This window comes from Podarcis tiliguerta (genome assembly GCF_965153285.1).
Source record: "Podarcis tiliguerta genome assembly, chromosome: 13".
NCBI lineage: Eukaryota > Metazoa > Chordata > Lepidosauria > Squamata > Lacertidae > Podarcis > Podarcis tiliguerta.
In genome coordinates, this window is record NC_139546.1 from 41,530,087 (window position 1) to 41,662,669 (window position 132,583).

Consider the following 132,583-nt stretch of genomic DNA (forward strand, 5'->3'; position numbering starts at 1 on the left):
CATTGTAATGGTTCTAGGGATTGCTTGTGCGTAAGTAGCCTTTACTCCTGGCTAGGTTGCATGGTCGAACCCTTTCTGACTAGACAGCCCTCTATTCCGTGGCTGCCTCAGTCGCTGGCAGAATCCGTCAGTGGGCGTTTCTTAAACCGCTTCCAACATAAAAGCTGCTTGACGCCCAGTCTCCTCCCCCGTTGCCTGCGCGAAAGCTTTCTGCGCAAGGTGGGTGTGGGCAAAGGAGCACTAGTCCCCTCTCCGCTTGTCTCCTGCGAAGAGTCCTGGAGCCACCTCTCCGCTGCCTCCATCTCCTCCCCTTCTCCACTGGTGTTACGCTGATTTCCTTCCCCAGCGTATGGGCTATCCCTCCTCCTACTGAGACCCTCTCCACCATCATCCGGGAGCCCTCTCACCTCCTCCTGCTCCGATGGCAGTTCCCTGACAGTCATGTTCCTCCTTGGATCCCTTGCTTGGCTTCCCATCCCATATCCACCACAACTTCCTTCTACTTATATTTGCAGCAGGAGTTGGGAACCTCTGGCGCACCGGTCCAATAGAAACCTGAGCTGTGTGAGCAAGTTTCCTAGGGGGAATGGCTCACACTGCAACTCAATCTCTGCAGAAGGCAAGCTTTGGGTCTGCTGCCTATCAGCGGATGAGTAAACAAACAAACCCCTGTGTTGCAAAATATGAGTCAGCAATATCAAAAGCAACACGATGGCCAGAAACAATAACAATGTGAAAAACTTTATGGAATAATACAAAACATCGAAACTAACAAACTGAAGTCTCTGAAAGTCCTTAAATGAATCATGGTGCCAGACTTTACCCGGCAGAGAGCAAGCTGTGAAGCTTTGTATAATCAGCAAATGTCCAATTCTGATGCCCAGCTCTGAACTCTGCTGAACAGTGTTTCCGGCTAGCAGCTACTCTTTCGCTGAATTCTTCATCAGTCAACAGTGACTACATAATTGCATGATCACTGTTCCAGAGTATTTTTATTATGTCTATTCGAAAAAAGATTGGTTAATGAAGAAATTACATATCTTTCTACTTACAAGTGTTGAACTAATTGGCTGGTGAAGAATTCAATGAAACAGTAGTTGTTATCCGGAAACACTGTTCAGCAGAGTTCAGAGTTGGGCATCAGTTGGTTTCCTCGCCCCCTGCCTCCTTGCAGAAAAACATTTGGTCACTTTGGGGGTCAAAATGGTTTCAGGACGGTCTTCCTGTGCTGCTCCAGACATGTGGTCTACATATCTATGTACGTGCTTGGTTGGCTGGAGTGAGTTGGAACAGCATCATTTTGGCTACCAGCAGATTAAATTCAGGAACCTGGCAACAAATTTAGAGCCCATGCATGGTTTAGCAGTTTGTTCTAGAAAAACACTGGTGCTTTTTATTATTATTATTTATTTCACCAACTACAGAGACGCGGAATGTTATTCATCCGCACAACAGACAGAGTTCAACTGTAGTGCAGCCTGCTCGACAGCACTTTTCGTAGAAACCACTGTTTGGTCTTCTTCTCTTTACAGCTCTCTTGGCTTGGGCGTGTTGTTCCACTTGCTTTCCTGCACCTCCTTCATTAAAAAAAGAAAACAAAGTAATAGCATAAGAAATACACGAGGTCATTTCATAAGAACTTTGAGCAAGATTCTGGATTTGATCCAGCAGAACTTCTCTTAAGTCAGGGGTGTCCAAGTCCTGGTCTTCCCACCTCAAGAAGCTCTGGAAAAGGTTTCCAAAACGATCAGTAGGGTAGAACAACTGCCATATGGAGAAAGCTCACAACCTATGGGGCTGTTTAATTTAGGGGAAAGGAAATTACAAGGAGATGTGATAGGGGTTTAATTTTTATTTTAATTTTTAAGGTAAAGGACCCCTGACAGTTAAGTCCAGTCGCGAACGACTCTGGGGTCGCAGCGCTATCTCGCTTTACTGGCCGAGGGAGCCGATGTTTGTCTGCAGACAGTTTTTCCGTGTCATGTGGCCAGCATTACTAAGCCACTTCTGGCGAAACCAGAGCAGTGCATGGAAACACCATTTACTTTCCCGCTGGAGCGGTACCTATTTATCTACTTGCACTTTGAGATGCTTTCGAACTGCTAGGTTGGCAAGAGCTGGGACTGAGCAACGGGAGCTGACCCTGTTGCGGGGATTTGAACCACCAACCTTTTGATCAGCAAGCCCAAGGCTCAGTGGTTTAGACCACAGCGCCACCCGCGTCCCTACTTTATAGCATTATACATGGTGTAATAATATCAGAACTTGGGGACATCCAATGAGGCTGAATATACCCCCACCTTGAGCTTCTTGGAGGAAAGGAGAGACATAAATGCAATGAAATAAAATATAAACCATGTGTTCCTAGCTAAATTAAGCCCTGGTCAACCTGCCCTTTAAGAGAGACAGCACTGTTTTGGGTTACCTTGAGAATAAATGCTGAGAAGGTGCCTCTGTGTACGGACTCTATGGCAAGATTTGAAGACAACCTTCATGAACTCTCTCCTACATAACTTCACAGGTGATTCTTGTGTGATGGAAGACACGGCCATCACAAGGCTTAAGGGAGAGCAACCTGGCTGTGACAGCCTTCTTCGTGGTTCAGAAAGAGTGGTGCTGTAATCAGAGTGTTTGCAGAAAAGTGAGCAGCTAATCCACAAATATAGAGCTGCACTTTCTCCCCCGCTATAATAGATAGAGGACATCCACTCATTTCATTAGGTAGGCACCATGGTCACCACACATTTATTACATCAGCTTTGCCTTGTAATACCTTTCAATAAACACACAAGACGTAACCGGATGTACTTTTAAATAAATAAGGTATACTTCATAGTATCAAATTGTAGATTTCAACGGAAGTCTCATAAAGTTCAAGGAAAAAAGCAGAAGACCCAGTGGATCAGTTCATTCTCTAGTCAGTTAATGCATAAGGTCCACACATGTATAAGTGTCTATTCCACCCGTCTGTTCATAGAATCCAATAATCCACAGAGTTATTACAGTTCCACAGAATCCTTTCACAGAGTCTAAGACAAGGTTTTCTGGAATATTAGCCTTGTTTCGCCATCCTAGGCTTCATCAGATCCACTATCCTGTAATATTACATATGAGCCTGTACTACTGATGAAGCCTAGGATGGCAAAACAAGGCTAATATTCCAGAAAACCTTGTCTTTGTGGAAGGATTCTGTGGAACTCTAACAACCCTTCATGTGAATTATTGGACTCTATGAACAGACACTTCCGTTGAAATCTACAATTTGATACTATGAAGTATACCTTATTTATTTAAAAGTACAGCCGGTTATGTCTTGTGTGTTTATTAAGTATGTTTCATGTAACCATAGGTTTGTTGTTGTTTTGGAATACCTTTCGCCATTTTTATTTTCCTCAAACAGCCATTGAAGTGTATTTATCTGGCCCTTAAGACGATGGAACCACAGCAGATTTATGACTTTACAGGGTGCCAGCAGAGGTGTTAGTGCATATTTGTTGCCAATCATTATTTTACTTTTATTTTTGTATTGTATGTGGTGTGTGTCTCACGTTGCGAAATGCAATCCCTCCTGCGTGAGAGAGCAAGTGAGCATTTGGGTGTTGTTGGGAGAGGCTATACACCTCTGTTTTGTTGCTTGGACCAGAATTGTAATCTAGGAAGATGATGTGATGGTTCTTTGTTTGTTTTAAAATTCAAGCAAGGATGAAATCTTGCCTGTATTAAGAGCCCCTCCAGACTAGTGGGGTTTTCTTTGTGTGTGGCTGCATCCTGCAACATGTCATTGATACAATAATTGTGCATTAGTAGTGGATTTATACCAGGCAGCTGACACAATATTATTTACATTATTGCTCTCTGGATCTTGCTTTGTAGAAGAAAAAAGAGGGATGAAACAGATGGGGGGGGGGATTTCTTATTTTTGGGATTTTTTTTTTTAAAAGAAACTGATATGAAAAGAAAGGTTGTACAGCACAATCAACAGGCGGTGAAAAGGCAGAAATGGAAAGGTCTGAAATTTACAATTCAGTGCCATTGTAGTTGTACAGTTTAAGGGAGAGCTTTTTTCCAACCGGAACTCGCCGGAACTCAGTTCCGACACCTCTCAGGTGGGCACCATTGCCATTCTCAACTCTTCCTAGAAAAAATGGCACTGGTTTAAGGACTATTGAACATACCAAGTATTAGCCTATCCTGCGGGAACCATGAGCTACATCCAACTAAGTTGTACTCAGAATGAACCCATTAAAGTTAATGTACCTAAGTCAGTCATGCCCATTAACTTCATGGGTCCGCTCTGAATAGGTACAGCATTGGATGCAACCCAATGTGAGTATTATTTACATATTTTTTATTTATTTTTAATGTCAGATTATTATTATTTTGTGTGTGTGTGTATGTGTGTGTGTGTGTGTGTGTATCATATATATATATATATATATATATATATATTCCTTAACTTGTCCCCAACTTAATCTTGTGTTATTTTTCCCCATAATAACTGAAAACCAAACCTGATTATACCACACCTCTTACAAATTATCACAGAAGGCTTCCTATTCTGATCATTCATGCTAGTATTAATTGGTATTGGAGCTTTTTTATTTATTTAAATGAAATCAGCATTTTCTTCATGTGATCCATTCCACCCGTCTCCCCAACAGTACTAGAGAGGCCACACAGGCCCTCCAAATGTCCCTATTTTCCAGGAACAGTCCCAGATTTATAGAAGTCATCCCAGTTTCTGATTTGATCCCAGAATGTCCCGCTTTTCCTTAGGATATCGTCGGAGAAATGTTGGAGGGTATGGAGTTATGAGACCCCTGAGCTTAGGAGATCAGCAACTATACAACCTCTTGAAGACATCTGAAGGCAGCTCAGTATAGAGAATTAAAAATAAAAATGTTTTTGTGTGTGTTTATATATACTCCCTACAGCATTAATGTCTCACATCAAATATAATTGATCTGTAGGAAGATTTTCATGATATGAAAACAGAAACGATGTATCAGGTATGTGTTTTGGTAACCTAAAAATCTTTAATCAAAACAACAACACAGGGAGTGAAGAATATAGTCCCACACTTTATAACTGAATCACATTTTCATCTTTAATGCCGGGCATTGCTCAAAAACTTTCCAATGGCATGACTATTTCCCAAATACCCACCCAATATTTCTTGCTTGTCTTTGCAATCAAATATTCTCACTACATGCAGGAAGTCCCAGGTTCAAGTCCCAGCAACTCCAGACACGGCTGGGAGAAGCTTCTGGCTGAAACCTTCAACAGCTGCTGTCTCCCTGGGCACAGTGGCGTAGCGTGGGTTGTCAGCACCCGGGGCAAGGCAAGTAATTTGCACCCCCTAACCCGTGGATTTGCGCCCCCTAACCCGTGGATTTGCGCCCCCTAACCCTACCCCCCAGATGTTGTGCCCGGTGCGGCCGGCCCCCCTTGCACCCCCCACGCTACGCCACTGCCTGGGCAAGCAGTACTGGCCTAGATTGACCAATGGCCAGACACAGTATAAGGCAGTTTCTTATGGAGGTATTGTACAACCCATAACACCTCTTCACCAGAAAACCTCCCTTCTGCACCACCTGTGCAAACAACTAACAAAATTACGGGCCCATTTATAGCACACATTTCCTTTCCTCCGTTCACAAATCTGTTATGACTAAGATGTCCACCAGGCTCATGAAACGGCTTTTGCATCTTCTATTGCGCTTTTATGAAAAGCCTTCTGCATTACTCCCTCCACAAGCCCTTTTCATTACTCATAACACTGACGCTTCCCCCTTTGCATCCACTCGCTCATGATAAACATGTTGAACACCATGAGGATGGCCCGTCTTGGATGGGGAAGTTTCAGGGAACACAAAAACTGGTGGTGAGATGTCTTTGTCATAAACAGGCATCCTTTGCTATAAGCAAATAATAAAACTTCCTCTTTTTCACGTCAGCAAATGGCTGAACTGCCTACTTAGCTCATAGGAAGAAGAGACTGAAAGCACCCTCAATTCTAGACCCACTGGAATGGGGAAGAAGAGGCAGAGGAAACATCCTTCTGTGTCATGCCTGACCCACGAGTGGTTAACTTTTGAGCCTCCAGGTATTACTGGACTACAAATCCCATCACCCCTGATCACTGGCTATGCTGGCTGGGGTTGACAGGAACACGAGTCCAAACAATATCTGGAGGGCCACAGATTACCCAACCCTAGGCTGCCATTTCATATTTCCTACATTGCTCCCGTTTCCTTGTGCATGCACACTTCTTCAGATACCAACGAAAGCTTATACTTCAGATATGCACACGAAAGCTTATACCAAGAACAAACTTAGTTGGTCTTCAAATGTTTTCTGAATGTCAGGTTCCATAGTTGTTTATCTCTTTGACATCTGATGGGAGGGCGGTCCACAGGGCGGGCGCCACTACCGAGAAGGCCCTCTGCCTGGTTCCCTGTAGCTTTGCTTCTCACAATGAGGGAACCGCCAGAAGGCCCTTGGCACTGGACCTCAGCGTCCAGGCAGAACGATGGGGGTGGAGATGCTCCTTCAGGTATACTGGGCTGAGGTGGGTGGCTTCTTCCAACAACACCAACACGCTCACTTCACACACAATGGAGGAGTTGTCATTTGCGATGTGAGACACACGCCACACACAATAAAAAACCCATTTATCGGCAGCAAATATACATTAACGCCACCGCCTAGGTTTGCACCCTGTAAATTCACAAATCTGTTGCGATTCCATCATCGTAAGGGCTGAACAAATACACTTTAATGATTGTGGAAAAACCAGCATGGGGGGGGGGGAATCCGCCAGCACTTAAGTTATTACAAGGAAAAGCTGATGTAATACATGATGACCTTCGAAGTGTGGTGACCATGGTGCATATCTAATGGAGTGAGTGGATGTCCTGTATATATAATAGCTGGGGAGAAAGTGCAACTCCATATTGTGGGTTAGTTGCTCACTTTCTTGCCACACTCTGATTTGAGCACCGCTATCTATCTGAACTATGAAGAAGGTCACTGCAGCCGGGTTGCTCTCCCTATGCCTTGCGATGGTCGTCTCTTCCATAGCGCAAGACTCGCCTGTGATACTGTGTGGGAGAGAATTCGTGAGAGCTGTCATCGCTGCTTGTGGTGAAGTCCGTATCCAGAAGCGCCTTCTGGCCATCTACTCTCGAGATCTCTCAGGTAACCCCAAAACCATGCTTCCTCTCTTAAAGAGCAGGTTGAACAGGGAATCAGGCAGAGGGCCTTTCTGGTAGTGGCACCCACCCTGTGGAACGCCATCCCATCAGATGTCAAGGAGATGAGTAACTACCGTATTTTTTGCTCTATGAGACTCACTTTTTCCCTCCTAAAAAGTAAGGAGAAATGTGTGTGCGTCTTATGGAGCGAATGCAGGCGAATGCAGCTATCCCAGAAGCCAGAACAGCAAGAGGGTTTGCTGCTTTCACTACGCAGTGATCCCTCTTGCTGTTCTGGCTTCTGAGATTCTGAATATTTTTTTTCTTATTTTCCTCCGCCAAAAACAAGGTGCGTCTTGTGGTCTGGTGCGTCTTATAGAGCGAAAAATACGGTATATAACTTTAGAAGACATCTGAAGGCAGCAGCCCTGTGTGTTTTATTATGTTTTTATATACGTTGGAAGCCACCCAGAGTGGCTGGGGCAACCTAGTCAGATGGGCAGCGTACAAGTAATAAATTTATTATTATTAATGCTTAATAATTTAGCTAGGAGAATGTGATTTCTATTTTTTTTATTTCATTACATTTCTATATTCTCCAAGGAGCTCAGGTTCCAGTGTAATGAGAAAGGGAGAAAACAATCTATCCTCTTTTTCTACAACATGCAGAATTTTATGCACCTCCATCATGTCTCCTCTTACTAGCCTTTTCTCTAAATTGAAAAGCTGCAAATGTTGTAACCTTTCCTCATAAGGGAACTCTTTTTGGTCACCCTTTTCTAAACCCTTTCCAGTGCTAGAATACCCTCTTTGAGGTGAGGCGACCAGAACCGTTCGCCCTTGACTTAAGAAGAGTTCTGCTGGGTCAAGTCCAACACTCTGTTTGAAGTTCTTACGAAATGACCTTGTGCTTTTGAGAGCCAGTGTGGTGTTGTGGTTAAGAGCAGTGGACTCATAATCTGGTGAACCGGGTTCGCGTCTCCGCTCCTCCACATGCAGCTGCTGGGTGACCTTGGACTAATCACACCTCTCTGAAGTCTCTCAGCCCCACTCACCTCACAGAGTGTTTGTAGTGGGGGAGGAAGGGAAAGGAAAATGTTAGCCGCTTTGAGACTCCTTCGGGTAGTGATAAAGCGGGATATCAAAGCCAAACTCTTCTTCTTCTTTTCCTTATGTTTTAATGAAGCAGATCAAGGAAACCACCTCCAGAATGAAGATGTGATTTTTGACCAAGCCAAGGGAGCCGTAGGGAAAAGAGGGCTTCATTCCGTGGAAAGAAGAGAGAAAAATCCCTCTACCCTCTCCATAACGTGCTGCACTGATGGCTGTACTGTAGATGAGCTCCGTATGCTGTGCTGACATCTCATGTCTCTGTACCCAGTGAAATGAAAAATTGAATAGCATTGTTTTCTTGAACAAACTGCTAAACCATGCGTAGACTCCAAAATTTGTTGTTGGGACCCTGAATAAAGCTTTAATCCAGGGGTAGCCAATGAGCTGCCCTCCAACTATCGTTGGACTACAACTCCCATCAGCCCCTGGTGACATGGCCAATGGTCAGCAACGATGGGAGTTATAGTTCAGCATCCTCCTCTCATTCCCCCTCTGTGCCTAAATCAGTTTCATTCAATGAAAGCTTTAGTTGATTAACCCATGTGGGACAATTTTAATCAGTGAAATGATAAAATTAAGGGCTCGCTTGTGTTTTGTGTGTGGCTATTTTCATCCTCATGTGATTGAAATAGGTGAGGAAACTAATACAGAATATTAAATGAAGCTTGGCCTCCTGATTTTTTGCTTTCGATAGCTTTTGCTTGTTAAGTCTCTGTGTTCAACGTGGGTCGAAGTTGGCTTAATTCTTCTGAAACTGTTAAACCATGATCTCCTAGTTAAGGAGAAAATGGTAAACCATAGTTTACGGAAGCTTCCTGGTTTATCGCTTCCTGCTGCAAAGGGCAGAGAGGTCAGTTTATATTTCAGTCTTTTAAGACCTGGATGTTGTTGGGATACTGCCAGGGAGACAAAGGCCATCATGCCCCCATGCTGTCTCCGGACGATCCATCGATCTCCCGTAGAAACGCAGTATCAGTCAATTAGTGACACAAGCCTCAGAAATAGGTTTCCACATTCCAAGGACTGATGCACGCTCTATCAGCAGAGTTCGCACAACGAAAGATGCACTCAGGAGAGCATATTTACAACTTTATTCAGCGTTGGTCAGAACAAAGGAAAAACATGACTGCCTGTCTGTGTGTTCAGGCACAGAGAGAAAACAACAGCTAGATACAAAACAGTAACTTCCTGTGAGCAGGAAATACGCAGACTGTGACTCAAACAACAGCCTGCTCCCTGTTTAAGGTGGAACGGAAATATCCTAACAGATGTAACCATGCTCAGCTTCATGTGCATATGCACCTCGGCTCCTTGAAGGTTGAAAGTTGCAACATGACTCAGGATGTAGTCTGGGGTCCATGATCAAGAGGCAGATAGTTCAGTATCCTAGAGGACATAAGAGGAAAAGAAACAGACAGATTGTCTATCAGACAGAGGAGATACTAGCATAGGTCCAGGGCATGGAGAAGTCTAGTTGGACAGGAGACTTTCAGGACCATGGACAGATAACTGGGCCTGAGCAACTACAATCTGTCACTATTTTCCAGGGCCATCCGGATTTGTCCATATCCCTCCACTTTCCTCCAGGGAAATCCAATCTTTACTACTGAACCAGAGCAAATGCCAACTAGATCTTCTCTGGATGGATGTTTTGCACCGATTTGTCACTGAAAAAAGTGGGTTTTCCCAGGGAAAGCTGTGAGGAAAGGGCAAACTCCGGCTTAGAAAGTGAGGAACAAGTGGGAAACTGCCCGAACCCGTGCTCTCTAGACAAGGGGCAAGTGGCAAAACACTGAACAGAAGTTGATTTGGCATTCTTGAGGAACAACCTCCCACACAAAAGCTGGAGTTTGGGGAGTGAGGAACATAAGGGGGAAACTAGGAAATGTGGAATAACAGCTTCCTGAACCTAAAATGTAAAGGTAACAGACCCCTGACAGTTAAGTCCAGTCACGAATGACTCTGGGGTTGTGGCGCTCATCTCGCTTTACTGGCCGAGGGAGCTGACGCTTGTCCACAGGCAGTTTTTCCAGGTCATGTGGCCAACATGACTAAGCCGCTTCTGGTGAAACCAGAGCAGTGCACGGAAACGCCGTTTACCTTCCCGCTGGAGTGGTACCTATTTATCTACTTACACTTTGACGTGCTTTCGAACTGCTAGGTTGGCAGGAGCAGGGACCGAGCAACGGGAGCTCACCCCATCACAGGGATTCAAACCGCCAACCTTCCGATCTGCAAGCCCAAGAGGCTCAGTGGTTTAGACCACAGCGCCACCCGCGTTCCTGAACCTAACCTCCCTGTAAACAGATCTGAACAAATGCTTGGTCTAAGCTCTCTGCAAACAAATGCCCAAAATGAGCAGGATCTCTAGAACAAACCCCAACCTCAAATTATGCCTCTCCTTCCAGGCCCTGACTGTCAACTTCTATTGGTTTAGGGGTGAAACCATAGAAGGGCAGCCCTCAGACTTGGAACTGAGCACTCTGTCTCCTCTATTGCCTGTCTATTATAAGAACAGAAGAAGAGAGGCCTGCTGAATTAGGCCCATGGCCCATCTAGTCCTGCATTCTGTTCTCACAGTGACAGACCAAATTCCTGTGGGCAGCTCAAAGCAGGACCTGAGCACACCAGCTCTTGCAATTCTCTGCAATGGGCATTCAGAGGCATCCTGTCTCCAACAGTGCCCATTAGGGCTGGGTGATATCTGGCTTTCAACATGGTGATTTTTCACCAGCTAAGCATCACGATATACTGATATATCACAGTGTCTGAAATACGGATGGTGCTATAGAGAGGCATTGGCTGGCTTCGTGGTTTTCCCCACACTGTGATTTTTGCATAGTGCACGCACCCTCACAGACATCGTGATTCATGATACATTGCCAGGAGGAAAAACTATGAAACCAATATGACAATATGGATTTCAAACTGGTTTGGGGAGGAATACAGCCGTACCTTGGTTGCTGAATGCCTTGGAACTCATACGTTTTGGCTCCCAAACAATCAGAAACCAGAAGTGAGTGTTCTGGTTTCCTTTCCTTTCCTTTCCTTTCCTTTCCTTTCCTTTCCTTTCTTTTCTTTTCTTTTCTTTTCTTTTCTTTTCTTTTCTTTTCTTTTCTTTTCTTTTCTTTCTTTCTTTCTTTTTAAAAAAGGTAAAGGGACCCCTGACCATTAGGTCCAGTCGCTAATGACTCTGGGGTTGCGGTGCTCATCTCGCTTTACTGGCCGAGGGAGCAGGCATACAGCTTCCGGGTCATGTCGCCAGCATGACTAAGCCACTTCTGGCGAACCAGAGCAGTGCACGGAAATGCCGTTTACCTTCCCGCCAGAGCGGTACCTATTTATCTACTGTATTTTTTGCTCTATAGGACGCACCCGACCATAGGACGCACCTTGTTTTAGAGGGGGAGAACAAGAAGAAAAAAATTCTCCCCCTCTCTGCTCAGCGCCTCTTCAGCGAAGTGGCAAGAGAAATGGAGACCCTTCCATTTCTCCTCCCACTTCGCTGAAGGGACGCTGTGCAGCTCTCCCTCTCTGCTGAAGCCAGGAGAGTCTTTCTCTCCTGGCTTCAGCAAAAGGAACCTGAAGCCTTTGGAGCACAGCACAAGTTTCTGCTGCACTCCAAAGGCTTCAGGTGGCTATCCCTGAAGCCTGGAGAGCGAGAGGGGTCGGTGCGCAGGCTTCAGCGAAAGCAACGCGTAGCCTCCAGAGCTCCCTCTGCGCTTTGGAGGCTTTGCGTTGCTATTGCTGAAGCCAAGGAGCCTGCATTCGCTCCATAGGACGCACACATATTTCCCTCTAATTTTTGGAGGGGGAAAAGTGTGTCCTATAGAGCGAAAAATACGGTACTTGCACTTTGACATGCTTTGAACTACTAGGTTGGCAGGAGCAGGGACCGAGCAACGGGAGCTCACCCTGTCGCAGGGATTCGAACCGCTGACCTTCTGATCAGCAAGTCCTAGGCTGTGTGGTTTAACCCACAGCGCCACCAAGTGTTCTGGTTTTCAAACGATTTTCAGAAGCCAAATGTCCGGTGCAAATTCCACAGCTTCCGATTGGCTGCAGGAGCTTCCTGCAGCCAATCAGAAGCCATGCTTTGGTTTCTGAACATTTTGAAAGTCAAATGGACTTTTGGAATGGATTCCATTTGATTTTCAAGGTACAACTGTATTGATATATCACCCAGCCTTGCCTTCCATTAATTTATATAGCCCTCTTCTAATCACCCAGGTTGATGCCTAATGCTATCCCTTGCCAAGCAAATTCTATAGCCAAACTATCCACTGTGTGGAGAGGTACTTCATTTTGTCTTGCCTTGAATTTCTAACATCTTGCTTTGCTGAATATTCTCGAGTTCTAGTTTCATGAGAGGCTGGAAAGCATTTCTCTATCCACTTCCCCTGCACCATGCAAAATTGCACCGTACGAAAAGTTAAGGCAGCTGTGTTGGCACGTGAAGGGAAAACAAATTCAAAACCCCTCTTGCATGAAATTGGTCACTAGGTGGCACTAGAGTTTTGGACTTGCCTGGAGCAAGGTCGGGTGGGTGGGCAGTGAGTTATGAAGGGGAATTTCCCACAGAAAAGGAACAGCGTCAACTGTCAGCCCCACATCTGGTTTGGTTTGCTGCATTGTCAGTGCGCAGAAGAGAGGGGACCTCAGCTGTCACTGGTAAGAACGCTGGGGCGGAATGTAGAGGGCCCAGAAATCTGGGGTGATGGCAAAAAGGGGGGTGGGGTGGGATTTTCGCTCCTCAGAAGATTGGCTGTGTTTACAGCTGCCCGAATTTGATTCAAGTCTTTCCCCAAACCTTAGCTTTGGGGCCTGTTTCCAGTGGCCCTGGAGTGAGAGGAAGTGAGGGAGCTTCTGTGCATGTGCAAAGCACTGGGGGGGGGGGCGAATTCAGGGAGGAAAAGGTTATCAATGGCTTATGAGCTTTGCCTCCACAGTCGGAGGCGATGATTCTCCTGAATACCAGTTGCTGGAAGCCACAGTGGTGAAGAGTGCTCTTGCCCTGGGGTCCTGCTTGTGAGTTACGCACGGACCTCTGTTTGGCCTCTGTGAGAACAGGATGCTGGACCAGATGAGCCACTGGCCTGATCCAGCAGGCTCTCCTTATGTTTCGTTCCCTGGTGACAAATCCCAGAATAGTAGCCTTGTAGGGATGCGGGTGGCGCTGTGGTCTAAACCACTGAGCCACTTGGGCTTGCCAATCGGAACATCAGTGGTTCGAATCTGTGCGACGGGGTGAGCTCTGTCCCAGGTTCTGCCAAGCTAGCAGTTCGAAAGCACGCCAGTGCAAGTAGATAAATAGGTACCGCTGTGGAGGCAAGGTAAACGGCATTTCCGTGCAATCGGGCACTTGTCACAGTGTCCTGTTGCGCCAGAAGTGGTTTAGTCATGCTGGCGCAGAAGGCTGTCTGTGGACAAACAGTGGCTCTCTCGGCCTGAAAGCAAGATGAGCACCGCACCCCATAGTCACCTTTGACCATGGGTGTAGCCAAGGGGGTAGGGAGGGGAAGCTGTCCCCCCCAATCAATAAAAATAAATAAAAATACATAGCAAACTGAGGTTCTTGCTCCCCCAAAAGGCCTGCCCCCTCTAACAAAAGGCCTGCCCCCTCCTCCCAAAATCCTGGCTACAGCCATGCCTTTGACTGGACTTAACTGTCCAGGGGTCCTTTTCCTTTTTACCTAGTACTGTACAGTGGTACCTTGGGTTAAGAACTTAAATTGTTCTGGAGGTCCGTTCTTAACCTGAAACTGTTCTTAACCTGAGGTACCACTTTAGATAATGGGTGCTCCTGCTGCCGCCGTGTGATTTCTGTTCTCATCCTGAAGCAAAGTTCTTAATCTGAGGTACTATTTCTGGGTTAGCAGAGTCTGTAACCTGAAGCATCTGTAACCTGAAGCGTCTGTAACCCGAGGTACCACTGTAGTCTTGTTTTGTCTGTCTCAGACAAAAGAAGAGCCTTGCAGGACTTTAAAGCAGAGAAGGAACCTCAGGCGAACTGCATTTCCCCGGGGCTTCTCTATCCAGCCCTCAGGTCTCTCCCCAGGACACGGCCCCCCTTCCCCGTTGGTTCTGCTTCAAAACCTCCTTGACTGTTGTTGCCAGGAGAGAATGAGTCCTTGAACTCAGATAAGGCTGCTTGGCTGCCTGGATGGAAGAGAGGGGTGTGTGACTGTGAGTAGAAACAAAGGAAAACATTTGTAATTCCTCCCCCCTCTGACCCCACCCACTGCTGGCACCAGTCCCCTGGGAAGTTGCCTGGGAAGGACTGTGTCCCCTGTGTTGATAAAGGTTCCCAGCTTCTGCTTTAGAGATTATCAGCTTTGTTGTGAGAAAAGCCTTTGTGGGATAGATGCCAATGTTTGAGAGGCTGCGAGTGTAGATCAGATAAGCCTGGTTCTGTGTTTTTAGGCCTCATTTCAAGCAAGGCTTTCCCCTTCCCACTACAGGTGTAAAATTAGCATATAGGGCCCCCCCCCTTAACACACATTCTTGCTGCCATTGTGGTTGGTCATTGCACTTATCCAGTAGCAATCAGAAGCAATTTTTTCCCCTGCAGCCAGACATCTCTCCCCTTCTCTGCCTGCCTATATCTGCTATGCCAACTGAACAGTATAGGACTTAATTTTAAGCAAGCATGCCAATGATTGGCCTGTTAGCTCTCAGAAGTCTCTGGGCTTAGCCACACTTAACTTTTGCCCTATTTTTTCTAGGGGGAGGTCTGTGTTTGTTTGTTTGTTTGTTTGCTTGTTTCCCGCGAAACCCAGCTCTGTAAAGCTGAATCAGAGCAAGCATCAATTTGAATTTTCCGTGGATAGACATTTGTTCCGATTTAGCTTTAAAGAGCGGGTTTTCACAAGGAAATCTCTGAAGCAAAAAAAGAAAAGCAAAGCAAAAAGCAGGGGGAGCTCAGATATGGATCTTGAAGTCGTGTAATGTGGTTGTGGATAAGCTCTCAGAAGAGTTTTTCACCCAAAGCATTTTATTTTATTTACATTTTTTAAAAATAGATCCTATTTAAATTAAAATTTTTGATTATTATTATTTTTATCCACCCTGCACAAGAGATAGTGATGGCTACCAATTCGGATTGCTTTAAAAGATGATTAGATGGATTCATGGGAGACAAAGCTATCAACAGCTGCAAGCTAGAATAGCTGTATTCCAGCTCCACTGCCAGAGGCATTATGCATCTGAATACCAGTTCCTGGGAATCTCAAGTGGGAAGGATGCTGTTGTGTCCAAGTCCTGCTTTTGGTCTTCTCATTGGCATCTGATGTGAGAGCATGATGCTGTGTCAGATAGGTCTTTGGTCTGATCCAGCATGGCTCTTGTGTTCTCAGATGAAGGCCAGAAGTAAACCAGTGCCTAAGGCTGTGTACACACCATAGATTTTAAGCACATTCTCCCCACTAAAAAGAACCCTGGTAACTGTAGTTCAACCACAATGGAGCTACATGTCCCAGCACCCTTAACAAACTACTTTCCCCAGCATTCTTGCGGAAGGGAGGAAAATGTGCTTTAAATGTATGTTGTGTATGCAGCTTCGGCTACGTTTTTGTGGTAAAAATGGGGCTGTTTGGGTGCTGCACCAGGGGCAACGGCAGGGACCCTTGGAATCTGTTTGTGGTTTACATAAACAAAAGTGAGAGGCTCCCCATAAGTAGCCGAAAGTGGGGAAACATGAATGTGCAGTACAGGGACTGTTAACGGAGAAATCTGAGGGCTCCCTTGGACAAAAAAAAAACAAGGACACCAGCCAGGAATAGCAGAGCAAAACCAGCCAGTAGGCCTGGTTTTTACTGAAGACTGTTGTGACAGGACTCCCACCTGCCACCAAGTGAAACAAGATGGAAGACCCAAACAAAAAAGAACCCAAACTTTTATTAGCTGCCAATCCCCATGTCACCCCCCCCCCCAAACTACATCACTAATACATCATGGTTACATCATGAAAGGGGAGGGCTGGTGGCAGTAATCTGAGCATCCTGGACCCTGTCCCACTGTTCCCCTTGCCCTCCACCAAACACCCATCAAGTGTAACAAAAGAGTTTCCCAGCCAGGTTAATCACACCCTTTTGTCTTCATCTGGGTTTGTTTTTTTCTGGAATGGCTACCTGTCTGGCACTCAGGTATCAGGATGCCAGGAATTATCACTCAGGCAGAGGGGCTGCTGAGTAGCTGAGCTCACATGTCTATATGAATTTCTGAAGTTTTCCCAGTGAGCCAGTACACAGATACATTTATCAGTAAATTGTTACATTTTGGATTGTGCAGCAGAGGCCCTTTGAATAGATAGGAAGAAACTGTGATGAAGTGTTTTGTGGGGACAAATCACAAAAGTCACAAAAGTGATTGTGCTGATTTCGGTAGTGGGCTGCATGTGCATGATATCGGCTGGAGGGGCAACCCCCCCCCCAAAAAAAACCTCTATACATGAATTCCTGCAACAGGACATACTTTTAAAACAGCAGCAAGCTCCAAGCTTAACGTGTCAGAGTTTCCTTTCACTGACTTAAAAAAAGAAAAGGAAAAGACTGAGACAATGGTTATGACGAGAGAAAGAAAGTGTGCTGGTCCCGGGGGTAAGGTACCTTGGGTGTAGCAAAGTCCACACGAAGAGGGGCAAAGTCCGAGGCAGAGTGCCGGGCGGTGAACAGGAACGCTGGAACAGGAGGCTGTGCAGGGAACAGGAACACCGGATGGTCGGGAACAGGAGGCCGAGCAGGGAACAGGAGTACCGGATAGTCAGGAACAGGAGGCCGAGCAGGGATCAGGAACGCAGGAAGGTCCGAAGCCAACAACGACGTTGCTCCCGCAACCTGGGGCCGGGCTGACTGGGCTTTTATCCTCTTCTAAGGCCAGGGGCGGTCCCGGCCCCCAGGAGCCCCGCCTCCTCTGGCCTTAAGGCGAGCACTCCTCCTGGGGGCAACCAGTTCCCTTCGCCTCTCTGCTCTAAACCTCTGCAGATCAGGAGAGGCCGAAGGGTTACTGGGCCCTGGAGGAGGCTCACCTGTGGCCACTGAGTCGTCAAGCCTCTCTGGGGCCAGAAGGGCTTCACCTGGGGCCAGCTCCTGATGCACTGCCACAGGTGCAGGCTCTTCAGCATCTAGGCCTTGCCCCAGTCCAGCCGGCCCTGGAGGCGGGGACTCCTGTGCAGGCCGGGATTCCTCTGTTTCATCCTCCGAATCGGAATCCCAGGCCATCACACCATCCCCCCTCCCAGGCCCCCCCCTCAACCGAGGGTCCGGACCCGGCTTGCCGGGGTACGTCGCATGGAACTCTCGGAGGCAGGCAGGTGCGTGGACGTTGGCCGCTGGTTCCCAGGAACGGTCCTCCGGTCCGTACCCCTTCCAGTCAATGAGGTACTGCAGCTTTCCCCTGCGGTATCGGGAGTCCAGGATGCGTTCCACCTCGTACTCAGGCTCTCCCCGAACCAACACTGGCTGCGGTCGGGGACGGTTCGGGTGGAACTCGTCGGGTGGGGCCACCGGACTCAAAAGGGACCTGTGGAAGACCGGGTGAACCTTCAGGGTTGCGGGTAACCGGAGACGAAATGCCACAGGAGAGACTTGGTCTACGATAGGGAACGGGCCGGTGAAGCGGGCGTCCAACTTCCGCGAAGGTCGAGAGGGGTGGAGGTGGCGAGTGGAGAGCCAAACCAGGTCACCGACGCGAAGTTCCGGCCCCACCTGGCGGTGGCGGTCGGCCTGGGCCTTGTACGCTTCCTTGGCCTGGTGCAGTTGCTCCACCAAAAGCTGTTGCTGGGACTGGAGCTCTTGAAGCCACTCCGTCACCGCCGGGACTGCGGATGTCGGCAGCACCTCTGGAAACAGCCGTGGATGATAACCATAACTGGCCTGGAACGGGGTCTGCTGGGTGGACGCATTCACCGCGTTATTGTAGGCGAACTCCGCCAATGCCAGGTGGTCGACCCAGTCATCCTGCTGGTAGCTGCAGTAACACCGGAGGTACTGCTCCAGCACCGCGTTCGCCCGTTCCGTCTGGCCATCGGTCTGTGGGTGGTAGGCTGACGAGAGGCAGACCTCCGTCCCGAGGGTCTGGTGTAGTGCTTGCCAGAACCGGGATGTGAACTGAACGCCCCGGTCGGACACCACGCGCTCAGGTAGGCCATGCAGGCGGAAGACATGCTGAAGGTACAGCTGAGCAGTTTCCTTGGCTGTGGGTACAGATGGACAGGGAGCGCAGTGCACCATCTTGGTGAAATGGTCGGAGAAAACCAGAAGGCAGGTACAGCCACGAGACGAGGGTAAGTCCACTACAAAGTCCAACGAAACCGTGTGCCAAGGGTGCGGTGGAACTGGCAATGGCTGAAGTAGGCCGGGGGGTCGCCCGGTAGGTCCCTTGGCGCGCCGGCAGACATCACAACCAGCAACGTAGCGAGCCACGTCAGCCTTCAGGCGGGGCCACCAAAACTCTCGACTGACCAGATGGGTGGTCCGATACCGTCCAAAGTGCCCCGCTGCTGGGGCATCATGGGCCATCCGGAGAACCTCCAGCCGTAGTGGCCCTGGCGGGATGTACAGACGACCGTGGTGCAACAGAAGGCCCTGATGCAGGACCAGCCCCGGATACTGTGGGCTGGACTCTTCAGCCAGCTCCCGGAGTCGTTCCTGGGCCCAAGCGTCGACCCGCTGCTGTTCCCGCACCCGAACCTGCAGTGGCTGCGCCTCCTGGGTGGCCAGGAATGCAGCCGGAGGTAGGATCGTGGCGGGTTCTGCTTGCTGTACCGTGTCTGCGTTGTCGTCAGGTTTCCGGGACAGGGCATCCGCCTTCTGATTCTGAGAGCTAGGGATGTAGCGGATCCGGAACTGGAACCGGGAAAAGAACAACGCCCACCGGATCTGTCTTTGGTTCAGCTTGCGGGTGGTCTGGAGGTACTCCAGGTTCCGGTGGTCGGTTCTCACCTCCACCGGATGTCGTGCCCCCTCAAGATGGTGGCGCCAGACCTCAAAGGCTACCTTGATGGCCAGTAGTTCCCGCTCCCACACAGTATAGTTACGCTCCGCTGGTAGGAGCTGGCGGGAATAGAAGGCACAGGGTAAGAGTGGCGCTTCAGGACCAATCTGTTGAGACAAGACGGCACCGAGAGCCGTACTGGAAGCGTCGGTCTCCACCACAAAGGGTCGAGAGGGGTCAGGATGTTGTAAGATTGGTGCCCTCTGGAAACAGGCCTTCAACCCCTGAAACGCCTCCTCTGCCTCCTTGTCCCAGGAAAACGGCGTCTTTGGGCGCAGTAGCCGGGTCAACGGGGTGGTGCGATGAGCATAATCAGCGATGAAGGTCCGGTAGTAATTGGCGAACCCCAGGAAACGCTGTAGGTCCTTGCGGTTCCGGGGTGCCGCCCATTCTTGAACCGCTGTCACCTTCCCCGGGTCCATTTGCACCCCATCTGGAGAGAGCCGGTGACCAAGGAAGTCCACAGTCCGCTGATGGAACTCGCACTTGCTGAGCTTTGCGTACAAACGGTGCTCACGCAAGCGCTGCAGCACGGTCCGGACGTGTCCCTCATGGCGAGCCGGGTCACGGGAGTAAATCAGTATGTCATCCAAATACACCACCACGTACTTGTCTAACAGGTCCTGAAACACGTGGTTGATGTAGCGTTGAAACACAGCAGGCGCGTTGCACAAACCGAAAGGCATAACCAAATATTCGAACTGCCCGTACCGGGTCCCAAACGCTGTCTTCCACTCATCCCCGGCTCGGATCCGAATCAAGTTGTAGGCCCCCCGGAGGTCCAGCTTGGTGAACACCTGTGCCCCTTGCACCCGCTCCAGCAGCTCCGAGATAAGGGGCAAGGGGTACCGGTCTGGGACGGTAATTTTGTTCAGGGCTCGGTAATCATGGCAAGGGCGGAGTTCCCCACATTTCTTCTTAACAAAAAGCACCGGCGCCGCGGTGGGCGAGGTGGAAGGCCTAATGAACCCACGCTCCAGGTTCTTGCGCAAGAAGTCCTGCAAAGCCTCGCGCTCTGGCTCTGTTAGGGAATATAAGCGACTCACTGGTAAAGGCGCTCCGGGTTGGAGGTCTATGCCGCAGTCAAAAGGCCGATGCGGCGGCAGCTGGTCTGCCCCCCGTTCCTCGAACACGTCCTGGTAGTCCTGGTACACGGCTGGGAGCGTGGGTGCTGCCTCCTCTGAGGGCGCGGCCGCCAGCGTTCCGGATTGAGCATGGGAACATGGGTCTGGGAAGTGCACGGTCCGTTTGACCCAGTCAATCTGAACGTTGTGGGCTTCCAGCCAGTCCATCCCGAGCACCAGGGGGAAGCGGGGCATAGAGGCAATGTCCAAAGTTCGCAACTCCTGGTGCTGCTGGAGACACAGGACCAGAGGCTGGGTCTCCTGAGTAACGGCACCTGAACGCAGAAGTCGTCCGTCAATCGCTTCCACCTGGACCGGTACTGGCTTGTTCCGAAGTGGCACCTGATGATGGGCGGCAAAAGCAGCGTCCATATAGGAGCGGGTTGCCCCTGAATCTACCAAAGCATGGGTGAGGATCCAGGGCCCACCTGGAGGGTATAAACGTACCGAAACCATAAGATGTTGCAAGTCCATTGGTGCGGGCCCATTCTGTACGGTTTGGGACCCCCGGTAGCTAGGGCCATCAGCTACTGGGGTTGGCGGTTTCCCTGCGGCTGGCGTTTCTCAGGGCAGGACCGAGCGAAGTGTCCACTTCCGCCACAGTAAAGACAGAGATTTCCATCCCGACGCCGCGCCTTCTCTGCGGGGGAAAGGCGTGGTCGCACTGCCCCGAGCTGCATAGGCTCCTCCGTTAAATCAGTTGTGACCGTGGGGCTGCCGGAAAAAGCTGGTGCCATGAACTGGAAGTGCCGGCGACCCCGGGCCTGACGACGATCCTCCAACCGGTCGCCTATTTGTAGACTCCGTTGAATGAGAGTGTCCAGCGTGGTGGGGCGTTCCATTGTGGCCAACTGGTCCAGTACCTCGTCCGAAAGCCCTTCGAGATACTGGTCCCGCAGTGCCGAGTCATTCCAGGTCAAGTCCTGTGCCAACAGCCGGAACTCCGTGGTATATGTGGCCACCGTGGACTTGCCCTGTTTCAAATGCCGAATCGCCCGGTTGGCTTGACTCTCTTTCTGGGGGTTGCCGAACGCGGCCTCCAAACGATTGCAAAACCTCGTATAGTCTGCCAGCAAGGGGGAGTCTTGCCTGAGTAGCGGCAACGCCCACTTGGCCGCCTGGTCCTTTAACAAGCTAATCAAAAAGTGCACCTTGGTACGGTCGTCAGGAAAGTTCCGGGCTCGCCCCTGAATATACAGTTTGGCCTGGGCCAGGAACATGGGAAAGCTGGCCGGGGCTCCATCAAATTTCTCAGGCAAAGCCACTGGGTACTTGCCCGGAGCCGGGGCGTCGGCCCCAGGAGCCGGTAGGGCTTCCAAGCGTTGCTGAAGTGCCTCAACCGCGTCACTGAGCTGCTGCACGGTGTGAGACAAGGCCTGGTTCTCCTGGGCCAAAGCCACCAGTGCAGCCGCCTGTTCAGCCATGGCCTCTGGCTCTTCCCGAACGCACCCCTACGAAGGGGGAGTGCGGGACGTGGCGGGAGCAAACTGTGCTGGTCCCGGGGGTAAGGTACCTTGGGTGTAGCAAAGTCCACACGAAGAGGGGCAAAGTCCGAGGCAGAGTGCCGGGCGGTGAACAGGAACGCTGGAACAGGAGGCTGTGCAGGGAACAGGAACACCGGATGGTCGGGAACAGGAGGCCGAGCAGGGAACAGGAGTACCGGATAGTCAGGAACAGGAGGCCGAGCAGGGATCAGGAACGCAGGAAGGTCCGAAGCCAACAACGACGTTGCTCCCGCAACCTGGGGCCGGGCTGACTGGGCTTTTATCCTCTTCTAAGGCCAGGGGCGGTCCCGGCCCCCAGGAGCCCCGCCTCCTCTGGCCTTAAGGCGAGCACTCCTCCTGGGGGCAACCAGTTCCCTTCGCCTCTCTGCTCTAAACCTCTGCAGATCAGGAGAGGCCGAAGGGTTACTGGGCCCTGGAGGAGGCTCACCTGTGGCCACTGAGTCGTCAAGCCTCTCTGGGGCCAGAAGGGCTTCACCTGGGGCCAGCTCCTGATGCACTGCCACAGGTGCAGGCTCTTCAGCATCTAGGCCTTGCCCCAGTCCAGCCGGCCCTGGAGGCGGGGACTCCTGTGCAGGCCGGGATTCCTCTGTTTCATCCTCCGAATCGGAATCCCAGGCCATCACAGAAAGGAAGGGGAAAAAACAACCCCAAGCCAGCTGAGTGTTACTGCTGGAGCCACACCTACCTCTTGGCCAGAGGATTTTGCAACCTGGAACTTCCCCCAGTGAGCTCTGGGTCTGTAGGGCAAAGGCATTTATCTGCGGAGGTGTGGATGTACATGGGTGGAAGCCAGGAGCGGGAAGAAAACAGTCCATGGAACACAGCCCGTGCTTACTCCTTCCAATAGTCTCCAAGAGCAGGGCATCCCTTCCATGTTTCTTTTATCGGCCCCGCTATTAACAATGTCCGGGTGCAAGAGACATTCCTTCTGTAGCCAAAACAGCACCACCCACGTACAAGGGGCAGGTATTGGCACGAAACCTTAAGCTTACAGAAGAAAAAAACCAACTAAAACCCACCTAGAGTACAGGCACTGCTGTTTTTCTAGAAAAAGAGGTGCCAGAACTCACCACGAATGCCTCTTTTATAATGACAATGGCATCCGCCTGAGAGGTGATTGAACTGCTCAGTTCCGGTGAGTTCCAGCTGAAAAAAATCCCTGAATACAAATCGAAGGGAGGGGAAAACCCCGAACATTGCCCAATGAGGACTGAGCAACAGGGGTGCCCAAATGATTTTCAAATAGGGCCAGATTTGATGAAGTGAACATGTGTGAGGGCCAACCAAAGTTGTTGAGCTTTTTAAGGATTGAAGTTGTTGAGTTTTTTTTACGATTTTACCCCAAAATTCTTGAGCTTTTTTTTTTTTTTTTACAGTTTATTTTACAGTTTTACCACAAAGTTGTTGAGCCTTTTGGCAGATTTTACCTCAGGAAGTAAACTGCCACAGGGGCTGGATTAAACCGACTGGTGGGCCAGATTAGGCTCCCGAAAAGGACTTTGGACATGCCTGGAGTAAGACAAAAGAGTTGACTAACTGTTGGGGACAGGTGGGGACTGGGCGAGAGGGACAATGGAGGACCGTGGATATGCAGGAACAGCAGAGAAGGGCACTGCACACTGCAACATTTTATTGCCATTTCCTCTTGATATTACTTTCTCCACACATTTTAGCTGGCCTCAGTAGCCAACCCAAGAGGTAAGGTCGCCAGGATCCTCCTCCTTCCTGCAGGTGTGTGTATGAGTGTATGCAGGGGTTACCCCTGGCTCTGCACTGCGCCTCAGGAATTTCATGTTCAGAGCTGGAGAGGGGAGAGTGGTGGACCTTTCCCACAGTCACAGGCATGCTTTCGAGAAGTGCTGCCCCCACCCCTAGCAGCATAGTGCCAGTGTGCGGGTGATAATGCCCCCCACCTGTCCCTAAGACAAAGAGGAGGCTTGTCACATGGCTGAGATTTGATGGGGGGGCGCTTAGCAGGTGGCTCTGCCCACCTAAACATTTCCCATCTTGCCCTTTTGCGACCACAGGGCAGGAAAAGGGGAGCAGCCGGCAGAAGGCTTGCAGGTCTTTGATGTTCAGAACTCAGGAATTAAACAACAAGAAGAACTTTCTGGGGGCAAGAGCTGTTTGGCGGTGGAATGGACTCCCTCAGAAGCTGGTGGGCTCTCCTTCACGGAGAAGCTTTTAAACAGAGGATGTGTTACGAGTGTGTACCTGGATTCACACATGCGCAGCCGACACTCATGTTTATTCATGTGCACACTGCTGAGAGGTCTAGGATCTCCTGCTGGAGTTATGATGTGCGCTTCTTGTTACGGATGTGTGCGTCCACAAGGAACTCTCACACAAAGAAAGAAAGAAAGCTTGGTTTATTATAGAAAATAGGAGTGACAAAATATATAAAACTGCTGCTTTGGATGGCAAAGTTGCAGTCTAAGCAGGTAGCAAATTGCAACACATACACACCTCAATTAACGAGTAAAATATTCCCTAACTATTCTAAGAGGTCTACAGAAATGTGGGCATAAACTACAAGACCTGTCCTTAGCGCTGGGATAAGCATTGTCCTGTTGGAGCCAGAAGAGCCAAATGATAACCTTTGAAACTAATGGCTTTTTAATATCTTTTTGGCAGGGCATGTCAATGGAGAGGGGGAGGGGGGCTGTGAAATGAGCGGTTCCTACAATTATCATAATCCCTTCCAAGACTTTCCTGCCTTGTTCTCACCTTGACCATCTTCAGTCATCCTGTTCTTGCTTGCTTAAAAAAAAAAGGGGGGGGGGTGAAAGACTTTTGATAATGGTAATGGCAATCCCTTGTCTGAGACCTGCCTTCAAATCACCATCATTGTGGGATCTCACTGAGTGGCCTGTACTACTTGACAACTCAATTTGCATGTGTCAGATGTGTGTGTGGACTCAGGATATCCCTGAATGCCTTTCATCTGGCATTTGGTTTTGGTTGCCTGCCTATTTGTTTCTGGGTTTGGTGTAAGAAGTGTTAATGATCTTAACCATTTAGAATATTAGAATTTTAGATTCTAGTCCAACTCCCTGCAATGCAGTGGGGCTCGCTCATGCTGTAGCTTCACAGCTATCCCAGCAGAATTTAAAGCCCTGGTCCCTGGTTTGGGACCAGGTTACATGCACAGAGGCTTTTTTTGCAGTATTTAGAAACATAGGTAGGGCGTTGCTTGAGTTGATAGACCATTGGTCCATTCTAGCTTATGCCTGCCAACACTGACTGGCAGGGGCTCTCTGGCGTCTTTCAGACAGGCTATTTCCCCCAGCCCTACCTGGAGGTGCCAAGGACTGAACCCGAGATCTCTTGCGCGCAAAGGTCGTGCGCCACCAGTGGCGTAGCGTGGGGGTGCAGGGGGGGCCGGCCGCACCGGGCGCAACATCTGGGGGTTAGGGTTAGGGGGCGCAAATCTACGGGTTAGGGGGCGCAAATTACTTGCCTTGCCCCGGGTGCTGACAACCCACGCTACGCCACTGTGCGCCACCACTGAGCCACGACCCCTTTCAGCAACGGTTCTTCCTCCTCCAATAATTTCTGGTGGCGCAGAACTCTCCCCATACTCAGAGGCCGGCTATTCCTCTCAGCTCCCTCTCCTAGGGAAGAGAGGAGGAGGAAGACCCCCCCCCGTCCCTGAATTTCGCAAGTAACGCGCTTCGCACTGCAAGGGAGGAAGTTTAAAAACTTGTACAGGAAGCCTTTTGCAAAGTGAAAGCCCTCCTTCCTCCCTGGACCGAGACGCGCCGCCCAGCAGGGAAACTCCGCGGCTGCTCAGGCGTTTCCGCATCGCTCCAAAATGGAAGCTGAAACTCGGGTCGAGAAGCGATGAGAAACAAAACCAAAACCGAGGCGAGGCGAGAGATGGGATTGGCTGGATCCTCACCCTCGGCCCGGCGTTGCTGGGACTCCCTCGCCGACACCAGCGGGTAGGAGACGGAGGAGAGCTGCCAAGTGTCGGGGAGGCGGGTGAGGAGGGGTCAGGGGGTGGGTGTCCCGGGACCGACGGGGTCTCCTTGGAAAAAGGAGAAGCGGGGCAGGATCCTTCTCCCTGTCACGAGTGGGAAGGATCGGGCGCGGAATCGCCCCTCTGCCCCAAAATGATTACATTGTGTAAAAGGAGGTGTAGCTATGAATTTAAAAAAGGGGTGTGTGTTTTGGAGGGGGCGCATTAAAGAGGAACGGTGGTGGTTTTTTTTACGCTTAGGGCGCAACAGGCGCTTGGTCAACTGTGCGCAGATTTTTAGGCTGGGAGGGAATCGATTGTAAACAGTGGGCGCTGTCAGAGGCAGGAGAGCGTTTTCCAGGAGCAAAGCTCGTTCCGTTGTTTGCAAGGCCCTTTCTGCGTGAAAAGGCATGTCACGGGGGGGGGGGTGTGAGCTTTTGTTTGCGTACATCCGACTGTTTCCTGCCTCGGTGTTTTGTCTCAAAGCTTCTTTGAGACAAACCAGCGGTGTTGTTTTGCCCGATGGATGAGCCGCAGGATTTCACTTCGCTTTAAAGGCTTTGCTGTCCGTTTAAATATTCAAGCTCTTCTCTTTCCGCTGAAGGATAGATTTCATGTTTATTTTACAAAATAAAAATGGAGATCTATGTTTTTCCCCCAGGGAGAATAAATTGTGGCTTTAAGGTGCCACCAGGCTCTCTCTTAAAGTTTGCATACAACAGGCTAACTAGGTAGACATTGATCCTTCTGATATTGGTTGCATTTATGTCCTGTGGCAGTTCAGATGTTGTTGCAATCAACTGTCCCCATCCCTGACCCTGGGTTATACTTGTTGGGATTGTTGGGAGGTAGAGTTGAGCAACATTGGAGGGCCACAGGTTTTCCCCCTCCTTGATTTAGATGTTGTTTCATCTTTTAGCAATGTTTCCTTATACTGAGTCACTCTATTTTCCCATTTAGCTGACTCAGCGATTCTCCCGCTTGTTTTAGACAGGTGTGTCCAGCCCCACCTGGAGAAGCCGGGTATTTAAATTGAGACCTTCTGCAAACAAAGCAAATAGATTTCATTGACCTATAGCCCTTCAGCGTTTATTTGCAAGAACAACAATTTCCTATAACCCCTGTCCCTCTTATGTTCCCTCTGCTCCGCATTAAGAGAGCTTTATTTATTTGCTCCATTTTTGGCTCTCATGCTCTGATTTATCCTCACAACAACCCTGTGAGGTAAGATAAGCTAGGAGTGACTGGCCCAAGGTCACCTGGTTAGTTTCGTGGCTGAGTGGAGATTTGAACCCGGAGCTCCCTGTCCAAAACTCTATACCACTCTGGCTCTAGGGATGCGGGTGGCGCTGTGGTCTAAACCACTGAGCCTCTTGGGCTTGCTGATCAGAAGGTCAGCGGTTCAAATCCCTGCGACGGAGTGAGCTCCCGTTGCTCTGTCCCAGCTCCTGCCAACCTAGCTGCTTGAAAGCATACTAGTGAAAGTAGATAAATAGGTACTGCTGCGGCGGGAAGGTAAATGGCGTTTCCCTGAGCTCTGGTTTCCGTCATGGTGTTCCATTGCACCAGAAGCAGTTTAGTCATGCTGGCCACATGGCCTGGAAAGCTGTCTGTGGACAAACGCAAGCTCCCTTGGCCTGAAAGCAAGATGAGTGCCGCAACCCCATAGTTGCCTCTGACTGGACTTAACCGTTCAGGAGTCCTTTACCTTTACCTTTACCACACTGGCTCTACCAATAACAATTTTCTAATCAATTCCGTCCAATCCCTGGCTTCTTTCTAGTGTAATTATCTGGCCTGCCCTCACTACAGCCCTGTAGGGTCAATCATTAATTAGTGTTCCCTGTGTTGCGGGTTGCCATCTGATTGGATTTTATTCTGATCCTGATCTGATTTGAGGATGTATTTTAATTGTCTGTCTGATTTTATGTTAATGTGTTATACATTTGATGTTAGCCACTCTGAGCCCGGCTTTGGCTGGGGAGGGCGGGATATAAATAAAATTATTATTATTATTATTATTATTATTATTATTATTATTATTATGCCTTATTAAGAAAGTAGGTACATTACTGCTAGTACATACCCCCTGCCCCGTTCTTCGTATAGCTATAAGTAACAGGAGTAGAAACTTACCGTATTTTTCGCTCTATAAGACGCACCAGACCACAAGACGCACCTAGTTTTTGGAGGAGGAAAACAAGAAAAAAATATTCTGAATCTCAGAAGCCAGAACAGCAAGAGGGATCGCTACGCAGTGAAAGCAGCAATCCCTCTTGCTGCTCTGACTTCTGTGATAGCTGCGCAGCCTGCATTCACTCCATAAGACGCACACACATTTCCCCTTACTTTTTAGGAGGGAAAAAGTGAGTCTTATAGAGCAAAAAATACGGTAATTTAAAAAGAAGGAAAACCCAAAAATTCTGGAAAGAAGCCCAGAATCTATCTGTGGGACAAAGTCCGAATACTGTGTTGACTATTAGCTAACTTACTATACGCACATCCTGCATTATTGAACTGGCTTAGGGCTGCAGTTCATTCCTTCCTTTTCCAACATTGGCCTTATTCCTAATACACAAATGCTGACCAGGGTGGCACATTAGAACCAAAGACACCACTGGCCCAGGCTGCTTTCCCTATATTTTTTCAGCTTTCACTTTCAAATAAATAGTTTTTGGCCCTCTGGATTGCGGAGAAGTAAGTAAAGAGGTATATATAAGCTGAGACCTCCCAGTTACTCCAGCCAGCCAATGTTGGGCCCATAAGTCCAAAGACACTGGATTGGTTGACAAAGCCCTAGGTGCCTATCTTTAATTTTTTTATATAAACATAAAGTTGATTTTATGTATGCATTTGTTATTGACTTAAAATGCTAGATGCCCAAGAGGAAAAGCACTTGGGTCTCTCTCTTTGTGTGTGTATTGTACAGTAAGGTAAAGGTAAAGGGACCCCTGGCCATTAGGTCCAGTCGTGACCGACTCTGGGGTTGCTGCACTCATCTCGCTTTATTGGCCGAGGGAGCCAGTGTACAGCTTCCAGGTCATGTGGCCAGCATGACTAAGCCGCTTCTGGCAAACCAGAGCAGCGCACGGAAACGCTGTTTACCTTCCCGCCGGAGCAGTACCTATTTATCTACTTGCACTTTGAGGTGCTTTCGAACTGCTAGGTTGGCAGGAGCAGGGACCGAGCAATGGGAGCTCACCCCGTCATGGGGATTCGAACCACCGACCTTCTGATCAGCAAGGCCTAGGCTCTGTGGTTTAACCCACAGCGCCACCCGCGTCCCTTATATTGTACAGTACTTAATACTATACGCTAATTTTGACCATGTTTATCTTCTGGTCACAATATTTCTGGCCGTGAACCTCTTGGTTTTGCTTCTACAATATGCAAAGCAGCCCTTGTACATGTTGCTTCACCTTACGCTCTTCCCCATGTTTTAAAATGAAACCAAGCACCAGACCTCGCAATCTCATAGCCCAGGGCCATATCAGCTCCACACTAGAAATGTATTAAAGGACTCTAGCAAAAATGCATGCTTCAGGTAGGTCAGAGGATTTGGCAAGTCATGCATTGCCTAATTCCTCTGGCATTGCATTTTTAAACAACCCTATTTCTGCGTGATTTTTTACATTTTTTATGTAGTTATTTTTTCCATAATTCATTCTGAATTTGCTAACCTTGGAATGACGTGAAAATGTTATTCTGCAGCTTCTTGGGCTTTTGTGGGCCTGGCCTGGCCTGGCTACTTCCTAACTAGGACCTTGGTTGTTTTATGAAAAGAAAATCAAGAAGAATTGGAAATAAAGTTCCTTAGGAGGCTAAGCATTGCTTTGCAAGCAGTTCCACATTCTGTGGATTTTCTGTACGCCGCTGAATTGCAGCTTGCGTTTTTGCTCCTGGGAATCTTGTGCTGATGAGCCAGTGTGGTGTTGTGGTTGAGAGCGGTAGACTTGTAATCTGGGGAACCGGGTTCGCGTCTCCGCTCCTCCACATGCAGCTGCTGGGTGACCTTGGGCTAGTCACACTTCTTTGAAGTCTCTCAGCCCCACTCACCTCACAGAGTGTTTGTTGTGGGGGAGGAAGGGAAAGGAGAATGTTAGCCGCTTTGAGACTCCTTTGGGTAGTGATAAAGCGGGATATCAACTCCAAACTCTTCGTCTTCTCTTCTCCTCGTCTGCTGTCTTCCTTTAGCTGCAGAAGTTGCATCTTCTCCCTTGCTGCATTTCAAATTCAGGTTTCTTTTTTTATATATATATAAATATTTTATTAAGTTTTACATAAAAAGTAAAAACAACATACAATAGGTGACAAACAAAACAGAAAAGAGTACACAATTACACAAACACCAAACAACAAAAAAAACCCTAAGAAACAACAAAATGAAAACAATTTTATCTTCATAATAGCCTTGCATTAACTTGTTTCTCCGACTTCCCCAAACCTCCCTTCCCTGTATTCCAAATCATACAATTAAACAACAAATCCCTTCCCTCTGCCTTATTTAAGTTCTTGTCTTAATTTGAATATCATAATTTAACTTATTCAATACTTATAACTTAAGATATTGAATCTTTTGATTTTTAAAACTTTTAACCAATAACCTTTTACATTCAATCTGATGTCGTTCTAACATTCATTGATCTTGTAGTATTTCTGTAGATAATCTTTAAACTTCCTCCAATCTTCTTTCACCGTCTCTTCTACCTGGTTTCGTGCAGAACCTTTCTCCCCCCCATTCAACCTGTGTTTTCGTTCCGCAGTTCGTTATCCACGTAACGGCCAGCCTCATCGCCGGAACGGAAACGTGGCCCCGTGGCCAGTGGTCGTGATCTCCCGCCATGACAAGCAGTGGCAGGACCCTGGACGAATTTGCCGTCTCCGAGGAGGTGCGGGAGTTGGTGACCCAGCAGCGCCCCAGGATCGAGCAGCTCTTTGGGGTGGAGCTGAATGTCCTGGGGGTCCTGGGGTCGGCACAGAGCCCCAGCGAGGACCTCCAGGGAGAGAGGAAGATCTGGCTGCAGCTGCAGGGATGCAGAGAGAATTTGCAGAGGGCAAAGGTGTGAGAGGGCAGGAGCGGGAGGGAGGGAGATGGTAAGGGTTTCTGTGGGTCTCTATCAACTAGCCCAGGTGTCAGCAAACTTTTTCAGCAGGGGGCTGGTCCACTGTCCCTCAGACCTTGTGGGGGGGCCGGAGTATATTTTGAAAAAAAAAAAAATGAACAAATTCCTATGCCCCACAAATGGGATGCAGGTGGCGCTGTGGGTTAAACCACGGAGCCTAGGGCTTGCCGATCAGAAGGTCGGCGGTTCGAATCCCCGCGACAGGGTGAGCTCCCATTGCTCGGTTCCTGCTCCTGCCAACCTAGCAGTTTGAAAGCACATCAAAGTGCAAGTAGATAAATAGGTACCACTCCGGCAGGAAGGTAAATGGCATTTCTGTGCGCTGCTCTTGTTCGCCAGAAGCGGCTTAGTTGTGCTGGCCACATGACCCGGAAGCTGTACACCGGCTCCCTCGGCTAATAAAGCAAGATGAGCACCGCAACCCCAGAGTTGGTCACAACTGGACCTAATGGTCAGGGGTCCCTTTAACTTTACCTATGCCCCACAAATAACCCAGAGATGCATTTTAAATAAAAGCACACATTGTACTCATGTAAAAACACACTGATTCCCGGACCATCTGCGGGCCGGATTTAGAAGGTGATTGGGCTGGATCCAGCCCCTGGGCCTTAGTTTGCCTACCCATGGACTATCCTTTGGAATCCAGACCAGAGACGCTACTCACTGGCCTGTTCTGCTGTTAAAATAAGCACCTAGCACATCTGGAATATATGAGCATAGGAAGCAGTCTTAGACTGAGTCAACCCATTGATCCAGCTAACTCAGTATTGCCTGCACTGGTGGGAAGCAGCCCTCCAGGTTTTGGGGCAGCCCTATGTGGAGATGCTGAGGACTGAATCTGGGACCATATGCATGCAAGCGAGATGCTCTCCCACTGAACCACAGCCCTTCCCAAAGCAATGGCTATATATCACCATATGAAGTAGCCTTTTACTTCCTTAGACCATAGATCTGTCCTGCCAAGTAATGCCTTTTCTGGCGGGCAGGGGCTTTCCAGGGTCTCACATGGGGGTGTTCCTTTGCTGCCTGCCTCCCGAGATCCTGGAGATTGTGAGGAACAGGTCTGGGACCTTCTACATGCAAAAGCAAATGCTCTGATGTTGATCTATGTAAAGAGCAGAAGTGAGCATTATGCCCTGCATGGGAATGCCACCATGGCAAAACTCCCCTGCAAAGGTCATATCTTCCAGCACATGGCATTCTTATGTACACAGGCCTTCAGCTGCTAATGACAGGGAGTGGAGAAACTCACTATGTCATAAAACCACCTTGCATGGTATGTGTTTCCCAAGGTGGCGGGGTTGCTCATCATGGAGATACCAACTGCAATATCACATATGCTCTATTTTCCAGGAATACATCAAAGGTCTCTGTGCGCCGGAGCTGAGTGAAGAGGTTTACTACCCCAAAGACATGCAGTGCATATTTCTGGGAGCCCAGGGGTTGTTCCTAGACTGCCTCACCCAAGGGACATCTGCCAACCTTACTTTCCTTCGCCCTGGCACTCTGTTAGTCTCCGGCTTGGCTGAATCCTTCGTCATGGCGCAGAGCCGGATCCAGGACTTTGTGGAAAAGCACCAGAAGAACCTCAGGCTGCCCGAGGAACAGGAGACCCAAGTCAAACGGGCCTTCCTGGAGCTGGTGGAAACCTACAATGACAAACACGCTATGGACCTCTTGATCCTTCCCACCTCGGTCAAGGAGGAGTTGCTCAGTTTGGTGAAGGAGATTCAGGAAGAAGATGGGGAGCACAGGCAAAGGAACAGATGTTGGGCACCAGGCCTCGGGCAAGACCATTTGGTGGGCTGGGAAACTAACATGGGTGGTGGCGGCAGGCCTCAGTCTCCAAGTAAAAATACCTTTGGCTTGCCCATGGGACTCAGTAGAGTCCAAGAACAGAGTAGAACTGGAGACTCTACCATTGATTTGCCTGCAGGCTTTGCTAGGCCTGAAGCATCTCCTCACAAGTCGCCACAAGAGGCTACACAACCGCAGTACTCTGTCAGGCCTCGAGATGTTAGGACTGACTTGCCTGTCACGGTTGGTAGGCCTCAAGACCATACTCTACCTCAGGTGTCAAGGGTTGACTTCTCCAGAGGCTTTGGTGAGCCTGAATTCCCCAGTAGGCCTCAGCACGACCTGTCTTGCTTGAATGGTCCTCAGGGTTGGCCTGAGGTAACAACCCCCACGAGGCCAGCACTTCCCAAGAGTTCCCCTAAACCTATTCCAAATGCACAGGCTCGGTTTCTTCCTGGTTACGGAGGCCAAGCTGAGTCTTTGCAGGATCGTCACGAGGGGAAGGATGTTCTTTGTCCAAGGGACTCGAGCCCTGCCAGCTTGCCTGAGGAAACCAGTGAAGAGGAGCCATCATCAGATGTCCTGTTGTCATCGTGGACGGAGAAGGAGTTCAAAATGAGGCTGAACTTCTTTAAAACCATGGGCTATGAGGAACGGGTGGTCAAGAAGATACTCTTGGAGGGAGGGGTATGTGAGGCACCTTCAACTATCCTGGACAGGGTCCAGATGGCAGAGGCGTCCCAGAAAGAAGGGGTTGCCCTCCCTCAGACGGAGCCTGGGGGAAGAGAGCGCTCTCTCTCTCCACCAGAAAAGAACCAGGATGAAAATGAGTATCTCCGGGAACTCATCAAAGCAGCTGCAGCCAACTGTGGCCACTCGCCAAGCGAGATCCCCACAGAGATACAGACAGGAGCCCCATTGGCAGGTCTGCTGAGGCGGCTCAATGAGAAGGGGGAACACCAAGAGGAGGCTGAGGCTGCAATGGGGGCCTCAGCAGCAAAGCTAGAACATGGAGGACACCTTGGTGCCCGGAGGGCGGCCATCTTGAATCACAGGGAATCTTCGCCTCAGAGGCCTCAGGAGAGAGGGGGGAACAGTGGGTCCCCTTTCCACGAGGGCGTCAGTTTGTCACCAGTCAACCCAGAGGTTGCTGCTTTCTCTCCTTCCCCCAGTGGTCACCTGTTCTCGACGTCCGATTCTGAGGGGAGCCAGTCGGCAGAAAGCACCAGCTTAGGGCTCCCCCACCAAGGCTCTGTTCCTACAGTAACCGGAGCCCAGCGCTTTGAGGAAGCCCTCCAGACTGAGTTCAAGCTCAAGTTGGCCAACACACCAGGGAAGAAGAACCTACGGATGATCATCATTGATGGCAGCAATGTGGCCATGATGTGAGTGGTGTGTTTGTAGGTAGCCTGGGAATGGGCTCTTCCTATTGGTATGGCCTGTGGTACATGAGGTTGTTACAAAGGAGAGGTAGCTATCTCGTGGACATTTTTTCAAATGTTATTGGGTTCCAGTACCTAGCCATCCAAGCCAGCCTGGCAAATGGTCAAGGATGATTTGAGTTTTAGTCTAGCAACTTCTAGAGGGCATGCTGGGTTGTGCAGCTCGATCTTTTCTTTGTTGCTCCTCCCTTTTAAGCGCCTAAACAAACCAAGGAGGGATATAGCTTAGTGTTATATATGAACCTGATATGGTGGTTTGTTTCCCTTTAACAAGGCTTAAACAATGGTTTGTATTGGTCTATGGATTGTGGTTTGTTGGGGAAAACATACCAGGGTCCTAGGTTCAGACAGAATGTTAAGTCAAGAGGTGGAGAACCTGTAGCCCTCCAGATGTTGCTGGACAGATGTTCCCCATAATCCATAATTTACCATGGTGTTTGAGGTTGATAAGAGTTGGAGTCCAACAACATCTGGAGGATGCAGGATCTCTTATCTCTGGTTTAATCCAAGGAGATTGTCTTACCATAATGTGTGTCCACAACCAATAAGAAAACAAATAATGGTGAATTTGTTGGGGTGTCTTTTAAACCCCATCTGCACATAACTGCTTGAAACAGGGACTATAGTTTGATAAGGATGTTTAGAGTTGTTAGGAGCCCTTTGTTGCCCTCATAGAGGTATAATCTCCAGCGTGGCTGTGGTAGAGTATACCATCCTGAAGGCCCCAATAGCCCCTGTTGGTTACTGTGGCTTTCCAGAGGTTAAGACTGCAGCTCCCATCTTCTCTAACTATTGGTCATGCTGGCTGGGGCTGATGTGAGCTGGGAGGCCCAACAGCATCGGGAGAACAGGTTCCCCATCTTGGAGATAGATAGATAGATAGATAGATAGATGATAGATATAGATAGATAGATGGATAGATAGATAGATAGATGATAGATAGAGATAGATAGATAGATGATGATAGATAGATAGATAGATAGATAGATAGATATAGAGATCTAGATCTAGATCTAGATCTAGATATAGATACACACACATACACAGTTATAGTAAAAAATGTACCTTCTAGGAATTCTGCCTTGGCTGGCCAAGGAAAGACTCATCTACATTTGTAGTTCACCAGTTCTCTAAAACAGGCGTTCCCAAACTGGTCCATGGACCACCTGTGGCCTGTGAGCTTCATTCAGGTGGATTTGTGTTTAAAGATGGGAGATGGCACATCCATCATATTAAATATTCATATTGACTTTTAATTGTAATTTTTAATGCTACTTTTATTTTGTATATATCTATATGAGAAATAAAAGTAATAAAAAATACAACTGAAAATTATACTGCATACAGCAGGCAGAGAAATCACTGAGTGGTTCCCCAAGATCTTCAGCAATTTTCAAGTGATCTGTGGGGGGAAAAACGTTTGGAAGGCACTGCTTTAAAACACGCAATGCTGCTAACCCCAGGGTTATCCACACTTCCTCTTCTCCCACTGCTCTCCCTTGAGAAAACAGCTCTTTAGTATTCATTTGGAGCAAACAGCATCTTGGGTTTTCCCCAGATTGCCATTTGTTCTGATCTATCGCTAAAGAGCGGTTTTTCCCTTTGAAAGGAGCGGGGCAATGGGGAAACTGCTTGGATTTGTGCCTAGAAAGTGTGGGTCAAGCGGAATACAGCTTGGACCCATGCTTTTTTACGCATGGCCCAAGCAGAAGTCCTTCTTTGATCTGCTGTGTATCTTGCTTCCTTTGCTGGGATAGGCAGTGGATTCACCTAAGTGATTCTTCTTATAGTCCTGCCATTTTGAGTGTCATCTTCTGTCCTCGTAGGCACGGTCTGAACCAGTTCTTCTCATGCCGGGGCATCGCTCTGGCCGTACAATATTTTTGGGACCGTGGGCACCGGGAGGTGACTGTCTTAGTACCTGCACATCGGATGGAAGAAGACTCCAATGTGAGAGGTGAGAGATGGCTGGCTCCCACCTATTGGGTGAGAACTCAGATGATATTTTTTGGGGGGCAGTGCTGTTGCTTTTTAAAAGCCATTAACTGATTATTTGGATTGATCTGTGTGTTATTAAGAAAGATAGGGCGATCTGCTTTTAATTGATGCAGAGACAAGTGGCCGCAGGCCCCCCTCTGTCAGAGGGAGTGAGCCTCTGAAGACCAGTTGGTGAGAATCCTAAGTGAGGAGAGTGCTGTTGCATAGGGCTTCCTATGGGCATCTGGTCGGCCACTGTGAGAATAGGATGCTGGACTGGACGGACCTTGGTTCTGGTCCAACAGGGCTCAATGTTTATGTTCTCACGTTATGCTCCATTCTTAAAAGAGACATTCCCTGCTATTTCGAAGATCAACTAGAACGCCTCTTCTAAGACAGTGCCAGATGTATCTATTGTAGCTTTGAGTGTGAATAAGTATTTTCATTAAAAATAATTAGGGATGGGGGAAACCTATGGCTTTCTAGATGTTATTGGGCTCTAGCTCCTATCAGTTCTGACTATTGACCACCCTGGACAGAGTTGGTGGTGGTCCAACAACATTAGGAGGTCCAGAGATTTCCCCATAACTCATGCCAGCATGAGAGTTTTAATCTATCAACATAGAATCATAAAATTTGAAAGGGACCCCAAGGGTTGTCCAGTCCCACCCCCTGCTATGCAAGCATCTGGAGGGCACTAGATTAGGGAAGCCTCCCCACACTTGGGGGAAGAACATCTGCCTTGCATGAAGAAGACGACTCCGGCATTCAATCCTTGGCATCTCGAGGTAGGACTGGGAGAGAACCCACTGAGGTTGATGGACCCAATGGTCTTGCTCAGTTTAAGACAACCTCCTGTGTTCCTCATGAAAGGCCACCTACCTACTGAGGAGTAAGTCTTAACTGGAACCAAGGACACTTACTTCCAAACAAACATGGATGAGATCAGGCCGCAGCCCCAATAAGAAATGAGGAGTCATTGAATGTGATGTTGGTGTCTCAGCTTCAATGCAAGTATCATTCCTCTTTGGTTTTTTCCCTCTCTCTTTTCCCCAACCACAGAGCAGCACTTTTTGATTGAGTTACAGAACCTGAGCATCCTCTCCGTCACGCCGTCACGCAAAATAGATGGGAAGGGTATTGTGCCGTACGACGACAGGTCAGCAGAGCTCTCTGAACTTACCATAAAGGCAATTCAGTGTTTCTATGTATCAGACATGGCAGAGGTTTGCCTGTGGGCACTGAGTGGCTGTTCCCTGTGTGAGCGATCTCCCTGATCTCCCCCTGCTGTTGGTCTACCTGCTGCGAGATCATGGAACGTTCAGCTGACATTTTAAATATTAGTGGGGAAGGAGTGGAATGCTGGAGCTCAGTACAGCTCTGCAGGAGAGACGAAAAGTCTGTTTGGTCTGAGAGTTTAGCCAAAGGTTGGACAGAATTGAGGACCCACTTTCGTTTTTAGCTGGAACACCAAGGTCCACCCCAAAAAATCAAAGGAATGACATTGGGGGCGGAGCCAGATGCAAAGTGGTCCTGGGGTGGTGGTGGAGCCAATTATCTGCTGCGCCCCATGAGCTCATGCACTGTAATGCATGTATACATTCAGATCTTCACCTGTGTTACTACAGAACAATAATTCCAACTGGCTGATTTGTGTGGGGGAAGAGAATCCTTAACTCAGGCATAGGCAAACTCGGCCCTCCAGATGTTTTGGGACTACAACTCCCACCATGCCTGACCACTTGTCCTGTTAGCTAGGGATGATGGGAGTTGTAGTCCCAAAACATTTGGAGGGCTGAGTTTGCCTATGCCTGCCTTGTTGTTGTTGTTTAGTCGTTTAGTCGTGTCCGACTCTTCGTGACCCCATGGACCAGAGCACGCCAGGCACTCCTTTCTTCCACTGCCTCCCGCAGTTTGGTCAAACTCATGCTGGTAGCTTCGAGAACACTGTCCAACCTGCCTGCCTTAACTGTTGTTAAAACAACTGGGTGTCAGAAACCTTCAACCATCGAATCTCCTTCCTGTCCAAACCTGTTTTAGTCAATCAGAACGTTTCTGTCGCTTGATTAGTCGGTGGAAGGGTTTGATCTCTTCTAAACCGATCAGTCAATAAAACATTGCTGTTTCAGTTTTTTGCTTTCTTCAAGGCGAGCGGTGATGGGGTTTTTGTGTGTGGCGGAAACTGATGAAAATATCCTTTGTTTCTCTGGTCTTTTTTTTTTTTTGCTTCAACTTGGACCTTCCCTGGGATTTCCCCCAGGTTGGGCTTTCCAGATGTCAAGTCACCGGATATCGCTATGCTTTGATGAGGTCACAAGTACGAGGGTTTGGGGCAGAAGTAGGAAATGACTCTGCCAGCAGATGGGCCCGGGGTGGGGGTGGCAGGCATGATTTTTGAGTCATGGTGTAACTGACAAGATATGAAAGGGTGGTTATCACAGAAAGGAACTGAAGCACGTTGTGGCTACCAAGACACAGAGTGAAATTCTGAAGTGATGTCAGTCACACCACAGAGAGTGATATTCCAGAACCAAATTCTCAAATGTGTTCCGTTTCCTTGGTATATTTTTATCCTTCTCCTTCCGTTATTTCCTCACAACAATCCTGTGAGGTAAGTCAGGCTGAGAAAGGGGGGTAGGGACGGGGAAAGCTGTGACCCTTCCAGCGTACTGCTGCACTCCAACTCCCATCAGCCTTAGCCAGCATGTCCGAATGGATGATGGGAGTTATAGTCTGGTAACATTAGGAGGGATTTGAACTGTGGTTTCCCCGGTTGAAATCTACTGTGCAATCCTGGCCTGGAGTGGAGGATGATGTCATCGCAGTGGGTTTTCATCGGGTTCCAGTTCCAGTTTTCATTGGGTTCTGTAGCAAACCACTAAAATTTTTAAAAAATATTCTATTTGACAGGTGTTTTCTTCCCTTCCTATGCCTGCAGGTTCATGCTCAAACTAGCGGAACAGACCAACGGAGTGATCGTCACCAACGACCAGTTCCGGGATCTTGCGAAAGAGTCGAAGAAATGGATCCGAATCATTAAAGAAAGGTGCTGTGTGGGAATTGGTGACAGAGTAGCCTTCTTCTTTTTCCTTTTGACCTTCTCGATTGTGCCAGGCTTTCACCCTCAGTTGAGCAGGGCTGGGGAGAGTAGGAAAAAGATGTGGATATATAGCCCTCCTTCTCTGGAGAGCTTTGGTTGCTGTTTGATCTGTGGCTTGGGAACTGGGTAGATGGGGGAAGTTGAAGAATTGTACTCTGGCCCCTGGGCTTAAGCAGAAGGGCTGCAGCTTAATGGTGAGAGGCTCATTCCCTGGCATGTCCAGAAATTGCTTTGGGGAAAAACAACAACAACCTCCTTTTGTTGTGTATTTTACTTACGTATTGGTTTTTTAGCTGCAAGCTACCATTTTGGCGGGGATGCGGGTGGCGCTGTGGGTAAAAGCCTCAGCGCCTAGGGCTTGCCGATCGAAAGGTCGGCGGTTCGAATCCCCGCGGCGGGGTACGCTCCCGTTGTTCGGTCCCAGCGCCTGCCAACCTAGCAGTTCGAAAGCACTCCAGGGTGCAAGTAGATAAATAGGGACCGCTTACTAGCGGGAAGGTAAACGGCGTTTTCCGTGTGCGGCTCTGGCTCGCCACAGCAGCGATGTCACACTGGCCACGTGACCCGGAAGTGTCTCCGGACAGCGCTGGCCCCTGGCCTCTTAAGTGAGATGGGCGCACAACCCTAGAGTCTGTCAAGACTGGCCCGTACGGGCAGGGGTACCTTTACCTTTACCATTTTGGCACAGAAGTGACCTGTTAATTAAAAAATGATAAAAACAACACCGAGGTAGATGAACCAATAGCCTAAACTTGTACACACCACACATTTAAAGCACATGACCAAGGAATCCTGGGAATTGTAGTTTACCTCCTCACTCAGCTACTATTCCCAACACCCTTAACATTGTTCAAACAGCTGAACTGGCTTCCCAGAGCCACAGATCCTGGAGTTCCCTAGGAAAGAGGGATGATGGTTCAAACACTGGGAATTATAGCTCAGCACATGTAATGAACTACAGTTCCCAGGATTATGGGGGGGGACCACGACTATTAAAATGGTGTGTAATAATGTTTTAAATGAACCGTGCAGATGTGGCCTGAATGCCACTTCTTTCTCTAGGCAATAGGAAGTGCCCGTCAAACTGGTTTGGATTAGGTCCCCCTTGCCTTAATACGTGCCATCCATCTTTACTTTACTCTTCTTGACTCTGTTTCTTCATGTACCATCCAGCCTTCTGCAGTACATCTTCGTGGGGAATATTTTCATGGTTCCCGATGACCCCTTGGGACGAGACGGGCCCACCATAGCAGAATTCCTGAAGAAAACCCCCAGGTATGCACCCACACGTGGAACAAGTGATCTAGCTGAGTGGAGTCGGGAAAGGCATTTAACATGTTAAAAAGTCTCCATGGGCCGGAGCAAGCAGCTGTCCCTAGGAAAACACCCTTTGTTTGTGTCCCCCGCTTTCCAACCACAAAACAGAAGTATATATATTTCAGTGCATGGTGACACTGCTCCATCTTGTGGCCAGAGAAGTATGTGGGTTGGAGCTACAACAAACCTGAGTGGAAATTATACTGCCACATATCCTTCCAAGTTCAGGTTGGCTTGCAAAGGGGTTCAAACGGCAGTTGATATTTTATAATAGTAGCATTGAGATTTAAGATACGAAAGGGAAGAAATGGGGAGTGGAAGGTAAACATAGTCAGGTATTGGATATTTTATATAGCTGCAGAATGGCCAGGAGGCAGCTCTTGGGACAAAGTTAAACCAAATGGCAGCCGGTCCCAGGGAGGTCGATTCCGTGGGCCTTGCTTTCTCGCCTCAATGCCTGAGGCAGTTATAAGGAATGGTCAGTTATGGAGGCAGTTCGGGGAGGAGAGGAGCTAAATAGCAGTTGGGTCTCAGAAAAGCCAAGGTAGAGGACCTTGCTGCTTCTACATTTTTTAACCTTGCCCTCTAAGGCAGCCTCAAAGAATGGCCAATGATGGAGGCAGCTCTGGGAGGGGGTGGTCAAAATGGCGGGTGGGACCTTGTGGCAGAGAACACCTCAGTGTCTTGCCCTGCAATATGGGTTTCTTCCCTGAAGCCTTGAACCTTTTAGTTAAAAGGGTTGTCTCCACCATCTAAACTCTTCCTTCCTGAAACCTGCTTTATGTCCCTTCACTATCGCAGGACCAAGGCCCCAAACTGCCACTCCTTCGCTGGCCGGTCTGTGCCTGCGTCTGTCCCCGTGGGCCGTGCATCGCAGACAGAGGTCCTTCAGCTTCGAGACAGGAAGCCACCCGGAGGGTTGCTTACGGATCGAAGGAAGAGCCAAAAACAGAACTCGCCAGAGGAGCAGCTCCGGCCCAAGGGCGAGACCGAGCGGCTGAGGAGAGACCTCCTGGAGATCTTTGTGGACCAAGACAAGAAGGTTGATTTTGTGCTCATGCGGGAGCCCTGCTGCCATGACCTCAACAAGCTTTCGGAGGCGATACTCAGCCTCAATTTCTGAGCCAGAAAACTTGTTGTCTCCCAAGGGGGCTGTGCATTTATCCATGCAGCTGCATCCAGAATGGGCTCGCCCATGCTGGTATGACTGGTTTTTAGCGCCAGCTGTCTGTTCCTGAGGGATACAGAAGAACCTTTTGCTATCTCACACCGTGTGGTTATTTTCCCTCAGAACTCTCTTAGTACGAAAATCACAGAGCCATTGATGGTTCTCCTCATTAGCCAGTAGCAATAATGATCAGTTCAAAAAGCACCTAACATTAAGGTAACTCAGGGTTTAAGATACTGCGTGCTGGGGGGTAGCCAACAGTTGTGCTTACTGGATGTTGTTGGACTCATCCCTGACCATTAGTTGTGCTGGCTGGGGCTGATGGGAATTGGGAGTCCAACAACATTTGGAGGGTACCACATCGGCAAGTCTATATGGCCAGCCGAAGCTACACAGAGCAATACGCCCCTGCCCTTCAACCTGCATGGTTGGGCAAGTCTTCACTGTGAATTTAAACTGATTTAACTGTCATGGCCTCCTCACACTACCACAGAATTTTGGGAAATGTTCCATGAGGCAGATTCCTGACAGGATTCTCAAGCCTCCACACAATATTACACCACCCAGGAGTCTGTGGGATAAAAAAAAATAACATGGCAGTTATATTAATTCCAGACCAACTTGAGAAAAGTTTTCAGATGTCTTAGGGTTAGTCTAAGGACAGCTCCTTGGAAGGCCCTTGTACACCTTCCAAGTTAAGGAAGAAATCATAATGCGACACGCAAGGGCACTTATTCATAAACTGGAACTGTTTTAGATGATGTCTTGGGCTGAACGAAATGCCTTTTTACCGTTTAAATAATCTGTCCCATAAACATTGTTGAGCACACTTCCTGAATTTTAAGACAGTAAATATTATATATATATACACATTATATATATATATATATATATATATATATATATATATATATATAAACATTCTGAGATTTTAATTTCTTAAATTTACACCCAATGTGTAGATTATAGTGTGCTCTTTCAGTTTGGGATAACAAATTATTATTTTCAAATATATATATATTTCTTTTAAAAAAATGAAAAGAAAATTCTTCTCCGTTACTTAGAAAATGGCAAAATATCCAATTCCATTCCCAATCAAGGAAAAGAAGAAATTTTGTTTTGTTTTCCTGGGATGTAAAAAACAAACAAAACTGGACTGTTTTTAAAAGCTAAGAAAATAAACCTGTTTTCTTGACCAAGCTACATGTTTGTTGGTCATGGAATGACAGAATTTGAAATTTTACAGGATTAATAAAAATTATTATTAAAAAATTAATAAAATATAGACACCTAGGAGCCCTCATACCAGACAATGCTCGGGAAGACTTAATGTTGTTATCATTTATTATTATTTGAACAGTAGTGGTTTCATGACCTCCACCAAGTGTGACACAGGCCCCTTCTACATCAAGAGAAGCCCAGCAACTTGTTTTACCGCCTGTGAAATGGGTATAACAACGAAACAAACCGGAAGCACAGCCGGGGCAGGGCAGGGAGCAAGCAAGCAAGCAGCGCTCTTATTGTATGCACAACCCCAACCAAACAAACATCAGATTCTTGTTGCTTAGTCCTGGCATCAAGAATCAACCGGTGGCAGAGGTATATGGGTGGGTGGCGAGGGGCTGCGGGTGACTTTCAGAGACCGGCAGTAGAGGAGGGGCTCTTTGCCCAACCCCAGCTGGTAATGCCACCAGTACAGCTTCTGACGGGGTTGCAAGATCACCCGCAAAGCCTCTCCTTCCTCAGCTGCCTCCTCCCACTCTTCCTGCTCCGTCCGAAGCCCCAGACCACCGTAAGCGACGGGGAGGGAAAACTGGTGCTGGAGAAGGGAGGCGGCCAAGGATTCTGGATCCAGAGATCCAGAGACGCGGTATTTCTGACTGAAAGCCAGCTTCGAGGAACCAACTTTGCGGGTGATTTCGTGGCTGCTGGGCATGGGCAGGTCTGTGGCGTTGGAGATCAGCTTGAGGCATTCCCAAGCCCCAAAGGCAGCCCCGTGGGTGTGGCCCAGCCCCCCAGGAAGGAAGGAGACCACATCAGGATGGACGGAGAAGGTCTCCTTGGGCCCTGCCGCTGCAAAAAGGTAGCCACAAAGGCCGTTTTCTTCATCCATCCTTAAGCAGGCGAGGTGGCTGGCGTCAGCACCATAGTAATACAGTCCATTGAGAAGTGCCGGCTCCAAGCAGATCTCCTTAGCCGTGGCCCCAGTGGCCAGGTCGGCCACAGATAGGACCACTCCACGTGTCAGGAAAAAGATGAAGAACCGGCCCTCACAGAAGGCATAATGGTCACCTCCTTGGCAGCTGGGGTGCAGCGGGAGGGTACTGGAGGGTGGCTCGGAGCTCAGGTCAAGCACTTTGCAGAACGAGTCCCCACGGAGGAGGTAGATGGCGGAGCTGGTGGGGTCCCCCACGTAGTGGTCCCCACTGCGGCAGGCCGGGTGCAGATCCCACACTTGGAGGTCCTGCCCCAAACGGAAGTCGAGCGCTTGGAGGAAACAACCCAGGTCTGAGCGGACGACGAAGAAACCGTGGCGGGTAGCAAAGATGTCTGTGCCACGGGAGTCTGCCCGGGGCACAATGGCAGCCATGGATGTCCCGGGGTGGAGAGATGCGGAAGAGGTTCTAATCGACAGGTGTTAGCAAATACAGGTTAATGGAACCTCTAGGTCCAGAGGCAATCTATCACAAAATGTGAATTGCTGTTGCTGGTAGAGAGGGAAAGGGAAATGAGAAATACATGTTTTAGTTATACAAAGCAATGAAGTGACCCTTAACTCCGGGCTGGGTCCTGCTGTGTTAAAAAAATATAACATTCTGTGTCAGTGGCATTCAAACTGCATCAATAACACCTCTGTTGAGAACATCTTGTTTTTCATTATTTTCTGCCTCCTTAAAAAGCAACAATGATATAGCACAATTTATTCTGATTTGGCTCTAAGGTGCTGTGCAGAGCCCAGTGAAATGTCATTTGATTATTACCCACCTGAGATCTTGGATTTCTTCTGCCCGTGTGCTTTCTCAAGGAAACCTTTGCAAACCTGTGGGCCAGAAGCTCAGGTGTGTTTGCAGTTACACTTATATGCAAAGCTGAAATTCTCAGGAAGCTAGATTCTGCCCACCGTGTAAGGCACCCTAACCTTACGGCAGATTCAAGCGGGAGATCATTACCCTACATCATTCAACAAGTTCCTACTGAATACTTGAACAGCCTGATTTGTCCCTGAGGTAATCTTGTGTACCCCTTTGTCTAGTTTGATTATGAGAAGTAGGGCTGGCATTCGAATCTCAAATCCAGATAGGTGTGCTTTGTTGTATCTGCAAACACTGTGCCATGACAGATGTTTTCATTTCATTTTCCTTTGGAAGCCAGCCATAATTTTTTTCTAGGGCATTTCCCCTGTTTGCATAACTTTAGTATGCATTTGTGCCTAGGGCCTCGTTTCCCAGAGATTTGGCTTGTTAGCAGCACCTAACTGGACAATGTTATATGCATATACTGTTATACGTTCCCCTGCCTAGATTAAGAATCCTGCTGTGGCAATTTGAGTTGCAAATACCGAGTACGCCAGGAATTATCTATAAATCTCAACAAGACAACTCAGTTGGTACAGCATGAAACTCTTAAGGGTCGTAGGTTTGAGACCCACATTGGGCAAAAGGAGTCCTGCATTGCAGAGGGTTGGACTAAATGGCCCTTGTGGTCCCTTTCCAACTCTACAATTCTGTGATTTCATAAGCAAACAGTGTGTACAAGCTGAAAACTGGGAAAGGTCGCAGCTCAGAGGCAGAACATCTGCTTTGCGTACAGAAGATCCCAGGTTGAACCCAGCATCTCCAGGTAGGAATGGGAAACGAGCCCCAGTATGAAACCCTGGGGAGGTGCTGCCAGTCAGTGTAAACAATACTGACCTAGATAGACAAGTGGTCTGACTCGGAATTAGACAGCTCCTTGTGTTCCTGTGAGATTGTGCTTTTAAGAGGCACAAAACCGGGGATCAAGGAGTGTGGTTTGCAATTCAGGTTTCTTGGGGGGGATTATTCTCAGCTATGGAAGACCAGTGACCACTGGATGTTTACAGGCGCCAAGTGTCCTATTAATTAACCAGATCTGGCACAAGAAGCAGAAACACAACAGGAAAAGCTTTTCCCGTGCTGTAGGAGGTCGGGGATAACATCACTGCTATTATCCTTCTCCTCCTCCTGCCTGTCTCCACATCGCAAAGAAGCTGTGCCAGAATATGAAGAGAAAGTGGCAATCTTAAGAGAGAGTGTGCCATGGTTTCTTAAGCTGCAGAAGGCTAGGACCCCCCAGATCCAGAATCCTGTGGCATTTCTGCAGGCCATAGGAATGGTGCGTGAGGGATTCTATTCCTGCAGGGTCACTCCTTGTGGGCGGAACTGGGCCAGGAACCCAGGAATCCTGGGCTTCTGTCACAAGGGCTAATTCCCAAGCCCAAGGCTTTATTTTCCACAGAGCACGCTGAAACGCAAGCTGTGAGCACAGAGTGCTTCACCCATCACAACAAGTTAATAATAATCACAGCCCTTCTTCCACTTCCCAGTGCAAAATTAGTGCAGTGGAGCTTCAAGCAGGAAGATACCCTCTAAAGCCCCATTCCAGTCATTCTGCTGAGAGGGAGGGGATGGGAAAGGAAACTAACATGCTTTTAGGAGTGATCTAATAATTTTTAGAAACCACCTGAAACTACCCCCCCTTTTTTTTACAATCAAGCCGTGTATAGCTTTCATGAAAACAAACAAACAAACAAATGACATCACCTCTCTCTCCTTCTCTTTCTTTGCCCCCCCGCCCCTTGACTAATTTTCAAAAATTGAAGGATTCGGCCTTTCTAACTCACGGTTGTTAGCACCGCCGTCACCATGCCCCCCACCCCCAGGTAGGAACACCTAAAACTTCTCTCACACACCCCCACGGCACCCCGCTGCGTGGTGCTCGGTGCAGGGCAAAAACAAACACACAACACAGCATGAGAGGAAGCCTGCAAGCGAGTGACAACAAGCCGCAGAGGTCGGTTGGAGCAAATGCAGCTGCAGAAAATCCTCACCTGGTTTGCAGGCTCTCGCGCCAATTTCACCAGGGCGCAGCGGCTTCCCGGACTGCAGTCGCTGACAGTCGGGCCACGGCAGCTTCCCGGAAGGGGCTGGCGGAGAAGGCCGGGCTCCTCGGCTCCTCCCTCCAGAGGGGGAGGAGACCCAAAACCAAACACTGTAAAGCATGGGTAGGCAAACTAAAGCCCGGGGGTCGGATCGGCCCAATGGCTTTCTAAATCCGGGCGGCGGACGGTCCGGGAATCAGTATATAAAATGTGTCCTTTTATGTAAAATGCACCACTCTGGGTTATTTGTGGGGCCTGCCTGGTGTTTTTACATGAGTAAAATGTGTGCTTTTATTTAAAATGCGCCTCTGGGTTATTTGTGGGGCATAGGAATTCATTCATATTTTTTTTCAAAATATAGTCCGGCCCCCCACAAGGTCTGAGGGACAGTGGATTGGCCCCCTGCTGAAAAAGTTTGCTGACCCCTGCTTTAAAGACAAGGAAAGTTTGTGCGTAGGCGGGTGGAGAGCGAAGTTGGGGGAAGGGAGGATTCTGCATCGTTTTTGGGGACATAGGGCAGGTGCAAAGGACGGCCTCTATTCCGACAGCTTCCACCCCAGGAGGCGATCTAGGGGGAGATCTGCTCTCCCTTCAGCAGATCTCCGCCTAGATCTGCTCCCCCTTCAGGATCTTGGCGTGAAGCGAAGCCGCGGAACTGTTTGTGTCTCCTCGCCGAGCCCAGGCGCAGGGGGGGGGGGGGGGCGTGCGGAAAAGTTGGCCACACCCCCGCCACACCTCCCATCTTTGGGCGTCGCCGGAGAGAGTTGGGGGGAGTCTACGTAGTTCGGCTTGGCGGGAGGGCGGCAAGTTGGTGTGTGACATTGCCCGGTTGTGTGTACGTGGGCAAATTCAGGTGGCAAATTCAAAAGTGCAGCGTCCCTTCGCAGCCACGCCCCTTCTGTGGTTATACAACCGGCTAAGATTATGCAATGATTATTAGGCATGTGCATTACAACAAACGAGACAGATCTCCACGCTGCCTTTCAGTTAGAGCTGTTATTTTCGGTGCAAATATACAGGTGAAAAACTTGGAGCTTCCTTTGGCATGTCTTAATTTGTGTTTTCACCGCGAAGTTCCACCATACGCAACAGAACTTTCACTCGATGCTCTTGAGAACGAAGCACTTCGTGTTTTCAGAGTTCATGAGTGCTTAGCTTTGGAGCATGCAGTGGGCAAGAGGCTCCATGCTAGGGTACTGGAGACACTGACCCTGCGGCAGAAATCCCAGGCTAGAATGGGGCCATAGCGGCTGGCTCAGTTTCCTCCAGTGAGCTTGAGGGCCCACACGAGTTCCTCCCCACCTACCCCGGTCATCCTATATTTGCATATGCAAACTTGTGTCGTGAAACAATACCTCAAGTGTTTTACATACCAAGTAGCGCCCCCTTGTTTTAGCTTTAAAGGTAAAGGTACCCCTGCCTGTACGGGCCAGTCTTGACAGACTCTAGGGTTGTGCGCTCATCTCACTCTATAGGCCGGGAGCCAGCGCTGTCCGTAGACACTTCCAGGTCACGTGGCCAGTGTGGCAAGCTGCATCTGGCGAGCCAGCGCAGCACAGAAATCTGCAATTCAAAGGCTGGAGGACAAGTCAGCCCCACACAATGCTCTGTAACTCAGTCATAGACCACAAATTCATTCTTGCATGGTAAAACACTGGCTACCCAAGAAAAGAAAGAAAGCTGCAGTCCCTTTCACTGGTGGTTTTGCTGTTCCAGGGTCCCCCAAGCCTCTTGAGTTCATTTGACCCCTTGGTGAGCTTGTAAACCAAGAAAATCTTTAATAAAAATACATTAAATAAATAAATGAATAAAGTTGTCAACCCCCAACCCAGATTGTTTGGAATGCATATGAAATAAAGCCAAGGAACATCAATATATAATTAACATTTATTAATCATCATCACTAGGAATCATAAAACACAAAAAATAAGGAATACGGCTGTATTGTGGAATCATAAAATGCAGAGGTTCCTCAGTGGGAAGGGAGGTGCACTCTGCACATGCCCATGTCATGTATTTCTGGGGCTCTGAGCTCCTAATTAATTTTTGTGTGCTATTCCTCTAATCTTTTCTATGTCGGGACCTTTTCCAACCCCATTCCAACCTATGGGGGTTTATTCACCCTCTGCATAAACCCGCCAACCCTAGAGAGTCAAGACTGACCACTCTGGACCACTCTGCTCTAATTCCCTGCATCAAGGCTGGAGGGGTGGGGAATCTATTTATTAAAACAGCCACAGAAGGAATTCTCAATCTGTAGTGAGATTTGATGGGCCCTCTATTCAAGCAAGCATTAAAAGCATTTTATTAAGCTTTTGTATACACACACACACACACATACACACAACATCCCCAGGAATTCTGTCCAATCAGGGATGAGGAACCTTTAGCCTTCTAGATGCTGCTGGACTGCAACACCCATCAATCCTGACCACTGGCTGGGTTGATGGGATTTGGTATCTACTTACATTGTGAAGGCCGCAGGTTCCCCCATGCCCGGTTTGTTTATTTATTTCAGCATTTATCAGTTGGTAGTGTACAGAAATACATCTAAGGGGAAAAGGGTGGAAAGCAATGGGGAGCTGGAGCCAGCTGTTATTTAGGATGAAGAAGGCAGGGGGACCTTAGTTGGTGGGTCGCAGCCAAGAGTGACCTCAATATCCCTGCAAAACAAGATGACCTCCTTCCCTAGCCCTAGCTGATACTGCCACACATAGGCAACATCTTCAGGCTGTAGTGTGAACGTCAGGGTTGTCTCCACCTCACGGGCTTCCCCCCATTCCTCCTGCTCTGTGTTCAGGCCCACACCGCCATATTCGGTCGGTAACGCAAACTGGGCCTTGGCCAGCGCCACGGCGACGGAGCCCGGCTCAGGAGAATCTGGCAGGGCCGTTGCCACCCAGCTGCGCCCAACATCAGCCAGCTTTTCTGTGGCGCAGCCCACTTTCCGGGACACTTCCTGTAACCTGGAGACAGGGATGTCGGAGTAGTTGTGGAAAATGTTCAGCAGCTCCCAGGCCTTGAATGCGTCCCCTTTGCTGAGGCCGAGACCTCCCGGCAAGAAGTTGAGGACACTGGGGTGGAAAGAAAAGACTTCTCCGCTGAAGTTATCCCACAGCTGCCAGTAGAGGTAACTGCGATGGCTTCCCATCTTCTCGTTGGACCACTGATGGTGTCCTGGCTGTGTGTCTGGATCTGGTTCCCCTGTGGTCAAGTCCTTGACTGCCGTCATGGTGCCCGGGCTTAAGATTATGCCAAAGGAGCCACCAGAAACAACGAAATAATGTTGCCCAGCGCAGCAGCTGGGGTGCAGGCGACGGGGCTCTCTGCTGGGCTCGGTGTGAAGGTTTGGGGTTTCCAGGAGTTTGTTGTCCCGGATGACGTAGATGGTGTTGTGCCAACGGGAGCTGAAATAGTGTTCGCTGCCGCGCAGGGAAGGGTGCAAGGGCCAGAGCTCAGCGCAGGGCGAGGTCGGCAAACCGGAGAGGAGGAGGTAGCAGTTCAGATCAGGGCGAAGAATCACATCTCCTGCCCTGGTGCTGAATATGTGGACTTTGGGGACTTCCTTCTGCAGAACCATCGCAGTCAAGACCTTTAGGGGGCAGAGAAGGAGAAACGGGTAGAGAATGAGAAAGGAAGTGACTTCGTTTTTAGAAATACTACTACTACTACTACTACTAATTTATACCCCACCCCACTGTGGCTCCCAGCAGAATTAATGATGATGATGATGATGATAACAACAACACATCAGACATTAAAAACTTCCCTAAACAGGGCTGCCTTCAGATGACTTCTAAAAGTTAGATAGTTGTTTATTTCCTTGACATCTGAAGGGAGGGCGTTCTACAGAGTGGGCGCCACTACCAAGAAGGCCCTCTTCCTGGTTCCGGTGCTCCATCACCGTCTAAGATTGTGCTGCCTCCCTCTCACACACAGTCCTCCTGTTACAAAAGATCTGAACTGCATCAGACTTTCACACGACGTGAGCAAATTCATCACCCAATAAACCAACAATTTATTTGCATATTGGATGTTACACTAATGGCGCAATGAGCAACCACCTCCAGGTCTGGTGTGTGTTGCAAAATTCCCATTAACGGCAAGCCGGCGGATCTGTTGCCTTTCTAATCTAGTTTGCCCAATATGCATTTGAAATATCCACCTTTCCCTTCTGTGCAATGAAGAGTTCTGTGAAACCAGGAGGCCTGCATATTCCTACCTCAGTTAAGACAGTCCAATAGAAAGATTTTGCCCACCTCCATTTCTTTGCAGACCAATACAGTACAGCCCACTAGGTACTTAACAGCCACATTTTCCTGCCACAGATTCATAGTTGGCATGAATTAAACACCTCTGTTGAGGACAATGTATATTTTATTTCGCCAATAAAGGGCTGAGTGTCCTCATTCCCAGGAAACCACTTTTTTTTTTCATGGCAGGGCTTCTGTGTGCCTCCAGTGCAAGGCAGAAATTTAACAGGTGCAGCATTTGAAGACAAAATGGTTGGGGAAAACATCACCTGTTCACTTTCTGCCTGGCATGTAATTGTTTAAAACACAGGCAACCTCCTAGCACCTATGCAATCCTAGCCCCACCCATCTGACAATTATTCAGTATATTCTATAACACCCCCACCTCCCCTTCCTTTTCTATATTCCACCCCCGTTCCCTCCATTCCATATGCTCACAGCTCTTACGCCAGGCGAGTTGCAGGCGGAGAAATTCTGGGTTAATGCAAGTCAGAAAGGCTTGTTTATTTCTAAGGGCTTTGGCTCCTCCCCTCTCACGTGACCCCGCCTCCCGAAGCCTCTCTATGCATGAACTCAAAGCGACCTCAGCACTTGTCTCTTGTAGATCATCGCTCATTCTTCCCTCCCCAACTCCACAAACTACGAAGTGGTGACTTCCCATAGGCTGGCTCCAAGATTCCCCCTTCCCTCACCACCCAATTTTCTTGAGAATAAGGTGGACCTCCTTATCTGCTTCATTCATATGCCAGAGGGTTGCTATCAGAGTTTTGCACAGAGCTGGTCTGTTGTGACTCTGATGTGTGTGGTTTTTTTTTAAAAAAACCCTCACTGTTTCCCTAAAAACTGATGCACCTCTCGTCCCTCCCATCCCTGAGCCTTGTTAGTGGGGACCTGCTGGTCTGGGGCTGATGCGGCAAATCTCTCGGTTTCTATTGGAACCCCAAACTTTGCCTAGGAGTGTGTTAAGTTGTGGGTGAACATATCAGACGACACAGCGATGCTTCAAACAGCTCTTGTTTATTCACAGGCCAGAACAGAACTGAACTGAAGGGTTCAGCCAGCCTACTTATATAGAGCTCCACTACAATGCAACTGTAATCACTTTCTGTAACTATCCAATCACTGAACGTCACTTTCAATCCCTATTTGCATATGTGGACCTGAGTGAAAACTATCTACACTATCCCCCTGCTGGCTCAGGGTGAGAACTTCAGTACATAACAGAGCGTGTTAAGAGGCATATGAACAATCTATAAACGGAACACACAAATTTCTAATTCAGCGAAATGGATAGTTTCAGATTATGACCAAGAGGAGGCGTAAGTTCAACTCGCCACTCAGTCACACAACTCTCTGGTTGAACTTGTGCCAGCCAGGGTCTTTCAGCCAGGCCAACTTTGCAGGGTCACATCAAAAGAGAGGGGTGACTCCACCAGTCTCCCGTCTGCAAGGATTCTATCATCAAGTTTGTCGTCTGAGGGAAGAACTGTGTTGCAGCAACTGCCCTGTTCTGGATGTTGTTCCCTGCTGGGCTCTAGGGTCTGATCTGGGGCAGGGAAGAATATTTTTGAGGAGAAATCATTCTTTATCAAGGGGAATCAGCCAGAACTGCCACTGATGTTGGTTGCAGCTTTAAAAACTTGTGATCGTGTTTGCTTTCTCCCTCCCACTGCTTTTTTCCTTGGGTGTCATGTATGGTATTTTGAGACTGTGAGCCTGAGAGCAGGGACCATCTTAAAGCTGATTTTTATAAGCAGCTCTATGAGCCTCTTTTGGCTAAAGGTCATGGGAAGCAGGTTTCTTGTGCAAGAACTCCAAACTGCACTACCTGTTGTAATAAATGTAAATCTGCCCTTATTCCCTTATGGGGGACACAAGAGCACTTATAGAGTCCTTTGCAGGTTCTCCATCGGTTGGAGAAAATAACAGAGGCCAACCAGAGAATATTGAATAGTAAACCTGATCTTTATTGAACTGTTGCAACAGGGTGCCCCCTTCACACGCAGGAGAAGGAGGAGGACCCAGAACCAAGGTGTGCCTGCCCTTATATAGACATTTTAAATTGCCCGCCCTGGAATACAAGACCACCCCCAGAAACATCATACATACATCACAGAAAGGGCAGTCTACAACAGAAATCTGAGTGTGTTGTTTACCTCCTGTCTGGCAAGTTACCTGTTAATGCTTACTTGATTGGATACCCTGGGGAGCCTGGCCAGTCTTTTGTAATGATAAAAACTTAGTTCCTGAGCCAGGTCACAGGCTCACCCTATTCATTACACAGACATACCTTTAAGACAGGATTTGTGAATGAAAAGACGATGGGGAGGCTTTTCCATTTTCCTTGACCTTGCAGAGAAATCATTTGGTCAGTTTGGGAGTCAAAATGGTTCCAGGGCTGTTTTCCTGTGCTGCTTCAGACATGTGGTTTATATATTTATGTGCGTTTGCTTGGTACATCTATGAACATTTATTATATATATAAGACCTTAATTTTTTTATTTCACTACATTTGCAAAATAGCAAGAGTGTGGAAGTTAACAGACAGGCCCGGGATTGGAGCAAACAAATGAAATTTCCCCTTTCTTTAGAGATTAGAATGTTTGTGATGCACTTGATCTTAGCAAAAAGGCCGGGAAGCGGGGCCACTAGGGGGCGCATCGGAAGATGGCTGACAATAACATCTCTCCAACCCACACGAGGTAATTTGGAGGCTATGATGGGAGTAATTAGCCTCCCTACCCCCCCCCCAGGATGGGGGGGGGCTGCCCTTGCCTGCTGTGCCCTATACCACCCCCGAATTTGTGGGGCTGGGGGCACTAGGCACAAAGCCCTCCTGTGGGATTCCGGTGCTCCCGGATGCCGTCCCTGATCCGCGCCACTAGCTGCAAGAACTTCAAAAAGAAACATTTTGGATGAAGGAATGCACATATTTCAAGGAAGGAGGGGGAGTAAAGACTGCTAACAGAAGAGATCTCTCATAAAACAAGACAAGAATAAATCATGAGAAGATACGCCAAGATTCGGTATGGCAAATGACTGATGGGGGAGGGGGGAAAAACTTTCTTTTCTTATGTGATTAAACAAGAATCCCTCCCCTTACGAGTCAGAAATGTCGTTTTAAGGACTTAAGCTGTGGATTTAAGGCTGTGTGGAGATAAACTTTCGAACCAAAGCTTGTTTTAAGAAGAGCGTGGAATGTATAAGAGCTTTGAAATGACGCAGTTAAAAATGCCATCGCCATATTGGGAAGATCTGTCTTGAGTCTGGGAGGAGAAAGAGAGAAATAGAGCTGTTTTTATATTGTGGGTGAAACTCCTCAGAGGGACTTAAGAGCGACAATTTTACGAGATTAACGATGGAAAGAGCGATGTTATCTATGAAGGCGATGATATATGGAAACCATCTCGATTTGAGGATTGGAAGAATGGAAAAATTCACACAGGATCATTATTGGTGTTTATCGGCTTAAGGAGACTATCAGAAGAGATCATAAAGAAAAAAGAGAAAATATATGAACAAGATGTGATGTGGAAACAGCAAGATAAGACTGGATAGAATTATGAACTCTGTTTGGACTGATTTGGACATTAACGCAGTAGCAAGAAGATGATCAGAATCCCCCTTCGGATCTTGAAATATGGGTCCCCCCAACAAAATTTAAAATTCGGCTTTGTAATTCGGAATTTATGTGATGTGATTTAATTTGATTTGATTGGCCGGTTAATAAAAATTATTTTTTTAAAAAAAGAATGTTTGTGACGCTTCCATGACATCATGGCACTTAACCAATGGCTAGGAGCTACACCCTGAGAAATTATTTACAAACCATCTTTTAGGCTATTATCTTGATTGGGAACAATTTCCACCATCCCTCATTAAACTTCCTCAAGGGGTGGCAGGATTTCTTCATCCTTTGGCTTGAAGTCCCTGCTCAGATTGATCCCAAATTTCTCACGGAGCACCACTGGGATCTCGTTGCTCTGCAGGGTGGTCTCTGTACGCTCCTCTCCTTTCTTGGAAATGAGACGCCAACCCATGTAGGTGAGGCGCCCACCATTTTCTTTGTGCAGGGAGCAGAAGGATTTGCAAACGAATATGGAGCTGGGAGAAGTCTGGTGATACAGACACATGCCCGTAAAATCGTCCAGTTTCTTCTCCTCGAGCGTGAACTGATATAAGGGCCTCCCCTCCTTCCCAGAGACGTCTCGGCGTTCCAGCACCCAGACGCCCCCTTGGAGGCCCAGCCAAAAGATGCCACCTTCCTGGACTTGCTCCACAGAGGCCTTCAGCTCTAATGGCTCCGTGAAGCCTTCACCAAAGCCCACGTCACAGAGCAGCTGGTGCCCACCCAGCTGCACCAAAATCACCATGTGGTCCAGCGGGGGGCCATAGCAGCCGGTGAAACGGTTCCGGACACGCCCGGCCGCAGCTTTGGCATCAAATCCCAATGCCTGCAGCAGCCACAGGAAGAGGCCATTCAGCTCAAAACAGAAGCCACCCCGATGCTGCTGGACGATCTTATTGTAGAGGGAGGACACTTCCAGGACGATGGGCTCCCCGGAATGGATACTGAGGCTCTCGAAGGGCACGGAGAGGAGGTGGCACCGGTGGAGGCCGCGCAGGGTCTCCAGAGAAGGCTGAGTGGTGCCCTGGTACCCGATCCGTTGCAGGTAATATCCAATGTCCATTCTGGACTGGACTCAGGAAGTAGATGAGGAAGGATGAGGAGGTAGATCGGGATTCCTATTCTTTCCGCTCCGCTCCCAGAGCTTGCAGGTGGGAGACCTTTTCCACACAGAGGGTTATATTGCCTTCCCTGCAATCTTCCACATGTTTATGGTGGAGAACCAAATGTGAGCAGAGCCAGAGATGGAAAGGGGCAGAATGTATTTGCCTAGCTGGTTTCTGCATACACTCCTCTCTCTGTGCGGCAGGCAGCCTCGCATGCAAGAAAGAGGTATTAAGCAGAGTTCAAGGGCACATTCCAGAGAGGTTAAAACTCGGGGAGGATCCTCACCCCTGAGCTGCCGTGAATGGAACTTCCGATTCTACATATACGGCTCCGAACCCCTTTCCAAGCTCAGGGAACCCAGGAATCCTGGCTCTCACCACAGTTCTGCTTGCTGGCCTGGTCTCAGCTCAACTTCTCTGGAAAAGCACCTCGTATGCAAAAGCCAGCAGTTGTTTTGCTATGTGGAAAGAGAGAGAGAGAGAAAGGAAATGAGGGATATCATGTGACCATGGATATACACCACACATTCACAAACACACAGATACAGACAGAGCACCTCCCACTGGCTCCTGTTTCAACTCTCTGGCAGGATCTTAACCCTTGCTAGCCTCTGTCCAATTAAATACAAAAGTACAGCATAGCCATCAAAGGGGTGACTCTCTTTTTCTCTCTTTCTCACCCCACTCTCCATTTAAAATATTTTCCCCATACCTTCCTGCATTATTCTGTTTTTCAGGAGGCCCCTTCCATTTCAGCCTTTAGACGAGGTGGAATTAAATGCAGGCGATTAAGAAAACATACCTGAAAACGATTTACAGATGGTATTTAGCTCTGAGTAGACTTGTTAAAATGTATAAGACTGAAACAGATAATTGCTGGAGATGCAACGAGGCTGAGGGTACATTCCGTCATATGTGGTGGACTTGTAAAAGAATATTGGGAAATAATTTATAATGATTTTTTTAAAAAAAAGTTTAAAAGTTGTTTCCCAAGAAAACCAGAGTCCTTTTTGTTGGGGATAATTCAGATGGAAATTCCCAGGTGTCAAAAAAGATTATTTACATATGCCACTACTGCGATCCGTGTTTTGTTAGCCCAAGAGTGGAAAACAAGCAAGGTCCCAACTAATGAAGAATGGCAACTTAAGCTGATGGAATATGCACAGCTTGCAGACTTAACATATAGAATAAGAAAACAAGAATAACATACGTTTAGAGAAGATTGGAAAATGTTTATTGAATATATGGGTGAAAATTGTGTACATTTGAAAACGTTGGCAGCCTTAAGATAAATTCAACAGTGTAAGTAAGTTTTGATGGATATAATAATGGAATACTGAATGGTTTAGTTTATGTAAAATATGCAGGGATTTATGGTACGCAAAATGAACCATGGAAAGCGGAGAAGGGAAGTCACTGATATTTTAAGGTTGTTTAAATGAATATTCTAAAATGTAAAATAGAAAAACTTATTAAAAATATATATAAAAAGGAAAGGAAAGAAAAGAAAACATATTTCTATAATGCTTGATTGATGGTCTTCAATTTTAATTTTATGTGGTTTTTAATTATATACAGTACATGCATTTTTATGCACACTTTACCACAATAGCTGCCATTTTGTACACAATACTTGGCTTCAGACTTGCACCTGTAAAATCTGGAGGCTTGAAAATTATGAAGAGTGGCTGTGTTTTGGTTTGCACATTGTTTCAGAAATATGGTTTGCATATTGTTTCAGATTTGGTAGGTTTGCCTTCAGCGTGAGCGGAATCAAAATTCTCCACTATCCCTAAAGGTAAAGGGATCCCTGACCGTTAGGTCCAGTCGTGACCGACTCTGGGGGTTGTGGCGCTCATCTCGCTTTATTGGCCGAGGGAGGCGGCATACAGCTTCCGGGTCATGTGGCCAGCATGACTAAGCCGCTTCTGGTGAACCAGAGCAGTGCACGGAAATGGCATTTGCCTTCCTGCTGGAGCGGTACCTATTTATCTACTTGCACTTTGCCGTGCTTTCAAACTGCTAGGTTGGCAGGAGCTGGGACCCAGCAACGGGAGCTCACCCCGTTGCGGGGATTCGAACCGCCGACCTTCTGATCGGCAAGGCCTAGGCTCTGTGGTTTAACCCACAGCGCCACCCGCGTCCACTATCCCTACTCATGGCTAATTAAGCTTCTTTGGCCATGGGTGCATCTAATCTTTGCCACAGTTGCATCATCTTTCAAATACATTCTGAGCATAAGAAGCACCATTCCCAAATGACAAAGGCAGAAGTCACACACAGGGGGATTTAAGTGCAATAATTGGTTGTTTATAATCCAGATGGAAATAGGGGAATGGTCTTTGGGGGCAAGTTGATGGATCCCACATGGAGCAGAACTAGAAAGTTTATTATTGCACCGAGCTCTTAAATAGATGAGAGTAATACATTAGGCAAGGAGCCATGGAAAGAAAGTGTTCATTCTGTACTAAATTCATGGGTCAACAATGGGCCAGTAGAATCCATGACTGGAAACAGACGGTGGTCTCCCTCCCTTTAGAAGGCTTTAAGAACTCGTCATAGAGATATCTTGAAGGAGCTTGAAGCTTAGCGAATCCTGGCAGTGCTCGGCGACATTCTCCAAGGTGCAAGGTGTGGTGGTCTCAGGTGGGCTGATCCGAACGCAGAACTTGAATGAAATAAAACAGTGCAGTGACTGCCTCTTGATCTGTATGTCTGATCACCTCTCTCTGTTATATGTCTGCTTCTCTTCTATGCCACCCTTCTCACAAAAATGGTTAAAAGTAAAATTAGCTTTATGGCTAATGTCCAGGGCTGTGCAACCACTATACCTTAAAGAATTCTGGGCGCCACAGTTTACAGCTCACAGAGCAACAATTCCATTAGAATTCCAAGGGGGGAAATGTGGTTCGTAGTCTAAGGCACCACTTTTGAGGATTCCAGCCCATCCTTCTTTAGAGCATTTCAAACTGTTGAGTCCATTGTATCTCCATCATGGGCGGGAAGACACATCTCACGAGTTTTTCTCTCTAGTGTGAGGGATGCAATTGTTTTGCAATGAACTGGGATTGATCTGAAATGGCAGCTTTTCAAACTGTGTGCTGGAAGAACCCTGCAGTTCTTGAGAAGCGTTGTGAGGTGTGTGTGTCTATTAATGGAAACATCTGTCAACAGCAGATGAGGTTACCTGAAAATGAGATTTCCCAACAATGCTGCTGATTTTCACCTTGCAATGTGTCATGTGCATTCTTGGTTATACTCTCAGGTCATGGGTGGAAAGGGGTAGCGGTGAGGCCCGAATGGGTCTGCTCAGTGTGCCTGGCATGAAGAGGGTGTGCACCTGAGAGCAGGCATCTTCAACCCTTTCAGACTCATTTTTAACCCCAATATGCACTTGGGAACAGATTTCTAAGTCATTTACCATATATCTGCATGGTAGCAATGCTCGAACCACCACAGGGGATTGAACCCAGGGACCTTTTGCACGTAAATCAGAGCTACAGCTCTTCGTCACGTCAATGCAGGAAATACAAGTCAAAAGTAGGAAGGATTCCCTGAAGGTCTCATTTCAAGCAACATCTGATGGGATTCTTACTGAGTGTAAAAAGTGGAGAGTAGAATCTTTTTGGGTCTAGCCCCCTCCTCCATACTGATGTGCACCACACTAGCCCTCCATGTGTGTGGTTTGTGAGACTCGCATAATCCCTTTACAATGGGTTCCAGGAGGAACCAGGATCTGTAAATCAGGTCTTTAATGTCTACCAAAAATCCACACTCAATCCAGACAGTTGCTATTGAAGCATCCTTTGGTTACTGCTTAGTCCCTGCAAGTCTTACTATCCAAGACAGGGTTATACAGGGAGGAAGCCACACAATACCTGAGGCAGGGAAAGCCAATATGGTGCCTCCAGATATTGTTGGACAACAGCTCCCACTATTCCTGACCACTGGCCATGCTGGCTGGGGCTGATGGGAGTTGTAGTCTCGACAACATCTGGAGGGCATAGCACTGGCTATCCCTAAGTTAAAGGATCACCTTAGAAGTTGTTCCCAGTTTGATTAAACATGCTCTTAGGCTCACCCCTAGGTCCCTGAGGAACAAGAAGTTCCAGAGGTCCATTGCTTAGACCAGGTTAAGTTTCCTGTGGAAATAGATCACTGAAGGCTTATGGGATTCAGTAATGATTGTGTTTATTTACAGAGTGAACTTATTTACATCTTGAACTGTCCAACAGCACATCCCAACTAGAGAAGCAGTCAGCACTCCTAAATACACTTTGTTGTTGTTGTTTAGTCGTTCAGTCGTGTCCGACTCTTCGTGACCCCATGGACAAGAGCACGCCAGGCACTTCTGTCTTCCACTGCCACCCGCAGTTTGGTCAGATTCATGTTTGTAGCTTCGAGAACACTGTCTAACCATCTCGTCCTCTGTCGTCCTCTTCTCCTTGTGCCCTCCATCTTTCCCAACATCAGGGTCTTTTCCAGGGAGTCTTCTCTTCCAGGGAGTCTAAATACACTTACAGAGCCTTAAATGAATTTAAGGTTACAGAGCCTTAAATGAATTTCTCCCGGGTTGTTTCCACTTGGCCTGTTGAGCATTTGTCCTGATTTGTTTGCACAAAGTTTGAAGGGAGGTTAAATGGCCACAGCTATTTACTGAGCATTCGATCTGTCTTGTCTGCGGGAAGTTTGCATCAAGAAACCACATGTTTCTCCCTTCACTTCCCTGTTTGCAAAAAGTCCGTTTTGCAGTGAAGCAGCTTTGTTGCACTGGTGATAAATCATCTTTAAGTGAGCAACCTGAACTTGCCAGAAACGGCAATGGCCTGGGAATGCCCTCAGTCTCACTTCCCCATTCAAACAGCTGTTTCTTTAAATAGAGAGAGAGAGACTTAGATTATGCCACCCTTTCGCCTATGTCATACTTGAAAGGGGAACATATGCTTTTATGTTCCATTCAGGAGATTTGGGGAAGTCCTTGCTACTGATATCAATCACCAGCACCTTCCCTAGCAACAGATGTCCTTGGCAACTTGGCAACATACAATTAACAAAGTTCCATCTGGCTGTGTTATGCCTCCGCTGTCCAGATGCCCAGTCTTACAACAATACCTTTTCCTCCTCAGTAGAGCTGAACTCTGGAAATGAGCATCAGGGGGTGGGGGCGGCAGGGGCAGGGAAAATACCCCACAGCCCTACAAATTTGCAGCATATCCTATGATGGGCGCTGCTGGGCTAGCTCCCATGACGTCAACTAAACATTCATAGCTTCCTTGCTCTGGAGCAGTTCTGCAATTGAACGAATGCCTCTGGCTTTCTCCCGCTGCTCTGAATTAACATGGTAAGGAAGTTCAGTTGACTTTCACTGATTTGTTTGTCTGCCATAGAAGCTGCGAAACCTGGAAATGCTAGATTCACATCATGGATGAAGAACCTTCCCTTATGGAGGACCATGACTCCATGTGAGAGCATCTGCTTTGCATGCAGAAGGTCCCAGGCTCAAGCCCACCTCTTTTGGGCAGGAGAGCTGCTGTCAGTCACTGCAGGCAGCCCTGAGTTAGATGGACCCAAACTCTGATTCGGTGTAACACAGCTTCCCGTGTCCCTGTAACTTCTGTTAGCTATAAAAGCCCATATTTTTATCTCAGCTTGATCTGCCCTATTGGAACCACACATGGTCATGGATTTGGGGGGTGGAAACATTGCTTTCCCAATTCTACACACATCATAAAAGCCCTAACTTCCGATGCTGAGTGGTTTCTGTGGAATTTCAGATTTCACTGCAAGCCGTCACTGCCTCCTCTGGGAGTGGGTTCCATAGTTTAACTTGTCCACACTTACCCCTGGGAAAGCCTGCTGTTTACCACTGTCAAGTGGGTTTTGCTCCAGACTGATGTTTGCTCCAATTTAGCCCTAAATAGTGGGTTTCCCACAGGGAGGCAGCAGCGCAAATGGAAAACCGCTCGGACCCAGAGCCCCAAAAGCATGGGACAAATGAAAAATCACTAAGGACAAGCAGAAGTGTAGATGAGCCCTATGCATTGCACGAAGAAGTATTTTTATCTGTCCTGGATCTTCCAACATTCAGATTCCTTGGATGTCCAGAAGATCTAGAGTTACGAAAGATGGAGAAAAACTTTTCTATACCCACTTCCTCCATGCCATGTATAATTTTCAGCGTATTTCTTCTTCACAAAAAGTCTGTTTTTATTTTGTAAAGTAGATTTCGTTGCTTTAGAGCAACAAAATTTTCCGGTATGTGTTTGAATCCCTTTTGCAAAATACTGACAGTCTGGAGATGACCCAAGTATTTGATATCCAATTGGCCTCCTACTTTGTGGGTGTCATTTTTCTTGTCCTTGGGACCCTGCCATGGAGGAAGGCTGCCCTCAAAGCTGGTGGAATGTGGAGGGGCAGCTTGCGTTTTTGCTCCTGTGAATCTTGTGCTGATGAGCCAGTGTGGTGTTGCGGTTAAGAGCGGTAGACTTGTAATCTGGGGAACCAGGTTCGCGTCTCCGCTCCTCCACATGCAGCTGCTGGGTGACCTTGGGCCAGTCACACTTCTTTGAAGTCTCTCAGCCCCACTCACCTCACAGAGTGTTTGTTGTGGGGGAGGAAGGGAAAGGAGAATGTTAGCCGCTTTGAGACTCCTTAAAGGGAGTGAAAGGCGGGATATCAAATCCAAACTCCTCTTCTTCTTCTTCTTCTTCTTCTTCTTCTTCTTCTTCTTCTTCAAAATCAACCAAATACAACACAAATATACCAGCCCATCCTGGCCAGTTATGAGAACTTGTTTGTTAACCCTCCCTGTTCCTCTTTTCTCTGCAGGATGCAAGACAGAACAGTGCCTGGGAACTACACCATGATCACCCAGGTCTACCTGGTGGGACTCACCAGCCACCGGAGAACACAGCTTGCCCTCTTTGTGATTATCCTCGTTGCCTATCTGATCTCCATGGCGAGCAACCTCCTCATCATCCTGCTGGTCCAAATGGACTTCCGCCTCCATACCCCGATGTACTTCTTCCTCAGCAACCTCTCACTCTTGGAGATGTGCTTCACCAGCACCATCGTGCCCCAGATGTTGGCTCACCTGCTTGCCGGGGATGGGAGGCTTTCGTTTGGGCGCTGCACCTTCCAGATGTACATGGCCTGCTCTCTAGGTTGCACCGAAGGCCTCTTGCTGGGGGCCATGGCCTACGACCGTTACATGGCGATCTGCTGCCCCCTGGTGTATGCTGTAGCCATGAGCCGGGCACGCTGTTTGATGCTGGCGGCCATCTCATGGGTAGGAGCCTTCCTTCTCTCTGGGCTCATCACAGCTTTTATCATGCAGCTCCCTTTCTGCGGCCCCAATGAGATCAACCATTTCAACTGCGAGTTTGTCATGGTGATAAGGCTGGGATGCACCGACACGAGCTTCACAGAGGCCATCATCTTGGGGGTGGGGGTTTTCATACTAATTGTCCCTCTGGCCACCATCTTGATCTCTTACGGACTCATCATGGCGACTGTCGTGCGCATGAGCTCGGGCGAGAGCCGGAGCAAGGCTTTCTCCACGTGTGCTTCCCACCTGATGGTGGTCACCATGTTTTATGGCTGCCTCATTGGCCTGTACATGAGGCCTCGGTCAGGGACTGACCCCAGCCATGACAAACACGTTTCCATCTTTTATGTTGTCATCACCCCTCTCCTCAACCCGATCATCTACACGTTGCGGAATAAGGATGTCCATGCCGCAGTGGCTAAAGTCTTCAGGATAGAGCTGATAAACACAAGGCCTGAGTGGTCTTGAGAGGCAGCCTTGTGTTTAGCAAAGGCAGTTGTCCAAACAAATCTATGATGTTGAAGGTCAAGCAGGACGGAGTGGGGGAACTCACTGAAGCTCATAGATTTATAGGACCTCAGAAAATCTGATAGAAAGTATCTCTTGATCTCCTGTATTTAGCAATGACAGGAACATTCAAGGACCTGAGGGGAGGAGCAGGGGTTGGGGTGGTGTGGTGATAGTTGCATGAAGAGATACCTACCATTTAGCTTCTGGTGTTCCAGTTGAGGTGGGTCCTTTCATTCCAGGCTAGCACCAGAGGGTTTCTTAAGAACTGACCTGCCTTAAGCAGAGAAAAGAACTGGCTTTCAAAAGAAGCAGCAGAAGAAGAAATTCCTTGTTGGAATCATGTCTTTACCATCGTATTTATTCTCCCTCTCTTTTAAATGTAATGTGTTTTGTGATGTTTGCCTGAAACACAGGTATCTACACCAAACTTTAAAATGCACCTTCTTTTCAATGGTTTTTATTGGATTTTACATTATATTTAACACAATTTCCCAGTAGTTTTTAATTATTTTACAATTCTACCACATATGAAAAAAATGTACCTTCCTTTTCTTTACATTTCCAACACTTACTAGCGCTTGTTCTATACATCTTTGCCATTTTTACAGGTGTAATATACCATCGGTACATCATCTTCATATAATTCTCTTTTAACAATACAGTGGTACCTTGGGTTACAGACGCTTCAGGTTACAGATGCTTCAGGTTACAGACTCCGCTAACCCAGAAATAGTACCTCGGGTTAAGAACTTTGCTTCAGGATGAGAACAGAAATTGTGCTGCGGCAGCGGGAGGCCCCATTAGCTAAAGTGGTACCTCAGGTTAAGAACAGTTTCAAGTTAAGAACGGACCTCCAGAATAAATTAAGTTCTTAACCCGAGGTACCACTGTATACAGTCAGTAAATTTTAAATTTACTTTCCATAGTTTTCCCCAGTCTTCCATTTGTATGTTGTGTCCTATATCGTGTGCCCATTTAATCATTACAGATTTAACCTCTTCGTCTTTGGTCTCCCATTCTAACAATAGATTATACATATTCTTTAAGAGCTTATTATCATCTACTATTTCTCTTTGGAATCTAGATATGGTATATTTTTTTTTTTGGTCTTCTTTAAAAACCCCATTTAATTGACAATGTTGCAGCCAATCATATAGATATTCTCTTATCTGAGACCAATCTGGATAGTTAGCCTTGGTGAAGATTTGACGTTTTCATCCCCAAAAAGGTGTTTGATTTGAGTTTCCATTGAAATGAGGCTGAATTTTAATGTTTTAATGTTGTATTTTAATCTAGCCCTGGTTAACTCCACATTCCAGCGGGCCACCAGGGAATCAGCTGAAAGGCCATCAACATGGGATAAAACATCCCCTACCACTCTCTGGAAACCATTTGGATCCATTAAGTGGCGGGGGCGGACCATCCAAATCGGTCCCACCTCCCTGCAGAGGGGAAGGGTCGCGGAGAAGTCAAGTTGCACCAGGAAGTGGTCTGACCATGGCACTTCTTTCGTTTCGCTTTTACTTAGTGTCAGATCACCAACATCCATAGAGGTAAACACCAGGTCCAAGGCATGTACGCGGCTATGGGTTGGGCCAAACTTATTCAGGGACAGCCCCATGGAGGCCATGCTTTCCATGAAGTCCCGAGCGGCCCCTTGTAAGGTCGTGTCGGCATGGATATTAAAATCCCCTAGGACAACCAAACTAGGTGTCTCCAGGAGAACATCCGCCACGACCTGAAGCAGCTTGGGCAAGGAATCCTTGGTGCAGTGGGGAGGTCGGTACACCAAAAGGAATCCTGTACTGCCCCTATTGCCCAACTTCCAGAACATGCACTCAGAGAACAGGGTCTTCCCAATAGGACGCCTGGTGCAAACTAATGACTTCCTAAAAATCACTGCAACCCCCCCTCCCCGCCCACATGACCTGGGTTGCTGTGCATAAGAGAAACTTGGTGGACAAGCAGCGGCAAGGACAGGCCCATCTGCTTCATCCAACCAAGTCTCTCTTACACATGCCAGGTCAAATCCTCCATCCATGATCAAGTCATGGATGGCAGTGGTCTTATGAATCATTGACCTGGCATTGCACAGCAGCACCTTCAGGTCATATGGATATCCCTTGCTGATTCTAGTATCCATCCAGTCAGTACCAGACCCAGATCCATAAAACCTATGGATGTGCATTCAGATATACCCAGTTTGCATGCATTCAAGTAGTAGAATGAGGGATGTATTGTAGCCTTATTGGAGTTCACCGATTGGGTCTGCGTTGCTCCCGAGAGGGAGGAAGGAAGTCAAATGATACCGAGGTTGATTCCAAGAAAGAAAGAGTTTTATTCTGCTCTCTGGATAGCAGAAGGCACTTGCGTGGTCAGTCCAAAGAAGTCCAAAGAAATGAGAAACGTCATGCAGTATATATATCCTCCAGGCACCCTCTCCCTCCTTCCCCAGGAATCCAACCACGTCAGCCTATACATGCAGGTTGACATCACATATGTTCCTGCTCCAGTATTCTTAACCATAAAAGGGTATTCCTTCCTGTACTTCTGTCCATAAAAGGATATTCCTGTTCCTTCTCTTATCTTGTTTTGTTTTGTTTTTTAGATTAGAATGCATAAAACTCTATGTTGAATCCAGCATGGGCTTATCTTTCCATGTTTCTGTGCTAGGAGCTTGAATCCCCATGAGGTTCAGGAAATAAACAACTATTAATGGCTCAGAGAAAGGCACCAAGGGAGTCCCTGTGGTGTAGTTGATCTTAATGAATCTCAAGCAACAGAAAAACAATGCAAAAAAATCCTAGAGACAATAAAAATGATGCTACGCTGTCTAGCTTTTAATGTTGGGATTAGGCAGGCAGTTGGGCAAACCACGTTGTGGTGAACCTCACCTTAGAAGGCATTGAAACTTGGTTGGAGACTCATCCACAATCTGGTCAAGCAAGCAAGACCTTTGTCTGTGGTCCCAGGTATCTCCAGTTAAAGGATCCCAGTTCATAGGACAGGGAAGGACAACCACCCAATGTCCTACAGCTTTCTCTTCAGGATGGGAGGCAGGGAGAGGATGCATTTTCCTGTTTGAGATGAATCTAGATGTTCACAGCACTGATTGTTTGGACTTTGTATCAGTCATAGATCAACCTGCCCCACTTGCTCAGAACAGGAAGGCACAGCACTGATTGGTTGGGCCATGTGTTGATCAGGAGGTTGATTTCCTCCCCAACCAATTTGATTCTTTAAAAGTGGGAGAAATCTTTAAGAAACAAGCACTAAATAAGGCCAGAAGATTGCATGTGTGAGAGAGACAGAGAGCAAGAGAGAGAAAATTCTGTGGCCCAGCAGGAAAGCCAGTTGGAGAGAGGAAACAGTTTAACTTGGGAGCCAATTATCAGCATAGGAGCAAAAGCAGGAAGAAGCAGATTTTGGCAAGAATGCACACAGTGGCTCCTGTTCTTTTTCAGTCTGTACCTTGCATTATCTAGGAAAATCTACCTCCTTCTTGTTCGTAATTCTGGGAGGAAGTAAACTGCAAGGCGTTAGTCTACTGAGTACCCTGCAGCAAGCAGTTTTTCAAAGCAGCTCTTCCTCAGTGGAAGCCCCTTAGGGGGAGGTAGAGCAGGTTTTTCCACGAAATCACTGAAAGTTCATTTGGTTGTTCAACGTCTCACATGAGAAAGCTGATTGGAACCCACTCAGCTATAATTCACAGTTGCACAAGAATGAAAAACTCTTTTGAGGTTGCTGAGGAGCAACAAAATGAAGTGCAGAGGTAAGATCATATTCTTCAACTTGGAATTGGGATTTTGCCTGTGTGTGTGAATGTTGCGCATATCTATCTATCATCTCTATCTATCATCTATCTATCTGCTAAAACATATTCCCATATCAATAACTAAAATTAAAATGAATGTGTGGCAATGTATGATAAATAATAAAATGTGAGAACAGAAAAATACACATCACACAATAAAATTTGGTTAGAAATCAGGACAAAGAAAGCAGTACTTCTAGCTTTAAGGAAGTAAAAATCACTGTTTGGCCTCAGTCATATTTGATCCATAATTTGATAAAAAGAAAATGGTCACAGTCAGGAATTGACAAAGTTGTCTATTGAAATGATGACACCCAAGTAAAGAGGGTTGACTGGATGAGGTGAAAAATTAGATATAAGACCTGTGTAATCATGCTTTACTTATCTTAACCCTGATTGCACATTATGGATGAAATTCAATTAACTTTTATTCTGAGTACCTATATTGATATTAATGAACATGGCCAAGGTAGGCTCATGGGTTTCCATAGGTCAACTGAGAGTCAACAAAAAACTAAAAAAACACCAATGTTTAGCTGTTAACTCTAATGTGAACTCATGATTTAGACTATGTTTATCATGGGTAGGCAAACTAAGGCCCGGGGGCCGGATCCGGCCCAATCACCTTTTAAATCCAGCCTGCGGATGGTCCGGGAATCAGCGTGTTTTTACATGAGTAGAATGTGTCCTTTTATTTAAAATGCATCACTGGGTTATTTGTGGGGCATAGGAGTTCATTCTCCCCCCGCAAAAAAATATAGTCCAGACCCCCCACAAGGTCTGAGGGACAGTGGACCAGCCCTCTGCTAAGAAGGTTTGCTGACCCCTGATATTTATAAACCAAGGTTTGGATGAATCTGGTTTAAGCATTGCATGTTAATTGGTTGACACAATTTTATTGCCTTGGAAGGTGACAAGCAGATGGAGCATGTGTCACCCAATTCATGCCTTGTAGGAAGTTTTGCATTTATTTGAAATGAGATAAGTAAGCACACACAGCGTTGGGTTGGTTGGTTTGGGGATTAACTGACATTGTGATGTGTAACACATGGCTTGCCTTAGACTCACTGTTGTCCTTTCTCTGCAGGGAAGAGGTTAGGATGGGGGGCGAGAACTTTACTTCGATCAAATATTTTGTATTGGTGGGACTGTCAAATGACCGAAGGACACAGATTCTACTCTTTGTGGTGGTCTTCATCATCTACTCCCTCACCATTATGGGGAACCTGGTGATCATCATCCTTGTCCGACTTGACTCTTCCCTCCACACACCCATGTATTTCTTCCTGACACACCTGTCAAGCCTGGAGATCTGCTTTGTCACCAGCACTTTGCCCCAGATGCTGGCTCACCTCCTGTCTGGAAATGGAGTTATTTCTTTCACCCACTGCACTCTCCAGATGTATATTTCGCTGTCCCTAGGTGGTACCGAATGCCTTCTTCTCAGTGCCATGGCCTATGACCGCTACTTGGCTATCTGCCACCCTCTATTATATGCTAGCATCATGGGCTGGGGGCGCCAAGTCCTGCTTACTTCTCTCTGTTGGGCAGGCGGCTTCCTCCTAGGTTCCATAAATGCAGGTAGCACCATTCGCCTCCCCTTCTGCGGCCCCAACCACATCAACCACTTCTTTTGTGAGCTCCCGATAGTGCTGAAGCTTTCATGTGCTGACACGCACCTCACGGAGGCTTTCATATTCGTGGCATCCGTACTACTGCTTATAATTCCTCTGACGATTATCCTTATATCCTATGGGCTTGTTCTCTCCTCAGTATTGCAAATGAAATCCACCAGTGGACTGCGCAAGGCCTTCTCCACATGTGGCTCCCACCTGATTGTGGTCACCTTGTTCTATAGCACTGTCATCTCTATGTACATGATTCCACGGTCGGGTTCAACTTCTGATCGTGACAAGAAAATTGCTGTCTTTTACATTGTGGTCACCCCTTTGCTTAATCCTATCATTTACACTCTGCGAAACAAGGATATCCATGGTGCAGCAGCCAAGGTGCTGAGAAGACTGGCCATTTTGCAAGAGTTGAGAGTTGCCTACTAGAATGAATAACGTGCAAATGTTGCGCAAACATTATGTATGTTGTAGCTGAAAACACTGCCAGCATGTGTGAGAGAGACAGAGAGCAAGAGAGAGAAAATTCTGTGGCCCAGCAGGAAAGCCAGTTGGAGAGAGGAAACAGTTTAACTTGGGAGCCAATTATCAGCATAGGAGCAAAAGCAGGAAGAAGCAGATTTTGGCAAGAATGCACACAGTGGCTCCTGTTCTTTTTCAGTCTGTACCTTGCATTATCTAGGAAAATCTACCTCCTTCTTGTTCGTAATTCTGGGAGGAAGTAAACTGCAAGGCGTTAGTCTACTGAGTACCCTGCAGCAAGCAGTTTTTCAAAGCAGCTCTTCCTCAGTGGAAGCCCCTTAGGGGGAGGTAGAGCAGGTTTTTCCACGAAATCACTGAAAGTTCATTTGGTTGTTCAACGTCTCACATGAGAAAGCTGATTGGAACCCACTCAGCTATAATTCACAGTTGCACAAGAATGAAAAACTCTTTTGAGGTTGCTGAGGAGCAACAAAATGAAGTGCAGAGGTAAGATCATATTCTTCAACTTGGAATTGGGATTTTGCCTGTGTGTGTGAATGTTGCGCATATCTATCTATCATCTCTATCTATCATCTATCTATCTGCTAAAACATATTCCCATATCAATAACTAAAATTAAAATGAATGTGTGGCAATGTATGATAAATAATAAAATGTGAGAACAGAAAAATACACATCACACAATAAAATTTGGTTAGAAATCAGGACAAAGAAAGCAGTACTTCTAGCTTTAAGGAAGTAAAAATCACTGTTTGGCCTCAGTCATATTTGATCCATAATTTGATAAAAAGAAAATGGTCACAGTCAGGAATTGACAAAGTTGTCTATTGAAATGATGACACCCAAGTAAAGAGGGTTGACTGGATGAGGTGAAAAATTAGATATAAGACCTGTGTAATCATGCTTTACTTATCTTAACCCTGATTGCACATTATGGATGAAATTCAATTAACTTTTATTCTGAGTACCTATATTGATATTAATGAACATGGCCAAGGTAGGCTCATGGGTTTCCATAGGTCAACTGAGAGTCAACAAAAAACTAAAAAAACACCAATGTTTAGCTGTTAACTCTAATGTGAACTCATGATTTAGACTATGTTTATCATGGGTAGGCAAACTAAGGCCCGGGGGCCGGATCCGGCCCAATCACCTTTTAAATCCAGCCTGCGGATGGTCCGGGAATCAGCGTGTTTTTACATGAGTAGAATGTGTCCTTTTATTTAAAATGCATCACTGGGTTATTTGTGGGGCATAGGAGTTCATTCTCCCCCCGCAAAAAAATATAGTCCAGACCCCCCACAAGGTCTGAGGGACAGTGGACCAGCCCTCTGCTAAGAAGGTTTGCTGACCCCTGATATTTATAAACCAAGGTTTGGATGAATCTGGTTTAAGCATTGCATGTTAATTGGTTGACACAATTTTATTGCCTTGGAAGGTGACAAGCAGATGGAGCATGTGTCACCCAATTCATGCCTTGTAGGAAGTTTTGCATTTATTTGAAATGAGATAAGTAAGCACACACAGCGTTGGGTTGGTTGGTTTGGGGATTAACTGACATTGTGATGTGTAACACATGGCTTGCCTTAGACTCACTGTTGTCCTTTCTCTGCAGGGAAGAGGTTAGGATGGGGGGCGAGAACTTTACTTCGATCAAATATTTTGTATTGGTGGGACTGTCAAATGACCGAAGGACACAGATTCTACTCTTTGTGGTGGTCTTCATCATCTACTCCCTCACCATTATGGGGAACCTGGTGATCATCATCCTTGTCCGACTTGACTCTTCCCTCCACACACCCATGTATTTCTTCCTGACACACCTGTCAAGCCTGGAGATCTGCTTTGTCACCAGCACTTTGCCCCAGATGCTGGCTCACCTCCTGTCTGGAAATGGAGTTATTTCTTTCACCCACTGCACTCTCCAGATGTATATTTCGCTGTCCCTAGGTGGTACCGAATGCCTTCTTCTCAGTGCCATGGCCTATGACCGCTACTTGGCTATCTGCCACCCTCTATTATATGCTAGCATCATGGGCTGGGGGCGCCAAGTCCTGCTTACTTCTCTCTGTTGGGCAGGCGGCTTCCTCCTAGGTTCCATAAATGCAGGTAGCACCATTCGCCTCCCCTTCTGCGGCCCCAACCACATCAACCACTTCTTTTGTGAGCTCCCGATAGTGCTGAAGCTTTCATGTGCTGACACGCACCTCACGGAGGCTTTCATATTCGTGGCATCCGTACTACTGCTTATAATTCCTCTGACGATTATCCTTATATCCTATGGGCTTGTTCTCTCCTCAGTATTGCAAATGAAATCCACCAGTGGACTGCGCAAGGCCTTCTCCACATGTGGCTCCCACCTGATTGTGGTCACCTTGTTCTATAGCACTGTCATCTCTATGTACATGATTCCACGGTCGGGTTCAACTTCTGATCGTGACAAGAAAATTGCTGTCTTTTACATTGTGGTCACCCCTTTGCTTAATCCTATCATTTACACTCTGCGAAACAAGGATATCCATGGTGCAGCAGCCAAGGTGCTGAGAAGACTGGCCATTTTGCAAGAGTTGAGAGTTGCCTACTAGAATGAATAACGTGCAAATGTTGCGCAAACATTATGTATGTTGTAGCTGAAAACACTGCCAGCATTAAGATAAATTCAACAGTGTGCACAAGTTTTGATGGATGCAATAATGGAATACTGAATACTACTACTACTACTACTACAACAACTACTACTAATTTATTTATACCCCTCCCTCCCCAGCCAAGACCAGGCTCAGGGCGGCTAATACCCGATATAAAAACAAATTTATTGAAATACAACTTAAAAACAAGATTAAAATACAACATTAAAACATTAAAATTCAGCCTCATTTCAATGGAAACTCAAATCAAACACCTTTTTGGGGATGAAAACGTCAAATCTTCACCAAGGCTAACTATCCAGACTGGTCCTACATGGGCCAGAAAAAGCCAGGGAAGTCCCCAAATAGGAGTTCCATCACAGGAGGAGAAAGGAAAAAGGAAGAGGGGGAGGGAATGGTATCGTTTTTGTAAAATATGCAGGGATTTATGATATGTAAAATGAGCCATGAGAAAGGAAATCATTGACATAAGGATGTAAAATGAGTATTTTAAATTGTAAAACAGAAAGCTGAATAAAATTATATACAAAAAACCCAACATTTCATGTGTTGTTGGTTTGCATTGTCTTTTTTCCAATTTATTTTTAAATTAATTTTCCAAATTATTTAAATATTTTTTTAAAAAATCCTGTTCCAAACATATGACCATCATCTCCTCTCATAGCCACATCATTTCTTATTTAGAGTCCAGTTGACATCCTTCACTTGCCATTAAACCATTCTTCCAGCTGGCTACTTTTTTCACCTTACAGACAGCACCTCCGTTACATGTTATAAATAATGCTTTTCACGTGTGTAGTCCTTCATATACATTATTATCCTGGACCTGGTGTGCTGGGAGAGGTAATTGCTATCTTCCATTGTTCAGTTCTTTGCAGTCTTTTTCTGGATGGTACAAGGTCACATTCGATTCCTCCCGCTGTTTACAGTATGAGCTGCAGCTGTAAATAACTGACAGTGTGAATATCCAAACTCCACCATGAAAATTCCGCTCTGGAGTTCTTCCTCAGCACACAGTTAAAAACAAGATCTTTTCTCAAATTCAGCCTCTTTGCCAGATCTGTTCAGCAGCAGTTCATACTTTTTAAACAGTATTTCTCCAACAGCACTCCTAGTCCAGCCCAGGAATAATTTTAAATAAAGTCCATTCAGCCTCAGTCAAAGCTGGAGGGCATACTAAAGGTAAAGGTAAAGGTACCCCTGCCCGTACGGGCCAGTTGTGTCCGACTCTAGGGTTGTGCGCCCATCTCACTTAAGAGGCCGGGGGCACTTCCAGGTCACGTGGCCAGCGTGATGAAGCTGCTCTGGCGAGCCAGCACCAGCGCAGCACACGGAAACGCCGTTTACCTTCCCGCTATAAAGCAAGTAGATCTTGGGTGCAAGTAGATAAATAGGGACCGCTTACTAGCGGGAAGGTAAACAGCGTTTCCGTGTGCGGCTCTGGCTCACCAGAGCAGCGATGTCACGCTGGCCACGTGACCCGGAAGTGTCTCCAAACAGCGCTGGCCCCCGGCCTCTTTGAGTGAGATGGGCGCACAACCCTAGAGTCTGTCAAGACTGGCCCGTACGGGCAGGGGTACCTTTAGCTTTACCTTTATAAAGCGGTACCTATTTATCTACTTGCACTTAGGGGTGCTTACGAACTGCTAGGTGGGCAGGAGCTGGGACCAAACGACGGGAGCTCACCCTGCCGTGGGGATTCGAACCGCCGACCATGCGATCGGCAAGCCCTAGGCACTGAGGTTTTACCCACAGCGCCACCCACGTCGGAGGGCATACTAAAACCTTGTTAAATTCATTGTTGCGCATAAATCAAAAGCCTTCCCCCTCTTCTCTGAAATAAGAAACAGAAAAACAGGAGAGGACAGGAAAAAAGGAAGCCATCTGAAAACCATAAGAAAGCATAAAACACAAAGCACCTTGTCCTTCCCCTTCCTTTCCTATCTGTTGTAAGGATTCTCAAACTTCAAGGAAAACATTCAGATACCTTCAAGGAGCCAAGCCCAGTCCTTTCGACAGCTGACTGATTGCAGGCTATTTGCATATGTTGGTTCAGGAGCGCCTCTTGATTAATGCCAATTGTCCAAATTATGGAGCAACCAACCACAAATCATGCCAGAGACGGAAGCTCGTCCATGGGAGGGACACATTCCCAGGTCGTACCCGCTCTGCCTTTCAAGTTGTCAGACACAGGCTTGAGCGACGCAGTGGGCTGCAGTGAGCTCCCCAGACCCCACTCAGGCACCTGCAGGCCTACTTTACCAGCTCACAGGCTAATTTCCCAAGGCCTCCTCCTTCACTGGCCCTACTCTGCACCCTCCTATACTTCCTTTCCCAGACTGGAATGCATCCTTAAAGTGTGATGCAACATCCTCCTTGCTTTATATTGCTGTACACGACTCTGATATTTTGCAAGAAAGCTGCAAATAAGTCTTTTAAAATCAACACATAATATGGAATCCTGATATAGGGTTGTTTTCAAACCACATTTGCAGTTCTATACCTACTTTGTTCACCTCTGATGGTGGGTGCAGTATCATTTTCTACATTACCAGTGTTTTGGGTATGAATGCCAATACAGTGGTACCTCGGGTTACATACGCTTCAGGTTACAGACTCTGCTAACCCAGAAATATTACCTCAGGTTAAGAACTTTGCTTCAGGATGAGAACAGAAATCATGCTACATCGGCGCAGCAGCAGCAGGAGGCCCCATTAGCTAATGTGGTGCTTCAGGTTGAGAACAGTTTCAGGTTAAGAACGGACCTCTGGAATGAATTAAGTACTTAACCCGAGGTACCACTGTAATTATTTACGCAAAATGTTGCCTCCCATGAACATGAGGGAGCTATTGACCAGCTTGTGGAAAATCCAGCTCTTGCAGGAATCTGCATCTTTTTTGTGTGGAAGGGAAACTGGGGAGCGGGGGGGTAATAAACCCTAAAAGAACCTGACATGAAGAGACCATGCTCAGTTTTCACAGATTACTGAGTATTTGTTGGTGGCAGGAGAGAAAAGATATGGGGGAATGGAGTATTCTAGTAGAGCACATGGCATAACTAGGTTACTAGAATACTCCATTCCATTCATTTCATGGAAAATCTTTCCCTTGTGTCTTGTTAATCACTATGTCAAAAGTTTCAGGCCCAAGTGGCTGAAGGTAAAGGTAAAGAATTGTTAATGAGCTGAGGGGCCAGAGAGACAAAAGGAATTGGAGCAGATCCAGTGTGGGAGATTCACAGTCTTTATTAACTTAATGAATCACCATGCCTTTGAAAAATGGCAGGGAGAAATCATTCACCACTGCTGTCTCTGTTTTAAACCTGAGAAGAGTTAGGTAGTGGAATAAGCTAGGCTGTGATTAACCCTCATTTTGGAAGACTTTCCAAACTTGTTGGGGCAGCACCCAAGAAAAGCACTGACCATATTTGTATTCTTTCCCCCATAATTGATTAAGCTGTCTCAATCTCTTGCCTCAGGAGAAGCTGGATTTTTGCAGGGCGGGATGACTGATTGGCTAGTAAGCCACCTCATGTTCCCCACATTTCTCCACTTCCCCAAGACAATGTAAGTGTCCAAATGAGAGGTGGGGGGAATCTTTATCTCTAAAGTGCCCAATGAACATTTAGTCAGATAACCATAGCAAGCAGTTGTGTGCATAGAGAGAAGACTATTGGAAGTATATCAGAGAAGAGATGCAAGCAGCTGCCGTTCCAGAATCTGTGTTTCTGTAAAAGAGAGAAGGCAGGGAGAGGCAGATCTTACTCCAAAGCAGAGCCCTTTCACTGGCTCTCGTTCGTCTGCATGCAGCCCCAGCTGAGTAAGATTGTCTTCCATAAACACGGTTTTAACAATGAGTACGTAAGTGACTGTGGAGGCCAATTCTGGATCCATATGTCCTTCCACAGTGGGGACATTGGTTTCCGGGTGGGAGTTGATTACGGTGTGGATTTGCCAAGTGTGCCTTCCTCTTGGCATGTTTCTCCCTTACGTCCTGAGTTTGGGTGTCTTCAAAGCCCATTAACCACCATTCATTGGTTCTGTTTTAAAGGAGAGGTAGAACTGGGTGTCATCTGTAAAAGAGAGAAGGCAGAGAGAGAGAGGCAGATCTTACTCTAAAGCAAGAATTCTTTCACCAGTATTACAGTGAACTTCCTTGCCGTTTTTTTGCAGCCCTCAAGAGAAAACTATTCAGCTTTCATATGCCTTAAGAAAACACTGCTGCAAGAGAAATTTCTTAACAGCTGCTGGTGAACCCTGTGCAGCATACAAAGGTCAGATAATATTGAGTAATTTGTAAGTCAATTGGTGGTGGGGTGGGGAGGAAACCCCTAACGTTTGTGGCCACTATCCATTCTTGAAAAGTTACTCTGCTGTATGCAGAGAATTATATGTAGTTTTGGGTCTTTAGTTTCTTCTTTAAAGGGGTTCCTCTTTCTTTTTTCTTTCTTTTTCAAATTTCTCAAAGGTATCACTCTGAAATTCATTTATGCTGCAGCCATGAAGACTGGTCAGTTAGTTGGGTAGTTCTATTGTTTTATTTTTCCTCCCCCTTGGTTAGTCTTAATGTTGTTCTTGTAGAACTTATCTAAGAGGAGGTTGGGGACAAAAGTAGAATCGGTTGGTCTCCTATTCCTGGTTCCCCTGCCTTCTACCTTATTAGACCAAATCACCACTACTATGAATGAGGAACCATTTTCTTTCCACTCATACCCTTCCACATAGACCCTCAAAGAAAATAAAACTCTCATGTGTTTCTTTATCATCACCTTTGCACAGTTCTTTTCGTAAAAATATAAAATAAATAAATCCCAGGGCAGTTCTTGCAACCATATACCACAAAAAATAACGAAGGCACAGAACTAAAGTCAACGTATCAGCGGGGTGTTGATGTCACTAAACAAGATGGTGTCCCAGCACTATGATTCCTGTAACACAGGCACCCCTCAAACTCAGGCCTCCAGATATTTTGGGACTACAACTCCCATCATCCCTAGCTAACAGGACCAGTGGTCAGAGATGATGGGAATTGTAATCCCCAAACATCTGGAGGGCCGAGTTTGGGGATGCCTGCTCTAACATAAATAAGTAAATAAAACCATGAACATCAAGAAATATATACTTTTATATAAATTTATACAGCATTTATTGTAAGAAAACCCAAAGTGGTTTACCAAAAAAACACAACAATAAAATTATCTATACTTCAATAGATTGTTAAATAAAGAATAAACAAGCTGTTCTCCCAATCACAATGACTCAAAGACATGCAGTAGTGAAAGGAAATTTCAATTAATGGTACACTTGCTGTGATTTTTAAAAAAAATGAAATTGAGGCTCATGGTTGGTTCATGGTTTGACCCCAGTCTTGTAGGGCCCCAAACAAGGCTATACTTATGGTTTCTCAGATAATTTCTCTGGTCTCCCCTGTTGCCCTTTCTCTGCAGGAAGGAGATGAGGATGGGGGAAGAAAACGTCACTTTTGTGAAAGAGTTTATATTGGTGGGATTCTCCAGTGATCGAAGGACACAGATTCTTCTCTTTGTGGTAGTCCTCATCATATACTCCCTGACCATTCTGGGGAACCTGTTGATCATCTTGCTTGTGTGGGTTGAGTCTTCACTTCACATACCAATGTACTTCTTCTTGAGCAACTTAGCAGGCCTAGAGATCTGCTACGTCACCACCACCTTGCCCCAAACGATGGCAAGCCTCGTGTCTGGCAATGGAGCCATCTCCTTCACCCGTTGTATGGCACAGATGTACATCACATTGTCCCTTGGATCCTGTGAATGCCTTCTTCTAGGTGTAATGGCCTATGATCGCTACCTAGCTATCTGCCATCCTCTAATATATACTAGTGTCATGGGCTGGTGGCGACAATTTCTGCTTGCCTCAGTCACTTGGGTTGGTGGCTTCCTCCTTGGTTCTCTAATGGTTGGCAGTGCCACTTCTCTCTACTTCTGTGGCCCAAACCGTATTGACCACTTCATCTGTGAGATGGCAATGGTGATTAAACTTTCATGCACTGACACCTACATTACAGAGGCCGCCATCTTTGTGGCAGCTTCACTTGGGGTCATACTTCCTCTTTCAATTATCATGACCTCCTATGGGTTTGTTATCTCCTCAGTATTGAAAATGAGGTCAACTGCTGGATGGCGCAAGGCCTTCTCCACGTGTGGCTCCCATCTGATTGTGGTCACCTTGTTCTATGGCACTGTCATCTCTATGTACTTGATTCCCCGGTCGGGTTCAACTTCTGATCGTGACAAGAAAATTGCCATTTTCTACCTTGTAGTCACCCCTCTGCTCAACCCTATCATTTATACTCTTCGGAATAAGGATATCCATGATGCAATAGCCAAGGTGTTGCAAAGACTGGACATTAAGCAAAAGAGTTGATCATTGCCTACTAGTATAATATGGAAATGTTGCTTGAGCATCAGGTTTTGGCACAGGAGATACATATCTCCTGGGACATGGAGCTGTCTCTTTGTCAATGACCAGGAGCTGTTTCTGGAGCAGGAGCTTCTAAGAAAGTTGTAGAGCAAGTTTATGCCATTGATTTATTTATTTTATGCCCAATTTTTCCTCCAAAGAAGTCAAGGTAGCATAGATGGTTCTTTCATTCCCCATTCAGAACAACTCAGCGTCCTCTGCAGAGCACCATATTGTCTTCCCATGCCCTAAAGGACCAACCCAAGAAAACTCTAGACAGCATGGAACTCTTAGGCCAGGAAAAAGCAAGGAGAACAGAACAGCTTCTGTCCTCAGTGCCAGCTCCTCTACTTGCTAGTCCTTGCATGGGTCATTGTTCACAGCCAAATCTTGATAACGTCTCTCTTTTCTGGAGCCAACACTGCTGCTGAGGAGATCTGAGCACCAAATCCTCCTGGAAGGGAGACAGGGATGCTGGGAATTCCCACCAGATCCTCCTTCTGACTTCAATATTTTTCTCCCCACCCCCCACAACGAAAATAATTTTCTTTTTATTGGAACACCAAAGCCAAGGTACAGTAGCCAAGATAGAGGGCTGTTTTCAGATTTCATTTGCAATGCTATACCCACTCAGGGCTTACACACACTTCTGCATGTCCTATGCCTACAAAGCACAGGTTTGGAGAGTTATTAAGGCATGCTTTAATATCTTGTTTGTGACCCATCACATCCCAGGCCTGCAGAATTGCATTGCTGATGCCCTCTCTTGGTTCCTGATAGAGCTATTCTGGGAGCTGGAACCCAGTGGATTCTGTGCGTTCTGTGGAACTTTGGAATTTGACTTCCCAGTATGCCATCACTTCTGCCATAGTGGGTTTAGGGCACTAGGCGATCTTACCAGCAGCACCTGCAGAAATTCAAGGATTTTAGGGCCAAGCTATATCTTCCCTTCACAGTAGTGAAGTTAGCAATTGAATTTAGGTGTGTATCTTAAGTCTTGTCTCTTCAAAGGAGAGATGAGGTACAGACATTGCTCCCTTTTGGTACCAACTCAGTCTTCTCTTAAAAAAATAACCTCACGCTTGTATTCCCAGGTAATTAAATATATTTGCTTCAACTCTAAAATTGAATACACTTGATTATATTGCCTTATTTTTGTATTCCCTTGTCAGGTGATATATTCTGTATGTGACTGATTTCCCCCCTCTTCTATAACCCTGAACTATATTGGTTTAAGTAAAGAAATACATTGGCTAAAAATAAGAGACTGAGACTCTTCGCTAAACCCTAAATATTATGTGTGCGGATATGGAGGGTGACCATAGACACCCCCCCTCAACATGGTACATGATTCTGGGATAATCTAAGATGCTACATCAACCATTGAACCAAAGGTTTGATACATAAAAGGTCCTCTTAAAGTTTTACCTGGAAAAGGACAATATTAGTCACAGATGCCATGCCAGATAGGACATTGTGGAGCTTAAGAAAATAGTTTGACCCTCCCAAAGGGAGAATTTCAACTATAAGTGCTTGCATAGAAAGGGAATTTATAGAGAACAGAAATAGCTCAGAATATTAATAAAAGATTTGTTTTTGGAGAGCAGCACTGACAAGGAGAATGTCATATTTCTGAAGGCATCTGGGGAGATTGAGGGATGCGGGTGGAGCTGTGGTCTAAACCACTGAGTCTTGCCGATCAGAAGGTTGGCGGTTCGAATCCCTGCAATGGAGTGAGCTCCCATTGCTCAGTCCCAGCTCCTGCCAACCTAGCAGTTCGAAAGCACGGCAAAGTGCAAGTAGATAAATAGGTACCACTCCAGTGGGAAGGTAAATGGTGTTTCCATGCACTGCTCTAGTTTCACTTACTCATTCTAGCCACATGACCCGGAAAAACTGTTTGCGGACAAACGCCGGCTCCCTCGGCCTGTAAAGCAAGATGAGCGCTGCAACCCCAGAGTCATTCCTGACTGGACTTAACTGTCAGGGGTGCCTTTACCTTTAACTTTAGGGGGATTGGGTTGAAGGAGCATGCATACACAGTGGCAGAATCTACCTTCACAGCTGCTTTAGGAGGAAATCTGGACCCTCCTAAATTAGAATTGGGTGAATGCTAAGGCAGATCAGGTACTCATGCCATCCCTGTCTGGCACAAATGCTTGCAAGGCCGACAGGGAGTTAGAGCTGGCAGCAGCAACTCATAATGAACACGCTCCCACAATGGTTTTAAAAGAGGATTGGACAGATTCATAGAGGATAATGATATTGATGTCTGTATTACATCTCCATTGTCAGTCACTGTTCCTCTGGATACCAGCTGCTTGGGAATTGCAAGTGGGCACAGCATAATTGATAAATCTGGACTGGGCCTGGTCTGGTGTGCACCCATTCCAGTTCACCCCAGAGCCAAATCCGGATTGCAACCTGCAAACTAAAAATCTCTGAAAATGTCCCCTTTCTGAAATTCTGGAGACCAGTTGCTACTCAGCATAGGTGACCCTGAGCTAGTTGGACCAATAATCTGACTCAGTATAAGGCAACTTCCCAAGAGCATACCATGCACCCTAAATGCTAAGGAAAACATGAAACCCACAGAGACGAATTCAAATATGCTCAGTTTGCATACATTCAGATAACAGAATGTGAAATGTGCTTATTTGTTTTTATTACAATGCATACAATTCTGACTCAAAGCCAGCATAGAATTATTCTTCCATATCTGTGGTATGTTAAGAACATGAAGCCCCATGAGGTTCAGGAAATAAACACCTATTAATGACTGAAGAGAAGAAAGGCACCAAGGGAGTCCCTGTGGAGTAGCTGCACCGACCTCATTATCATAATGAATAGCAAGAAGGGAAAAAGAATGCAGAAAGTCATAGGGAGAATACAAATACTGGTGTGCTGTCCAATTTCTAATGTTGGGAATAGGCAGTTGAGCAAGCCAGGTTGTGTTGAACCCCACTTTGGTAGGCATTAAAACTAGGTCAGAGGATCATCAAGCATCTTGCCAGGTACTTGAAGAAGCATATCAGAAGGAGAGCAAGACTTTTTCTGTGGTCTATCTGTGGTCCATCTCCAGTTAAAGGATCCCAGTTCACAGGACAGAGAAGGACAACCACCTGGTGACCTGCGAACATACATATAACTTTTTCTTTAGGAAGGGAGGCAGGGAAAACATGCATTTTCCTGTTTGAGATGAATCTAGATGTTCATAGCACTGATTGTTTGGACCTTGTGTCAGCCCTAGACCAACCTGCCCCACTTGCTTAGAGCAGGGAGGCACAGCACTGATTGGCTGGGCCATGTGTTGATCAATTTCCCCCACAACCAATGTGATTTCAGAAAGGTTAGCAGAAGCAAACTGCAAGTAAACCACAAGGCATTAGACTACTGAGTGCCCTGCAACAGGCAATCTTTCCCAAGCAGCACAGAGCTGCCCCCCCCCTCAGCAGAAGCCCCTTTAGGAGAGATGCAGCAAGTTCCTCCTTGAGATTACTGACAATTCCTTTGATTGTTCAACGTCTCACGCTAAGACAGCTGACTGGAACCCCCTCAGCTATCATTTACAGTTGCACATACCAGTGACATGGATAACTATTTGGGGGTTGCTGAAAAACAACAAAGAGAAGAGCAGTGGTAAGATCATGTTCTTCAATTTGGAAATGGGATATTTGTGTGTGTGTGCGCGCGCACGTGTGTGTGTGTGTGAATGTAGCCTGTTTTCTTGTTTTAATGGATATTGTGAAGAAGGGCTACATACATACAATGGTGGTCTCCCTTAAAACATCTATTTTATCCCAGTAAACTATTCTCTCCAGGGGTGTCAACTGGAATAAAATATTGGGGAGGGGAGGTAAGCTCCACCTTTCATAATTCATCACATGACATGGTTTATAGAATAGAATAGAAATTTATTTGTCATTGTCCGTATATACACAGTATACACAACAACGAAAATCAAACACCCACCCAAAGACCGGCTTCACATACACATTTGCACGTACCTCCAACACTCTCATCCCATTCAGACATAATCTATAAAACATACATAATCCAGAATATAACATGACCTATTAAAAGCATAACATAACCTAAACCCTATCTCATTTCTTCCTACTCCCTACTTGCTATTTCTTACAACTGGCCCTGAGATCATTATTTAGTGCAATCAGAGCTCTTGGATAGAAACTATTCAGAAGGCGTGTGGTTCGTGTTTTCATTGTCCTATATCTTCTGCCCGAAGGCAACAGTTCAAAGAAGTTGTGAGCAGGATGGGTGGGATCTCTCAGGATATTGTGTGACTTCTTCAAAGTGCGAGACGTGAAGATCTCATCCAGGGTTGGTAGCTGGAGCCCTATAACATTCTGGGCAATTTTTGTTATTCCCAGAATACACATTATTATACACATTATTTGAATGGTAATGCCCATCAACTTAGGGCTTGTTGTTGTTTAGTCGTGTCTGACTCTTCCTGACCACATGGACCAGAGCTGGCCAGGCACTCCTGTCTTCCACTGCCTCCCGCAGTTTGGTCAGGCTCATGCTGGTAGCTTCGAGAACACTGCCCAACCATCTTGTCCTCTGTCGTCCCCTTCTCCTTGTGCCCTCCATCTTTCCCAACATCAGGGTCTTTTCCAGGGAGTCTTCTCTTCTCATGAGGTGGCCAAAGTATTGGAGCCTCAGCTTCACGATCTGTCCTTCCAGTGAGCACTCAGGGCTGATTTCCTTAAGAATACATGCGTTTGATCTTCTTGCAGTCCATGGGACTCTCAAAAGTCTCCTCCAGCACCATAATTCAAAAGCATCAATTCTTGGGCGATCAGCCTTCTTGATGGTCCAGCTCTCACTTCCATACATCACTACTGGGAAAACCATGGCTTTAACTATACGGACCTTTGTTGGCAAGGTGATGTCTCTGCTTTTTAAGATGCTGTCTAGGTTTGCCATCGCCTTTCTCCCAAGGAGCAGGCGTCTTTTAATTTCGTGACTGCTGTCACCATCTGCAGTGATCATGGAGCCCAAGAAAGTAAAATCTCTCACTGCCTCCATTTCTTCCCCTTCTATTTGCCAGGAGGTGATGGGACCAGTGGCCATGATCTTCGTTTTTTTGATGTTGAGCTTCAGACCATATTTTGCGCTCTCCTCTTTCACCCTCATTAAAAGGTTCTTTAATTCCCCCTCACTTTCTGCCATCAAGGTTGTGTCATCTGCATACCTGAGGTTGTTGATATTTCTTCTGGCTATCTTAATTCCGGCTTGGGATTCATCCAGTCCTGCCTTTCGCATGATGAATTCTGCATATAGTTAAACAAGCAGGGATACAATATACAGCCTTGCCATACTCCTTTCCCAATTTTGAACAAACCAGTTGTTCCATATCCAGTTCTAACTGTAGCTTCTTGTCCCACATAGAGATTTCTCAGGAGACAGATGAGGTGATCAGGCACCCCCATTTCTTTAAGAACTTGCCATAGTTTGCTGTGGTCGACACAGTCAAAGGCTTTTGCATAGTCAATGAAGCAGAAGTAGATGTCTTTCTGGAACTCTCTAGCTTTCTCCATAATCCAGCGCATGTTTGCAATTTGGTCTCTGGCTCCTCTGCCCCTTCGAAATCCAGCTTGCACTTCTGGGAGTTCTCGGTCCACATACTGCTTGTAGAATTTTAAGCATAACCTTGCTAGCGTGTGAAATGAGTGCAATTGTGTGGTAGTTGGAGCATTCTTTGGCACTGCCCTTGGGATTGGGATGTAGACTGATCTTCTCCAATCCTCTGGCCACTGCTGAGTTCTCCAAATTTGCTGGCATATTGAGTGTAGCACCTTGACAGCACCATCATTTAAAATTTTAAATAGTTCAGCTGGAATATCATCACTTCCACTGGCCTTGTTATTAGCAGTGCTTTCTAAGGCCCATTTGACTTCACTCTCCAGGATGTCTGGCTCAAGGTCAGCAACCACACTACCTGGGGTGTACGAGACATCCATATCTTTCTGGTATAATTCCTCTGTGTATTCGTGCCACCTCTTCTTGATGTCTTCTGCTTTTGTTAGGTCCTTCCCACTTTTGTCTTTTATTATGGTAATCTTTGTACGAAATGTTCCTTTCATATCTCCAATTTTCTTGAACAGATCTCTGGTTTTTCCCATTCTATTGTTTTCCTCTATTTCTTTGCATTGCTTGTTTAAGAAGGTCTTCTTGTCTCTCCTTGCTATTTTTTGGAAATCTGCATTCAATTTCCTGTATCTTTCACTATCTCCCTCACATTTTGCTTGCCTTCTCTCCCCCACTATTTGTAAGGCCAAGATGGACAGCCATTTTGCTTTCTTGCATTTCCTTTTCATTGGGATGGTTTTCGTTGCTGCCTCCTGTATAATGTTACGAGCCTCCATCCATAGTTCTTCAGGCACTCTGTCCACCAAATCTAAATCCTTAAACCTGTTCCTCACTTCCACTGTGTATTCATAAGGGATTTGACTTAGATTGTATCTTACCGGCCCAGTATTTTTTCCTACTTTCTTCAGTTTAAGCTTGAATTTTGCTATAAGAAGCTGATGATCTGAGCCACAGTCAGCTCCAGGTCTTGTTTTTGCTGACTGTATAGAGCTTCTCCATCTTTGGCTGCAGAGAATATAATCAATCTGATTTCGATGCTGCCCATCTGGTGATGTCCATGTGTAGAGTTGTCTCTTGTGTTGTTGGAAAAGAGTGTTTGTGATGACCAGCTTGTTCTCTTGACAGAACTCTATTAGCCTTTGCCCTGCTTCGTTTTGAATTCCAAGGCCAAACTTGCCAGTTGTTCCTTTTATCTCTTGTCTCCCTACTTTAGCATTCCAATCCCCTATAATGAGAAGAACATCCTTCTTTGGTGTCATTTCTATAAGGTGTTGTAAGTCTTCATAGAACTGGTCAATTTCAGTTTCTTCAGCACCAGTGGTTGGTGCATAAACTTGGATTACTGTGATGTTAAAAGGTCTGCCTTGGATTCGTATCGAGATCATTCTATCATTTTTGAGATTGCATCCCAGTACAGCTTTTGCCACTCTTTTGTTGACTATGAGGGCCACTCCATTTCTTTTACGGGATTCTTGCCCACAGTAGTAGATATGATGGTCATCCGAACTGAATTCGCCCATTCCCACCCATTTTAGTTCACTGATGCCCAAGAAGTCAATATTTATTCTTGCCATCTCATTTTTGACCACATCCAACTTACCAAGGTTCATGGTTCTTACATTCCAGGTTCCTATGCAATATTTTTCTTTACAGCATTGGACTTTCCTTTCACTTCCAGGCATATCCGCAACTGAGTGTCCTTTCGGCTTTGGCCCAGCCACTTCATCAGCTCTGGATCTACTTGTACTTGTCCTCCGCTCTTCCCCAGTAGCATGTTGGACGCCTTCCGACCTGAGGGGCTCATCTTCCAGCGTCATAACTTTTATATGCCTGTTGCCTTTGTCCATGGAGTTTTCTTGGCAGGGATACTGGAGTGGCTTGCAGGTTCCTGCTCCAGATGGATCACATTTGGTCAAAACTCTCCACTATGACCTGTCCATCTTGGGTGGCCCTGCACAGCATAGCTCATAGCTTCTCTGAGTCATTCAATCCCCTTCGCCACGGCAAGGCAGTGATCCATGAAGGGGCAACTTAGGGCAGGCATAGGCAAACTCGGCCCTCCAGATGTTTTGGGACTACAACTCCCATCATCCATAGCTAACAGGACCAGTGGTCAGGGATGATGGGAGTTGTAGTCCCAAAACATCTGAAGGACTGAGTTTGCCTATGACTGACTTAGTGGGTCCCAGTCCCCTCAAATATTTTATTGGGGGAGCTGAATGGGTCTCGGCCCCTAGGAGTTGGCTCCTATGATTTGTTTTTTAAATGAATTTATATACTACCCTATACCTGGAGGTCTCAGGGCAGTTCACAGAACTAAATCAAAATATAAAACCACAAAAACTCTGATGTGAAACCATGGTTTGAACTATATTTGCCAACTATGGACTGTATGACTCAATGATAAGCAGTGTATGTTACCTAGTAAAAAGGTAAAGGTACCCCTGCCCGTACGGGCCAGTCGTGTCCGACTTTAGGGTTGCGTGCTCATCTCACTCTAGAGGCCATGAGCTGGCGCTGTCCGAAGACACTTCCGGGTCACGTGGCCAGCGTGACGAAGCTTCAGCTGGTGAGCCAGCACCAGCGCAGTACACGGAAACGCCGTTTACCTTCCCGCTATAAAGTGGTCCCTATTTATCTACTTGCACTTAAGAGTGCTTTCGAACTGCTAGGTGGGCAGGAGCTGGGACCGAACGACGGGAGCTCACCCCGCCGCGGGGATTCGAACCGCCAACCATACGATCGGCAAGTCCTAGGCACTGAGGTTTTACCCACAGCACCACCCGCGTCTCTATGTTACCTAGTAGCCTTTCTTATTTGAAAGTAACACAAAAATGGGGTGAATATCTGTCTATTCATGCCCTGTGGGAAGGTTTTCATCTGTTTGGAATGAGACAATTGTGCACTTGCAGTCTTAGATTAGCTTGTTCTGGGATCAATCCGATATTGCGATGAGTGGAACACAGCTTGTTTGAGACATGCCCCGTTTCCTGAGCGTGCTGCTGCTCTTTCACTGTTTCCCTTTCTCTGCAGGGAAGAGGTCAGAATAGGTGATGAGAACTTGACCTCTATCAAATATTTTATATTGATGGGATTCACCAATGACCGAAGGACACAGATTCTACTCTTTGTGGTCATCTTCATCATCTACTCCCTCACCATTATGGGGAACCTGGTGATCATTATGCTTGTGTGGGCCGACTCTTCCCTCCACACACCCATGTACTTCTTCCTGACAAACCTTTCGGGCCTGGAGATCTGTTATGTCACCACCACGTTGCCCCAGATGCTGGCTCACCTCCTGTCTGGCAATGGTGCCATCTCCTTCACATGCTGTATGACACAGATGTACATCACATTGGCCTTGGATGGGACTGAATGTCTTCTTCTCAGTGCCATGGCCTATGACCGCTGCTTAGCTATCTGCCATCCTCTATTATATGTCAGTATCATGGGCTGGGGGCGTCAAGTCCTGCTTGCCTCGCTCTGTTGGGCAGGTGGCTTCCTCCTTGCTTCGATAAACGTGGGGAGCACTCTTGGCCTCCCCTTCTGCCATGCCAACCACATCAACCACTTTTTTTGTGAGCTGCCGGTGGTGCTGAAACTTTCATGTGCCAACACACACCTCACAGAGGCTTTCATATTCTTGGCATCAGTAGTATTGCTATTAATTCCTCTGACAATTATCCTTATATCCTATGGGCTTGTTCTCTCCTCAGTATTGCAAATGAGATCAACCACTGGACTGCACAAGGCCCTCTCCACATGTGGCTCCCACCTGATTGTGGTCACCTTGTTCTATAGCACCGTCATCTCTATGTACATGATTCCACGGTCGGGTTCAACTTCTGACCGTGACAAGAAAATTGCTGTCTTTTACATTGTGGTCACCCCTTTGCTTAATCCTATCATTTATACTCTGAGGAACAAGGATATTCATGGTGCAACAGCCAAGGCACTGAGAAGACTGGCCATTTTGAAAAAGAGTTGAGAGTTGCCTACTAGAATGAATAATGTGCAAATGTTGCTCAGACTTCATGATTTTTTGCATTGTCTGCTGGGTCATGAAGTTACTACTTTGTCCATGAGGAGGAGCTGCTTCTGGTTCACAAACAGGCAAGAGAGTTCTAAAACAAGTTTATATAACTTTTTTATTATATTTCTGTCCTGACTTTCCTCCAAAGAATACAAGGTGTTATATTGCATGATACAAGAATATTTAATGTTTTTGATATTATACAACAATAACATAACAAAATATATTTGGAAAGACCACAATAAAATAAGGTGGGGGGAGGGGAGGAAAAAAGAGGGAAAAGAAAAATACTGTTATCATTCGTTTTCCAATGAAGTTCAATAAATCGAGTGTAGCATGCAATCTCAAAGCCTCCCAGCAATGCATATGGATTTATATTTTCCTGCACCTTACTACCTCAATATACAATAATAATAATATTTTTTTCAACAAACTGATCATAATCCTGTCTGCCTTCCCTCACTTGAATCATATTGGTCAATTGGTCACATACTTTATTTAGCCAGTCGTCTCCTGTATCCAGCATTGAACATTTTTCTAGTTACAGGTGAATGTTGTGTGAGTTGCACTCATTAAGTAAAGAGGCATCTACCTGCCACCCATTAAAACTGAATCTTTGACACAGACTAGCAAAAGAGTTAACAAGCTGACTTCAGTGTTGTGGTTCAGTGGAGTGAAGTAGGGGAATCAGCAATGGAGGGAGATTTCAGGATGTGGCGGGGGGGACAGTAGGTAAGATGTTCCTAAGACTAAGTAGTACAGCAGAAGACTAGAGTACAGGATTGGTGACCCTCAAGCATGGGCGATGGATGAGGCCATCCAGGGAGCTATTGGTTTTCTTGAGGAAAACCCAGCTTTTGTGTGCTCAGACCCAGAGACCTCCCCCCTAAATAAATTCACGACGGTGGTGCAGCTGGGTGAGAACGATTTGCCGGAAGCTCCCGCTTGAGCCTGCGGACCCGCATGCAGGAGGACTTGGAAGAGTTGAAGGCAGTTCTTGCTGGACTCAAAACTTTTTGGTCGCAGTTGCTAAAGCGACATGTGGTGTGGTAGCCGATACCCAGCTGCCACCGAGAGGGCCAGGAGGTGCTTCCAGAGCACCATGGTCAAGAAGGTCAAGAAGGTTCTGGCCGTCACCCGGGCATTACCTTCTATGATGCGTCCCTTTACAGGCTTGATGGGGTTCATCTGTTTGTAATTGGGAATGATTTGTGGCTGCCTTCCGTGTCAGCGGGGTTAAGGGATTGGTTGCAGGTTTAAGTGGTTGGTGGCGAGTGCAGAGCTTGTGTGGCAGATAGGCTCCGGTTCAGGTGATAGAGATGGGAGAACGCTCTCACCATCCCTATGTGGAGGTTATTCTGATAAAGGAATCCAGGGACTTGATAGTTTGGTTAACCCTTGAGAGGGGGTTGTGCCTGTGCCTGTGTCCAGGGGGACATCTGGGTGGTGGAGATAGCCTGTTCCCGGCTTTCCGCTTATCCAGGCTTGAGCCACGCAGTGGGATGCAGTGAGCTCCCCAGACCCAACTCAGGCACCTGCAGGCCTACTATACCAGTTCACAGGCTAATTTCCCAAGGCCTCCTCCTTCATTGCCCCTACTCTGCACCCTCCTATACTTCCTTTCCCAGACTGGAATGCATCCTTAAAGTGTGATGCAACATCCTCCTTGCTTTATATTGCTGTACACTACTCTGATATTTTGCAAGAAAGCTGCAAATAAGTCTTTTAAAATCAACACATAATATGGAATCCTAATATAGGGTTGTTTTCAAACCACATTTGCAGTTCTATACCTACTTTGTTCACCTCTGATGGTGGGTGCAGTATCATTTTCTACATTACCAGTGTTTTGGGTATGAATGTCAATACAGTGGTACCTCGGGTTACATAGGCTTCAGGTTACATACGCTTCAGGTTACAGACTCCGCTAACCCAGAAATATTACCTCGGGTTAAGAACTTTGCTTCAGGATGAGAACAGAAATCATGCTACATCGGCGTGGCAGCAGCAGGAGGCCCCATTAGCTAATGTGGTGCTTCAGGTTGAGAACAGTTTCAGGTTAAGAACGGACCTCCAGAATGAATTAAGTACTTAACCCGAGGTACCACTGTAATTATTTATGCAAAATGTTGCCTCCCATGAACATGAGGGAGCTATTGACCAGCTTGTGGAAAATCCAGCTCTTGCAGGAATCTGCATCTTTTTTGTGTGGAAGGGAAACTGGGGGGGGGGGGGATATAAACCCTAAAAGAACCTGACATGGAGAGAGCATGCTCAGTTTTCACAGATTACTGAGTATTTGTTGGTGGCAGGAGAGAAAAGATATGGGGGAATGGAGTATTCTAGTAGAGCACATGGCATAGCTAGGTTACTAGAATACTCCATTCTATTCATTTCTTGGAAAATCTTTCCCTTGTGTCTTGTTAATCGCTATGTCAAAAGTTTCAGGCCCAAGTGGCTGAAGGTAAAGGTAAAGAATTGTTAATGAGCTGAGGGGCCAGAGAGACAAAAGGAATTGGAGCTGATCCAGTGTGGGAGATTCACAGTCTTTATTAACTTAATGAATCACCATGCCTTTGAAAAATGTCAAGGAGAAATCATTCACCACTGCTGTCTCTGTTTTAAACCTGAGAAGAGTTAGGTAGTGGAATAAGCTAGGCTGTGATTAACCCTCATTTTGGAAGACTTTCCAAACTTGTTGGGGCAGCACCCAAGAAAAGCACTGACCATATTTATATTCTTTCCCCCATAATTGATTAAGCTGTCTCAATCTCCTGCCTCAAGAGAAGCTGGATTTTTGCAGGGCTGGATGACTGATTGGCCAGGGCCTTGAGCTGGCTAGTAAGCCACCTCATGTTCCCCACATTTCTCCACTTCCCCAAGACAATGTAAGTGTCCAAATGAGAGGTGGGGGGAATCTTTATCTCTAAAGTGCCCAATGAACAATTAGTCAGATAACCATAGCAAGCAGTTGTGTGCATAGAGAGAAGACTATTGGAAGTATATCAGAGAAGAGATGCAAGCAGCTGCTGTTCCAGAATCTGTGTTTCTGTAAAAGAGAGAAGGCAGGGAGAGGCAGATCTTACTCCGAAGCAAGAGCCCTTTCACTGGCTCTCGTTCGTCTGCATGCAGCCCCAGCTGAGTAAGATTGTCTTCCATAAACACGATTTTAACAATGAGTACGTAAGTGACTGTGGAGGCCAATTCTGGATCCATATGTCCTTCCACAGTGGGGACATTGGTTTCTGGGTGGGAGTTGATTACGGTGTGGATTTGCCAAGTGTGCCTTCCTCTTGGCATGTTTCTCCCTTGCGTCCTGAGTTTGAGTGTCTTCAAAGCCCATTAACCCCCATTCATTGGTTCTGTTTTAAAGGAGAGGTAGAACTGGGTGTCGTCTGTAAAAGAGAGAAGGCAGAGAGAGGCAGATCTTACTCCAGAGCAAGAATTCTTTCACCAGTATTACAGTATTACAGTGAACTTCCTTGCCGTTTTTTTGCAGCCCTCAAGAGAAAACTATTCAGCTTTCATATGCCTTAAGAAAACACTGCTGCAAGAGAAATTTCTTAACAGCTGCTGGTGAACCCTGTGCAGCATGCAAAGGTCAGATAATATTGAGTAATTTGTAAGTCAATTGGTGGTGGGGTGGGGAGGAAACCCCTAATGTTTGTGGCCACTATCCATTCTTGAAAAGTTACTCTGCTGTATGCAGAGAATTATATGTAGTTTTGGGTCTTTAGTTTCTTCTTTAAAGGGGTTCCTCTTTCTTTTTTCTTTCTTTTTCAAATTTCTCAAAGGCATCACTCTGAAATTCATTTATGCTGCAGCCATGAAGACTGGTCAGTTAGTTGAGTATTTCTATTGTTTTATTTTTCCTCCCCCTTGGTTAGTCTTAATGTTGTTCTTGTAGAACTTATCTAAGAGGAGGTTGGGGACAAAACTAGAATCGTTTGGTCTCCTATTCCTGGTTTCCCTGTGCCTTCTACCTTATTAGACCAAATCACCACTACTATGAATGAGGAACCATTTTCTTTCCACTCATACCCTTCCACATAGCCCAAATAGACCCTCAAAGAAAATAAAACTCTCATGTGTTTCTTTATCATCACCTTTGCACAGTTCTTTTTGTAAAAATATGAAATAAATAAATCCCAGGGCAGTTCTTGCAACCATATACCACAAAAAATAACGAATGCACAGAACTAAAGTCAACGTATCAGCGGGGTGTTGATGTCACTAAATAAGATGGTGTCCCAGCACTATGATTCCTGTAACACAGGCACCCCTCAAACTCAGGCCTCCAGATATTTTGGGACTACAACTCCCATCATCCCTAGCTAACAGGACCAGTGGTCAGGGATGATGGGAATTGTAATCCCAAAACATCTGGAGGGCCGAGTTTGGGGATGCCTGCTCTAACATAAATAAGTAAATAAAACCATGAACATCAAGAAATATATACTTTTATATAAATTTATACAGCATTTATTGTAAGAAAACCCAAAGTGGTTTACCCCCCCCCAAAAAAACACACAATAAAATTATCTATACTTCAATAGATTGTTAAATAAAGAATAAACAAGCTGTTCTCCCAATCACAATGACTCAAAGACATGCAGTAGTGAAAGGAAATTTCAATTAATGGGACACTTGCTGTGATTTTTTAAAAAATGAAATTGAGGCTCATGGTTGGTTCATGGTTTGACCCCAGTCTTGTAGGGCCCCAAACAAGGCTATACTTATGGTTTCTCAGATAATTTCTCTGGTCTCCCCTGTTGCCCTTTCTCTGCAGGAAGGAGATGAGGATGGGGGAAGAAAACGTCACTGCTGTGAAAGAGTTTATATTGGTGGGATTCTCCAGTGATCGAAGGACACAGATTCTTCTCTTTGTGGTAGTCCTCATCATATACTCCCTGACCATTCTGGGGAACCTGTTGATCATCTTGCTTGTGTGGGTTGAGTCTTCACTTCACATACCAATGTACTTCTTCTTGAGCAACTTAGCAGGCCTAGAGATCTGCTATGTCACCACCACCTTGCCCCAAACGATGGCAAGCCTCGTGTCTGGCAATGGAGCCATCTCCTTCACCCGTTGTATGGCACAGATGTACATCACATTGTTCCTTGGATCCTGTGAATGCCTTCTTCTAGGTGTAATGGCCTATGATCGCTACCTAGCTATCTGCCATCCTCTAATATATACTAGTGTCATGGGCTGGTGGCGACAATTTCTGCTTGCCTCAGTCACTTGGGTTGGTGGCTTCCTCCTTGGTTCTCTAATGGGTGGCAGTGCCATTTCTCTCTACTTCTGTGGCCCAAACCGTATTGACCACTTCATCTGTGAGATGGCAATGGTGATTAAACTTTCATGCACTGACACCTACATTGCAGCGGCCGCCATCTTTGTGGCAGCTTCACTTGGGGTCATACTTCCTCTTTCAATTATCATGACCTCCTATGGGTTTGTTATCTCCTCAGTATTGAAAATGAGGTCAGCTGCTGGATGGCGCAAGGCCTTCTCCACGTGTGGCTCCCATCTGATTGTGGTCACCTTGTTCTATGGCACTGTCATCTCTATGTACGTGATTCCCCGGTCGGGTTCAACTTCTGATCGTGACAAGAAAATTGCCATTTTCTACCTTGTAGTCACCCCTCTGCTCAACCCTATCATTTATACTCTTCGGAACAAGGATATCCATGATGCAATAGCCAAGGTGTTGCAAAGAGTTAAGCAAAAGAGTTGATCATCGCCTACTAGTATAATATGGAAATGTTGTTTGAGCATCAGGTTTTGGCACAGGAGATACCTATCTCCTGGGACATGGAGCTGTCTCTTTGTCAATGACCAGGAGCTGTTTCTGGAGCAGGAGCTTCTAAGAAAGTTGTAGAGCAAGTTTATGCCATTGATTTATTTATTTTATGCCAAATTTTTCCTCCAAAGAAATAAAGGTAGCATAGATGGTTCTTTCATTCCCCATTCAGAACAACTCAGCGTCCTCTGCAGAGCACCATATTGTCTTCCCATGTCCTAAAGGACCAACCCAAGAAAACTCTAGACAGCATGGAACTCTTAGGCCAGGAAAAAGCAAGGAGAACAGAACAGCTTCTGTCCTCAGTGCCAGCTCCTCGACTTGCTAGTCCTTGCATGGGTCATTGTTCACAACCAAATCTTGATAACGTCTCTCTTTTCTGGAGCCAACACTGCTGCTGAGGAGATCCGAGCACCAAATCCTCCTGGAAGGGAGACAGGGATGCTGGGAATTCCCACCAGATCCTCCTTCTGACTTCAATATTTTTCTCCCCCGCCCAACGAAAATAATTTTCTTTTTATTGGAACACCAAAGCCAAGGTACAGTAGCCAAGATAGAGGGCTGTTTTCAGATTTCATTTGCAATGCTATACCCACTCAGGGCTTACACACACTTCTGCATGTCCTATGCCTACAAAGCACAGGTTTGGAGAGTTATTAAGGCATGCTTTAATATCTTGTTTGTGACCCATCACATCCCAGGCCTGCAGAATTGCATTGCTGATGCCCTCTCTTGGTTCCTGATGGAGCTATTCTGGGAGCTGGAACCCAGTGGATTCTGTGCGTTCTGTGGAACTTTGGAATTTGACTTCCCAGTATGCCATCACTTCTGCCATAGTGGGTTTAGGGCACCAGGCGATCTTACCAGCAGCACCTGCAGAAATTCAAGGATTTTAGGGCCAAGCTATATCTTCCCTTCACAGTAGTGAAGTTAGCAATTGAATTTAGGTGTGTATCTTAAGTCTTGTCTCTTCAAAGGAGAGATGAGGTATAGACATTGCTCTCTTTTGGTACCAACTCAGTCTTCTCTTTAAAAAATAACCTCACGCTTGTATTCCCAGGTAATTAAATATATTTGCTTCAACTCTACAATTGAATACACTTGATTATATTGCCTTATTTTTGTATTCCCTTGTCAGGTGATATATTCTGTATGTGACTGATTTCCCCCCTCTTCTATAACCCTGAAGTATATTGGCTTAAGTAAATAAATACATTGGCTAAAATAAGATACTGAGACTCTTCACTATACCCTCAATATTATGTGTGCTGATATGGAGGGTGACCATAGACACCCGCCCAAAAACATGGTACATGATTCTGGGATAATCTAAGATGCTACGTCAACCATTGAACCAAAGGTTTTGATACATAAAAGATCCTCTTAAAGTTTTACCTGGAAAAGGGCAATATTAGTCACAGATGCCATGCCAGATAGGACATTGTGGATGGAGCTTAAGAAAATAGTTTGACCCTCCCAAAGGGAGAATTTCAACTATAAGTGCTTGCATAGAAAGGGAATTTATAGAGAACAGAAATAGCTCAGAATATTATTATTATTAATAATAATAATAATATATTTTATTTATATCCCGCCCTCCCCAGCCGAAGCCACGCTCAGGGCGGCTAACAACAATAAAACAGTACAAAAGTACAGCACAAACAACACTCTAAAATCATTCATTATAAAATTAATTAATTCAAGCCACTGGCAACCGTTGGGCCAGAGCTCTGCGAAGATAACCGAGGGACGGAGTCAGGCTGTGCCCAGGCCAAAGGCCTGGTGGAACAGTTCTGTCTTGCAGGCCCTGCGGAAAGATGTCAAGTCCCGCAGGGCCCTGGTCTCTTGTGACAGAGTGTTCCACCAGATCGGAGCCACGGCCGAAAAAGCCCTGGCTCTAGTTGAGGCCAGCCTAACATCTCTGTGGCCTGGGACCTTCAAGATGTTTTTATTTGAAGACCGTAAGTTTCTCTGTGGGGCATACCAGGAGAGGCGGTCCCGTAAGTACGAGGGTCCTAGGCCGTATAGGGCTTTAAAGGTTAAAACCAGCACCTTAAACCTGATCCTATACTCCACCGGGAGCCAGTGCAGCTGGTATAGCACTGGGTGAATGTGATCTCGCAGCGAAGACCCCGTAAGGAGTCTTGCTGCAGCATTCTGCACCCGCTGGAGTTTCTGGGTCAGTCTCAAGGGCAGCCCCACGTAGAGCGAGTTACAATAATCCAGTCTGGAGGTGACCGTCGCGTGGATCACTGTGGCTAGGTCAGGGCGAGAGAGGTAAGGAGCCAACTGCTTAGCTTGGCGGAGATGGAAAAATGTTTTTGGAGAGCAGCACTGACAAGGAGAATGTCATATTTCTGAAGGCATCTGGGGAGATTGAGGGATGCGGGTGGAGCTGTGGTCTAAACCACTGAGGCTTGCCAATCAGAAGGTTGGTGGTTCGAATCCCCGCAATGGGGTGAGCTCCCGTTGCTTAGTCCCAGCTCCTGCCAACCTAGCAGTTTGAAAGCACATCAAAGTGCAAGTAGATAAATAGGTACCACTCCAGTGGGAAGGTAAATGGTGTTTCCATGCACTGCTCTAGTTTCACTTAGTCATTCTAGCCACATGACCCGGAAAAACTGTCTGCGGACAAACGCCAGCTCCCTCGGCCTGTAAAGCGAGATGAGCGCTGCAACCCCAGAGTCATTCATGACTGGACTTAACTGTCAGGGGTTACACAGTGGCAGAATCTACCTTCACAGATGCTTTAGGAGGAAATCTGGACCCTCCTAAATTAGAATTGGGTGAATGCGAAGGCAGATCAGGTACTCATGCCATCCCTGTCTGGCACAAATGCTTGCAAGGCCGACAGGGAGTTAGAGCTGGCAGCAGCAACTCATAATGGAACATGCTCCCACAATGGTTTTAAAGGCGGATTGGACAGATTCATAGAGGATAAGGATATCAATGTCTGTATTACATCTCCATTGTCAGAGTCACTGTTCCTCTGGATACCAGCTGCTTGGGAATTGCAAGTGGGCACAGCATAATTGATAAATCTGGACTGGGCCTGGTCTGGTGTGCACCCATTCCAGTTCACCCCAGAGCCAAATCCGGATGGCAACCTGCAAATTAAAAATCTCTGAAAATGTCCCCTTTCTGAAATTCTGGACAGCAGTTGCTACTCAGCATAGGTGACCCTGAGCTAGTTGGACCAATAATCTGACTCAGTATAAGGCAACTTCCCAAGAGCATACCATGCGCCCTAAATGCTAAGGAAAACATGAAACCCACAGAGACGAATTCAAATATGCTCAGTTTGCATACATTCAGATAACAGAATGTGAAATGTGCTTATTTGTTTTTATTACAATGCATACAATTCTGATTCAAAGCCAGCATAGAATTATTCTTCCATATCTGTGGTATGTTAAGAACATGAAGCCCCATGAGGTTCAGGAAATAAACACCTATTAATGACTGAAGAGAAGAAAGGCGCCAAGGGAGTCCCTGTGGAGTAGCTGCACCGACCTCATTATCATAATGAATAGCAAGCAAGGGGAAAAGAATGCAAAACTTCATAGGGAGAATACAAATACTGGTGTGCTGTCCAATTTCTAATGTTGGGAATAGGCAGTTGAGCAAGCCAGGTTGTGTTGAACCCCACTTTGGTAGGCATTAAAACTAGGTTGGAGGATCATCAAGCATCTGGCCAGGTACTTGAAGAAGCATATCAGCAGGAGAGCAAGACTTTTTCTGTGGTCTATCTGTGGTCCATCTCCAGTTAAAGGAACCCAGTTCACAGGACAGAGAAGGACAACCACCTGATGACCTGCGAACATACATATAACTTTTTCTTTAGGATGGGAGGCAAGGAAAACATGCATTTTCCTGTTTGAGATGAATCTAGATGTTCATAGCACTGATTGTTTGGACCTTGTGTCAGCCTTAGACCAACCTGCCCCACTTGCTTAGAGCAGGGAGGCACAGCACTGATTGGTTGGGCCATGTGTTGATCCATTTCCCCCCACAACCAATTTGATTTCAGAAAGGTTAGCAGAAGCAAACTGCAAGCAAACCACAAGGCATTAGACTACTGAGTGCCCTGCAACAGGCAATCTTTCCAAGCAGCACAGAGCTGCCCCCCCCCTCAGCAGAAGCCCCTTTAGGAGAGATGCAGCAAGTTCCTCCTTGAGATTACTGACAATTCCTTTGATTGTTCAACGTCTCACGCTAAGACAGCTGACTGGAACCCCCTCAGCTATCATTTACAGTTGCACATACCAGTGACATGGATAACTATTTGGGGGTTGCTGAAGAACAACAAAGAGAAGAGCAGTGGTAAGATCATGTTCTTCAATTTGGAAATGGGATATTGTGTGTGTGTGTGTGTGTGTGTGTGTGTGTGTGTGAATGTAGCCTAATTTCTTGTTTTAATGGATATTGTGAAGAAGGGCTACATACATACAATGGTGGTCTCCCTTAAAACATCTATTTTATTCCAGTAAACTATTCTCTCCAGGGGTGTCAAGTGGAATAAAATATTGGGGAGGGGAGGTAAGCTCCACCCTTCATAATTCATCACATGACATGGTTTATACACATTATTTGAATGGTAATGCCCATCAACTTAGGGCTTGTTGTTGTTTAGTCGTTTAGTCGTTTTCTGACTCTTCGTGACCCCATGGACCAGAGTATGCCAGGCACTCCTGTCTTCCACTGCCTCCCGCAGTTTGGTCAGACTCAGGTTTGTAGCTTCGAGAACACTGTCCAACCATCTCATCCTCTGTCGTCCCCTTCTCCTTGTGCCCTCCATCTTTCCCAACATCAGGGTCTTTTCCAGGGAGTCTTCTCTTCTCATGAGGTGGCCAAAGTATTGGAGCCTCAGTTTCATGATCTGTCCTTCCAGTGAGCACTCAGGGCTGATTTCCTTAAGAATGGATACGTTTGATCTTCTTGCAGTCCATGGGACTCTCAAGAGTCTCCTCCAGCACCATAATTCAAAAGCATCAATTCTTGGGCGATCAGCCTTCTTGATGGTCCAGCTCTCACTTCCATACATCACTACTGGGAAAACCATGGCTTTAACTATACGGACCTTTGTTGGCAAGGTGATCTCTCTGCTTTTTAAGATGCTGTCTAGGTTTGCCATCGCCTTTCTCTCAAGGAGCAGGCATCTTTTAATTTCGTGACTGCTGTCACCATCTGCAGTGATCATGGAGCCCAAAAAAGTAAAATCTCTCACTGCCTCCATTTCTTCCCCTTCTATTTGCCAGGAGGTGATGGGACCAGTGGCCATGATCTTCGTTTTTTTGATGTTGAGTTTCAGACCATATTTTGCGCTCTCCTCTTTCACCCTCATTAAAAGGTTCTTTAATTCCTCCTCACTTTCTGTCATCAAGGTTGTGTCATCTGCATACCTGAGGTTGTTGATATTTCTTCTGGCGATCTTAATTCCGGCTTGGGATTCATCCAGTCCAGCCTTTCGCATGATGAATTCTGCATATAAGTTAAACAAACAGGGAGACAATATACAGCCTTGCCGTACTCCTTTCCCAATTTTGAACAAACCAGTTGTTCCATATCCAGTTCCAACTGTAGCTTCTTGTCCCACATAGAGATTTCTCAGGAGACAGATGAGGTGATCAGGCACCCCCATTTCTTTAAGAACTTGCCATAGTTTGCTGTGGTCGACACAGTCAAAGGCTTTTGCATAGTCAATGAAGCAGAAGTAGATGTCTTTCTGGAACTCTCTAGCTTTCTCCATAATCCAGCGCATGTTTGCAATTTGGTCTCTGGTTCCTCTGCCCCTTCGAAATCCAGCTTGCACTTCTGGGAGTTCTCGGTCCACATACTGCTTAAGCCTGCCTTGTAGAATTTTAAGCATAACCTTGCTAGCGTGTGAAATGAGTGCAATTGTGCGGTAGTTGGAGCATTCTTTGGCACTGCCCTTCTTTGGGATTGGGATGTAGACTGATCTTCTCCAATCCTCTGGCCACTGCTGAGTTTTCCAAATTTGCTGGCATATTGAGTGTAGCACTTTGACAGCATCATCATTTAAAATTTTAAATAGTTCAGCCGGAATATCATCACTTCCACTGGCCTTGTTATTAGCAGTGCTTTCTAAAGCCCATTTGACTTCACTCTCCAGGATGTCTGGCTCAAGGTCAGCAACCACACTACCCGGGGTGTACAAGACATCCATTTCTTTCTGGTATAATTCCTCTGTGTATTCTTGCCACCTCTTCTTGATGTCTTCTGCTTTTGTTAGGTCCTTTCCATTTTTGTCTTTTATTATGGTAATCTTTGTACGAAATGTTCCTTTCATATCTCCAATTTTCTTGAACAGATCTCTGGTTTTTCCCATTCTATTGTTTTCCTCTATTTCTTTGCATTGCTCGTTTAAGAAGGTCTTCTTGTCTCTCCTTGCTATTTTTTGGAATTCTGCATTCAATTTCCTGTATCTTTCTCTATCTCCCTCGCATTTTGCTTGCCTTCTCTCCCCCGCTATTTGTAAGGCCTCTTTGGACAGCCACTTTGCTTTCTTGCATTTCCTTTTCATTGGGATGGTTTTCGTTGCTGCCTCCTGTATAATGTTTCGATCCTCCATCCATAGTTCTTCAGGCACTCTGTCCACCAAATCTAAATCCTTAAACCTGTTCCTCACTTCCACTGTGTATTCATAAGGGATTTGGTTTAGATTGTATCTTACCGGCCCAGTGGTTTTTCCTACTTTCTTCAGTTTAAGCTTGAATTTTGCTATAAGAAGCTGATGATCTGAGCCACAGTCAGCTCCAGTTCTTGTTTTTGCTGACTGTATAGAGCTTCTCCATCTTTGGCTGCAGAGAATATAATCAATCTGATTTCGATGCTGCCCATCTGGTGATGTCCATGTGTAGAGTCGTCTCTTGTGTTGTTGGAAAAGAGTGTTTGTGATGACCAGCTTGTTCTCTTGGCAGAACTCTATTAGCCTTTGCCCTGCTTCGTTTTGAATTCCAAGGCCAAACTTGCCAGTTGTTCCTTTTATCTCTTGACTCCCTACTTTAGCATTCCAATCCCCTATAATGAGAAGAACATCCTTCTTCGGTGTCATTTCTATAAGGTGTTGTAAGTCTTCATAGAATTGGTCAATTTCAGTTTCTTCAGCACCAGTGGTTGGTGCATAAACTTGGATTACTGTGATGTTAAAAGGTCTGCCTTAGATTCGTATCGAGATCATTCTATCATTTTTTAGATTGCATCCCAGTACAGCTTTTGCCATTCTTTTGTTGACTATGAGGGCCACTCCATTTCTTTTACGGGATTCTTGACCACAGTAGTAGATATGATGGTCATCCGAACTGAATTCGCCCATTTCCGCCCATTTTAGTTCACTGATGCCCAAGATGTCAATATTTATTCTTGCCATCTCATTTTTGACCACATCCAACTTACCAAGGTTCATGGTTCTTACATTCCAGGTTCCTATGCAATATTTTTCTTTACAGCATTGGACTTTCCTTTCGCTTCCAGGCATATCTGCAACTGAACGCCCTTTCAGCTTTGGCCCAGCCGCTTCATCAGCTCTGGATCTACTTGTACTTGTCCTCCGCTCTTCCTCAGTAGCATGTTGGATGCCTTCCGACCTGAGGGGCTCATCTTCCAGTGTCATAACTTTAATATGCCTGTTGCCTTTGTCCATGGAGTTTTCTTGGCAGGGATACTGGAGTGGCTTGCAGGTTCCTGCTCCAGGTGGATCACGTTTGGTCAAAACTCTCCACTATGACCTGTTCATCTTGGGTGCCCTGCTCGGCATAGTTCATAGCTTCTCTGAGTTATTCAAGCCCCTTCACCACGGCAAGGCAGTGATCCATGAAGGGGCAACTTAGGGCAGGCATAGGCAAACTCGGCCGTCCAGATGTTTTGGAACTACAACTCCCATCATCCATAGCTAACAGGACCAGTGGTCAGGGATGATGGGAGTTGTAGTCCCAAAACATCTGAAGGGCCGAGTTTGCCTATGACTGACTTAGCGGGTCCCAGTCACCTCAAATATTTTATTGGGGGAGCTGAATGGGCCTCGGCCCCTAGGAGTTGGCTCCTATGATTTGTTTTTTAAATGAATTTATATACTGCCCTATACCTGGAGGTCTCAGGGCAGTTCACAGAACTAAATCAAAATATAAAACCACAAAAACTCTGATGTGAAACCATGGTTTGAACTATATTTGCCAACTATGGCCTGTATGACTCAATGATAAGCAGTGTATGTTACCTAGTAGCCTTTCTTATTTGAAAGTAACACACAAATGGGGTGAATATCTCTCTATTCATGCCCTGTGGGAAGGTTTTCATCTGTTTGGAATGAGACAATTGTGCACTTGCAGTCTTAGATTAGCTTGTTCTGGGATCAATCCGATATTGCGATGAGTGGAACACAGCTTGTTTGAGACATGCCCCGTTTCCTGAGCGTGTTGCTGCTCTTTCACTGTTTCCCTTTCTCTGCAGGGAAGAGGTCAGAATAGGTGATGAGAACTTGACCTCTATCAAATATTTTATATTGATGGGATTCCCCAATGACCGAAGGACACAGATTCTACTCTTTGTGGTCATCTTCATCATCTACTCCCTCACCATTATGGGGAACCTGGTGATCATTATGCTTGTGTGGGCCAACTCTTCCCTCCACACACCCATGTACTTCTTCCTGACAAACCTTTCGGGCCTGGAGATCTGTTATGTCACCACCACGTTGCCCCAGATGCTGGCTCACCTCCTGTCTGGCAATGGTGCCATCTCCTTCACCTGCTGTATGACCCAGATGTACATCACATTGGCCCTGGGTGGGACTGAATGTCTTCTTCTCAGTGCCATGGCCTATGACCGCTGCTTAGCTATCTGCCATCCTCTATTATATGTCAGTATCATGGGCTGGGGGCGTCAAGTCTTGCTTGCCTCGCTCTGTTGGGCAGGTGGCTTCCTCCTTGCTTCGATAAACGTGGGGAGCACTCTTGGCCTCCCCTTCTGCCATGCCAACCACATCAACCACTTCTTTTGTGAGCTGCCGGTGGTGCTGAAACTTTCATGTGCCAACACACACCTCACAGAGGCTTTCATATTCTTGGCATCAGTAGTATTGCTATTAATTCCTCTGACAATTATCCTTATATCCTACGGGCTTGTTCTCTCCTCAGTATTGCAAATGAGGTCAACCGCTGGACTGCGCAAGGCCCTCTCCACATGTGGCTCCCACCTGATCGTGGTCACCTTGTTCTATAGCACTGTCATCTCTATGTACATGATTCCACGGTCGGGTTCAACTTCTGACCGTGACAAGAAAATTGCTGTCTTTTACATTGTGGTCACTCCTTTGCTTAATCCTATCATTTATACTCTGCGGAACAAGGATATTCATGGTGCAACAGCCAAGGCACTGAGACGACTGGCCATTTTGAAAAAGAGTTGAGAGTTGCCTACTAGAATGAATAATGTGCAAATGTTGCTCAGACTTCATGATTTTTTGCATTGTCTGCTGGGTCATGAAGTTACTACTTTGTCCATGACGAAGAGCTGCTTCTCGTTCACCAACAGGCAAGAGAGTTCTAAAACAAGTTTATATAACTTTTTTATTATATTTCTATCCTGACTTTCCTCCAGAGAATACAAGGTGTTATATTGCATAATACAAGAATATTTAATGTTTTTGATATTATACAACAATAACATAACAAAATATATTTGGAAAGATCACAATAAAATAAGGTGGGGGGAGGGGAGGAAAAAAGAGGGGAAAGAAAAATACTGTTATCATTCGTTTTCCAATGAAGTTCAATAAATTGAGTGTAGCATGCAACCTCAAAGCCTCCCAGCAATGCATATGGATTTATATTTTCCTGCACCTTACTACCTCAATATACAATAATAATAATATTTTTTCAACAAACTGATCATAATCCTGTCTGCCTTCTCTCACTTGAATCATATCGGTCAATTGGTCACATACTTTATTTAGCCAGTCGTCTCCTGTATCCAACATTGAACATTTTTCAAGTTACAGGTGAATGTTGTGAATTGCACTCATCAAGTAAAGAGGCATCTACCTGCCACCCATTAATACTGAATCTTTGACACAGACTAGCAAAAGAGTTAACAAGCTGACTTCAGTGTTGTGGTTCAGTGGAGTGAAGTAGGGGAATCAGCAAAGGAGGGAGATTTCAGGATGTGGCTGGGAGGACAGTAGGTAAGATGTTCATAGGACTAAATAGTACAGCAGAAGACTAGAGTACAGCATTGGTGACCCTCAAGCATGGGCGATGGATGAGGCCATCCAGGGAGCTATTGGTTTTCTTGAGGAAAACCCAGCTTTTGTGTGCTCAGACCCAGAGACCTCCCCCCTAAATAAATTCACGACAGTGGTGCAGCTGGGTGAGAATGATTTGCTGGAAGCTCCCGCTTGAGCCTGCGGACCCGCATGCAGGAGGACTTGGAAGAGTTGAAGGCAGCTCCTGCTGGACTCAAAACTTTTTGGTCGCAGTTGCTGAAGCGACATGTGTGGTGTGGTAGCCGATACCCAGCTGCCACTGAGAGGGCCAGGAGGCGCTTCCAGAGCGCTGTGGTCAAGAAGGTTCTTGATCCGTCACCCGGGCATTACCTTCTGTGATGCGTCCCTTTACAGGCTTGATGGGGTTCATCTGTTTGTAATTGGGAATGATTTGTGGCTGCCTTCCATGTCAGCGGGGTTAAGGGATTGGTTGCAGGTTTAAGTGGTTGGTGGTGAGTGCAGTGCTTGTGTGGCGGATAGGCTCCGGTTCAGGTGATAGGGATGGGAGAACTCTCTCACCATCCCTTTGTGGAGGTTATTCTGATAGAGGAATCCTGGGACTCGATAGTTTGGTTAACCCTTGAGAGGGGGTTGTGCCTGTGCCTGAGTCCAGGGGGACATCTGGGTGGTGGAGATAGCCTGTTCCCGGCTTTCCGTTTAGCCAGGTGTTCACCCTAGGTTGATCTATGCTGGTGCCCTTGGTCGGCGCTACCTGCAACGGTGCAGGGAGCTAGTTGAACCAGAGCCTACGCAACCACTCACGTGCTGTAATCAATAAAGTTGTGGCAAAAATTCTGTCAAAAACCAAACCAAAATTTGAGTTTATTTAAGGGGAGGTTTTAAAGGTCTGAACACATAACAGGTCCAAGTTATGCTTTTCTTTGGTGTATTTTTATGTGTGTCCAAAGGACTTTACAACTAAAAGGTGTGGAAACTCGACACCATATCTGTATTCTTTCCCCCATAATTGATTGAGTTCTCTCCATCTGCTGCCTCAGGAGAAGCTGGATTTTTGCAGGGCTGGATGACTGATAGGCCAGGCCCTTGAGCTGGCTAGTAAGCCACCTCATGTTCCCCATGTTTCTCCACTTCCCCAAGACAATGTAAATGTGCACATGAGGGGGGGGGGAATCTATATCTCTAAAGTGCCCAATGAACATTTAGTCAGATAACCATAGCAAGCAGTTGTGTGCATAGAGAGAAGACTATTGGAAGTATATCAGAGAAGAGATGCAAGCAGCTGCCGTTCCAGAATCTGTGTTTCTGTAAAAGAGGGAGGGGCGGATCTTACTCCAAAGCAAGAGCCCTTTCACTGGCTCTCGTTTCTTTGTTCGTCTGCATGCAGCCCCAGCTGAGTAAGATTGTCTTCCATAAACACGGTTTTAACAATGAGTCTGTAAGTGACTGTGGAGACCAATTCTGGATCCATACGTCCTTCCACAGTGGGGACATTGGATTCCGGGTGGGAGTTGATCACGGTGTGGATTTACTAAGCGTGCCTTCCTCTTGGCACGTTTTCCCCTTCTGTCCTGAGTTTGAGTGTCTTCAAAGCCCATTAACCACCATCCACCCTCCAACCGCCTACAGACACTCACACAGGACATTCATTGGTTCTGTTTTAAAGGAGAGGTAGAACTGGGTATCATCTGCATACAGGTGAGCACCCAGCTCAACCCCCCTGATGATCTATCCAAACGGCTTCATATAGATGTTGAAAAGCATGGGGGAGAGGACAGAGTCCTGAGGCGCTCCACAAGTGAACACCCAAGGATCTGAATACTCATCCCCCAACATCACTTTCTCGATGTGGTCCAGGAGGAAGGAGCAGAACCACTGCATAACAGTGCCTGCAGCTCCCAACTCCTCTAGACAATCCAGAAGGATACTATGCTCAATGGTATCAAAAGCCACTGAGAGATCCAGCAGAACAAGGAAATAGCTTTCTCCTCTGTTCCTAGGCTACTGAAGATCATCCACCATGGGAGAGATCACCAGAGGGTTTGGTATAAGTGGGATTGCACCAAAGGAGATGGGAGGACGCAATGGGAGTGAAAACAAGGGTGTGAAATGGGGCTACATAATGTAAGAGAGAACTGGCTCCAGAAATGGAGTTGGGATGGTGAAAAGTGAACCGCTCTAGGGCAGCGGTTCTCAACCTGTGGGTTCCCAGATGTTGTTGGACTACAACTCCCATCATCCCTGAGCTCTGGCCTTGCTAGCTAGGGGTGATGGAAGTTGTAGTTCAACAAGTAATGTTAGTTGCAGGGCTAAATGTGCGGCTCTGCTCCTGAGTGACTGCCAAATTGCTGTACACATGAATAGTGCACAAACATGGCTCATGAACAGGTATGGAAGGGGAAAGTGATTGTGAGAGGAGATCCAGGGGGAAGCTGGGAGGATGGCTTCTCAAAGTGAGGGGTGTGGCTACCACCCCACACAGGTAAGTAATTTGTGGTGACTCTCTGTAGAATGTATTTTTGGAATGGTGGACCCCTCCGTCCCAGACTCATATATTATTATTTTATTTATATTAGGCATTATTCTCTTTCATATTTGCTTTTGAATTGCTAAATTAGGTTAGCACATTTCTGTTGTTTTGTTTGCATTGTACTGTTTCATATAATACTGTATGAATTCATTTTGTTTTCATACTTATTGATATTATGATTTTCCCTATACATTCCTAATATGAATATTGATCTGCTTTAGGCACAATTTTGCAGGAAAGTGGCATACAGATCAACGGATGAATGAATTGTGTGTTACATTCTTCATCACAACTTTCTGTGTTGAAAAGTTTGAAGAATGTTTCCCCCCTCCGCATTTTGCTATGTTAATTGCTTTGGGACCCAGAAGGCCCAAGAAACAACAAGCTGTTAATGATCCACAGGAAACCACCAAGGGGATTGCAGAATCTGCAGAGTATCTGCAGAGTACAATAAACATCTTTATTTTTTCACTGGGACCTCAGATCTTTGATAAATTGCAGGGGGGCGGGGAGCAAGGATGGTGTTCGTCTTCTGATACCATAAATATTGGCAGATGCAGCAGGTGGTTTTGTCTAACCACAGAGATCATCAAAAATTAGTTGGCGGAGCCCTATACAGGTAGCTTAAGTGTAAGAGCACATGTTTTGCATGTCCAATGCATCTGGCATTAAAGGATCTCCGGTAATAAAAAGACATCTACCTGAGGTCATGGACAGCTGTTGCTAGTCAAAGATGGAAAGATTCATCCAATTCAGCAGAAAGCCATTTCTTTCCATCTCAGTCTTATAGATTATGGAACTCATTGGAAATGTGGACTGTCACATGCTTTTAGGGTGCATGGGGTGTTAGTGGAGGGGTGTTAGGGGAGGTGGGGGGGACAGGTCGTGTTCCTTCTGGGGTAGTTTGTCTACCTTTGGTCTCCACCCTGCACTCAGTTCCCACCTGTGACAGTGGCTACAACCCAGGAATGGATTCAACTGGCTGGCTATAACAGATGAGGATAGCCGATGGGTCTCATACCCTCAGTGCATTAGGGGCTTCCCCTGCACTTGAAGACAGGCTCTGGTGGATTGAACATACAAGACCAATTGTGGGTCCAATGGTCAAGAAAACACTGCACTTGCAGCAGAGGCAAAGAAGGGGCAGATGGGGCTTGTCAGTCTGGGAAGGCAGCTCATCTAGGGCAGTGCTCCCCAACCTTTTTATCGCCGCGGACCAGTAAATGTTTGATAATTTTTCCGTGGCCCGCTTACCTCACGGCAGCTTCCTTCAGTCCCCACGTCTCTGACCTCGAGTCCTCAGTCCTCCCGTGGTGCCTCCTCCTCGGCCAATGGTGTGAGGTTTGCCTTTTGGCCAATCAGGAAGCGGGAGGACCCGCTCCCTGATTGGCCAGGAGGAGAATCAGTGTAACAATAGCGAATTTTCATTCGCTATTGTCACCCAATGGGCGGGCTTGAGAGGGCGCAATGCTCTGCGCCTCGGCCGCCCGCCACAGTGAAATGATTTGAAGTTCCTCGGGCGGATGACCAGGTGCCTTGTATGCCTCCTTCTGGCAACTCCTGCAGCCTAGCTGGTGCTAAATGTATTGCTCTGCTTCCTTTGGACCACATCAACAAGGCCAAGTAATGGGGGGTCTTCTAGTCAGGGCAGCCCAGGACTTCCATACACACTGCCTAGACTTGTGCCCCAGGAGGTCTCTTTGGTGCTGCTAACACAGAAAAACAATGCAGGAAGCAGCAATTGCGAGTTACCAGCCACAGAAGGTGCTGTGATTCTCCAGCAGTTTGACTTCACCCACGGAGGCACAAGAAGAACAAGAACAACATGCTTTTTGGTCTTTAAACCGCAGTGTGAACACCCCTTTCATCAGAAGCCTAGATGTGATCACAAGCAGACTTTGGAATTCCCTACCGAGAGAGCTCCACTTTTCCTTTTCCTTGATGCTTTTCTCGCATGGTGTACACACTTCCCTTTGTTGGATAGTCGTCAGTTGTTAGTAAGGTGATACTAATGAATTTTTACTGCTCTTCTTACATTTTTGACTTCGCTTCCTTGTATCTTCTGTTTTCATGATTTATTACATTGTGATTGTATCTTTACTGTATTCTTTATCTATAGACATGTTGTTTTTGTTTCTTCATTAAACCACCTTGATCTTTTTGGAAAGGCAGGATATAAATGTTCCCCACTCCCAGTTTTGGTGGTTGGGATGAACTTGTGTTCTTTAGGTCAGGTGTGAGGAAACCTTTGGCCCTCCAGATGTTGCTGAACCATGACTCTCACCATCCCTGACCAATGGCCATGTTTTCTGGGGCTCATATAATTCAACAACATCTGGAGGGCCAAAAGTTCCCCACACTTGACCTAAGACAGAGAGGGAAGTAATATTGTCCAGGATGAGCCACACATCCTGTAGCTCTGGGGAAGCCAACGTAATGCCCTCCATTTGTTGGACTAGAACACCCAGCATTCCTGACCATTGGCCATGCTCACTAAGGCTGATGGGAACTGGAGCCCAGCAACATACGGAGGGCACCATGTTGGCTACCCCAACTGTAGGTGATACATATCAAAGACATTTTAGCTGAGAGCTATAAGTGACATCAAGTGGTGTCATGTGACTTCATCTATTACAGTGGTACCTCGGGTTAAGAACTTAATTTGTTCTGGAGGTCCATTCTTAACCTGAAACTGTTCTTAACCTGAGGTACCACTTTAGCTAATGGGACCTCTCGCTGCTGCTGCACGATTTCTGTTCTTATCCTGAAGCAAAGTTAGCGGAGTCTGTAACCTGAAGCATCTGTAACCTGAAGCGTCTGTAACCCGAGGTACCACTGTAGGTCTCTCTTATAGCAGACTGATTATTTCAGTCTTTCTTTTTAATTTGTTTTTCATGTTCTTAGGTTGGTACTGCTGTCTAAGAAATGTCTGGTGTAAATCCTGTTGTGAATCTCTGTCTGAAGGGTCAGGATGGATGCTGTTGTATTGCAGGACTTACCTGTAGACAATGGATTTTGTGGTGTGTTCTGGGTGGAAGCTGGATTCATAAAAATATTACAGACTTTCAATAAGAAAGTTTCCAATATAACGTGGTCGTTACAGTGGTACCTTGGTTCTCAAACACCAAAAACCCGGAATTAAGTGTTCCGGTTTTCGAATGTTTTTCAGAAGCCGAACATCCAATGCGGTTGTCAGCTATTGTTTCGGGGGAACTGCACCAATCAGAAGCTGCGCTTTGGTTTTCGAACATTTCAGAAGTCAAACTGACTTTCAGATCGGATTAGGTTTGGCACTTTTTTTTTTGCTATTTATTTTGCAGTTTTGCCTTTGAGACTTTTTCAGTTAATTTGTTTTTGTGACTGTGTGAAACCCAGTTCAGCTACTGGTTGATTGATTGTGTGACTGTGGAAATGGATTTAAGAAACCACCCATCCAAACAATGACTATCATCAGTGCAGGTAAGAAAAAAAAATAATTTTAATTTTTATCATCTATGTTCGATACTGTCTTTCCTTTTATGGATCGTTTGATAGTAAAATTCATGTTAAATTGCTGTTTTAGGGATTGTTTTTAAAAACCTGGAACTGATTAATCCATTTTGCATTACTTTCTTTGGGAAAGCGCTCCTTGGTTTTGGAATGCTTTGGTTTTGGAATGGACTTCCGGAACAGATCAAGTTTGAGAACCAAGGTACCACTGTATAAGTCCATTACATAGTCTCACAATAGCATCTGTTTCCAGAAATTACACCTGTTCTTTAAACTAGTACAGGCTCAGGTTGATAGTGGGGCTGAATACTGTTGGTTCCTGGTGAAACCAAGTATGTGTTGGGAGAAAAAACTACACCATCCCTGGTTTGGTTTTGTTTTTTTAAGAAAATGACTGCATTCATCCCAACTTCTCTTTGCTTATTCTCTCTATCCATCAATGTAGGGGGAGAAGCCAGAATGGAGGCTGAGAACCTCACTTCTATTACTGAATTCATCTTGGTGGGACTCACCAGCCACCGCAAGACCCAGATTTTGCTCTTTGTGGTCGTCCTCAACATCTATTTGCTTACCATTGCGGGGAACCTGGTGATCATCATGCTTGTTCGGACTGACTCTCACCTCCACACACCCATGTACTTCTTCCTGACTCACCTTGCAGGGTTGGAGATATGTTATGTCACCAGCACCTTGCCCCAGATGCTGTTCAACCTCCTGACCAGAAATGGTGCCATTTCTTTAACATGTTGTGCACTCCAGATGCACCTGGTATTGACCCTGGGTGGCACTGAATGTGTTTTGCTTGGTGCCATGGCCTATGACCGTTACTTGGCCATTTGCCACCCCTTGCTTTATGCCATCCTCATGGGCAGGTGGCGCCAACTGCAACTGGCTTCCGTTTCCTGGCTGGTAGGCATCCTTCTTGCAACAATCAATGTGGGCTGCACTTTCAGCCACCTTTTCTGTGGCCCCAATCGTGTCAACCACTTCATCTGTGAGCTACCTGTGGTGCTGAAACTTGCATGTGCCAACACTCACATCACTGAGTTTGTAGTTTTCATGGCAGCTGCTATCATCCTCCTGGGCCCTCTTTCTGTTATTTTGACCTCATATGGGCTCATTTTGTCCACTGTACTGAAAATGCAGTCAAGCTCTGGCAGGCAAAAGGCCTTCTCAACATGCACCTCTCATTTGATGGTTGTCACCGTGTTTTACGGCACTGTCATCACTATGTACATGAGACCTGGGTTGGGCACAGCCTCTGATTTTGACAAGAAAATCGCAGTGTTTTATATTTTGGTCAGCCCCCTGCTCAATCCTATCATTTACACCCTTAGGAACAAGGATGTCCATAGGGCAGCAGCTAAGGTTCTGCAAAGATGGGGTTTGAAACACAAATGAGTGTCACCACCTTGTTTAAGTGGTCATGTTGACTAGGAGCTGCCAGTTGCCTTTTGGGGCACATGGGACTATTTGCAAAATGGGGAAGCTGTCGGGTAAACCAATAAGACCATCTTATTGCCATTGCATTTGATTCTCAGAAAATTTGGAATTGAAATTTGTACCACTGCCTCTGTTTGCCAGATCCAGCTCTCAGCCCAGAGGAGTAGATTGGAATGGAAAGACTCAAATTACAGCTGGGGCAGAACTGATGATACAAACTAAAGATGGATCTGTATATCCAGCAGAATGAGATGGGCAATGGGATTTGGCTTATACTGGGTCAGTCCAATGGCCAATCTTTATGTATATGAGATCCTGGTCAGGGACAACTCCAAATCATGACAAGAAAATTGCCATCACTTCTCAACCCAATCATTTACACCCTGAGAAACAAGGATGTCCATGGGGTAGTGGCCAAAATGCTGAAAAGAGGGTCTTGGAAGAAAACAGTATGGCTGTTGATGTTCTGCTTATTTAGCTTCAATGTTATTCAAGGGATGCTTTGGTCTGATTCTTAAGTGTTGCATTAAAACAACGTATCAAATCTCTGTTCAGCCTTGAATTCCAGATAGTGGCCTCAGGTATGATGGCTTATATCCCTTTTCTGGGATGATAGCATACTCCAACCTCTGCTCTTTGGGAAGTGTTGGGCAAAGAAGGGAAGGATATTAGCACAGTGGCAGTAGCTCATGTTTTCAACACACAAGTTCAACCCTGGGTATTTCCAGTCACAGCTGGAACCCTTGAGAGCTACTGCTAGTATGGCTTAGAGCAGCCCTCCCCAACCTACCATGCTTCCGATGTTTTGGAGTCCAAAACATAGATATGTTCTATCAACATATCCAATGGTAAGGGAATTGGAGAGCACCAGGTTTGGTAAAGCTTTCTGCAAAACTTCTCCCTGATGGATGTGGCAGTCCTTTAAATGCTGCCTGTCAATCAGAGCCTACCTGGGTCAAGAACCCTTAAAAAATGGACTGCTCCCAACACTGCCACTTGTCCCTCAACCTTCATCTGACACGCAATGCTGCTTTTGTTTCTTGCGAGGAGACCAGTAGCCTGTTTGTAAGGCACTGCAATAGGATAGGTAGACATGAAGTAAATTGTTTTCTTTATATTCTTAAAGCATCATTCTCCCAATTCCCTTTTGGAACTTAATAAACTTCTTCACATTGACAGGTGTGGTTTTCTGTGTTTTTTGCCAGGCTGAAAGGGTCACTACCCTTTCACACAACTAGTATTTGGTTTCATACTTCATATCCACATCAGTGGGGAAAATCAAGCCTTTTTTTTATTTCCACCATCTTTGTTACCTGTTTCAAAGAGCCTTCTTCCATTTTTGTATTTTAACTGCTTGCAGCCCAAGAGAGAAGGGACTATTACAAATCCTGAAGAAATCTCCAAAGGAATCTGAGGAGTCTCTGTGGAGTAGACTCACAGTCCTCATTATCATACCGAATCTTCAGTCTCTTGATGTGTTCAAGGGGAAAGAGCAACAACAGCCACCACCTAACACTTAGAACAGGGAGTTGAACAAGCCAGATGATGTTCATTCTCCCATTTAAAGCATTAAAAAAATTGGCTGGGGGAGCACCTGTCCAAATGGATTGGAAAGCAGGAGTTTAGTGGAAAGGCACACGCCTTGCAGGTCTAAGATCCCTAGCATCTCCTTTAAGTGGCAATAGGTCATTTGTCTGGAGATTGGCTGCCAGTCGAGATAGGCAATGCTAGACTTGAGCAGACACCTCACAGGTAGGGCAGTAGAAGATGCTTCAATCAAATTTGCAACACCACAGTTATTTGATGGACCAGTGATCTAACCTGATACAAAGCAGTTTTTCTCCCAACTCTAGAGTTCAGGGACTTTACTTTAAAAATCTGGGCATCACGATTTCCTTCCAACCTCTTCCCAGCGAAGACTCTAACAGACAACAAGCTGAGGGTCAGCAGCATCCCTGATGTACGTATGTGCTACATATGTTTCTTTGGTGTGACTCCCAGTGTACTTAAAGATCAGAGTATCTTCAGATAGTTCTTGCCACTTTAAAGCTAGTAAAATCTAGATTTTCCCTGCCTCCTCCTATCAGAGGAATTAGCCATGAGAAGTATAGCCACCATGATTGTGCCACAGGCATCCCTTTCAAAGCAGCACAGAGAAGACCTCCCCCAATAGCCCCTTGACACTGCAACATCCATCTTTGTGAACCTTCTATATGTTGCGTTAGAAGCTTGACCCTAACTCAGCCAACTGTTGTACGACTTAACATAAACTCACCACATCAGGAACATCTGGGAATAGCATGAAGGTAAGATTATATTCTGTAATTGGAGGGGAGAAAAGGAACTCATTTCAATGTTTAAGATGAAATTTACCTGCTTGGTAGTAAAATCTGCTTCAGAATTCTATGATTCTAGTCTGTTTTATATGATCTAGTTGTGATTCCTGCATTTCAGGGGGTTGGACTTTCGTGGTCCCTTCTAACTCTGCAATTCTATGATTCTTTGGTATGTCACTAATGTTAATATTTTCCACCTTGAAAGCTTGTTACTTTCAATTAGTGCTGAATGAAAGGGGGTGTATGTTTTGTTTGGACATGCAACTTTTCATCTTCCCTTTTGTTTTCACCTTCAGGAGAGTTCTAAAAATATATCCTTCTATTCAGTTTCTCAATTTTCACTTATTTTCACTTCTTGTGAGAGAGACAACGTGCCTCAGTGCAAATCTCAAGGAAATTAACTTTGGAATTTTCTCATATTCCTGTTTTGTCCTGACTTCTCTTTTTCCATGTGAGAAACTGGTGATTGGTGCCCATTAAGACTCTTAGGGCAAAAGGTAGGGAGGCCAATGGTATATGGAGCCAGGTATATGGAGCCAGGGCCAATGACAGGCAGAGCCAACTAATTCCAGTTTTGTTCCACCCTTCTCTCTTCTGCATTCAAGGAAGAAGCTGACAGGTGGTGCAATCCGCTAGGCTGGTTGTAAGTAGGCAGGCAGGCAGGTGCAGACTGGCTGAGGACAAAGGAAGGTAAGCTGAACCCTTGGTAGAATTGTTGAGTTGGAGGTACAGTTTGCCAAATGCTTTGGCACAGGTCCCGTCCCCCCCCAGCATTTCATGATAGGTCAGGGGTTGGACTAGATGACTGTTGTGGTAGGGTTGCCATATTTCTAGAAGTAAAATTCAGGACACAATTCTACCCTTTAAATCGGTGTTGGGGAACCTGTGGCCCTCCAGATAGACCCAGGCATGAGAGTAAAGGCTCTTCGGAATCTGAGAACTATAAAGGGGGCAATGTAGCCATGAAATTAAATAAAACCCACAGAGGCGTACAGTATATGTGCTAATGCTTGTCCCGGTACTTTAGTACTCGAAGCCCCATCAATATGGAAAGTGTGCTCAGGCAGCACATTATGAGAGTGGTGATAAGACCCTTTTTCTTCCAAGCCACTGAATCAGCTTGTGTGTGTGTGTGTGCCCACACCCACCCACCCACACATCATATACATATATATGAATGAGTAGGCTATGAAGAGCAATCTTAGGTAGATCTACTCTAAGATAAGCACAACAGAGTTCAGCTTTAGAAAGGAAGAAACCAGGGACAGATGAAAACAGGAATTGGATTACCTAAATCTGGAGGGCCCCCCAAAATAGAAACTGTTAAGTGGCTACTCACACCTCACAGTGGAAAAAAAGAAAGGAAATACACCACCCCCCAAAGGACACATGTTTGCATTGGCGTTATATGCTGAATAAGTCTTGCCCATGTGAGCACTGGCTGCTGAATTCTGCACCATCTAAAGTTTCCAACCCATCTTCAGAGGCAGCCCCACATATAACATGTTGCAGTAATCTAACCTAGAGGTTACCAGAGCATAGATGGTAGAAGTTAGGCTATCACCTATCTCAGATAGGGACACAGCTGAGCCACCAGCTGAAGCTGATAAATGCACTCTGTGCCATGGAACATAATAGGCAGCTTAGAGGGGTTAAATCTAAAACAATTCCCAGTTATTTGGTTCCCATTTTTCAGGTTTTTTCTCCCTGCGAAAACAGGCAGCAGTCCTTCCTCCAGATCTCCACTGTCCATTATGGACTGGTATTGTATCTAAACATTTTTGGTCTGTAACTTAAAATCTATACATCATCCTTGCTGACCTATTGCTGTTTCTTTATCTTCAATATTTCCCCCCATTCTTCATGTGCATTTAAAAGCAGCGCTGAAACTAAGTGTACAGTCAAGTTTTGTTATAGGTGTCTTGTTTGTTATTATGTATTTTTGTTTATCCGAAATGTTTCAACTGAAATAATAAAAGGAGCAATGCTAGCCATGCTTACTCAGATGCAAGCTCTACAGAATAAAGTGGGAATTACTCCAAGGTAAGTGGGGTTGGGATTGCAGTCTAAATCTTTCTCTTCACATAATCAGCATCATGGTCCAAGTTGTATTACATAGTGCCTTGGTGCACAGAGCTTAAATTATTTAAATCATCATGCAAAAGAATAATACCTAAGAATATTTGAGAGTCAAATGGGGGGTGGTCCTCACAACTAAGAGCATTCACCTGCTATGTTGTTGTTGTTTCAGTTTCAAATTATATACCACCCTTTATCCCAGGGATCCCAAGGCAGTGTACAACATTAAAAACACATTACAGAACATCAATGGTAAAAACATATTATTTAAAAGCATATTAGAACCTTCCTTCCTTTTGCGGGAGAGATGATAGTCTATGGTTGTCCCATTGTGCCTTGTCTCTTACATTTGTCCTTTCTCTACAGGGAGGAGGCAAGAATGGAATTTGAGAACCTCACCTCCGTCACAGAGTTCATCTTGGTGGGGCTCTCCAACCACCGCAAGACACAGATTCTCCTCTTTGTGGTCATCCTCATATTCTACTCATTTACCTTTTTGGGGAACCTGGTTATCATCATGCTGGTGCTGGCCGACCCCCGCCTCCATACACCTATGTACTTCTTCCTGACTCAACTCTCTGGCCTGGAGATATGTTATGTCACCTGCACTGTGCCCCAGATGTTGGCTCATCTCTTGTCTGGGAATGGAGCTATCTCCTTTGCTCGTTGTGTGACCCAGATGTACCTTGGGCTGTCCCTGGGGAGCACTGAAGCTCTTCTGCTTGGTGCCATGGCTTATGACCGCTATGTGGCCATCTGCCAGCCCTTGGTCTACGCTGTTGCCATGGATAAGTGGCACCAGTTGCGGCTTTCCTCAGGTTCCTGGGCAGGTGGCTTCCTGCTCTCCCTGATGAATGTGGCCTGCACTCTTCGCTTCCCCTTCTGTGGCCCCAACCTCGTTAATCACTTCTTTTGCGAGATGCCAGTAGTGTTGAAACTCGCATGCGCTGACACCCGTGGTACAGAGGCTGTCGTTTTTGGAGCAGCTGTGATTATTCTTCTAGTGCCCCTTTCTGTTATCCTGACCTCTTACGGACTCATTCTGTCTTCTGTGTTACAAATGAAGTCAGCTGCAGGTCGGAGCAAAGCTTTCTCTACATGTGCTTCCCACCTGGCAGTGGTCACCTTGTTCTACGGCACTGTTATTTCTATGTATATGAGACCCAGGTCAGGGACAACTCCAGACAGTGACAAGAAAATTGCTTTTTTCTACCTTGTGGTCACCCCACTTCTCAACCCTATCATTTATACCTTGAGGAACAAGGATGTCCACGGGGCAGTGGCCAAATTGCTACAAAGAGTGTCTTGGAAGAAGAAAGGATGAATGTTGCCATCCTGCTTATTTGGCTTGGATGTTATCCAAGGGCTGAGAGGGATTGATTTTTACGTCTGGCATTCACATGTCATATCAATTCTCTGTTCAGCCTTGAAATCCAATTAGTGGTCTGTTGGGCAAAGAAGGGAAAGATAGTAGTTCATGTTTTGCATGCACAAGGTCCCAGGTTCAGGCTGGGTTCTTGTCAGCTGGGTTCTTGTCTGGAACCATGGATTGCTACTGCCAGTATCATGTAGAGAGCCTTCCCCAATGGTGTTTTGGAATCCGACTCCCATCAGCCTCAGCCAGAATGGCTGATGATTAGGAATGATGGCAGTTTAAGTCCAAAACATCTGGAGAATACTAGGTTTGGGAAACCTTGTGCAGATGACAGATAGATAGGTAGGTAAATGATCAGACTCGGTGGAATAAGAAAAAAGTTTTATAATATTGCATAAAAAGTTTTTTTATAGCAAATTATTTGTAATAACAAGAGACTTAGAGGGAGGGGTGCACAACGTCCTTGGTCCCAACACATTTATCTCAAAGCTGGGCTATAAAGGATCCCCACCTGAAACAATGGAGAGCCATTACCAGTTAGTGTAGGCGGTGCAGAGTCTGATGAACCAATGTTCTGGCTTGGTTCTGGCTGATGAACCAATGTTCAGCCTCTTATTTAATGGCCATCAAGAAGAGGCCATCAAGTCAAGGAGGCCTTAAAGTAAGGAAGACACTGGCATAAAAGAAGAAAAGTTTTGCATAGTTTCTAGTTCTATACATGGCATGAAACTGGGCAGAATTTCTAAATCAGGCTGCTGTCAAAAGAAGGAGGTTCAAAAAGCAGACAGAAGCATCCAGTTCCATAGAGTAGTCAACATTTCCCCCATCTTGTATTGTCAACTGAAAAAGGTGGCATGTTTTTCTTCAGCTTTGTAGAATAAAGTTGTGAGTTGGTATCCTTCCTGGTGGATAGCCAACTATCTTGGCAAACTCCACACCATAGTACTTTTACGGGGAAAGGCAAAACAGGGTCTTCATGAAGATGTCATGCTAAACCATGTCTTGCTTTTTTAAAAAAAAAAACCCATCTGTAACGCATGTCCATGTGTTCAGTAGCACCTACACAGCCTTAGAAGCAGCCGACTTCTCACCCAGGGCTGAGAGTGACAAAAGGAACCTCCGAGTGTGGTGCCTATTAGTACAAAGGTGCCCACCAGTAGCTCCAGTGGCAAACGGAAAGAATGAGTAAATATTCCCTGGAAAATCTGCACTGCTGGAGAAATTGATTTCAGCTTATGTAGTGTGAGAACAAGGATAAGGTGCTTGGAGGAAGTCTGGCCCTCTTGATCCCTTCATAAAATAAACCACAGGAGACTGGCTAAATAAAATCAGAGTATGCTTCCTACTCATCATAGCGAGTGGTGCTAGGCACCTTGAAAGTGGTAATCTTGAACCCAAGGCTTTGGGTCCGAGGTGTCCTTAAAATATATGATGACACTTGCTCCATTTCTCAGTGTTAGTTTTGCTTTCAGCAGGGGCCGATCACAATGTGGAACTCCCCAACAAAAGCTCAGCAGTTCAGCCAATACCAGCAAGCTTGAAGTCAGTGCCTATCAGCAGATCAGGACTAATTTGAAGCTGGTAATATGGACAATATGGATGGATATAAAATATAGATTATGTAATAATGTGTACAGTGGTACCTCGGGTTAAGAACTTAATTCGTTCTGGAGGTCCATTCTTAACCTGAAACTGTTCTTAACCTGAAGCACCACTATAGGTAATGGGGCATCCTGCTGCTGTCACACCACCGGAGCATGATTTCTGTTCTCATCCTGAAGCAAAGTTCTTAACCCAAGGTACTATTTCTGGGTTAGCGGAGTGTGTAACCTAAAGCATATGTAACCTGAAGCATATGTAACCTGAAGCGTATGTAACCTGAGGTACCACTGTAGTTGAAAATGTTCACATGGAAGGGATGAGAGGTGTCGTGAGATTCAGAGAAATCTCTTTATATGGATATGTATTTGGTATTGTTATAAACTCATTTTTGTAAAATCTAATAAAAAACAATTTTTTAAAAAGGACTAATTGGCAGCTATAAATGATAATGTGAAACAATGATTTGAATTGGATTGAAAAAAAATGGGGTGCATTACTAAGATTTAAACATTGCATGTAGATTCAATAAAGCACAGCTAACACAATCTATCTTTATCTTTACTGTGTACATGATGAAAAGAAGAAGGGGTTCTCCCTCAAAACCTTTCACATCAACAGAATAGGGCTACAAAGTTCAGGATTCAATTCAAGCCCAGCAATAACTAATATCACAATTCGGGGTTATTAGTTTCTAATGCCTGAATTGTTTTTTCTCACCAGTAGCTCCCTGTTGTTCAACTCAGGTTTAATCAAAATGATATAGCATTTAGGGGCAAAGATGCAGCCCAGTAACCCAGCGCCAGAGGCCAAGATGGAGAAGATCTCCACAGCCACCATGTATTTTCCTTTTGTGCTCAGGTAAGTTGGGACAAAGGTCACCCAAACACTGCAGAAGACCAACATGCTGAAGGTGATAAACTTGGCTTCATTAAAACTGTCAGGTAACTTCCTGGCTAAGAAAGCCATTGTGAAACTGACAGTGGCCAAGAAACCCATGTAGCCTAGGACAGAGTAAAACATGATGGAAGATCCTTCATTACATTCCAAAACAATCTCTTCAGCCATTGTGTGCATATCTAAATCTTGGAATGGAGGAGAGGTTGCTAGCCACACAGTGCAAAGAATGGCTTGAATGAGGGAGCAGGAAAGAACAACAGAAGCAGCCAGTCCTTTCCCTATCCATTTTCTCATAGTGGACCCTGGTTTGGTGGCCATGAAAGCTAGAACCACAATAATGGTTTTGGCCAAAAGACATGAAATTGCAACGGAGAAGACCTGGCCAAAAGTGGTTTGTCGAAGCAGACATATCATTTTCTCAGGTCGGCCCATGAATAGCAGAGCACAGAGGAAGGAGAACAGGAGGGAGATGAGGAGAGTGTAGGTGAGGCTCCGGTTGTTGGCTTTGACTATGGGAGTGTCTTTGTGCTGAATGAAGATTGCCAGCACCAAAGCTGTGATGGAAGAAAGGGAAAGAGTAAAAGCAGCTAAAGCGATCCCCAAAGGTTCTTCAAAGGACAAGAAGCTGATATTCTTTGGAATGCATAAATCTTGGCCTTTGTTTGGATATTGACCATCTGAACACATCAAACAGTACTCCATGTCTAAGGAAAGAAACATTTTTTGTCATTGCAGTGAAGTTTGCATTCAGTGCACTACAGAAACATCTCTTTAAAACTCTGAATGAGAACTGCTAACTCAAAATCAGTTCACATAATTTTCAAGCAATGTTACTTTTTCTTTTTTAAAATATCTACACAAAGCAAAGATTTAAGAAGAATCCAGAATTTAGGGGTATGAAGAAAGGAAAAGTTAACCTGAAGCTCGGTAGATGTCTGGAGTTTGGTCAATTTTTTTAAAAAAATTATCTAGCTTTTCGCCAAACTTTTATTAGACATTACAAAAAGAATTAGCATAACCTCCATTCTGATGTTTGGATTTTTTGCAATTATTTTCATTTGATTTCATTTTGTCCTGGTGAAATTGGGTGCTGTGCATGAAAGCACACTTGCCATATTCACTTGCCATATTATACTCTATCCACTCATGTGAACTATTCCTTTTAAATATGAAGGAAATGGGGGTCTGTAAACACGAATGTAAAACTACAGTGGTGCCCCGCAAGACGAATGCCTCGCAAGACGGAAAACCCACTAGACGAAAGGGTTTTCCATTTTTCAATGCGCTTCGCAGGACAAATTTCCCTATGGGCTTGCTTCGCAAGACGAAAATGTCTTGCGAGTCTTGAGATTTTTTTCCGCTCCCCACCCCCTTTTTCTAAGCCGCTAAGCCGCTAATAGCCTTTTAGCAGCTAATCCGCTAATCCCTTAAGCCTTTAATAGCCGCTAATAGCCGCTAAACCGCTAATAGCGCTAATCCGCTAAGCCGCTAATAGGGTTGCTTCGCAAGACGAAAAAACCGCTAGACAAAAAGACTCGCGGAACGAATTAATTTCGTCTTGCGAGGCACCACTGTATGTCCTAGAGGGAAAAATAATATGGGCATGACTTCTCTTACCTGTCTGGTTTGAAATCTTCCCTTCTGGACATAGAAGGCAATCATAGCAGCAAAATGGCTTCCCTTCCTTCTTTCTCTTGCTATAACCTGGTTGACAGACATCATTACACCATGAAATGGGTTGTACCTGTATAGAAGTGAAATTGGTTAATGTCTCAGCATTTAGGCCATATATTTGTTTGGTCCTGGCATGGCAAACTGGTAATACTTTAGAGAGGCCTCCTGACAAAGCTTTCATTAAATCATGTCCACATATCAAGATGGCGCTGTCTAGGGTTTCCATATGCCCTCTTTCCCCAGGACATGTCCTCTTTTTCATGATAAGAGTTGTCATAGCGATCCATAGTTACAAGTAGAAGTTGGCAAATGTGTCCTCTTTTTTGCTCTTCAAAACATGACAACCCTAGAATGCCTATACAGTGGTATCTCGGGTTACAGACACTTCAGGTTACAGACTCCGCTAACCCAAAAATAGTACCTCGGGTTAAGAACTTTGCTTCAGGATGAGAACAGAAATCGCGTGGCAGTGGCGCAGCGGCAGCGGGAGGTCCCATTAGCTAAAGTGGTACCTCAGGTTAAGAACAGTTTCAGGTTAAGAACAGACCTCAGAACGAATTAAGTTCTTAACCAAGGTACCACTGTAATCACAGTCTTGAGTACAAATGGCAATCATTTTAGCCACGTCCAATTGATGTGTGATTGATGATGCACAGATCCTTGTGGACCTAGGAGAAGGCAGGACTGGGGCAGAACTGGGGACGGAATGGGGCAGGGCGCACTTATATGCGCCCCACTGTTGCACATGGGGGCCTAATGAAATGGTCTCAGCCTGTATATGAAAATAGTTCTCAAGGAAATATTTCCACTCCCTCTGTGATTTGGCCAGTGTCTTTCCATCAGAACACTTTAAACCTCACTTGACTAATTTCTGACAGCTTGAAAAAATCCCTCATGTTTGCTTCATTATATGTTGCTTATTCTTTACCATGTTGTTGGTTTCCCCATTTTTACACATGCTTTCTTGGAAGTAAAGTGTGCAATATTCAACAGGGCATCCTCCTACTCACCTCTGCATAAAATTACAGAACATGTGTGTCACCCTGGGCTTACAGACTTCACATGACACTTGGAGGTCTTCAGTGTGACATATACATGGGCACACACCAAGGCTGTCTCCTACTTCATTCCTCCCAGCATGTTGTCAGACTTTGCTCCCTCCCCCAAAGAGGGTGTGCTGAGGAAACACATAGTGAGATTCATTGCAAATATCTTGCACCTCACAGAAACGGTGTTCCTCACGGTTTGTGATGGGGAAGATGGCAAATGGAAAGAAAGAAGTTCCAAAAATAGCAGAGCCCACCAGTCAGAAACTCAGAACATGCCTTTTAGTGTGGCTTCCCGTGTTCTGTAGAACAGCCTTTCTGTCAAGACATGACTAGCACCCACTACCTGCATTTTCTGGAAACAATTGAAGATATTTATGTTCCAACAAGCTTTCCAAACTTTCCAAGCTGGATGAATAGTTCTGCCAGGGGTGTCCACTTTGTACTGTTTTTAAATGTAGCTATTATTTCTGTTATTTCTGTGTGCTGTTTTAAACTCTTAAAAAAACACAACAGTTTCCTTGTACATCACCTTGAGTGCGTGTGGAGGAGGATTATATAATTGTAATAGAATATGAAGGAGGAGGAAGCAGCAAGCTAGTAGTTAGCCTAGTGCTCACCTCCATGTTCTTGTCCTCTTCAAAAGTGTGCATGAATATGCGCAAACAAATGACTGTGTGTGAACGAGCACGGACCCCACCCACCACCATGTTTAGAACCACCCACCAGCATGTGGTCCCAAACCATGAATCATCTGTACCTGGTTAAAAGCACTGGGCCATCTGATGCTATTCACAGAAACGTTCAATTCTTTCTCTTTGGAAGCAATGGGGTCTATCTCTGCAACCTTGACTCTCAGGAAGGACAAGTTTGGAAATGTGACCCAGCTGATAATATCAAATCCAGTGGCCAAGTATCCGTTTTGGTCAAAGGAAACTTCATCCCCCGCACTGTTGTTAAATGAGACTCCTTTCAGATAGTGCTGAAGCTGAATCAAAAGAATAAAGAGAATACCATTTCCCCCCACAAAAGTCTCTTTAAAAGTCATGGTGTTGCTACTCCTGCAGCCAACACAGACACTGCTTAGCCAAGAACCATTTTGCCCAGAGTTGTGTGGGGTTCTGCCTTTCAAAAATATATATTTTAACTTCCCTCTGCCATTTTGTTGTACAATTTTTAATTTATCCTACTTTGTGTTGTCATCATCACAGCCAATGGGTGATCTCTCTCTTGCTTTTGCACCATCGCTTTCTGATGGGGGAGCATTCCACTAGGCTTCACTGCCACGGGCAAGTAGGTAGGAAACAGGGAGGTGCCTTCAGAGAGCCTTATTGGAGGGCTGCCCCTGCCAACACCACACATAATTTTACACACACATACCATGTCCCCACTTTGCTTGTCTCACCTGACCAGCACCAGATCCTGTAACCAGTGCTATTTTTCTAGAAAAAGAGGTGCCAGAACTCACCATGAACACCTCCATCATTCTCTTAGAATGGCAATGAGGCCCAGAGGTGCCAGAACTGAGTTCCTGTGAGTTCCCCCTGAAGAAACACCCTGCTTGTAATCCTTACTCATAGGGATGTTGCTCCAGTCCCTTGACCATTTTGGCAGTCCTTTTCTAAGCCTTCTCCAGTTGAGCAATATGCTTTTTGAGGTGGGATGACTGTAACTGTGCACAACATTGCAAATGTTTATTTTCCATCTAGATGCCTAAAATAGAATTCACCTTTTTTTCACAACTACAACCTGTTGGCTTCTCCCCATTTATCTATGAATTCATAATGTAAGGAGGGAATTTAAAAGAAATGAAGGTCATATACAAAAAAACTTATACACTCCCCCCTTATATTCTCTCTCTCTCTCTCTCTCTCTCTCTCTCTCTCTCTCTCTCAACACAAACACACACACAGTGTCTGCATGGCTTAAGGACTGTTGTTCCTCACGCAGATATTATGAGGCAGTGCTAGCTTTGAAAGGGCAGCATGCCCTAGGGTATCTGCAACATCATCCTAGTTGGTGTCCCACAAGGTTGGCAGATTTGCTGTGCATGTTAAATTGGAACTAGAACAGCACTGTTAAGACACCGATGAAGTAGTCAACACCATCCTAATTTTCCAAGAAAATGTTGGGGTCCTTAAGCACTCAGTGGAACTTAGATTTATTAAGGATGATGACATATCATGTTCTACAATGTACAAAATGAAGCAAAGCAAGAGAATGAAGAATCCTATATTTTTTGCTGCCGACATTACCTGCCATGGTTGTTGATTCAGAAGCTTCCATCTCCTTCTTTCCACTGTCACTCTGTTTTTTAACTTGGAGGACCGCATGGATTGCAAAGCATGTGCCACAGCATAGACTGCATTGTACATGCTGTAACTGTGGCCAGTCATGCTCATGTCAAAAACAGATCCAGGAAGTGCTTCCAGTTTCTCATCCCCGGTGCAGACCTCCCCACTAGCATGATCTCCATCAGAGGTGGGGAACTCACAGTTGAATGCCTTCTGCCAAAAAATCTTGAGAAAACCATCTCCTTTTTCCAAATTGGGATTTTTCAGCTGAAGGAATGTCTGGAATCCTGACACCTCCTTTGAGTGAATCGCCAAGGACATAGCACCATGGATTATGTCTATGTCGAAACCTCTTTGAAAGGAAAGTGAAACGAACTCCATGCGACCTATCATAATCCAGATTTTGCCTGCTGTCTTCATTGGTGTGTCCACAATGCCTGAAGTAACAGCAAACATTCTCAGAAATATCATGGTTTGAATTTCACCATGTACAAGCACAACAGTGGCAGTGCTCCTTAAAATAACCATGTATGTTTCCATCGTATTCTCCAGAATTTCTCCAAAGTCAGTTGCAAAATGTGCCAGTTTGTGATAAAATTCAATAAATGCAAAGCAGATGCCACTCTGGGAAAACTTGGGAAGAATGGCCTGGACAACCCTTTCTCCACTGTCAGCATGTAAAGTAACGATCCCAATCCAGGTCCATTTGAAAAACAGCAGCAACTGGAGAATCCCGAAATACTGGTGGTACCAATCAGGGAACAATTGCAGGAAGAACGCTCCTTGTTTTTGATCATTCGTCACTGAAGTAGAGCCATATCCAAGCTACATGGGAAATAACCAGAGAAAATAGCAACAATCTATTTCCAAAGTTCATTCATTTTCATTCATTCATTCATTTTTTTGTTTTTTGTTTAATGCTTTTTCTTTGATTTTTCATTTGTTAATCATTTACATATTCCAATCCTTATTTTTATTTTTACATATACTGTATACATAGTTAAACCAAACAATATCCATAATTCTTCACCAGTGACTTCTCACCGCCTCACTACAGCTTCTTCTCTCTTATTTTTCTGTTCAATTGTGTTGTTTATCTTTATTATCTTTTTATTACATAATATAAAACTTATCTATGTGAATTTTGACTTTGTGAAATTTATTCGAAACATATCAAGGGTATGATTTGCGAACAATGTTTTTCCAAATATTCTTTTGCACTTTTCCCACTCTTTTTAAAAGTTTTTGGTTTGGTTGTTATCTAATTGCCGCTGTCATTTTTTGCCAATTCCATATACTCACACAGCTTGTTTTGCCATTCTTCCTTTGTTGGTATCTTATCCCCTTTCCAATTCCTAGCGATCAACATTCTAGCGGCAGTTGTGGAATACCAGAACACCTTTTCCTTATCACTGAGGCTACTGATTGTCAGAATGCCCAACAGAAAGGCTTCAGGGTTTGCCCCTGAATGTTTGTCTTAACATTTTTAAAAATTCATCATAGACAGTGTTCTTAAATTTTATTTGTATTCTGCTTTTCCACACACTCAAATCATGGTCAAAGTGGCATACAAAAAGGAAACAGAGATTCATTTCAAACAAACACTACAGAAACTATTTCATAATACAACATAACATAGCAAAACAGAAATAGGGTAACAAACAACTCCTCCCCCCTTACATTTCAACGCATTAAAGGCAAGAAGATTTCTTAAACACCAGGCAGTATCCAGAACAAGGGAGCTTCACAAATTCACCTTTGTCCTGGAAGCACCCCTCCCATGATGTTGCTCATAGTACTTCTTCTGCAGCAGCTTCTTATAAGTGGCAGGTCAGAACTGCCTCTGGTTTGCTACTTTCTGTCTCCAAAGCCTGGCTAAAAGGCAAGAAGAAGCACAGCTGGTTTGTTAAAGTCTTATGCTCCATGCGCAAAACGTACCTGTGGAATCTTGTAGATGGAGAGAATGTCAGCCATGAAGAAACACACGTCTGAGTTAGGACCCCCAATGACAGCTACTGCATTACCCTGGAAATCACAATTGTAGTTTGGGATGAATCTGCTCCATGTAGAGAGAAGTTCCATGGCGGCCAGATACATCCTACTTGCCAAGAATTGACTGTTAATAATGTGGAAGCCCAGGGTGAGGTTGGATAAGATCTGGCCACTTTCATTGATCTCCGTTACAGCAAATGTGAGGGCCACGATGTGCTGGTATATCTGTGTCATAAATCTGCAAGGTATTTAAATCCACTCTCAGAATATTTTTGCTTCAGAATATGCCATGAGACGTATCTACAATAGATGTTTCACTCATATAGTGAACTAAAATATATTTTATTGCCCTCAGTTCCAGGAAGTTTGATGGAACACTGGCACTTTGACCAGGACATTTGTCATATTAACGTCACTTATTTGGAAAGTATGCACGGACACTTCTATGCAATGTTAAAAACCCAACTTTAAATGTTTAGCATATTATTGATTCTGGCTTCAGAGGCCTTTCTTTGTGTGCCTCTCTGAGACATTTGGAGGACGGCAACACGAGAAGAGGCCTTTAACATCCCCCCCCCCGCCATCACTCCCCATATAGCAATTGGGGCTTTAAACAACCAGCTCCTTGTGGTGCTGATGGAAGCTTTTCTATGTCTATTTGCAGCATCTGCAACAAAACATGTATCTCCCATATCTTTCTGTACAGCCACAACAGGCACTGTAACCTTCCAAGCATTTGACCACACCCGCAAAGGCACACTCCTCCATTGTCTCCTGAGACAGATGGCATGGGGTTGCGGCTGAGGAGAGAGGGGTTAACCTTCTGTTTCCCACATGTTGTGATTTCCCTCCCCCAACAATTGTTTCCAGTGGAGAGATGAGGTAATCTGAGAGGTGAGAATGAGAGAAAAATCGGGAGAGATGGGAAATCAGAGTGGTGGTGTGGGGCAGTTCCACCTACTTTTGACAGCAGACACCATGTGTGGTGCCCAATAGATTTCTCCCAAAAGATTATGGCTGTATCTATCCATTTGGAAAGGCTCACTTCCTCCTTCTCCTCCTTTCAACCTGCAGGGATTTTATTTTATGTTTGGGTGAGGGTGAACATTCTACCATCACTAAAGCAGCCTCCCTTTCTCCTTACAGATAATTAAATGGTCAGTCCGTGAGCACTTAGAAAAGGATGCTGTGATTACTAAGACCCAGCATAGGTTTCTCAAAAACAAGTCATGCTGGACAAATCTCATTTCTTTATATGATAGAGTTACAAACTTAGTGGATCAGGGGAATGCTGTGGACATAGTGCATCTTGATTTCAGCAAAGCTTTCAACAAAGTCTCCCATGGGATGAAGTCACTGTTAGATGCATTTGTAGCTAGTTGACTGACACAACCAGCTGCACAAATATTAGATAGGGACACCTGGCTTGTCTGTAGGACATGTGAAAAGGATCAATGTGTCTAGTACAACACAAGCTGGACATGAGTCAACAGTGTGATGCAGCAGCACAAGAAAAAAAAGGGGGGAGCTAATGTGATTCTAGGCTACATCAACAGAAGTCTAGTGCCCCAATCAAGGGAAGTCATAGTACTGTTCTATTCTGCCATGCTTAGACCACACCTGGAGAACACAATTTAAGAAGGATATTGACAAACTGGAATGTGTGCAGAAGAGGACAACCAAGATAATCAAGGGTCTGAAAACCAAACCTTATGAGGAAGGAAAGGTTGAGGGAGTTGAATATGTTTAGTCTGGAAAAAGAGAAGACCGAGAAGAGAGATGATAGTCTTTTTCAAATATCTAAAGAACTGTAACATAGAAGATGGAGTAAGTTTGTTTTCTCCTACTCTGGATGGTAGGATCCAAACCAATGGCTTCAAGTTACAAAAAGAAAAGAAAAGAAATAGAAATAGAAATTCTGACCAAACATCCTGTTTGACAGTAGAACAGACTCTGTCAGAAGGTAGTAGCTTTTCCTTCCTTGGAAATTTTTAAGCAGAGTTAGGCGGCCATCTTATGTGCATCCTTTCATAGAGATTCCTGCATTGCAGGGGGTTGGACTAGATGATTGTTGGGGTCCCTTCCAATGCTACAATTATATAATTCTATGAACTCAGAGAGAATGTTCAAGGAAAAGGCTCCCTGAATGTGACCCAAGAACATCTTAAACACTAACCATTTATTATGGCACATAAGCTGGGGTAGTCAACATGGTGTCCTCCATGTGTTAGACTATACTCTCTTCCTTCCCAACCACTGGCCCTGCTTGCTGGGGCTGATGACAGTTAATGCCCCACAGGGACACGGGTGGTGCTGTGGTCTAAACCACTGAGCCTCTTGGGCTTGCTAATCGGAAGGTCGGCAGTTTGGATCCCCGCAACGGAGTGAGCTCCCGTTGCTCTGTCCCAGCTCCTGCCACCCTAGCAGTTTGAAAGCATGCCCGTGCAACAAGATAAATAGGTGCTGCTGTGGCAGGAAGGTAAACTGTATTTCCGTGCACTCTGGTTTCCTTCATGGTGTTCCATTGCACCAGAAGTCATGCTGGCCACATGACCCGGAAAGCTGTCAGTGGACAAACATCGGCTCCATCGGCGTGAAAGTGAGATGAACGCTGCAACCCCATAGTCGCCTTTGACTGGACTTAACTGTCCAGGGGTCCTTTACCTTTACCTTAATGCCCCGCAATACCTGGAGGTCACCTGGCATAAACGTTTGTGGACTAGAGTCCACTTCAGAAAATGCAAAGCTTTTACCACAATTAATCAGTCATTAAGCTGCCACAAGACTCCCAATAGTTGCAGCTACCCCTCTGGAAAATGATATAATTAAGAATCCAGTTCCTTACATGGGGTCATCAATAAGTTCTTGAAGCGGGTGTCTGATGAAGTCCACAGAGCTGGACAATCTGTAGCTCTGGGAAATAATGGCAGCAATGTTGAGGTCTCCTGAATGATAATACTTCTGATTTTCTGGAAGAGCATCACTTATATTACATCGAGCAATGGGAACAGCACACACATCTTGAAGCAGTAGTAATAACACCAGGAGCATGAATAATATCACCATGCATGAACATATTTCTTCTCTTAACCATTTCACCTGTTTCCTCATTGTCATTAAAATGTCCCTGAGTAGCACAGCCTGAATTGAAAGGCCACTCAATGGACTTATTCAAACCCAGTATTATGTAAAGTATTGGAGGGCTGTTTAACCCTGCCTGTCTTTAAACCCTGAACTGAATTTTACAGGTGACCTTAACAGAATCTGTTTTTCTCAAGTCATGGTTTTCTTAGTGGTTACTGAAGCTCCCTTGGGATTTGGAGAAGTAGTAATCATGGACAATTTTGATACTTATAGGGGAGATAAGTATTAGAGGTTCTCCGCAACATTGCAAAAGAAAACAGGTTGATTGCACTTCCATCAATCCTTTTCTCTGATCCTCTGTAGTGTGAAAGCAAATTATGTGTAATAGTAAGATATTTAGTGGGAGGAGTATATCCTTCTGAGTAGCTCAGTAGGAGAGTACATGCTTAACAAAAACAATGTCCCCAGCCAGAAATGCCAAATCCAAGGGATCAAACTACTTGTTCTACTCCCAAATGAGAATCAAGGCTACACCTAGAGAAGTTGTTTACTTCAATTGCAACAAAGAAGGACATGTAGCCACACTTTGCAAAGCCTCAAAATTGGGAAATTCCCCTGCATTTAGGCAACCAAACCAAAATAAAGGATACAAAGAAAGGTAATTTTTTTTTTGCAAGAAAAGAAGCTATCTGTTAACAATTATGACACAAAGTCATACAAATGGTTAATTGATTCTGAAATGTCTTCTCACATGAAAATTCAGTTGCAGAAAGTAAGTTTAACTCCATTGCAGAAATGAGAAGATGCATATTAAAGGATGCAGCTCTCAGGGGCCACTGCAGTGTGCCTCCAAAACAGACCGCCAGCGACAGATCTTCATTGGCTCCCAATGCATTTCCAAACACAAAGCAAAGTGTTGGTGTTGACCTTTAAAACCCTGTATACCTGAAGGAGCATCTCCACCCCCATCATTCAGCTCAGACACCGAGGTCCAGTTCTGAGAGCCTTCTCGGTAGTGGCACCTGCCCTGTGGAATGCCTTCCCATCAGACGTCAAAGAGATAAACAATTATCTGTAGACATGTGAAGGCATCCTGTTTCAGGATGTTTTTAATGTTTGATGTTTCACTGTATTTTAAAAAATATTCTGTTGGAAGCTGCCCAGTGTGGTCAGTTCAACCCAGTCAAGATGGGCCGGGTACAAATAATAAACTATTATTATAAACAATATATCCTCTCCTAATGTCTAAACTCAATTCTACATCAAGGGGAATCCACAATCTCCCGAGGGAGTCTGTTCCACAATCAGCCAATTTCAACTGCCAGAAAGTTCTTCCTGATGTTTTGTTGGAATCTTCTTTCTTGTATCTTGAAGCCATTGGTTCAGGCCCTAACTTCAAGAGCAGGAGAAATCAAGTTTTTTCCATCTTCCATGTGACACCCCTTTAGATATCACATCTCCTCCAGAGGTGCCAACTTGAATAAAATATTGGAGGGAGAATAAGCCCTGCTCTGCATAGTCAATCCCATAATGGGGTGCAAGGACACCATTTGAATGGCAATGCCCATCAACTTTGGGGGGCCCAGCCCCCTCAAATATTTAATTGGGGGACCAAAGACCCCTTGGCCCTAGGAGTTGGCTACTATGATCTCCTCTCAGTCTCCTCTTTTTCCAGGCTAAATATATTCAACTCCCTCAACTGCTCCTCATATGGTTTGGTTTCCAAACTCATGATCCTCTTGGTCACCCTCTTCTGCACACATTGCAGCTTGTCAATATTCTTCTTAAACTGGGGTGCCCAAAAGTGGACACAATATAACAGGTGTGGTCTGACCAAGGCTGAATAGAAAAGTACTGTGACTTCCCTTTATCAGGACACTAAACGCTTGTTGAATCATCCTAGAATAGCATTAGCTTTTTTGCTGCTGCATCACACTTTTGATTCATGTTAAGCTTGTGGTCCACCAAGATCCTTTTCACATGCAAGCCACGTGTTCCCCGTCTTATATTTGTGCATCTAGTTCTTCTTGCCTAAGTGCAGAACCTTACATTTGTCCCTATTGAAATTCATTTTGCTAGCTTGCGCTCAGGTCTCCCATCTGTTAAGATCATTTTGAATCCTGATTCTGTCTTCTGCAGCATTAGCTACCACACCCAGTTTGGTGTCATCTGCAGATTTGATGAGCATCCTCTCAATTCCTTTGTCCAAGTTGCTAACAGAGACATTGAACAACAACTTGCCCAGGAGAGAAGGAACACTCTGCACCTTGGC

The 132,583-nt window shown here is 45.9% G+C and overlaps 13 protein-coding genes across 17 annotated transcripts; 10 read left to right on the forward strand and 3 right to left on the reverse strand.

The window, feature by feature from the left end:
* The first annotated feature begins 25,603 nt into the window (after positions 1 to 25,603).
* On the forward strand, positions 25,604 to 43,018 carry KHNYN (KH and NYN domain containing). 2 transcript variants are annotated; one of them, XM_083410189.1, is made up of 8 exons: positions 25,604 to 25,914; positions 30,655 to 30,951; positions 32,368 to 34,196; positions 36,080 to 36,210; positions 37,293 to 37,389; positions 39,169 to 39,276; positions 40,504 to 40,605; positions 41,449 to 43,018. In XM_083410189.1, the coding sequence occupies exons 2-8, from the start codon at positions 30,733 to 30,735 to the stop codon at positions 41,768 to 41,770; spliced, it is 2,808 nt and encodes a 935-aa protein (XP_083266315.1). In that variant the 5' UTR covers positions 25,604 to 25,914; positions 30,655 to 30,732; the 3' UTR covers positions 41,771 to 43,018. The 2 variants fall into 2 exon arrangements, with proteins under 2 accessions (XP_083266315.1, XP_083266314.1); XM_083410188.1 differs by having other exon boundaries at positions 25,605 to 25,874.
* A 123-nt stretch (positions 43,019 to 43,141) lies between these two features.
* LOC310663063 (uncharacterized protein) lies at positions 43,142 to 46,998 on the reverse strand. Of its 2 annotated transcripts, none has more exons than XM_083410638.1 (2): positions 46,884 to 46,998; positions 43,142 to 44,522 (listed from the first exon to the last, which is right to left on the reverse strand). In XM_083410638.1, exon 2 carries the CDS (start codon positions 44,403 to 44,405, stop codon positions 43,392 to 43,394), a length of 1,014 nt encoding a protein of 337 aa, XP_083266764.1. In that variant the 5' UTR covers positions 44,406 to 44,522; positions 46,884 to 46,998; the 3' UTR covers positions 43,142 to 43,391. The 2 variants fall into 2 exon arrangements, with proteins under 2 accessions (XP_083266764.1, XP_083266765.1); XM_083410639.1 differs by lacking the exon at positions 46,884 to 46,998 and adding an exon at positions 45,727 to 45,946.
* A 1,805-nt stretch (positions 46,999 to 48,803) lies between these two features.
* On the reverse strand, positions 48,804 to 51,841 carry LOC310663059 (uncharacterized protein). Of its 3 annotated transcripts, none has more exons than XM_083410627.1 (2): positions 51,771 to 51,841; positions 48,804 to 50,526 (listed from the first exon to the last, which is right to left on the reverse strand). In XM_083410627.1, the coding sequence occupies exons 1-2, from the start codon at positions 51,801 to 51,803 to the stop codon at positions 49,534 to 49,536; spliced, it is 1,026 nt and encodes a 341-aa protein (XP_083266753.1). In that variant the 5' UTR covers positions 51,804 to 51,841; the 3' UTR covers positions 48,804 to 49,533. The 3 variants fall into 3 exon arrangements, with proteins under 3 accessions (XP_083266753.1, XP_083266755.1, XP_083266754.1); XM_083410629.1 differs by lacking the exon at positions 51,771 to 51,841 and adding an exon at positions 51,635 to 51,770; XM_083410628.1 differs by lacking the exon at positions 51,771 to 51,841 and adding an exon at positions 51,626 to 51,758.
* Positions 51,842 to 54,552: 2,711 nt separating this feature from the next.
* LOC310663125 (arylamine N-acetyltransferase, pineal gland isozyme NAT-10-like) lies at positions 54,553 to 56,443 on the reverse strand. Its single transcript, XM_083410766.1, has one exon. The coding sequence runs from the start codon at positions 55,876 to 55,878 to the stop codon at positions 55,066 to 55,068; it is 813 nt and encodes a 270-aa protein (XP_083266892.1). The 5' UTR covers positions 55,879 to 56,443; the 3' UTR covers positions 54,553 to 55,065.
* A 3,702-nt stretch (positions 56,444 to 60,145) lies between these two features.
* On the forward strand, positions 60,146 to 63,873 carry LOC310662468 (olfactory receptor 2D2-like). The gene is made up of 2 exons (XM_083409401.1): positions 60,146 to 60,206; positions 62,750 to 63,873. The coding sequence occupies exon 2, from the start codon at positions 62,751 to 62,753 to the stop codon at positions 63,714 to 63,716; it is 966 nt and encodes a 321-aa protein (XP_083265527.1). The 5' UTR covers positions 60,146 to 60,206; position 62,750; the 3' UTR covers positions 63,717 to 63,873.
* A 4,736-nt stretch (positions 63,874 to 68,609) lies between these two features.
* On the forward strand, positions 68,610 to 69,629 carry LOC310661385 (olfactory receptor 2D2-like; the record flags this gene model as incomplete). The annotated part of the gene is made up of 1 exon (XM_083407249.1): positions 68,610 to 69,629. One exon carries the CDS (start codon positions 68,610 to 68,612, stop codon positions 69,627 to 69,629), a length of 1,020 nt encoding a protein of 339 aa, XP_083263375.1.
* A 1,619-nt stretch (positions 69,630 to 71,248) lies between these two features.
* Positions 71,249 to 72,268, forward strand: LOC310662065 (olfactory receptor 2D2-like; the record flags this gene model as incomplete). Its single annotated transcript, XM_083408829.1, has 1 exon — positions 71,249 to 72,268. One exon carries the CDS (start codon positions 71,249 to 71,251, stop codon positions 72,266 to 72,268), a length of 1,020 nt encoding a protein of 339 aa, XP_083264955.1.
* A 5,516-nt stretch (positions 72,269 to 77,784) lies between these two features.
* On the forward strand, positions 77,785 to 78,735 carry LOC310662090 (olfactory receptor 2G3-like; the record flags this gene model as incomplete). Its single annotated transcript, XM_083408860.1, has 1 exon — positions 77,785 to 78,735. The coding sequence occupies one exon, from the start codon at positions 77,785 to 77,787 to the stop codon at positions 78,733 to 78,735; it is 951 nt and encodes a 316-aa protein (XP_083264986.1).
* An 8,656-nt stretch (positions 78,736 to 87,391) lies between these two features.
* On the forward strand, positions 87,392 to 88,466 carry LOC310662436 (olfactory receptor 2J3-like). The gene has a single exon (XM_083409353.1). It carries the CDS (start codon positions 87,476 to 87,478, stop codon positions 88,376 to 88,378), a length of 903 nt encoding a protein of 300 aa, XP_083265479.1. The 5' UTR covers positions 87,392 to 87,475; the 3' UTR covers positions 88,379 to 88,466.
* Positions 88,467 to 93,219: 4,753 nt separating this feature from the next.
* On the forward strand, positions 93,220 to 94,164 carry LOC310662435 (putative olfactory receptor 2W6; the record flags this gene model as incomplete). The annotated part of the gene is made up of 1 exon (XM_083409352.1): positions 93,220 to 94,164. The coding sequence occupies one exon, from the start codon at positions 93,220 to 93,222 to the stop codon at positions 94,162 to 94,164; it is 945 nt and encodes a 314-aa protein (XP_083265478.1).
* Positions 94,165 to 102,754: 8,590 nt separating this feature from the next.
* Positions 102,755 to 103,657, forward strand: LOC310661372 (olfactory receptor 2D3-like; the record flags this gene model as incomplete). Its single annotated transcript, XM_083407217.1, has 1 exon — positions 102,755 to 103,657. One exon carries the CDS (start codon positions 102,755 to 102,757, stop codon positions 103,655 to 103,657), a length of 903 nt encoding a protein of 300 aa, XP_083263343.1.
* A 4,974-nt stretch (positions 103,658 to 108,631) lies between these two features.
* Positions 108,632 to 112,600, forward strand: LOC310662072 (olfactory receptor 2D2-like). Its single transcript, XM_083408838.1, has 3 exons — positions 108,632 to 109,002; positions 110,170 to 110,459; positions 110,935 to 112,600. Exons 2-3 carry the CDS (start codon positions 110,441 to 110,443, stop codon positions 111,888 to 111,890), a joined length of 975 nt encoding a protein of 324 aa, XP_083264964.1. The 5' UTR covers positions 108,632 to 109,002; positions 110,170 to 110,440; the 3' UTR covers positions 111,891 to 112,600.
* A 3,636-nt stretch (positions 112,601 to 116,236) lies between these two features.
* On the forward strand, positions 116,237 to 117,946 carry LOC310663287 (putative olfactory receptor 2B3). The gene is made up of 2 exons (XM_083410923.1): positions 116,237 to 116,311; positions 116,714 to 117,946. Exons 1-2 carry the CDS (start codon positions 116,253 to 116,255, stop codon positions 117,669 to 117,671), a joined length of 1,017 nt encoding a protein of 338 aa, XP_083267049.1. The 5' UTR covers positions 116,237 to 116,252; the 3' UTR covers positions 117,672 to 117,946.
* The last annotated feature ends 14,637 nt before the right edge of the window (positions 117,947 to 132,583 follow it).

What these genes read in the sequence shown, in the direction of transcription:
- KHNYN (XM_083410189.1), top strand. Translation starts at nt 30,733, where the DNA reads ATGACAAGCAGTGGCAGGACCCTGGACGAATTTGCCGTCTCCGAGGAG. An exon ending in AGAATTTGCAGAGGGCAAAG is followed by an intron (nt 30,952 to 32,367) that starts GTGTGAGAGGGC and finishes TCTATTTTCCAG; the next exon opens with GAATACATCAAAGGTCTCTG. An exon ending in ATCCGAATCATTAAAGAAAG is followed by an intron (nt 39,277 to 40,503) that starts GTGCTGTGTGGG and finishes TGTACCATCCAG; the next exon opens with CCTTCTGCAGTACATCTTCG.
- LOC310663063 (XM_083410638.1), bottom strand. Translation starts at nt 44,405, where the DNA reads ATGGCTGCCATTGTGCCCCGGGCAGACTCCCGTGGCACAGACATCTTT.
- LOC310663059 (XM_083410627.1), bottom strand. Translation starts at nt 51,803, where the DNA reads ATGAGCGATGATCTACAAGAGACAAGTGCTGAG. An exon ending in TACAAGAGACAAGTGCTGAG is followed by an intron (nt 50,527 to 51,770) that starts GTCGCTTTGAGT and finishes TGCCCCCTAAAG; the next exon opens with GTCTTGACTGCGATGGTTCT.
- LOC310663125 (XM_083410766.1), bottom strand. Translation starts at nt 55,878, where the DNA reads ATGGACATTGGATATTACCTGCAACGGATCGGGTACCAGGGCACCACT.
- LOC310662468 (XM_083409401.1), top strand. Translation starts at nt 62,751, where the DNA reads ATGCAAGACAGAACAGTGCCTGGGAACTACACCATGATCACCCAGGTC.
- LOC310662436 (XM_083409353.1), top strand. Translation starts at nt 87,476, where the DNA reads ATGGGATTCACCAATGACCGAAGGACACAGATTCTACTCTTTGTGGTC.
- LOC310663287 (XM_083410923.1), top strand. Translation starts at nt 116,253, where the DNA reads ATGCTAGCCATGCTTACTCAGATGCAAGCTCTACAGAATAAAGTGGGA. An exon ending in AAAGTGGGAATTACTCCAAG is followed by an intron (nt 116,312 to 116,713) that starts GTAAGTGGGGTT and finishes CTTTCTCTACAG; the next exon opens with GGAGGAGGCAAGAATGGAAT.